Source organism: Rhinolophus hipposideros, assembly GCF_964194185.1.
Source record: "Rhinolophus hipposideros genome assembly, chromosome: 19".
NCBI lineage: Eukaryota > Metazoa > Chordata > Mammalia > Chiroptera > Rhinolophidae > Rhinolophus > Rhinolophus hipposideros.
The window spans coordinates 10,299,200-10,443,378 of NC_138065.1; the positions used below are offsets into that span (position 1 = coordinate 10,299,200).

General features: G+C 39.0%; 1 protein-coding gene across 2 annotated transcripts; it reads left to right on the forward strand.

The window, feature by feature from the left end:
- Positions 1–4,185: 4,185 nt before the first annotated feature.
- Positions 4,186–112,499, forward strand: TRIM33 (tripartite motif containing 33; the record flags this gene model as incomplete). 2 transcript variants are annotated; one of them, XM_081025314.1, is made up of 20 exons in its annotated part: positions 4,186–4,711; positions 53,337–53,455; positions 53,880–54,024; positions 54,187–54,319; positions 80,995–81,111; positions 83,670–83,784; positions 85,852–85,998; positions 86,460–86,577; positions 87,938–88,212; positions 88,822–88,977; positions 92,153–92,353; positions 96,874–97,006; positions 98,464–98,527; positions 100,805–100,964; positions 102,146–102,495; positions 104,606–104,729; positions 105,950–106,024; positions 107,614–107,766; positions 109,228–109,278; positions 109,358–111,243. In XM_081025314.1, 20 exons carry the CDS (start codon positions 4,186–4,188, stop codon positions 109,568–109,570), a joined length of 3,375 nt encoding a protein of 1,124 aa, XP_080881440.1. In that variant the 3' UTR covers positions 109,571–111,243. The 2 variants fall into 2 exon arrangements, with proteins under 2 accessions (XP_080881440.1, XP_080881441.1); XM_081025315.1 differs by lacking the exon at positions 109,228–109,278 and having other exon boundaries at positions 109,358–112,499.
- Positions 112,500–144,179: the final 31,680 nt, after the last annotated feature.

The window sequence follows — 144,179 nt, forward strand, 5'->3', positions numbered from 1 at the left end:
GATAGGAAACATAAAAATGGTGATGATAGAAAAAATGAAAAAGAACCAGTGAGAAATAAAAAATACAGTAACTGAAATAAAGAATATGTTAGAAGGAATCAACAGTAGATTAGATGAAGCAGAAGATCAAATCAGCGATTTAGATCATAAGGTAGCAGAAAACATCCAAACAGAACAGCAAAAAGAAAAAGGAATCCAAAAAAATGAGGAATGCTTAAGGGGCCTCCCGGACAACATCAAGTGTACCAACATTCACATCATAGGGGTACCAGAAGGAGAAGAGAGCAAGGAATTGAAAACCTATTTGAAGAAATAATGATGGAAAACTTCCCTAAACTGGCAAAGGAAATAGACATACAAGCCCAGGAAGCGTAGAGTCCCAAACAAGATGAACCCAAAGAGGCCCGCACCAAGACACATCATAATTAAGATGCCACAGTTTAAAGACAAAGAGAGGTTAAAGACAAAGGTTAAAGCAGCAAGAGAAAAGCAGTTAGTTACCTACAAGGGCATTCACATAAGACTTGATTTCTCAACAGAGTTGATTGTCAGTTGATTTATCAACAGAAACTTTGCAGGCCAGAAGGAATTGGCATGAAACATTCAAAGTGATAAAAAGAAAGTACCTACAACCAAGATTACTCTACACAGCAAAGCTATTATTTAGAATCAGTGGACAGGTAGTTTTCCAGACAAGAAAAAGCTAAAGGAGTTCATCGCCACCAAGCCAGTATTACAAGAAATGCTAAAGGTACTTCTTTAAGAAGAAAAAATAAGACAAAAAAATATGAGTAAAATGGCAGTAATTACCGGGGGTGCCAAAAAATGTATACAAGTGGACACTTTGGTCAACGTTGCTCAAGCAGTCATTTGCCGTAATCAGAAGTGTCTGGATGCTGATGGTAAGCACTTTGAGCACCTCTTGTAATTGCAGAAGTCAAACATGACTTGTATTCATCTTTTGTTATTGGTATATATTGAGTATTACAATTTTAATAGTTTTCCTTTCTTAAAATGTGTATACATTTTTGTGGCACCCTCTGTATATGCCTATCAATAATCACTTTAAATTGATTAAATGATCCAATCAAAATATATAGAGTGGCTAAATGGCTAAGAAAACAAGACCGTTACATACGCTGCCTACAAGAGACTTCAGATTGAAAGACACACAGACTGAAAGTAAAGGGATGAAAAAAGATATTTCGTGAAAGTGGAAATGAAAAAAAAAAAAAAAAAAAAGCTGGGGTAGCAATACTTATACCAGACAAAACTGACTTTAAAATAAAGGCTGTAACAAGAGACCGGAAGGACCCAGTAATTCCACTTCTGGGTATTCGTCCAAAGAAATTCAAAACACTAATTTGAAAAGACATATGCATCCATATGTTCATTGCAGCATTAGCCAAGATTTGGAGGCAACCTAAGTGTCCATCAATAGATGAATGGATAAAGAAGTGACACATATAAAACGGAACATTGCTCAGCCATAAGAATGAAATCTTGCCATCTGCGACAACATGGATGGACCTAGAGGGATTATGCTGAGTGAAATAAATCAGACAGAAAAAGACAAACACCATGTGATTTCACTTATATGTGGAATGTAAAAAGCAAAATAAATGAACAAATAACACAGAAACAAGCTCATAGATACAGAGAACATTTTGATAGTTGCCAGATGAAAGGTCTTGGGGGGATTGGAGAAGAGGGGAAAGGGATTAAGGTACAAATTGGTAGTTACAAAATAGTAATGGGTATGTAAAATATAGCTTAGAGAATATAGTTAATATTGTAATAACTATGTATGATGTCAGATGGGTACTAGATTTGTTATGATCACTTCATAAGTTACATGTCTAATCACTATGCTGTATACTTGAAACTAATATATTGTATGTCAACTGTAATTGAAAAATAAAAATATTTTAAAAATAAAATAAAATGGATGCTGGAGTTTGTTAAACCAGTTTAGTGTTTACTGTCCCGTTGGATAGATTTAAAAGTAATGTAATAATCTAGGAAAAATAGTTGTAAAATATCAGAAATTACACTCTTTGCAACTATTTACACTCATGATGAAAATTTGAGTCAACTTATGTTTGAGGGGAGAAGATAGTTTTTCAAGTTCTTTTCAAGGGCATAACACTTAGAAAATTGAGGACCATTTTTGTGTATGACCGTGTCTCCTCAATTCCCTTATCTCATGTTCTACTATTCTTTCCCTTGTTTAAGTAATTCTAGCCACACTGACTCCTTGATGTTCTTGACAAGCCAAGAATCTCCATCTGTCTCAGGACCTTTGTACTTAATGTTTGCGCCTCTGCCTGAAACACTCTTCTGCAAGAGAGCCACAAGGTTTGTTCACCTATCAAAAGAGGCCTTCCCCAATCCTCTCTAATCTCTTTTACTGTTTTTCTTCATAGCATTTATTATTCCCCAACATATATTTTCAATCTTCCTCCATTAGTGTCAAATGAACTAAAACAGAGTTTGGAGCCTTTGACTAGAAATAAATGATTTATTCAAGGGTCTTCAGGTTTGCAAACTGGAAACACAACTAGGCAAAAACCCAGAAGTGTTCCGAAGAAGAAAGAGTTCTTATAGTAAAAAGTGCATTTTTGAGAATAATCAGTACTGCAGGAATAGTCAGTCCTGCACCTAAGATTGGTCCAGGACGGTTATCAGTCAGATACCAGGTGGTCTTAATTGGTGAGTCCTTTGGGTGTAATTAAGGTTATCTGGAGGCATTGCTGCAGGCCTGTAAATTTCAAAAGTTTAAATTCACAGGCTAGTTAAAACAAGAATAGAATTGTTTCCGCATACCAAAATCTACTTCATTTCAGTGACTTAGCAGTGTGACTATAAGTGATTCCATTTTATTTCTGCACTCTATTTCTCTTTAGATTGCAAACTCTTCCGAAGGTAAGGATCTCCTTTGTCTCCCGCTGTAATCCTAGTCTCTGAAACACACTGCCTGATCCATATAGGGAGAGGGCAGTATTTTTGAACGAATACATGAAACATGTTTCGAGGTGCCTTCTTTTAAGGACTTATACCAACTCAAAGAGTGAGTTTCTTGGGAACACTGTCAGAAGAAAGCACTTCATGACCCTAACGTTAAAACAGCTGTTGCACTAGGTAAAAATCCCAGCGTATGTTTCTCAGATAAAAGACAACCCTTTCTGAAAGCTTCTGTTACCAACATTTTTAGGGCGTCTGTAATCCACCTCGCGCCAGGACCCTAGGTGGGACTCCCAGAACATCATATTGGTTAGATCGGTGACTCCCCAAACTGATCCACATCACAATCAGCCCGAGCGACTCTTCAACATCCATCAGCCATCTCCCCCACTTCTGATGCAGGTCTGGGGTGTGGTCTTGCTATCTTGGCTTGGAAGGAGCTCCCCAGTTGATTGGTTTTCGGATACGAAGCCACGTCTGAGAATCGATCACCTTAAAAAAAGCGAAAAAACAGCTGTCAAGTTTCTTCTTCCCCGGGTTTTTTCAGCCGATTTCTGGCAGGCCCCCCATTAAAAAAAAAAAAAAGAAAAGAAAAAAAAAGGCCTGCTTCCTTTCCACGGAGGGACAATCAACCACAAGAAATGGGCAGGTTAAAAAAACAGAGACCCAGCAGGTCTGTACCTCCGGGCCGGGAAGCCTCGGCGTCCACCGTGCAAGTGAGGTTTCCGCGGCGGCGCGCCCACCCCCGGGGACGGCGTCGCCAGTAGGGAGACGCTCGCTCTGCGGGACCCAGCCCTGGCCTCCCAGCCCCCCCCACTCCTCTCCCCGCACCACCGCTGCATCGGAGCTCACAACCACCTCTAGAAGGAGGAATGCAGCGTCCACGGCCTCTGCCTTAAAAGCCAGCTGAGTCGCGGCGGCGCGGACGCCACGCGCGGGCCCGCAGGCCGGGAGGGGCAGTTAGCGCCGCTCCGCGCCCGCGCCCTGAGTTCCCGCCTCCCTCACGCACGTCCGTGCGTACGTGCGCGCGCACCGCCGGGCCCACTGCAACCGCGCGGCGCGAGGGCGGGGGCACCGCGTGCGCGCGCGCTCTCGTCCGTTCGTTCGCCTGCTCGCGCTCGGCGTCCGCTCTCGCTGCGGCTGCGGCTGGGGCTGGGGGCGGCGGCGGCGGCGCGGGCGGCGGGCGGCGCGGGGCGGTCCGGCGGGTTCAAAGAGGAAAACATGGCGGAAAACAAAGGCGGCGGCGAGGCTGAGAGCGGCGGTGGGGGCAGCGGCAGCGCGCCGGTAACTGCCGGGGCCGCCGGGCCCGCGGCGCAGGAGGCGGAGCCGCCTCTCGCCGCTGTGCTGGTGGAGGAGGAGGAGGAGGAAGGCAGCAGGGCGGGCGCGGAGAGCGGCACGGCCGGGCCCGACGACGGGGGGGTGGCCGCGGCCTCCTCGGGCTCGGCCCCGGCTGCCTCAGCCCCTGCGGCCTCAGGGGGCCCTGCAGTTCCCGGGGGGACGGTGTCGACGCCGGCGCCCGCCGCAGCCTCGGCTCCCGCTCCAGGTCCCTCGGCGGGGCCGCCTCTTGGACCTCCAGCCTCGCTCCTGGACACCTGCGCCGTGTGTCAGCAGAGCTTGCAGAGCCGGCGTGAGGCGGAGCCCAAGCTGCTGCCCTGCCTTCACTCCTTCTGCCTGCGCTGCCTGCCCGAGCCCGAGCGCCAGCTCAGCGTGCCCATCCCCGGGGGCAGCAACGGCGACATCCAGCAAGGTGAGCGGGAGGCCCTGTCCGAGGCGTGCGCTGCAGGGGAGCCGCGGGGCCGAGGAGGAGGTGGGGACGGAGGTGCGGGGGCCCAGGGCTCCTAGGACGGCGCGATCCCGAGCAGTGTAAGAGGTGCAAAGACACGGCCCCTGGGACCGTTTCCAGGGGAGCTGGACCGCCGGAGATAACGCGGAGGGTGGAGGGAGGGGTGCAGGCAGCCGGGGACTGGGGGAGGGGACACCGCTGCCGGGGAGGTTTGTGACGCTCGCCCACGGGCCGGGAAGGCGTGCACTCGGCGCAGGGCAGGTTCGGGAGCGCTCGGACCCGGACTGGGGAGAAAGGGGGTGTGGGAAACGGCTGCAGGGAAGCGTTTGGGGGGAGGCAGGCCCGGAGCCGGGAGAGGTGTGCGGGGGGGGAGGGAGTAGGTAAGAGATGAGGGCTGTGAGTGCGAATGACCTGCCGGGAGAGCACTTGACCTGCCCCAGACCAGGGGAAAGAAGGACTGGGGGTTAAATAGAGGAGGATAAAGGGCGTTGGAGGAGGCACCCGATAGAAAGTAATTTTAAGATGACATTGGAAAAGAGGAACTCTGGCAACGAAAATGACTGCGAGTGAGGGGCCTGCGTGGTTAGGGAAACATCCTAAGGTTTAGGGTTGAAGGAGAAATGAACTTGGAAGGGAATTGGGAATTAGGTGGAGCTGGGCATGGATTTTAATTCATTGTACGTTAACGAGCCCCTAGTGTTCTGGACACTGTAGGATTGACTAAAACACTCAATGAGGAGTTCATTCACAGTCTACCAGGGGAAATAAATGCAAAACCTACAGCACTTGAGGTGGGTACTTGCTGCAGTGGTTGTGGCACAATCAAGAGAAGGTCACGAAAATGGCACTGAAAAGGAAACCCTTGAGCAGGGTTCTTGAAAGGTAAGTAGCTCACTGGATTGGAGAGTATTCAGGGTACAGGGCACCTGCCACATCCCTGAAGCTAAGAGATGTGTAAGGTGATTGGTGGAAATTAGGTTGGATTGATGGGCTGAATAGGTAAGATTGGATTGATGGGCTGAATAGGCAATCCCTTATCTGAAACCCTTGGGACCAGGTGTGTTTTAGACTTCAGAATAGTTTGGAAATTTTTCTTTTTTTGGGGTAAGGTTAATAATCCTCCAGTAGGGTCTGGGTTAACACATTATCAAACACATTACTACTTCTGTAGTGAAACATACAAATATTACACCAGTGGGATAGACAGTAGTCTTCTGCAATTCAGGGTGAGTTTTGCAAATTTATGAAAAGAAATTTCAAAGCTTCAGAGTTATAGAACTGCAGATAAGGATTGTGGACCTGTATTAAGGGTTTTGGATTCATCCTGCAGAGTGTATCCTGTGCAGTGTAGACCTAAGGGAGTCCCTGAAGGACTTTTATATCAAGAGGATAAAAGTATCACATTTGTGATCCACAAAGATCACTTGGGGGCATGTTGAAGGGTAAAGGAAGTCAAGGCTGGAGGCAGGACCAATTAAGAGAATCTTGGCAGTAATCTAGGTAAGAAATTAGCATTTGGAATGGGTAGTAAAGAACTGATATCAGGTGTTAGGGAAGGGAGCATTTTGCTATGGGAGAAAGTAGCCATAGGAATTGTGAGTAGCCGCCGGAATGAGATGGGGGGTGGGGCACATTAAGATTGAGACAACTTGTCTAGGCTGAGTTCCAAGTTTCTTGTTTGATGGGTGTCAGTGCTATTAATGCAAATAAAAGAATTCAGGCATACAGCAGGTGTGTGTGTGTGGTGGAAGAGGGATATAATGATTTCAGTTTTGGGTGTTTTGGATTTGAAGTATTATTGAGACATGCAGGTGAGAATGTTGTATTAAGAATAAGCGTTTGATTGATGGAGAAGATACAAAATGATAATGGGTGTGTAACTAACTGCTCATGGCCTCATGAGTGTAGTAAGACATGTGGGAATCACTGTTCTTACGGGAACTTGGATTAGGTGGGAGATTGGAGGGAACACAAGATGAAAATTGTGTTTGACTTGTGTGGCTGAGGGACTGAGGTAATGAAATTGGCTCTCTGATATTTCTGTGGGAGAGAGAACATTAGTCTCTAAATTCCCTCTTCATTTCTCTGTCCTTTGTTTTTGAACTAGGAAAAATAAGTAGATGGGACTAACTACTGTCAAAGTAATGTAGCTTTCTAACTAGCATCTAAAATAAATTAAGTCTGGAAGTCACAGTGTTTTTAGGCAAGGAGTCTAGAAAATAATTTGTTAGTACCTGTATTAACTTCTGTGTGTTTTGCTTTGCTCTTTAAAAAAGCGAACATGCTGTTCTTGAAGGAACACTGGTTTTAGAGTCAGGGGACATAGTTCTGCCACTTAATTGTTTTCTGGTTCCCTCAGGTTCATAATGTCTCTGTCCTTCCGTTTTTTTATCTCTGAAATGTAGCTAATAGGCCTTCACTTATATCTCACTAAATAAAATTTAATAAATGTGAAAATGCTTCTATAAACTGAAATGCTTTTCAAATGCAAGGTATTATTGACCAACCTGTGATTCTATCTCTTGTCTGGGAGCCATAGATGGCACCTTAATTCACCATCTTAAGTGGTTCTGAAATGATAAGTACATTCCCCTCCCTCCTAACTGGCCTTTTTCTGTTCCTCTAACACACCGGTCACTCACCCCTTTAGTTGTTCTTCAGGTGTGGCGGCTTCTGGACCAGCAGCAGCGGCAGCATCTGCGAGCTTGTCAGGAATGGACATTCTTGTGCCTCACTCCAGACATTCTGACCGGTGGTTTATTGTAACAAGCCTTCCAGATGATTCTGATGCAAACTAAATTTGAGAACCACTGTCCTTGAGCGAAGGACCCCTCACTTCAAATGTTGCCTCCTGAGAAAGGCTTTCACTGACCGCTTTTTAAAAAAGGTTTTATTTTTTAGAGTGGTTTTAGAATTAAGAGGAAGTTATGAAGATTTCTTACATGTCACTGTCGGGACAGAGCCCGAGAGAGCAGTTTCCAGGCTCTCGATCTCATGTGGAAAGGTGCTGGCTCAGGTAGTGGATGGCCGTCAGCTGATCAGATGGCCATCGGCTGTAACTAGTCGGCTGTTAGCCACTAATATTAGCCATGGTGACGCTAGCAAGTGCGAATTGTGGCGGGCAGCTGTGGTTGGCCAGCGGATTGTGGACCGTGTTGATCCTTCTTCCTGTGTCTCGCCCGGCCGCCAGCGAGACTGGGGTGCAGGAAGACCCCTCGTTGGGGTACTGGCGGATGTTTGTTTGTGCCTCGACCAGCTGCCATCGAGAACGTAGTGGCATGACTCCCCTATCTATGGCTCCGTTGTTCCGTTTTGGCCTCACCGTATCCTCTGTTTGGGGAGCGGGAGCTGAGTCCCTGCATGACACATGTGCAGCCGGCCAGAATGAGGGGGGTGGTTAGTGGAGCAGTTGTGCACATGAACACTCAGTCTCGGGAAGCCGGTGAGGAGCTGCGCCGGGAGCAGGAAGCGCGATCTGTCGGGAGAAACGTGACCCCTCGGTGAATTGGTGTCTTCCCGAGCCTCCAGATGGCATGCCGCCCTGTTGCCCATGGCAGGCGTCGCCTGCTTTTTGGTGGTCCGCTGTTGCCGTAGGCTCCTAGAGTTGTGGACATCTTACACCGGGGCCATCCACTGAGATACCTGGCACGGCGAGCAGGATTCCGGCCAGCGAGAAATGATGTCTGCCTCTGGGCAGGAGGACATGTGGCCCCCATACAATGTGTGGTTGCCGCTGGCCACTGTTCTCAGGACTTGGACCCCCATGGAGGGGTGGGAGAACACGGATGGTTCTCTGACCAGCATAAAAAAGCTGTGCAGCTGCCGGAGAGCTGGAGGGTTGGGAAGACGTGGACGGTTCTCCGACCAGCATAGGTTGGACAAAGCGAAGGTTGGTGCGGCTGTGTGGGCCGGGAAGTGCTGGCTGAGGCAGCCCAGGGACGGGACTTGTACCCCCAGGAGGAAACGCTTGCTGAGTCCTCGGTGGACCGTGCGGGTGAGGTCAAGGTCGTCTTTCACCCCTGGGTTGGGCAGGACTTGGAGGGCACCCATTGTGAGGCCAACGCACAGCCCTGGCGAATGACTGGGGACTATGGGGAATGGCCTTCCATCCCAGATTTGATGGACCGCCTGACTGTTTGCTTGGGAACGTGGAACTGGCGGATGTTTGCTTCCTGTGTCTTGCCCGGCCGCCAGCGAGACTGTGGTGCAGGAAGGCCCCTTGTTGGGGTACAGGCGGATAGACTGTGGTGCAGGAAGACCCCTTGTTGGGGTACAGGCGGATGTTTGCTTCCTGTGTCACCACCGGCCGCCATTGAGAATATGTAAGCACCGTGGCTGTGAGCCACTATTGTTCCAGCACGGTACCCTGAGAACCGTAGCTGTGCCCAGGAAGTCGGGCTGTGCCCAGAAAGACTGGTGGGACCCTGAGAACCCTGGCTCTGCCCAGAAAGTAGGTGGACATTCAGGGATACCCCCTGGGACGTTACTTGAACTGGAATGAAACTTTCTTGTGAGCTGGGTTCCTGGCGCGGAGGAGGGGTGGGCTCCTCACGAAAGACGCTGGTTGCGTAGGGTGTGAGGCGAGACCCTGGAGGGGTGGAGTGCAGGGACGGAGAGCAGTTTCTGTCCCAGTTCTGTCCCAGAGAGCAGTTTCCTTTCCGACCTCATGTGGAAAGGTGCTGGCTCAGGTAGTAAATGGCCATCAGCTGTAACTAGTCGGCCATTAGCCACTAATATAACTGCCGTGGCTATGCTAGCAGGTGCGAATTGTGGCCCGCAGGTGCGGTTGGCCAGCGGATTGTGGATTGTGGACTGTGTTGATCCTACTTCCTGTGTCTCGCCCGGCCGCTAGTGAGACGGGGGTGCAGGAAGACTCCTCTTTGGGGTACTGGTGGATGTTTGCTTTTGTTTCTCGAGCAGCCACCATCTAGAATATAGTGGCATGACTCTCCTATTTGTGGCTCTGTTGTTCCTTTTTGGCCTCACTGTATCCTGCGTTCTTATGCGGGGAGAGGGAGCTGAGTCCCTGCGTTACAATCACCTGCCCTCATACATGCATAGCTTCCCCTTTTACCAATATCCCCACCAGAGTGGGACATTTGTTATATTCAACGGACCTATACTGACATCATAATTACCCAAAGTCCACAGTTTACATTAGAGCTCACTCTTAGTGCTGTGCATACTATAGGTTTGTGTAAATGTATAATGACATGTATCCACCATTACAATATCATACAGGGTATTTTCACTGCTCTAAAAATCCTATGACTGACTGCTCCTTTTAAAGTAGCCCTCCAAGTCACTTTATGACATATTACCTTTTTTTTTCTTCATAGCACAGCTAAAATCCAAAATGTTTACTTGTTTTTGTTTATTCATGTTCCTGTTTTCCCACTAGACTGTTGTGGAATGAATGTTCAGTAAATAGCTTTTGGATGAATAAGAATCACCTGGAGAGCTTTTTAAAATGCCATTTTGGGAGTTTCAGAGACACAGTTTCAATTAATTTGGGGATGATGCTAAGAATCTGAATTTTGAACAAGTATCTCATGTGATTCAGATTGTGGAATCTACCACACTAAGAGAAACATGGATTTAAATAGTTTTGAGGAGAAAGGCTGATGTTTACTCTTGGAGAACTTGGAAAATCAAAATAAACTCGTTAATGTTTGTTGAATCTCAGTAGTGAGTTTTTAAAAGTGCTTTTGTAATTTTTTTTCAGTTCTGTTTCAGATTGAGTCAGAGTAGCTGTCAGTAGTGGGTATGTATAAACCTACAATGAGTCAATAAAAATACAAATTTGTATTGATACATCTCGTAACAAGCTCTAAAATGAACCTTGGAAGGAGGGGAGCCTTGCAGCAGGGCGCATCTGAGAGAGCATGATGATGTGGGTGAAGAATTTGATTGGGAGTAACGTGCACTGGGTTCTGCTGTAATCAGCCAGGTAACCTTGGACAAGGTACCTAGACAGCCTCTCCAGGTCTGCCATGTGAAGAGGTTGGGCTCCTGTCCTCTAAAATTTTGTGATTCTGTTCTCTTTTATGCAACTTTTCACATCTACATGAGTTTGATATTGTTTAGTTTGTGAGGAATGATGAAAGAATCGACATGGAAACAAGATTCTTTTTCTGAATCTTCAGCTTATTGTGAAAAGCCTGAGATGGCAACAGTCATGCGATAAGTGGGAGGGAATACCTCTGGGTGTAGTGTGAAGAGCACGGTGGTTCTGTCTCTTTAATCACTGAGCCTGGTGAGCCACTCTTAATCACTCAGCAGGAAATCTTCTGCTTGAGCCCTTGAAGTTTTTTGTCCCAGTAGTACATATACTGCATGGCAGTTTGCTAGTTCTGTGTGGGACTTAACTGTTTGGGGATTCCCCCCTTCCTCCATAGGATTTTGTATTTGTCACCATTGAAAGTCTGAATTTTAAACAGATTCTTGGACTGGGGTTTTATCCATCAGCTCATTCAACTATAGCACCAGTCTCATCCCTGGTATATTTTCCAGAACTGCCACCTTCACCATGAAGCTCCATGCGTTTTCCCAATTCAAACTTGGCCTTCTTCATTCAGCATTTTGGCTTTTCTAACAAAGACTGCATGGAGCTGATAAATAGACTTGCAGGCCTTTTCTGTGTCTTTTCCAGTGCTATCTGGAATCAGTTTATTGACCACTTCTTTCAAGTCATTTGTCTGCACCCCTGAGATTGGGATTTCCACTATCTTCTTCTGGATTTGGCGGATTTGATGCTGAGCATAAGAGGTCTTCCGAATCTGATTGTTATGTTTTTTAGTAAAACCAACACAGACTAAGCAAATAACCACTGGTAGTCTTCACATTAACATGAACTTCAATCATGGTCTGCCATTTTTTGACCATGGAACACATTTTGTCACTGGTAAGATCCATGCCATGGAAATGAGTCAGGCAGTTTTTACCCTGAACATCCTCAGTAATTAGCTTGCATTTTGTAAATGTAGTGTCATCATTCTGCAGATCCCCTATGCTCATTTCAAAAACATGATCCTTGAGACCATCAGATCAGATGCGATTTTTGATTCCTTAAGTTCTCGTGATTAGTGTTTTTCCAACATTTCTTGTATTGAACTAGCTGGTGCTTTCATGTACCAGTCTTTCTTAGAAAATAGATGAACCACATCTTGGCTCCCTTTTTGCTGCCTTTGATAAGGCACTTGCTCTTGCCAACCGCCATGGTACTGCTTAGAGAGTCAAAAGGCTGTTAGGGGATTTTTAAGTTTTTTTTTTCAGGTCCTATTTCTCTAATGCCCTATTCGACATACTTGAGTTTTTGAATGCTAATATAGTCATCAGCAACCAGTCATTAAATATGTGCCAGGAAAACTAAACACTAATGACTTCTACTGAGGGTAATACATTGTAAAGTACTTCATACAGTTCCTGGCACACTGGGAGCCCTTAATAAATTGTACTATTTCTGTTGTCTTCCCATTGTCCCCCATTGGCTTTGTGCCTACCTCTCTGGTAGCACAAAGAAGAGGCAGGAAGGTAAATTGCTCTTGTTTTTCTAGGCTTTTCTGATATCTGATGATGTAAAGCGTGCCTGACAAAGTCATTTGCATTCCAAATTACTCTGCTACCAAAAGTTATATGTAATGTAAAAACTTATAAACTAATATTCTAAATCTTAAGTCTTTATAAGGTCTACTGTCTGCACATCAGAAATTTTATTTATTTATTTATTTATTTATTTATTAGATTTATTGGGGTGACAATTGTTAGTAAATTTACATAGATTTCAGGTGTACAATTCTGTATTATCTCATCTATAAATCCCATTGTGTGTTCACCACCCAGAGTCATTTCTTCTTCCATCACCATATATTTGTGTACATCAGAAATTTTAGGAGACTAATTGCTTTCTATTTCCTCATGTACACTCTTAGCAGACCCTAAATGAGAATACCTTTGAAGTAATGATTCTCAAAGTTGGTCCATGGAACCTTGGGGGAATCGTCCTTGATACCGTTTTAGGCGTTGGCAAAGTTTAAACTGTTCGCATAACACAAATTCATTATTTGCCTTATTCACTGTTCTAACATTTATATTAATAATGCGAAAGCAATGATGGGCAAAAGTGCTGGCACCCTAGCAGGAATTAAGATAGTGCCTCCGAACCATACTAAAAATCACTGCATCTTCACCACCACACTTGGAGTAAAAACAAAAACGACAGAAACCATGCTTGTTTCACTTTCTGTCCTTGAAGAGTAAAAAATTATTTTATTAAATCTTGATCGTTAATAGTCTATGTGATCAAATGAGGAGTGTGTATAAAGTGCTTCTGCTGAAGTACAAGAAAAAGTTGTTTGATTCTAAGCTGAATTAGCTGCTTTTTTTTTTCATGGAAAAAAATTTTTACTTGAAAGAATGAACGAACTGCTTTTTTAGGCATGGGTATTTGGCAGCCATTTTCTTAAAAATGAATGAGTTGGGCTTGTCACTTCAAGGAGAACAACTGACATTACACGTTACCAGTGATACAAATTGAGCTTTTAAATGAAAATTCTGGAAAACTTGTATCTGCCACCATGAGCTTGACAGCTTAATATTTAAAGGCTTTTCTGATGAGATTGGTAGTGATATTAACACTCTTGGGGACAGGGGGATATTGTGTAATGAAATGTCAACATTTGGAAGATCTACGTAATGAATTAATATTTTCCAAATGATCAGTGCATGATGTTTCAAAATCATGCATAGAAAAAAGATTCAAAATGCAAAGTACACCAATAGATTGTGATATAGGGGAGTTAAAAGTTCATCAGTATGGGTTGAAATTCCACATTGCAGCTGACATTTAAGAAATAAATGCACTTTCTATATTTTTGTATTATATTAAAGAATTTTCACACATTTGACTGAAAAGACTATTAACTCTTCCCTTTATGTATGAGGCCAGATTTTCTTCATATTCTTCAAACAAAGCATTACAGCTGATAAAATGCAGAAGTATATATTCGTCATCTTCTATTAAAACAGACATTAAAGAGGTATAAAAAATGTAAAAACAGTGCCAATCTTAACTAAAAACTTTTTGTTTTGGAACATATAGTTATTTCTGATAAAGATGTTATTTAAACATATAATGAGTTTTTTAAAAAATGAGTAAAGTATTTACTCTCAATAAACAAATTACTTGATTTATTAAAGTTATTACTATATTAATACAGTATTTTAAAATGCTGTTTGTATTTCTAATACTGTACATATTGATGGGTAAAAGCTGTTTGAGATTCTTAGTAATTAAGAGTGTAAGAGGGATCCTGAGACTAAAAAGTTTGAGACCCGTTCCCTTGAAGGGAGAGTCAGAAAATGGTGATTGAGAGTCATTGGGAAAAATGTCAGACCGTGGAATAGTAGAAGGTGGCAGATTCATGCATTTTGGGGTACCCATCAACGCAGTTCATGAAGAGCTTGCCCCCAGTAGAATGTAAAGATGAAACAGTATTTAGTAACTGAAGTTGTTGGCTTTTTGTAAATACTTCATATAGGTGTACTTACGTTTTTCTGCATATTTATGACTGGTTGACTGAGTTCTGTCTCCTTACCTTTCCTGAGGCCAGGTTTAGAGGTTGGGCACATTAACCTGTTTCTTCGGTGGGCACAAGCTCTACCTTTATCCCTAGCCAGCTTCTCAAATGGACATTTGTTCCGAGGGGAAATGAAAAAAAAAAAAGATAAATGAATATAAATATATCATTTTTAGAAAAATAAAGTCTGTGCCTTAATGATGGGTAAATAGCATGAATTATGTGGTACTAATGAACAATACATTCTGAATGCTTATTTTGTGCGATACATATTGCTGCCTCTGTGAATTGTCCATATGTCTTCTATTTTTCTTTAGCTTGCTTACATTTTTTGATTTATAAGAATTCTTGTTCAATTCTGTATACTGATCCTCTGTTGGTTAAGTTGAAGATTTATTCTGAGCCTACTGTGGCTTACTGTGGTAGCTAGCCTCCAGGATGGCCCCAGTGTTCCTTTCTCCTGGAATTCACACCCTGTGGTCTCACTCACGGCTGGTCCCAAGGGAATACAGCAGAATTTCCAGAATAGACTTCTGATATGCATAATGTCATTAAAGGCAGACAGCTTTCCCCTTACTCTTGAGATCCCTTGTCCTGGGTGAAAACCACTGCCGTTCTAGCCGCCTTGTGGAAGAGGCCCGTGTAGAGAAGAACCAAGGCTTTCTGTGGACGGACGTCCAGCCATGTGAATGAGCTACTTTGGAAGTAGATGTAGCATGGGCAGGCTTTCCGATGACTGCAGCCCTGGCTGACATCTGACTGCAGCCTCATTCGAGACACAAAGCCAGAACCACTTGCCAAGTCACCCCCAAATTCCTGACTCAAAGAAACTCAGAGATAATGAATTGTTGTTTTAAGCCACTAAATTTTGGGGTAATTTGTTACACAGCAATAGATAACTAATTCACTTGACTTTTAAAAATCTCTTTAGAAAGCTGTCTTTTGCTGTCTGCAAGGTTGTTTTTTTTTTTTTTTTGGTCACTCCCCCCATTTTTCTGCCTTTATTGTTTATTATAAAGCTTTAGTACACGGTTATAGCCATACCTTGGAGATAATGCTTGTGGGTTTGGTTCCAGACCACTATAATAAAGCGAATATCACAGTAAAGTGAGTCACATGAATTTTTTGTTTTCCCAGTGCTTTTAAAAGTTGTATTTATACGGTACTGTAGTCTATGCAATAGCATTATGCAGAAAAAAAAACAATGTACATACTTAATTAAAAAGTTCTTTATTGCTAAAAAATGCTATCATCTGAGTCTTCAGTGAGTTGGAATCTTTTTGCCAGTGGAAAGTCTTACCTTGAATTTGTAACAAAGGCAAGATGTGCAAGGTGTAATAAAATGAAGTCCGCCTGTGTTCACTAAGGTAATCTCATTCCCCTCCACGTACAGCTTGTTCATCTTCAGGTTTATCTGGACTGATCTTGACTTTTTGCTGTTACGTTTTAGAATCATCTTACGAACATTTAAAAAAAAAATTGTCAGCATTTTTGTTGGAATTGCTTTAAAATATAGATTTATATGGGAGAAAGTGCCATCTTTATAATAGGATATCTGCCTGTTCATAAGCATTGTATGCCTTTCTATTTACTTAAGTCTGTTTTTTAATCTTATGTAGGTTTCTTTTTTTCCTAGAAAGGTCTTTCACATCTTTTATGAGTTATTCCTATATACAGAAGGTCCTCAACTTGAATGATTTTTCAACTTTATGATGGTGTGAAAGTGATATGCATTCAGTAGAAACTGGCCAGGTTAAACTATGATGTATGGTGGGCTAAATGAGTTTTCGACTTAATATTTTAAACTTACAATGGGTTTATTGGGACATAACCCCACCAAAAATTGAAGAGCATCTATATATTTTTGCTTTTATTATAAGTTTCCTTTAAATTACACTTAGCTGTGTTTGCTTTGTTTTCTTATTTTTAATTTTGCCTTTTATATTTTAAATACCTAAAGTATACTGATTTCATATTTATATTTGATAATTCCATTATCTGAAGTTCTCAAGAACTACTTGCTTCTACTACTACTTGCTTCTGCCTACTCTTGATCATAGTAGATGGTGTCTTCCAATGTCTTATAGTTTTGGATTGTGAGGGATTTATGACTTGTCAGAACTGGTTTGCAGGAACAAGCCTCCAAAGAGTATATTTTGCCTTTGCTTCTTTCAGGTGCCACCAACACAAAATCACTGAAGTTAAGTTTGTTTGGGGTTTCTTACCGTGTTTCCCCAAAAATGAGACCTAGCCGGACCATCAACTTTAATGCGTCTTTTGGAGCAAAAATTAATATAAGACCTGATCTTATGTTATATAAGACCTGGTATTATGTTATATATATTATATTATAGTATACCTGGTCTTATATTAAAATAAGACCGTGTCTTATATTAATTTTTTGCTTCAAAAGATGCATTAGAGCTAATGGTCCAGCTAGGTCTTACTTTCAGGGAAACATGGTAGAACTGGCAGATACTGATTTAGGGTTTACTTTATAGCTTGACCTGTATTTGGAAATTCTCAGGAGAAAATTTCTTTACTCACTCTGAACTCAGGCAGTGGCAGACAATTCTGTTTCTATACTATTGGTCAGATTTATTTTTAAAAATTTTCTATCATCATTGTTATTTGCTCATGCCCCCTTCTAACTGAGAGTGTAATCCTTCAAGCCTGTTTTATGAAGAGAGTCTTGGTTCTAATTACTTTGCACAGGCCCTGGGCTCCCAGGTCTCCTCCATTCTTTGTTCACACCTTTCTTTGTATACCCTAAGAGTCAATGAGAGTAAAATTTGAGCCTTTGCATTTTTGAATTCTCTTTATTTTACTCTTCTACCTAAATGGTAGCTTGACTGGATATGAAATTGTAGGTTAAAAAGTCATTTTTCCTCATAACTTTGAAGGTGTCTCTTGCAGTGTTTTGAAGAATTGTGTTACTGCTCATGCTAGTCTGATTTTGCTCCTTTGTATGCCCCCCGTTGAGTTTTGTTTGATTTACTTCTTCCTGGAACCTTTCATATCTCTTCATCCATGTTCTGACAAATAGTGATGTGCCTTTATTGATTTTTTTTCATTTAAAAAAAAGTTCACTGTGCTTTTTTAAATTAGTCTTGTGATCTTTATTTATAGTAATAAAACTTTAAACTTTAAAATGTTTTCAGTAGGGGCCCACCCGGTGGCTCAGACGGTTGGTTGGAGCTCCGTGCTCCTGACTCCGAAGGCTGCCGGTTCGATTCCCACATGGGCCAGTGGGCTCTCAACCACGAGGTTACGGGTTCAACTCCTCGAGTCCCTCAAGGGATGGTGGGCAGCGCCCCCTGCAGCTAAGATTGAACTCGGCACCTTGAGCTGAACTGCTGAGCTCCCGGATGGCTCAGTTGGTTGGAGCACATCTGTGGCCATGCAGCAGCCTACCTATCTGTCTCCTCGTACTGCCCCCCAAAAAAGGAGAGTCTGTAAGACGGATTCTTTCAGGGACTTTGCTTCACCTTTGTGTTTGCACCTTATGTCTCCCTGTTTGGCCCCAAAAAGATGGCTGGTCAGCCAATGACGAGTAAGATTCCCTGGGGGGTGGGGGGCCAACTCAAGCCAGGCGCAGTCTAGTAGGGACCAACAAGAGAACCCACGGGGTTCATAGAGGTGGGCACAGCCCCCTACTGTTCCCCAGCTAAGGGGAGCCTCTGCCTCTGCAGCTGCATTCCTTCCCACAACCTGCAGAGGAAGAGGTTCAATGATGTGCTCTCCATCTGTTCGTATGTATATAGGTTTTGTCCCTTGGGGAAGTACAAACATCCTGAGACTTAAGGTTCTGCTGCCTAGGCAAGGGTGATTCTGATGAGAGGTTCTGTGCTTGTTAATTGTTGGACTTCATTTAAGATCAGGTGTTGGCAAACTGGTCTATAGGCCAATTCTAGCCTGATGCCTGGTTTTATATGAGTCATGAGCTAAGAATGATTTTTACATTTTAAAATGGTTGGAAAAATCCAAAGAATATTCTGTGACATGTGAAAATTATATGAAATTCAAATTTGTATTCATAAATAAAAGTTTTGGAACAAAGCTATACCTATTTGTTTAGGTATTATCTATGACTACTTTTATGCTACAATGGCAAAATGAGTAGTTGTGATAAAGACTGGTACTCATTGCTTTGTACTACTTTTTGGGGCACAACAAATTGAAGTGGTGCAGTAATAACTTAATAGACACGTATGCTGTAGTACAATAGTTAAAAAAATTTTTTAATGACCAGTGCATACCTATCATTTCAAATAAGAAAAAAGTGGATTTCAAGGCACAGTGGAGTGTGTGTGTTACTTCATTTTTGAATTAGATGACAGTGTGACAAATGGTTTATTATGCACTTTTACTATAGCTCTACTAAAACAGTACAACATGTGGATACTGCCAGACTAAGTTCTGGTCATGATAGTCCAAACTCATAGGAAAGCAATGGACAGAGAAATTAGAAAATTGAAAATGTAGTATCTCATCACAGCAGAATTTCTTAAAGAAATGAAATCAAAGTAAATTTCTTGAGTGAATTATTTGTTAGGAAAGGAAAGCTCTTAGGATGGCAAGTTAATTAAAGCCTCCTTAATAAGCAAAATGTTATTTCCCAAAAAGAATTCCTTAATTTTTGTTAGATTTGCTTTACAGAAATATTTACTAGATTATTATCATATTTGGAATTTTGTGAAGAATTATGTGTTTATTTTCTTATGTTAAGTATCTACATAATATGCTTGATACTGTGTCTGTACCTGCAAAGCTGAAAATATTTACTGTGCCTTCTGATGCCATGTACCACATTTGGATTTGGTAGGAAGTATTAGGCAATGGTTATGAATCCGGTTTCAAGAAGTATGGTATGTACAGTCTGACCTGTTGTCCGCAGTGGATTTGGATGAGAACTTCCAGACATCACAAGTGACTCCCCAAATAAGAATTTTAGACCCCTCTGGCCTGTCATCCCACTTGTGGTTTATTAATAGAATGCTAATTTTCAAGTTAAACAGCAGATTTCTTTTCCAATTACTAAGGAATGGCTTAAAAACTAATCCTTACATAATAACTTACGCCCCAAAATTAATTTCACTCAAAAGAGCTCCATTTTTCATTGGGAATAGAGCAGATATGAAGGTAGGGTATTTAGAATCATTTAACTGTATTACTTTGTGAGTCTGAAGAATTGAAAACCATTAAGAGAGAACATTGCATTTCAGCTGTCGTTCAAATTTGAAATTTGCTTTTTGTTGAGCATCACACTTTATGTGTTGTGAGATACGCATAGTATATAAAGTGAAATGAACCTCGAAGCCATTGAATTTTACTGAAGAGATAAGACAGTATTAGAAAATAATGTAAGACTTTATAATTAATTATCAAATATTCGTTGGAATATCATTCAGAAGTAGAGATTAGTCATGGCTGAAATTTACTGCTTTTGCTCAATGTTGGTTTGGAGATGATAATCCCTTTCTCATATGCATATTGTATGATTGATTTAGACTCTTATGCCTTTGGCTGTAATCCAGGCTGTTTTAACATTGATCACTTTTCTCTGTTTTCCATTCCCAGTTTATGTTTATGATTTCAAGTTCGGTTGTTATCTGAGTTAGTAACAGCCGGAGAGAATTAAATGTGGACAAATTTATTTGACTCTGACTGGACTTCATTTCCAGACTTTATTTCCTTATCTGTAAAAATGAACATCAGCTCTAAGTTAAAACCTTTTCATTTTATCTTACTTATAAAAAATCTCTCAGGTAAAATTATCCTCAGTTGTTTTTTTTTTGTTTTTTTTTTTGTTGTTGTTGTTGCTGTTGTGTTTTTTTTTTTTAAACAAGGCTACTGAGGCAGAGAGGTAAAATTTTATCTTAATGTGGCTTTCCCATGTGGAGATAATAGCACAACCTCGGTGGATACCGTCCAGGGCCAGGCAGGTAACTTGTTTAAGAAGTATCAGAGCTTGCCCAATCTAAAAAACAGTAAACTGTGAACTTAAAATATACTTTATCCTGGCCACATAGGTAATACCAGATAGGTTGCCAGTTTTAGTTTGATTTCATAAAGCTTAAATTTATTTAAGTACTTATGTAAGCTTTTCCCTTTAGAGTGTTTCTTCAGTAGGCTATATTGCAACGTTTTAATAAGAATTAAACACCATTAGAATGAGCAGTATTATTTTTACTATCTAGTTAGATGGGCAAGAAACAAATGCAAGAGAATTTTCAAATTACAAATTTTGACGTCAAATTTGGTAAATTGGAATGTTGAATAAATGGTGGTAAGTTTACAAAAACTTGTATAACCTATGACATAGGTGCCATCAGAAATTTACTAAGTCTGTGCCAAACCAGATTATAATATACTTCTGAACTTTGTCTGTTTTTCCCATCTCTTGAAACACTCAAGTGTTTTACATGTTCAGAATGGGCTTAGATGCGTGGTCTCAACTGATGTCATAGTAGCGTGTTATACCGGAGCTCTGCACAGGTTTATTGCCAAATTGTGAAGAGTGTGTGAAATTCGTTTATTTTTTACAATTGCACGTATTTTTTACTTTTAAAAACATGTTTATTCTGTTTTAAAAGGTTTTTATTAAAATACAGCTAACATACAATATTGTATTAGTTTCAGGTGTACACCACAGGTATTCAACGTTTATATACCTGAGGAAGTGATCACCGTAAGTCCAGCAACCATCTGATAACCGTCCCACACTATCTCAATATTACTGACGATATTCCCTGTGCTGTACATTACATCCCCGTGACTTATTTTATACCTGGAAATTTGGACCTCTTAGTCCCCTTCACCTTTTTCTCCCCCTTTAAACATTTTCGATTATAGTTGAAAATTATACATTCAGTATTATTTTATATTAGTTTCAGGTGTGCAGCATAGTGGTTAGATTTATACACTTTAGGACCTGATCTCCTGACTAGTCTAGTACCCACCTGGCACTATACATAGTTATTACCATATTATTGACTATATTCCCTATGCTTTACTTTACATCCCATGACTGGTTCATAACTACCAATTTGTACTTCTTAGTCCCTTTACCTTCTTCACCCCACCTCCCAACCCTCCTCCCATCTGGCAACCATCAGCTTGTTCCCTGCATCTGTGAGTCTGCTTCTGTTGTGTTTATTTTGTTCTTTAGATTCTACATAGAAGTGAGATCGTATGGTATTTGCCTTTCTCTGACTTATTTCACCCAGCATAATACCTTCCAGGTCCATCCATGTTGTTGCAGGAATTGCACATTTGATGCCTATTAGATCTATTGAATCCAGTGGGTCATTTAATGTGGCATAAAACATGATGCAACTTGCTTATCCTTGCATAAGCATGGCAGCAAAGTCAACCTGATGCCAAAGAAAGGTGTCTGAAGACTTTGCCTTTTCAGTAGAGTGCATGGTCAAGGTAGAGAACATATTTACTCATACAGAGTAGTTTTGTGATGGGAGACTAAAATATTGGTATATTTTAAGTGACGTGTAATTTTTAGTGTAAATGTTCTATTGAAATATGCATAAACAAAAGTGTAAAAATCTAAAGTGTATATAGTTCAGTGAATATGCATAAACACATTTGTAAATCCGACAACCAGAATGAGAAACAGTAATTACTAGGTAGCACCTTATAAAACTTCTTTGTGGTTCCCTTCCAGTGATCCTAACTTCTAACACCGTAGGTTAATTTTGCCCGTTTTTAAACTTTATTTAAATAGAACTAAATAGTGTGCACTAGTTTATGACTGAATGCTTTTCTCAGCATTGTGAGATTATTCATGTGCTTATGATTGTAGTTTGTTCATTGTCTTCACAACATTTGTTGTATGAATATACTGAAATTTCTTTATCCATTCAAGTGTTGATGGACATTTGTTATTGTCGTTTTTGTACTATTACGGATGTGTTCTTGGAAGATCTACTTTACCATGTGTCTTGATGAACATACACATTTCTGTCGGTTGTGTGGATTTGCTGAGTCATAGATTGCACATAAGTTCAGCTTTACTATTAATAGATACTGCTAAACAGTTTTCTGAAGTGGTTGTATCAGTTTACACTTCTGCTAGTTGTGTTTCAGATTTTTAATTTTTTCGTGTCCTTACTAATCCTTGATATTATCTGTCTTTGACATTTTAGCCATTGCAATGCGTCTGTAGTTGTCTAGAATTTAGTTTAATTGTGCTGATAACCTGTAAAATTGAGTATCTTTTTGTATGTTTATTGGCCTTTAGATATCTTTTATTGTGATGTGCCAGTTGTACCTGTATGTTTTTCCTATGGGCTGTCTGCATTTTCCCCAGTGCTGTTGTAGAATTCTTTGTATGTTCCCAGCATGAGTCCTTTGTCAGATAGACACCCTGTTCTGTGGCTTGCTTAGTAATTATATTTTAAAAACTTGAATTTATTTTAGCTTTTAATTAAGTGGTAGCTTTACATTGCTCAAAAGTTAAAAATGTATGCAAAGCTAAATAGTGAAGAGTCTCCCTCATACTTCCTCAATCAGTTTCTCTCTCTCCCCTGGAATATCACATTTTAATGTATTAATTGTTATGTATATTAATTGATATGTATTAATTGTTTCATCTGTCCTCCCAGTACAAATGATTTTTGATAAGGGCGCCAAACCCATTCAGTGGGGGGAAAGAATATTTTCTTCAACAAATGATGTTGGGACAACTAGATTTCCACATGCAAAAGAGTGAAGTTGGACCCCTACCTCACACCATATAAAATATTAACTCATCACCCCTGAAAGAAATCGGGTACTCATTAGTGGTCACTGGCCATTTATCCTCTATACCCTCTCCCAGACCTAGGAAACCACTGATCTACTTTTTGTCTGTGTAGATTTGCCTGTTCTGGACGTTTTATATAAATGGGATCATGGAATATGTGGTCTTCAGTCACTGGCTTCTCTTGTTTAGCACAGAGCTTTCAGGGTTCATATGTGCTGTCGCATGTGTCAGTACATCATTCTTTTTGGCCTTAAATAATATTCTATTATATGGCTCTACCACATTTTGTTTATTCCATTCATCAGTTGATGGACTTTTGAGTTGTTACTCCCTTTTGACTATTATGAAGAATGCTGCTATGAACTTTTTTTACAAATTTTTGTGTGAACATGTTTTTACTTTTCATACACACACACACACACACACACACACGTTTAGGAATGGCCTTTCTGGGTTGTACAGTAACTATATTTAATCTTTTGAGGAAGTGCCAAACTGTTATCCAGAATGGCTGTATCATTTTACATTCCTATCAGCAGTATGTGTGAGAGCCCCAGTTTTTCCGTAACCTTGCTAACAGTTATTCTCTCTTTTATGAGAACAATACTAGTGGGTGTGAAGTAGTGTCTTACTGTGTTTTTTTTCTTTCTTATTGTGGTTTTGGTTTGTATTTTCCTGATGGCTAATGATGTTGAGCACCTTCTCGTGTGCTATTGTATTTGTATTTCTTCTTGGAAGAAATGAGATCTGACCCTATATAAGACTTGCCCATTATTTAATTGGATAACTTGACATTAAGTTGTCAGAGTTTGTGTATTCTGGATAGTAGATCCTTATATCTGATTTGCATGTATCTTGTATTTGTGGTTGTCTGTAACTTTTTTGGTGGTATCATTTGTTGCACAAAATGTTTTTTTTTAACACCTTGCTATTTTTTAAAAACTTTTTAAATTCAAATTTAGTGGGGTGACAATGGCTAGTAAAATTACATCGGTTTCAAGTATACAGTTCTGTAATATGTCATCTGTACTCGTCTATATCCCATTGTGTGCTCACCACCCAGTCAGTTCTCCTTCCATGACCATATATTAATATTTGAACCTGTTTACCCACTTTTACCCTCCCTCTTAAAAAACCTTTTTTATTGTGGGAAAAATACATAACTTGTCATTTTACTCATTATTAATTGTACAACTCATTGGCATTAATTATATTCACAGAGTTGGCAGCACAAAAGGTTTTGTGAAGTACAATTTTGATGAAGTCCAGTTTACTTTTTTATGTGCACTCTTGTGTTTGATGCCATATCTTAAAAACTGTTTTCTAACCCAAGGTCATGAAGATATATACTCTTTATGTTTCCTTTTAAGGGCTTTACAGTCTTAGCTCTTAAATTTGGATCCATGATGCAGTTCATTTACTACATACAAATAAAATTGAGTTTTGTACATTGATCTTTCATTCTTCAATGTATTCTGAGCATTAGGAGGTAGATGTCTATGGAGGACCATTATTCTGTGTACTGTCATTAAGTACAGCCACTCCAGCTTTCTCATGGTTGCTGTTTGCATAACACATCTTTTCCCGTCCTTTTTGTATATTTGAATCTAAATTGTGTCTTTTGGAGACAGTATATAGTTGGGTCTTGTTTTTGTTTGTTTTTTTTAAATCCAGTCTGAAAATGTCTTTTGGTTGGTTGTTTAATCCAGTCACATTTAATGTTACTATTTAGTTGGAGTTATGCCTGCCATTTTGCTTTTTCCCTCCTATAATATATCTCATATCCTTTGTTCTTTTTCCATTTCTACCTTCTTTTGTGACAGTGATCTCTGCCACCCCCAGGGTTGCCAGTCATTGCTTGATTATTTGTTTAGAGACTTCACTGGATCATTTTAGTGAAGTCAAGTTTATTTTCCACTGCAGTGTGAAGCCCCGTTGTCTCTTGTTAGAGGGCATAATCTTGGCCACGTGTAGTCGCTGTGGAATACCATGGTTTTAGGGGGGCTCTTTTTGATGATTTCCTTGATCTCTGTTAAGCTTTCTGCCTCTGTAGGTATCACACCAAATTGTTAAGCTCTGCCAATTGTGGTCTGGTTACTCTATTGTTTGTGCCAGTGTCCTGGGACAGAACTTTTTCCGCATTCTGTTGTAATTAAATTCAGACCTCTTTCCAAGGTAGTTTTTAAAGTTAGTCTTTGAGGTTTGTTATGACTGTAGGAGGACTTCTTTTTAAGATTCTTTCGGTCTCGCAGAAACTATCTGGCCTGTGGTTTAGCTTGTTCTCATGGCAGCACTAGCTTCCTTTTACGTGTTTACCACCAAAATTTACTGTTTTTAAGAATGCCCTTAGGGTTGAACTTTTGCACACTGTTGGTAAATAAAGTCATTTTTCTTGGGAAGAGCTTCAGAGCTCTCTGTTCCTATAGCCTGCCTCTCCCCTTGGGCAAATTCTCTGAGCCGTGGCTTTGTTGCTGTAGGTAGGCAGTGGCTCACTTCTCGGCGGTGATGTTGTTCGTGCTGGGTGGGTGAGGAGCTGCTGGTCTTACTGGCTTTACCTCTCCTTCGGCCTGAAACCTTGGCCTTATGAGCAAGGGAACCAGTTGCCCAAGTATTTTGTTCTGTTGTGTCAGGGATAGAGCTGTACCCTATGTGTTGGGGCTACGTGGAGGAGGGGAGTTTCTGATTTCTTGGTCACACTGCCCTGAATTTATTAGCATTTGCAATCAAGAGCTGTGTGGGTTGAGAAATGCTGGTGGTCTGCCCCTTTTGGGAAGGATATTGTAGCCCCTGACTTGGAGCTGATGGGAGAGGTCTTTTTGGCCATATCTCCCTGGAGTGTTACTTTCATCATGATGAGTTGGTGGAAGAGGGAGTAGATTGTGGCTTAAGTGCCACAGTCTTTTTTTAAACCAAGATTTGGTAGATTTTCTTGAATGAATGTTTTTTTTTTTTATTGTATGCTCTTAAGACAATTCCCAGAGACTTTAAATTTTTTTAAATTAAATAATTTTCACCACTTATGGTTGTTTCCCTGGGGAAGAAACTACAGAACTCCTCCCATTACCTTTTCAAAACTTGTCCCTGTCCTGCTTTTTAAAAAAATTAATATTTTCATGGTATGTCTTTTTTTCATTCTTTAGCTTTCAATGTACTTATGTCTTTGTGTTTGAAGTGAGTTTCTTTTAGACTTTTTTTTTTTTTAGTATATTTTAGTATATGCTGCCGAAGGAAGCACAAGACTTTTTTTTTTCAGGGTTTTTTTTTTTTTTTTTAAGATTTTATTGGGGAAGGGGAACAGGACTTTATTAGGGAACAGTGTGTACGTCCAGGACTTTTTCCAAGTCAAGTTGTTGTCCTTTCAGTCTTAGTTGTGGAGGGCGCAGCTCAGCTCCAGGTCCAGTTGCCATTGCTAGTTGCAGGGGGCACAGCCCACCATCCCTTGTGGGAGTTGAACTGGCAACTTTGTGGTTGAGATAACTCGCTCCAACCAACTGAGCCACCCGGGAGCTCAGCGGCAGCTCAGCTCAAGGTGCGGTGTTCAATCTTAGTTGCACGGGGCCGAGCCCACCATCCCTTCCGGGACTTGAGGAGTTGAACTGGCAACCTTGTGGTTGAGAGCCCACTGGCCCATGTGGGAATCGAACCGGCAGCCTTCAGAGTTAGGAGCACGGAGCTCTAACCGCCTGAGCCATCGGGCCAGCTCCTCTTTTAGAATGTTTATTGTTGGATCATGGTTTTATTTTATCCATTCTGCCAGTCTTTGTCTTTTAATTTGTGTATTTATACCACTTAAATTTAAGGTAATTATTGATATGTTTGTTAGGACTTAAATCTCTTATTTTCTGTTTGATTCCACTGTTTTTCATTTTTTGCCTTCATGTGAGTTACCTGGACATTATTTTTTAAGATTCAGTAATTTATTTATGATGTTTTTGTATAGTTTTGTGTAGTTTGTATAGTGCTTAAAGTTCTAGATATTGTAATATTTGTAATTTATAGTCTATATTGACAATTTACTATTTAGAGTGAGGTATAAAAACTTCTATTTAGATTTTTTTCCCTCCCTAGTGTTAAAATATGATTATCTTTGAGTATTTCCTGCACCTAGTATTATATAAAGTTGTTACAAATTTTACATCAGACATCACATAAGACTGAAGGTACCCATGAGAAGTATTATGTTTACCCTCATTCTTATCCATGTCAATGTGTTTCTTTTCTGAAGATTCAAGTTCCTTCTGTTAATATTTCTTTTCTGTTTAGCAAACTTCCTTTAGCCATGCACATTAAATGTAGGTTTGCTACTGACAAATTTTTGTAGTTTTCCTTCATTGAGAATGTCTTCTTTATTCCTGAAGGATATTTTTTGTTGCATATAGAATTTGTGACTAAGGGTTCTTTTCTTTCAGCCTTTGAACAGTGTACCGCTTCCTTCTGGCCTCTGTGATTTTCCTTGAGAAATTCACCGTCTTTTGAATTGACGTTCCCCTGTCATGAAGTCATTGACTGCTTTCAAGATTTTTTTGTCTTTAGCTTTCAGAACTTAATGATTGATGTGTTTGCGTTTATCTTGTTTTGGATTTTTAATTTTTTGAATCTATAGGTCTATGTCTTGGCAAATTTGGGACATTTTCAGCCATTATTTGTTGAAATACTTTTAAAGTTTCACTCACTCCTCTACAAGGATTGCTGATGATATGAATGTTAGTTGTTTTCTTATTGTCCTGCAAGTCATTGAAACTTAAATTTTTGTTCATCTATTTTGGGTAAAGTCTATTGATTTGGTCTGAAGTTCATTGATTTTATTCTGTCATTTTCACTTTACTATTGAGGCCATACATCAAGTTTTTAATTTGGGTTATTGTTTTTTAGTTCTATAATGTCCATTTGGGTTTTTAAAAATAACTTCTGTTTCTTTGATCTATGTATTTTTTTGTTTCTGGAGAACTTGTAATTGTTTTTCAAAGCTCTTTTAAGCTGATTCCTTTAATTCTTTGCTAGGTAGTTCTAATAGCATATATCAGTTATCTTTTTTCGTTTAATTATTTTTCTAGTTTTGGTTTGACAGTGAGTTTTGAGTGTGTTGTGAATATTTGGCTGTTATATTCTGATGCTCAAGGTCCTACTTAATCTTTTTTTTCTTTAGCAGTCTTTCTGTTGAAGACACATTGGCCAGGTGCGTCTGTATGTTCAGCTTCTCATGGACCCTGCTGACACCATTTCAGCAAAAGTCGAGTGCTGACTCTTACTGCCTATTGCAAATGTTTGAGATGGAATTTCAGGTCCCCATCAGTTTTTCCCAACAAAAGTGTGATAACAACTCATGCAACTTTGTTTCCATGTAAACTCAATTCTCGTGAGCCCCTCTGATACCAGGGATGGAGGAAGCTGATGGGTGACCGACATCACCTTTTGCTGCAGGGACGGGGTGGAGTCTCAGCTCCCCTCCCCACCTTAGCACATCAGAGAAGGGGATATGAAGTGGAGTGAAGACTTGTCCTAACCCCTACCACCTTTTTCTTTTTGTTATTGCCACATGGGGATAGAAGTTCAGCTCCCTGTCACTACCCACTGACATAGAGTGTTTTAGTTGTTTAGGTAAGGAATAATGTTGGCTTACTTAAAGTCTCCTTTATTTAAGATCACAGCAGTGATACCAGCAGAGATATTGAGATTTTTTTTCTTTGTTTCCAGCTTTCTTGAGGTATAATTGACAAAATTTTAAGATCGTTAAAGTTTATATCATGATGATTTGATATATATCCGTTGTGAAAGAATTCCTTCCATCTATTCAATTACACATCCATCACCTCACATATTTATATATACGAGATGTGATCAAACAATACTGTGAATGTTTAAATTAAAAACAATTATTATAGTAAAAGACATTACCATTAATACCCCTCACAATACTCCCCCTCCCTTCAAACACACTTATTGTATCATACTTGCCACTTTCTAAAGAGCATTTTTTTCTAACTTTTATTTAAGTGTTGTTTTCTAGGACCCATTAGTTCCAAGTCAAGTAGTTATTTCAATCTAGTTGTGGAGGGCGCAGCTCACAGTGGCCCATGTGGGGATAGAACCGGCAACCTTGTTGTTAAGAGCACCACACTCTAACCAACTGAGCTAACCAGCCACCCCCAGATACTTGCCACTTTCTGAAGTAGTTTTAGAATTCCTCTTTCATGAGTGTCTTTAGTTGCACTGTTGTGGCTGCCTCAATGTCCTGAATCGTTTCAACTTGGGAAGAGGCAGAAGTCGCAGGGTGCCAGATCCAGGGAAAAGGGTAGATGAGGACACACTGTAATGTTTTTATTCTACAGAAATTGCCATATATCAGAAGCGATGTGTGATATGGAGCATTGTCATGATGGAGGATGAATTATTACACTTTAAAACACACCTTCTCTCAACTGTAGCTCATACTCAACTGACTGCATCGAACAAGTTGAAACTTGCCACACAGTTAGGAAGGTTCGATGCGCTGCTTCCCGTATTGAAGATCCCTGCCTTTCCATTGGATGGCACATGGTAGCAGCATTCACCATATTTTGTGATCACAACAGAAATGCTCCGTGGCACACATTGCTTCTGATATGGCAATTTCTGTCAAAACATTACAGTGTGTCCTCATTGACCTTATTCACTGGATCTGGCACCGTGCGACTTCTGGCTCTTCCCCAAAGTCAAAATGACCATAAAAGGTAAACATTTTGAATCAATTCAGGACATCAAGCCAGCTACGACAGCGCAACTAAAGATACTTATGAAAGAGGACTTCCAGAACTGCTTCAGAAAGTGGCAAGATGATGGGATAAGTGTGTTCGAAGCGAGGGTGAGCATTTTGAGGGGGATTAATGGCAATGTGTCTTTTAGTGTAATAATTTTATTTTTTTTAATTTAAATATTCACCATATTTTGTGATTGTACTTTGCATGTGGGCACTTTTAAGTTCTCCTCTCTTAGCAGATTTCAAATATACAATACAGTGCTATCAATGGTAGTCACCATGTTATACATTAGATCTTCAGACCTTATTCATCTTATGGCAGAAAGTTTGTACTCTTTTAGCAACTTCTCCATATTCCCCCATCCACCAGTCCCTGACAACCACTTTTCTACTTTGTTTTTGTGAGTTTGACTTTTTTCTTCAGCTTCCACATATAAGTGATACCATGCAGTATTTGTCTTTGTGTGGCTTATTTCACTTAGCATATAATGTTACAAAGATCCATCCGTGTGCAAATGGTGTGTGTGTGTGTGTGTGTGTGTGTGTCACTTTATCCATTTATCTGTTGGACACTTTGATTGTTTCCATATCTTGGCTATTGTGAATAATGCTGCCATGAATATGGAAGTACAGGTATCTCTTTGATATTCTGTTTTCATTTCCTTTGGATAAATACCCAGAAGTGGAATTGCTGGGTCATATGGTAGTTCTATTTTTAATGTTTTGAGTAACCTGCATACTGTTTTCCACAGTGGCTGCACCAATTTACATTCCTACCAACCGTGCACAAGGGGTCCCTTTTCACCACATCCTCACCAACACTTACCTCTTTTGGCTGATAGCCATTCTGACAGGTCTGAGGTAATAGCTCATTGTGGTTTTGATTTGCATTTTCCTGATGATCAGTGATGTTGAACACCTTTTCATGTAGCTGTTGGCCGTTTGTATGTATTTGGAAAAATGTTCGGTTCCTTTGCCTATGTTTAAAATTTGACTGTTTGTATATTTGCTATTGAGTTATGTGTTTTCTTTATATTTTAGATAGTAACCTCTTACCTGATACATGATTTGCAAATCATGTATCTGTTATTTGGTAGGTCGCCTTTTCATTTTGTTGATTGTTTCCTTTTCCTTTGCAGAAGCTTCTTAGTTTGGTATTGTCCCACTTATTTATTTTTGCCTTTGGTGTCAAATTAAAAAAAACAAAACAAAAAAACCCCATCAAGACTGCTGTCAGGGAGCTTACTCCCTATGTTTTCTTTTAGGAGTTTTATGGCTTCAGGTCTTAAATTTGAGTCTTGAATCCATTTTGAGTTGATTTTTATGTATGAGATCGGACAAGTAAGCTCACAAACTTATCCTAGAAAAAGTGCTACATACTCAGTGCTGAATATCACTATGGTCACCTTCGAAGTACTCCCCTTAGGAAGCTATGCACCGACGCCAACGCCTAGTCCACCCTTCAAAGCAGTTTTGGAACTCTTTTTCTGGAATGACCATCAGAGCTATCGTATTACCCTTGATGTCCTGAATGTCATCAAAACGTCTTCCTTTTAATATTCCCTTTATTTTCAGGTAAAGAAAGAAGTTACTGGGGGCCAGATCAGGTGACTAGGGAGGGTGTTCCAATGCACTTATTTGTTTACTGGCTAAAACCTCCCTCACAGACAGTGCCATGTGAGCTGGTGCATTGTCGTGATGCAAGAGCCATGAATTGTTGGCGAAAAGTTCAGGTGGTCTAACTTTTTCATGCAGCCTTTTCAGCACTTCCAAATAGTAAACTCAGTTAACTGTTTGTCCAGTTGGTACAAATTCATAATGAATAATCCCTGATATCAAAAAAGGTTAGCAACAGTGTTGAAACAAGTTCACGAACTTAATTGTCAGACCTCGTATAATGTAAGATAGGGGTCCAGTTTCATTCTTTTGCATGTGACTGTCCAATTTTCCTAACACCATTTATCGAAGTGGCAATATTGAGGATTTCTTAGTTCTAACATTTTGCAGTTTATACATATGAAATTACAGAATCAGGCTAATTGAATTCATGCTTCAGTTTCTTTTCTGAGCGAGATATTATATTTCTGTTCTTAGTAATATCATGTTGGAGTTTGGGAGATTTAAACAATTTCAAAGATCAAAGGGATCAATATATTTTATTTTTGCAAATGAAAAATACAAAGGTCAGAGTGTCTTGGTCAAGGTTGTTTAGCTAAAGGTTTTTTTTTTTTCCAGTTCAACTTTCACGATTATTTGGAAAAAATGAAACATGGACATGGTTAGAATTTCAAAAATATAAATGAGTATATAGCGACAACTCATTTAAAATCACAAATCCTAAAAATACGAAATACTAGCTACATCATTTTTATCAGAGAATTTAAAACAATATATTAGCTAGGAAGCTAAGAGTACATACCATCTTGTCAGGCCATTACTTCATGAAACATTCGATTTTAGTTAAGTACAGTTTTGCACAGTTTTAGTTAAGTACAGTTTTAACACAACTGCCTCTTTAACATCTCCTCTTGAATGACCCATACATCTCAAATTCACGATGTCTAAAATCAAACTCATCTCAACAGTTTCTAAACCTCCTCCTTGTAAGCTGTGTCATATTCCTAAGCCAGAAACTTGGGAATGACCCTTGTTGCTTCTTCTCATACATTTCTACTCCCCAGCCTGTAATTTTCTGATGATATTTTGTCTGTGATGTCTTTGTCTTCTTACGTCTTTGATAACAGGTTAATGTTGGCCTCTTAAAATGAATTGTGAATTGTTCCCTCTTTTATTTTCTGAAAAGTTTATAAAAGGTTTGTATTATTTTTTCCTTGAGAGAATTCAGCATTGAAATCAGATGGGCCTAGCCTTTGTTTTGTAGAAGTTTTAAAGTTACTAATCCTATTTATTTGACATGCGTATATTCAGTTTCTGTTTCTTACTAAGTTTCTGTTTCTGTAACTTACTAAGTTTTGGTAATTAGTATTTGTCTAAGAATTTGACTTATTTCAGTTATCTAACTCGTTGGCATGAGTACATTCATAATATTCCCGTAAAGCTTTTGATTTCTGTAATGTCCGTTATGTCCTCTGTTTCACTCTTGCGCTGTTGATTTTGGTAATTTTTGTTCTCTTTTTCTCGCTAAATCAATCAATCTCAATGTTTCCCACTTCCTCCCCTGTTATCTTCTCCCGCATCTAAGCTAATTGTGTATCAGTTTTTTTGGTCTTTTTCAAGAACCATATTTGGGTTTCATCGCCCCTCCCTCCATTGATATCTACTTTGATCTTTATTGCATTCTGCTTAATATGGGTTTGTTTTGCTCTTATTGAGGGGCACGTTCAGATTATTAGTTTTAGATCTTTTTTTCCTTTCCAGCTTCATTCTTTAAAGCTATAAATTTTCCTGTAAGCCTGTGCTGTTAAATGGTTAGCTAATACTCATATGTGGCTATCGATACAAGATTTAAAGTTAAATAAAATTGAAGATTGAGTTGCTTAGTCGCTGTAGTCGCGTTTTAAGTGTTCAGTAATATGTGTCTAGTGGCTACACATTGGACAGTACACAATATAATAGGTTGGTGCAAAAGTAATTGCAGTTTTGCAATTATTTTATCCTGTTAAACCGCAATTACTTTTGCACCAACCTAATAGAACATTTTATCATGGCAGAAAGCTCTTTTGGACTCTTAAGCACTGCTTTAGTTGCATCCTATTATTTATATGTATTAGTTTTAATTTTTATTCAGTTGAAGATATTTTGTAATGTCTTTGTGATTTCTCCTTTTACCCATTGGTTATTTAGAAGTTTGTTTTTAAATTTCTAAATATTTGGAGCTTTCCAGATTTCTTTCTGTTGTTACTTTCTAATTAAATTCAGTTGTGGTAGGAAAACATGCTATGTATGATTTAACTATTGAGATTTGTCTTATTACTTAGCATAGGGGTTGGCAAATTATTACCGTAAAGGACCAGCTAATATATATTTTAGGCTTTTCAGGGCACATAAGATCTCTGTTACGGCCCCCTCCCCCTATATAATTTGAAATATGTATTTGGTCTTTGTTTCTGGTTCCTGACACAGCTTGTCAGGTTGAGTGATAGTGGTGGAAGGAGCATCTTTTGTCATTCATAACAAACTTCTTTCAGCTGTACCTGAGTTATGCTAAGAACATGGTTCTAAGTGGGCCTCTGGATAGCTTCAGGATGGGCTCTGAGAGGAGAAACCAGCTACATGATTAGAGGGTGGACCTCTGGGGAGGGGAAAGGGGCTGCTGATTGAGTTCAGTCACCAATGGCCAGTGTTTTACTCAGTCATGCCTATGTAATGGAACCTCCATAAAAATCCCTAAAAGGTGGGGTTTGGAGAGGTTTGGATTGGTGAAAACGTCCAGGTGTTGGGAAAGTGCGGTGTGCATGGAAGCTCTGTGCTCACCACGCCTCCCTACCATACCTTGCCCTATGGATCTCTTCTACTTTACTGTTCCTCAATTGTATCTTTTTTTTTACAATTGGGGAATATTGGGGAACAGTGTGTTTTACCAGGATGTCAAGTCGTCGTTTTTCAGTCTCATTGTGGGGAGCGCAGCTCAGCTCCATGTCAAGTTGTTTTCAATCTTGCTGTGGAGGGCACAGCTCACTGGCTCATGTGGGACTCGAACTGGCGACCTTGGTGTTATGAGCACCTCACTAACCACTGAGCAAACCGGCCACCTATTGGTGGCTCTGCTCCAACTTCAAGCCATTGTTTCTCACTGATCCATATGGAAATTGAATCGGCAACCTTCGTGTTACGAGTACTGCGCTCCAACCACGGAGCCAACTGGCTGCCCTATTGTATCCTTTATAATAAATCAGCAATAGTGAGTACTTTTCCCGAGTTCTGTGAGTCGTTCTCACGCATAATTGAACCTGAAGAGGGCATGTGGAAACCCTCTGAATTTATCACTGGTCAGTCAGGAGTACCCGTGACAATCTGGGACTTACGATTGCCATCTTAAGTGGGGATGACTTGTGAGACTGAGACCTTAACTTGTGGAGTCAACTGCTAACTCCAGGTAGTTAGGATCAGAATTGAATTATAAGACAGCCAGTTGATGTCAGAGTTGGAGAAGTGGTGTTAGAAAAGATACTACGTATTTGGTGTCAGGAGGGAAAAAAACACCTCTCACAACTCTTTAAAAATGCAAACGAATTCTTAGCTTGTGGGTCATACAGGAACAGGTGGTCTGATTTGGCCCATGGGCCTTCGTGTGCCCGCTTCTGGACTAACAAGTGGTCTGTCGTTGAGAATGTTCCCTTTGTGCTTGACTGGAATGTGTATTGCCCTATCTTTGTATGGAATGTTCTGTATGTCAGTTATTATCAAGTTGGTTAGTATGTTGCTCAAAGCTTTATATCCTTACTTAGATATTTAATAAAAAATCAATTCCTGAGAGATGAGTGTTGAAATCTCCAACTGAATTTGTTGAATTTTTCCATTTTTCCTTTCCTTTCAGTCTGTTAGTTTATTTGTTAGGGGAATACCCTGTTTTCCCGAAAATAAGACCTCGCCGGACAATCAGCTCTAATGCGTCTTTTGGAGCAAAAATTAATATAAGACCGGGTCTTATATAATATAAAACCGGCTCTTACCTAACAATATAAGAACGGGTCTTATATTAATTTTTGCTCCGAAAGACGCATTAGAGCTGATTGTCTGGCTAGGTCTTATTTTCAGGGAAACAAGGTAGACATTTATAATTGTTACATATTCCTGACATATTGACCTATTAGCATATAAAATGTTTGTCTTTTGGCTACTAATATTCCTCATGAAGAGCTTTCCCTCCTCCATTTTAACATAGCCACCCCTCCTCTCTTATGGTTACTGTTTTCTTTTTTTTTTTTTACATGTAAAAATCATTTTATTTTTATTTATTTTTCTTTTTTGCATATTATTTTTTTTTATTTATTTATTAGTTTCAGGTGTACAAGACAAGGTAATACTTAGACGTTCATCATTTATATCCCTCACACTGTGAACCCCCCTCCCCCCATCCACTATCCCTCCGAACTCACACTGTGGTTACTGTTTTCATGGTATGAGGTGTGATCAAACAATGGTGAATGTTTAAATAAAAAAAAAATTATTATAGGCCGGCCTGGTGGCTCAGGCAGTTGGAGCTCCGTGCTCCTAACTCCAAAGGCTGCCAGTTCGATTCCCACATGGGCCAGTGGGCTCTCAACCACAAGGTTGCTGGTTCCAGTCCTCGAGTCTCGCAAGGGATGGTGGGCTGCACCCCCTGCAACTAAGATTGAACACGGCACCTTGAGCTGAGCTGCCGCTGAACTCCCGAATGGCTCAGTTGGTTGGAGCGCATCCTCTCAACCACAAGATTGCCGGTTTGACTCCCGCAAGGGATGGTGGGCAGCGCCCCCTGCAACAGGCAACTGTACCTGGAGCTGAGCTGCGCCCTCCACAACTAAGACTGAAAGGACAACAACTTGAAGCTGAACGGCACCCTCCACAACTAAGATTGAAGGGTCAGCAACTTGACTTGGAAAAAAAATCCTGGAAGTACACACTGTTCCCCAATAAAGTCCTGTTTAAAAATTGTATTACAGTAAAAGATGCTTACATTAACATCCCTCAAAATATTCCCCCTTGCCTCGAACACACTTATCCCATTGTTCATGCCACTTTCTGAAGCAGTTCTGGAAGTCCTCTTTTATGAGTATCTTTAGTTGTGCTGTCGTGGCTGCCTCGATGTCCTGAATCACTTCGACTTTGGGGAAGAGTCGGAAGCTGCAAAGTGCCAGATCCAGGGAATAAGATGGATGAGGACACACCATAATGTTTTTATTTGACAGAAATTGCTGTACACCAGAAGCGATGTGTGACACGAACTGTTGTCCTGATGGAGGGTGATTTACCGCACACTTTAAAACACACCTTCTCTTAACCGTAGCTCACACCCGACTGACTGCACTGAACACATTGAAACTTGTCACACTTTAAGCTTCGATGCGCCACTTACCATGTTGAAGATCCCTGGCTTTCTGTTGGATGGCACTTGGCAGCAGCATTCACCGTAATTTGTGATCACAACGGAAAGGCTCTGTGTCACATACCGATTCTAGTACGGCAGTTTCTGCCAAATAAAAACTTCATTCACCGGATCTGGCATCGTGCGACTTACAACTCTTCCTTAAATTCAGAATGACCATGAAAGGTAAGTGTTTTGAATTGATTCAGGACATCAAGGCAGCCACAACAGTGCAACTAAAGACACGAAAGAGAACTTCCAGAACTGCTTCAGAAAGTGGCAAGAACTACGGGATAAGTGTGTTCAAAATTAGGGGGATTAATGGCAATGTGTCTTTTGCTGTAATGTTGTTTTTTAATTTAAATATTCACTGTATTTTTTAAATCACACCTCATATGTCTTTTTCCCTTCTTTTACTTTCAACCTGTTGTGTCTTTGAATCTTAAAATGTTTGTTTTAGACAGCATAATTTTGGATTTTGGATTTTATCCATTCTGACCATATCTGCCCTTTTTTGGAGTGCTTCATCCATTCGTATTTAATGTAAGAAATAGCATGGTTGAATATAGGTTGGCCATTTTGCTGTTTTCTATCTATGTCATGTCATTTATTTTTCTTTTTTTGGTTTCTTTACTAAACCTTTTGTTAACTAATATTTCTAATGTACTTGAAAAAAATTCTCCTGTTTGTTTTTTAGTTGTTGCTCTACTCGTTATAATATATGCCTTTATCACAAGCCACTTCTGGTAAGTCTGTATTAATTTTCTTAAAAATAGCAACTTGACTCCATTGTTGATTCGTTCCCTACTTTGTACGGTTGTCATATTATTCTATTTATGTTTAAAAAGTTATCAGTAGTACATTGTTATGATTATTGCTTTAAACAATCTTACGTTTCTTTTAAAGAAATTAAGAGGAAAAAATAAGTCTTTTACGTCTTCCCCTTGTTTACCATTTCTTCTCATTTCCTTCCGGTGGATCTGAGTTAATCTGGTTTCAATTCTTTGCAGCCCAATGGACTTCATTTTTTTGCAGTACAAATGTGCTGGTGACATTCTCTTAATTTTTGTTTATCTGGGGATGTCTTTATTTTGCCTTCATTTTGAAGAATGTTTTTGCTTGATACAGTATTCCTGGTTTACAGTATTCTTTCAGTACTTTACTTATGTCATTTAATTGCTTTCTAGCCTCCTGTTTCTGATGAAAAGTCAGACGTTAATGGTACTGCTGTTGTACTATATGTGATGAACTATTTTTTCTCCTGCTTTCAAGATTTTCTTTGAAAATCTTTGTTGTTTGGCTGTTTGCTGTGATATCTTTAGATTTGATTTACTTTGTGTTCATCCTATTTGAAGTTCTTCTAACTTTTGGAATCTTCAGATGAATGTATTTCATCAAGTTTGGGGCATTGTTGGCCATTGTTTATTTTTTTTCTTACTCCTTACTCTCATCTCCTGGGACTCCCATCACATTTATGTTGGGATACTTGACGCTTGTCCCACTGGACGCTGAGGATCTGTTCCTTTTTTTGATCTGTTTTCCTCTGTTGGATTGGATACTTTTAATTTATCTATTCACAAGTTCACTCTGAGTCTGTTATTGACCCCAGATAGGTATAATGTCATTTTTATTACAGATATTCTACTTTTCATTTTTATGGTTGTTACTGTTTCTAGTTCTCTCTTGAGACTTCCTATATTTGAGGCACTGCCATTGTATTTTAGTTTATCCTTTGAAAGTTTCCTTTTATTCTTGGAAATATTTATAATAGTTGCTTTGAAATCTTTGCTAACTCCAATGTCTGGGGTTAGTTGAGTATTGACTGATTCCCCCCCAACCCCCCGAGGTTAAGTCACACTTTCTGTCTATGAATGTTTCCACAATTTGACATTTTAGATAATATATTGTAGGAATTCTGAATTCTGCCTTATTTTTCTATGGGTTGGTAGTATTTTTTTAGTAACTTGTTTAGACTTAAAGTATGGAATCTATATTCTGTACAGGGTATAGCCAATGATGCCTCTTTTCAGTTTTTGTTTTTATAATTGTTTAGCCGGGTTTCCTAGGTGTTGCTCTTGTTTCTGCATAGAGTGGTGGTTAGCCAGTGCTTTGAGCAGAATCTGTGATCAAATACCGTGAACCTATGTGTTTACACCCATTAATGATCTGTCTCTGTGGTTTGGGAGTCACGTTCAAAGCTGGCAGCCAGTTTGTAGTCTCACTTGGCCTTACGTTCTTGCACAGCTTTTTGGGGCCTCCCTTTTCGTTGGCCTGGTCTGTGTGGAGAGTTTATCTTAGTCCTGTGACTCTCTCATTTTAAGTATGTTATATTAATTTTCTGTTTGGGCTACTTCTTGCTCTAACTGTGACCCTAACCTCAGGATAGCAAAGCTGTTTTTTGCTGATGTGGTGGAAGTTGGCTAGCTGTTAATTCTTTTCTTTTGTACAGTCATTTTGTTGTCAAATTATCTTTTCAATTTTAGTATTTGTTTTTTAAATAAATAACATCTCAAATATTTTACATTTTCTAGATTGCATTGTTGTGTACCATTGCCACTAGTCACTTGTTGCTATTTAAATTTTAGTTAACTACAATTAAATTTAAAAATTCATTTTATTATTTGCGCTAAGCCCCTTTCCAAGTGCTCAGTGACCACCTGTCGTATTGGCTACTGCATTGGACACTGTACATATAGCATATTTTCATTACTATGGAAAGTTCCATTACACAGTGATGCTCTAAAATCTTTGATACAAATAGTAACTCATAATCATAGCTAACATTTTCTGAGTACTCATTGTGTGTCCGATTTTACAGTTATTAACGTATGCAGTCTTTCAGCACCCCTTGAGATAAGTATTATTATTATCCCCATTTTACAAATGGGAAACTAAGACTCTGAGGTTAAGGAACCCAAAGCCACACAACTCGGAAGGGGATGGGCTTGGAATTTAAACCTAGTTAGCCTGGTTCTAGAGTCTGTGTCATTACTTATTTTCTTATATTGCCTCTTTGATAAATGATGCATGGTTTCTGACTTGAAAAGTTTTTAATGTTTCGACTGTTTTTGAAGGCTGTTTGATTTTTTTTGGTAAATGATTCTTTTCATCTTTTAGTTGTTTATTTCTATTTCTTAGAGTCTTTATTAATAGCTGAAATTTATCGTATGCCACTCTAGCATCTATTTATATAACCATATGATTTTCTCCTTTAGTTGTTTTGATATGATGATTTTGTTAATACACTTGCTGTTGAATAATCCTTGAATTCCTGATGTAAACCTTGGTTGATCATAATGTTCTTTTGACAGATTGCTAGATTGATTACTAGTATTTCATTTAGAAATATAGAATCAATATGTTAGAATGGTCTGCAGTTTTCTTTTGTATTGTTTCTGTCAACTTAGAGCATTGAAATAATGATGGACTTTATAAAATGAATTGAGGTTTTCTTTTCACACTCTTGGTTTAGATGAACTTAAATAATGATGAAATGCTAGTCTGTTATTTAAACATTATTCTTCCATAAAAGCATCTTCATTTAGAATTTTAAGAAATAGCTGCTCTTTCCAATCCACATGCTAATGCATCTATTTAAGTTTACTTCTTGGTTTGCTTTTGATAAATCACATTTTACTAGGAAATTGTTCATTTACTCTAGGTTTTAAAATAACTTACTTTAGAGTTACATGTAGTATTTGCTAACATAGACTTAGTATTCTTTTATAATTATTTTAAAAAATCTTTTGTATTTGTTGCTTTCTCCTTTTTCTTCTATGTATATCTTTTTTATTACGTTTATGAAAGCTTATATTTTTCCCTCAAAGAAAAATTGTTTAAATTTAATTTTTCAATTTTGTTTTCAGTAATTTATTTCATCTTATATAGTTAATTTTTGTCACTTATTTTGGTGTGTTTTATATTTTTAATTTCTTAGAGAAGGAATTAAGTTCTATTATGTCTGATCTTTAATAAAGACTACTACTAGCTTTAATATCTTTGTGTATGAGCTGTTTCTGCTTCACTGGTTTCTAGAGAGCTTGTAATTTTAGTTTGAATTAACAACTGGAATCCATTATTCTTTATTACTGGTTTTCAGCAACTTGTTTTTATGATGTGCTTTGTCATGATATTATTTAGAGGTATTATCTTGAGGGGTTATTGAGATTCCTACATCTGTGGATTGTTTGTTGTTTTTTTTGTTAATGTTGGAAAAAATCTGGCCATTATTTCTTAAAATATTTTTCTGATTCTTTTTTGTCTCCTTCCCTTTGGGACTCCAGGTACACATACAGTTGACCCTTGACCAACACGGTTTTGAACTGCACAAATCCATTTATACATGGATTTTTAAACATTTTTTACAGTCACCGCTTCATTTCTTCCTATCTGTGGTTTTAAACCTGCTGATTCAACCAGCCATGGAGGGAAAACAGTATTTTTGCATTCCCAATTGTGAATTCCCCACTGCAGATTGAAAATACCACTTGAATCTGTGGTTGATTGAATCTGTGTATGCTAAGGTCTTAACTGTAGAATCAGAAGTTGTACGTGGATTTTCAGTGGTGCAGGAGTTGGTGCTCCTAACCCTATGTTGTTTAAGAGTCAATTGTGTATTAAACCACTTACTGTTGTCTCACAGGTAGGGCCCCTACCCCACACACTCTTTTGTTCCTATTCATGCTTTGTTTTGTCTCTCTTAATTTTACCAGGTTTTTCTTCATGTATTTTGAAGCTGCTGTGTTAGGTGTACATATGGTTATAATTATATCTTCCTGAGAATTGGCATTTTTATCATTATAAAATGTTCACTTTTGTCTTTAGTTACTTTTTTGGGGTGTAAAACTCAATCTGATATTAGTATAGCTAGTCCAGCTCTTTTATAGTTAGTTTCCATGGCATTTTTTTTCTTTCATCCTGTGTCTTTGATCTAAAGTGTATCTCTTGTACACACCATATATTTAATCTTGTGTTTTTTTCTATATCTGGTCTGGCAAACTACCTTTTGATCATAGTGTTTAATTCATCCTAATTTACTATCATTATTGATATAATCAGATGTGTGTTGTTTTGCTACATATTTTCTACTCATATATTTTTGTTATTTTTCCTTATTTGCCTTTTGTGTTAAATACATATTTTCTAGGATTCTATTTTAATTTTCTTTTTTTCACTCTGAGTTTTGAGTTACTTCGTTAGTGATTGCTCTAGGGTTTTCAATGTGTATCTTAGTTTATCACAGTTCTACTTCAGGTTACTACTCATTTGATTTCAGTAAAATACAGAAACTTCAGTATGGCTCCTTTTCTCCTCCCTCCTTTGTGCTGTTTATATGTGTTTAATTTATATGTTATAAACCCAGCAGTACTGTTATTGTTAAGATACTTTTATGGAAGTTAAAAGAAGAAAGCAAAAAGGAACTGTTTTATATTAACCTGCATATATTTACCATTTTTGGTACTCGTTAATTACTGTGGATTTGGGTTATGGTTAGGTATTATGTCCTCCCTCCAGTATAACTCCATTTCTTCTCTCCACCTTTGTATTAGGTTGGTGCAAAAGTAATTGCCGTTCTTGCAGTTATTTTTAACTTTTTAAACCACAATTATGTTTGCACCAACCTAATACTATCACTGCTTTATGCAGTTTTATTTTGAATCAATTAAAGAGAAAAAAAATAGGTTTATACTGCGTTGTACATTTACTTACGAAATTAACCTTACCTGAGTATTTCTTTATGTGCATTTGAGCTACTGTGTGTTGTCACTTCCTTTCAGCCTGAGATACTTTTTAGTATTTCTTATGAGGCAGGTAGACTTCGAATACATTCTCTCAATCCATGTTTATACTGGGATATCTTTATTTTGTTTTCAGTTTTCCAGGTTAGTTTTGATGAATATAGAACTCTTGATGGCTAAGTTTTTTCTTTCCCTATTTTGCTTTATGTCAGTCCACAGCTTTCTGGCCTCTGTTGCTTCTGCTAAGTCTGTTAGTCTTATCCGGGTTCCCTTGTACATCATGAGTCACCTTTTCTTACTCCTTTTAAAATTATCTAGTCCTTGACTTTCAATAGTTTAACTGTAACTGTGTATCTTTAAAAGATAAGTTCACGTTCATTTTTATAAAATCCATGAAGGCCAAATTTTTCCCTCTGTATTTTGCTTTGTAATTACTTTGTTATGAAATAAAATGTTATAAAATGTTGTTCATTTTTGTAATTTTGAAAAAAGTCACTTAAAAATTTCATCTTTGAAGTAGAATATTGTTTCTTACTAGCAATTATTTCACTTTTTTGTGGGGTGGAGAGGTCATCTTTTTATTTATTTCTTAAGGTTATTTGATTATGGCCATACATAAAGTCAATAAAAATTAAAAATTATTTTCTGTCAAGCTACATGATTAAAGTTTTATGGATTTCGGGAAACAAAATATTTTATTATTTTTCAGTTTAAAAATCCCATTTATGGTTCACCTTGGGATCAGAAGCATTTTTGAGTGCATAAATGTTCACATTTTAGAAAGGCAAGATGATACTTAACCTTTCAGTAGGGTATGTGGCAGTACCCTTGGAATCAAACACTTGTTTCTGCAGCAGTATTTATACTAAGTAGGGTAACTAAAGATACAAATAGTTTCATGCCATTTCAGGTCAGGTTTTTTCACTAAATATGTTTTGAAGCCAAACTTTTATCAAAATTTTCTGGATTTCGAATTTAGATAAGGAAATGTGAGTTTGACAGCCACTAAATGTTTTGTTTCAGCTTCATGTTTGTTCATTTTCATATATTTTCTTTTTGTTTGCAGCTGCCATCGTGTTTCTTGCATAAAAGTTTATGATAGTTTGTGGATTATATCCTTCATTGTTAAATAAAATACCTCATTCTATTTAATGCTTTATGAGTTGAATCTAAATTTATCTAATGCTAATGTCATTCTTCCTGGGTTTTTTTTTTGTTTATCTTCTTCCCTCCCCCCATTTATTGGTATATATTCGTTTGTCCTTTTCTTTTTCAGCCTTTTGTTTTGTCTTAGGTATGTTTCTTAGTTTGATCTTCCAAACTATCAATTTGCTTCTTAGGGGTTGCTGTTTCTTATTTTCAGGTCTTCTGTTTTTTAAAATGTGGAGATCATGTTTATTCTAGCAGAGCCCTTTTCCTTATATTTGTGATGTGTATTCTAATTGCATTTTCCTGCGAGTTCTTGGTCCTTTTATTGTCAGGTTCTCTTTTGTTTCCTCCATTAGTTCAGCCTCAGTAGGAGCCAGCCAGCTGGTTCTGATTGTTCACCTCGGTCTCCCTCAAGTTACTGAACCACCTCAAATGGGATACATTTGTTCTTTGTTCATGAGTATGGCTCTCTTTACAGGGTCAAGTTTGGGGGTAGTTGTGTGGTTATTGTCAGTGGTGGAGCAGTAGACCATGGAAGACAAGATAAACTTTGTTTCAGCTCCCCTGTACTGAATACATTTTCAAATTAAATACCTTCTGCCAAAATAGCAGAGCCTCCCTCTTTTCCCTGCTCAGCTGGTACAGCTGGGGTTGGAGCAGTTCTCATGAGCCAGGGACTTACTGATTGAGCTTATCAGTGCAGAATTCCGATGGCCTCCTAAATGAGGCAGTGAGTAAGCAGATGCAGTGGACCCACGCAGCCGTGGAATCCTGGGTCACCATATTCACAGTTCCAGGCTCCCCTGGGCCTGTTCAGGTCCATACCTTCTTCCCTCATAAAAAGATTGAAAAGAAAGCCTTGTTGCAGGTAGGTTTTCTCACAAGCACACGTGTGCATGTGCAGACTGAAGCCCTGTGAACTATCCCCAGTAAGAAGACTCAGACTTCCTGTAATTTTGAATTTGAGTACTTGAATTCAAGAAGTACTTGAATTGTTGAGGTTTCTGGTTATATGGCATTGTTTCTACTTGGGTTAGTGAAAAGTCATTCATTTAAGCTGGATGTTCAGTCCTTTTTCTGTAAAGGACCAGCTAGTAAACACGTTAGGCCTTTGTGGTCCAAATACTAGCTCTATAGCCTTTTCCTTCTTTTCTTTTAAAAATATAAAAATTATTCTTAATAAATTGATGGCTGAACTGTTTTATTGTTTAAAATTGAATTATTTTACTCACTAGCAGGCTATAATTTGCCCATATCACCAATGAAAGAATGTATTATTTTTATACAAGCTTCTGTTAATGAAAAAACTCAGGTACCTTATTTCAGATAATGCTGCGTGTTTTGGCATTAGATGAATATGTTTGGTAATGAACTTACTCCTAATTTTTTTGATTATGCAAGGGTTTTGAATTTTAATTTAAAGGCCGATGTATCTTTAAGAACTAAGAAGCCTAAATATATTGGCTTGATAATCAGTGTCAGATGTTAAATGTTCCTATGTACACGTAAGTGACCATATATAACTATGACTTTAAGCAAGTTTTATATTTAGTGGTAAAAATTCACTCGTGGAAATTTGCTAGATACTTAAACCAGCATAATTTAAATACATGTTGCTATATGGTATTTTGTAGGAATGAAGCCAATTTGCTTATAAATTATTTCAGTTATAATAACTCCAGTTTTTCCCGGCATAAAGCAGTATTCTTTTTTCTGCCTGTCTTAGCAAGTCATTGTCTCTTTTCTTCTCTTCATTGTCAACGTTTTTGTAAGAATGGGCAACATATTCAGCATACCACATCTTCACCTCTCCCATACTCATGCTAACTTCTTTCTGCTACCACTTCCATTGCTATAAAATTTCTGTAGAAAAGATCAGTGACCTGTTGCTTCAGAATCTAGTTATTTTGCCTTCCTCCCTCTTAGTAAAGGTACTGCTTCCTAGGTGCTTATTTTTGTGTGCACACCTGAAGGAATAGAGATGATCAGGAGATAGGTGCAAGGTAGAGGGAAGAATTTGCCTTCGGAATGGTTATACCTATCAAACTCGGGGCTCTTGGTACTACCTGATAATGTTCTTATTCTTTCCAGTCTCTTTCCCATTCCCTGAATTAGTCAGTTCAGACTTTCAACACTCAGCTCACAAGACTCGCTCTCATCACTTGATCTGGCCTCTTAAGTAATCAGAGGCCATAGTGTCAACTCCCCTTCTCTCCCCTTTTCATCTGAAAATGTATCTGTATTTTTTCATTCATAATTATTTTCTAAGTGAAACGAGAGAGGAATTGATGATTTAAAGTTTGGACTAATTGCTCTAGGGTATGAGAAAGAGAAGCTAGAGCTGAATAAAAAGACTGCTAGGTCATGCCAGCAGTCAGCTGACATTTAAGGATAGTATGTAGTTCTAAAAGTAAGTTGGCATAGTGATGACAAGTCATTCATCAGTGGTTAATGGAAAAAGTAGTTGACCCCTGTTTGATTCTCATTTATTTCAGTTATACATCTGTGTTTGTGCACTGGCTTTTGATGTAAAATGTACTTGTGATTTGCAGTTGAAAACTGTTTGAAATCTGTTTCCTGAATCTTAGAACTCCTCCTCTTCCTGTTGACCCATTAATATTGATGTACGGAGGATACTGCCCTTCATCCTGTTCTCCCTCACTAGTTGCAACTGCGCTTCATATTTGAACTAATACGCTGGTGGTTTTTCCCATACTGGTCAGCTCCAGAACTATGCTAATTAAACATAAGCTATACAAAACTTACTGTGTTCTGGCTAAAATTACTTTTCTCTCATTTTGAATCATTATGTAATTATCCATGAATTATTCGCACCAGAAACTTGCGAATCATTTAGAATCTAAAATTTTTTCCTTTGCTGTAACTGCTGCCTCTCCATCAAAATACAGTTGTCATTAAGTCATTGGGCTTTGCCTCTAATTTATCCTCTACATTTCTATCACGACTGCCTTCAGTCTCTTAATTTTGTTACTATTGGACCAGCCTTATAATTAGAGACCTGGTTTAGCATAGGTTTGTAGAGCATGGGCTGTATATTCAGACATACTGGTTTCAGATCTTGGCCCTTCCTCCTACCATGTACATTGTCACATGACCTTGAGACTGTTACCTGAACTCTCTGAATCTCAATTTCCTCACCTTTGAAGGGGGGACAGTAATTGAACCTACTTTACCGTGCTGTTATGAGGACTAATGCATATACATTTCAGTGAATTAATACACGTAAATTTCCTCAATAAATACTAACTGATCTTACAGTAAAACCTTGTATTAATGCAAATTTAGATATAATTTGATCATCATTGTCTCATTCTCAAACAAGCAGGTTAAAATTCTTGCTGGGGTAAGGGCAGAACTGCAGGGTAAAGCAAGGTTGGGCTAGGAAACATCAGGCAAGGGACATGAGTGACAGAGTCCCTGTGTCCCAGTGGTCTTCTGAGCCAGTTTCTGTGAGTCATGGATAAAATGGCTCCAAGCAATATAGAGTCCTGGAATCACTGCCAGTATGTTAGAACAGTTTTCAAAGTGTGATGCTTAGAACAAAACAGCTTCAACCTGCATTCTTAGTTTGCCTTAGTCTTAGTTTGGCTGGCCAAGAAAGCTTGCGTGGTTATTTCACCTTCTAGCAACTTGACTGTCTATTTTATGAGATTGAATTTTGTGGTCCTCACTTAATTTGTTAAGGCAAGGTTTTACCTTGTTTTTAATTGATATTTTACCTCAATTTTCCATTTATATTGTAATTAGAATGATGTTTTTAAAACTGATGTTTAATTATAGTACAACAGATTATGGTAGTTTGATATTTTAATTTCATGGTTTTTAACCTCCCAAATTAATATTTATATCTCTATATATTTATTTTTAGCCCATACCTATTTAGACACCAACATGTTTTATTGATGTCTTTGCTAATTATTTTTCATTTCGCTTCTAAATATTTTCCTGTGTTCTTCAAGTAAATATTAAGTCGAACCATATAAAATTGCCATACTTACAAGTCAAAAGTGGTCAAATATTGGCAGTTTTATATGGTTCAACATAATGCTTTATGAATTCTTGATAAACAGTACTGTTATATGTCTGAAATTTTAATTTGTTCTTTTGAATAGTAGTTTTATCAGGGTATAGATTGCTAGATTAACTTTTTTCTTTAAAAGCTTTGAAGATGCGTCTTTGGCACGTGGGCGGTGGTCGGAGTGACTTTTCCTGCATGTGGTGATTTTGTTTTCTTCTCCCCTGCCCCCCCCCCCGCCCCAAATAAACCCTTCGTTTGGCAAAAAAAAAAAATAAAAAAAAAAATAAAATAAAAGCTTTGAAGATGCTTGTTATTTATTGGCCTTTTGATTTTTCTCATGAGGTCTGCTGTTAGTCTTGATTGTCTTCTATAACTGGTAGTTACTAAGTTTTTTACTTCGTCTTTGTTATATTTAGGTGTTGATTTATTTGTGAATATCCTGCTCAGGACAGGGATTGCAATTCGAGGGCTTATTTCTTCAGTTCTGAAATTCTAATCCATTATCTCCTTAAATCACATGTCTACCTCATTTCCTTCATGAACTTTGAGAACTTCTATTTGATGCATGCTGGAGTTTCTCAGTTCTTTAGCTTTGTTAACTTCTTGTTTGTAGTTTCCATCTCTCCTTATCTCTGTGCTAAATTCTTGGTGGTTTCTTCATATCCACCTTCTACCTTGATAATTTTCTTTTCAGTTATATGAGTATATTTTATTTCTCTTTGATTCTTTGGGAAAGATGATCAGTATGATGGACTGGTTTCCTTGGGTTCCTTCTGGTTCATAATAGATTTACTTCCAGTTTTCCATTCAATGTTTCTGAAATGTCAGGAAAACTGGTGCCAAGACATGACGGTGCAGGGCTGGAGGTAGCATTACTGTATGAACTTTGCGTAGGTCATCAAGCACGGGGTAAATTACCTGTTCATGTCAAAAGGCTATACCGCGGGAACAACCAGATGGCAGAGAAGCATAGGGCAGAGTATGTGGGAAGGGGTGTGCAGCTTGCATTCCATGCTCTCTGTGTGTGCTTTGCCGCTCTGTGAGTCTCCACACATTGACCAACTGGGAAGCTCCCCAGCAAGCTTCTTACTAGTTTCTGGGCTTGGCCTTTCTATGGACTGAGCAGATGGTACAAACTTTGGCTCCAGTACCTATGGATGCAGCTTATTTGGTACTCTGCCTTCTTGTGGGTGATTCCAGGCATTGCAAGAATTTTAGGGGGTAGGGCACCTAAAGCCTGCCCTTGGCTCTATTGAGGAAGTTTAGTCTCACCTTTTAACCTTTGTCTTCCTTTCTGTCCCCGAGAGTCGAGAGTCGTACTGTTAACTCCCGTGGCCACTTAACTTAAGCACCTCACCATTTGGACTTTGACTTCCCTCTTTGTTTCTGGCACTTCAAAATTTTGCTGCCTTGGATGCAGACTCACATATGTTTTTCGAATTACACTTTAATTTGTTACGTTTTAGCCATTTCTGTGTTTGAGTTGGGGGTTAGGTGCTTTCCACATCTGCTTAGTTGTCCGTCTTGAAGGGAAGTCCACCATTCAATTTACTGAAATTAAATTCCACTTAGCACTGCGGAGATACGAGTAAATTAGTTTGTAGACTTGTGTATTTTGGCCTTTTAAAAAGAGTTCCCCTCAACCCCTGCCCTTGCCCATAATAACACCTTTTAGTAAATTGGCGTTTACAATATCTAATAGGCATGAATGGGTCTCTCAGAACTTGAGCTTTGAAGTAATGAAATCAGTTCTAGGGACATCATGAATAAAACTGGTGAGTAGCTTTGGCTTTGGAGTTTGGGTTTCAGTTTTGTATAAAGATCAAAACTCACCATGACGACTAGCACTGAGAGATCCCACTCACCTGATCTGCACTCATCGCAAGGGCACATGCTTACTCAAACTTCAGTGGGAAATGGCGCTCATTCTCAAAGCACACATTTGTGTAATTTTTAAATCTATTGAGAATTCAAAAATAAATAGCAAAAAGATCCCTAAAGAAGCTTCAACTCTTTTTGTCACAGTGGTAAGACAGCTTGGCTGCTGGGTCATCGTCTGATATAAGTCGTCAGCATTGGTGTGGGATTTGCTGCTGTCTACAGATTTGACTATTCCTTTGTGTCTCAGGTTTCTGAATTCCAAGCTTCTGTGAAAATCTTTATGGCAAGTAAAGAGTCTTTCTCAAATGTATCCCCCACTTGTACTCTGGGTTGGGTTTCTTCTGCAATGTTCAGACATCCTTTTGCATCTACATTTCTGGATATTGCTTGAATACTGATTTGTGTGCCATACCTCTTCCTCCACCTTCACTTTTTTGGGTATTGTGTTTATCTTCTAAATTCCTTAATGTTATTTTAATGGGGGTTTGGAATGAGAAAAAGGTGAAATTTGTGTTGTCATAAACTGTGATGTTGGCTTGCCAGATTGAAGGAGAAATTTTTTTTTTTAAAGATTTTATTGGGGAAGGGGAACAGGACTTTATTGGGGAACAGTGTGTACTTCCAGGCCTTTTTTCCAAGTCAAGTTGTCCTTTCAATCTTAGTTGTGGAGGGTGCCGTTCAGCTTCAAGCTGTTGTCCTTTCAGTCTTATTTGTGGAGGGCGCAGCTCAGCTCCAGGTCCAGTTGCCATTGCTAGTTGCAGGGGACCGAGCCCACCATCCCTTGCGGGACTCGAGGAGTTGAACCGGCAGCCTTGTGGGTGAGAGCCCACTGGCCCATGTGGGAATGGAACTGGCAGCCTTCGGAGTTAGGAGCACGGAGCTCTAACCGCCTGAGCCACCGGGCTGGCCCCAAGGAGAAATTTTAAGAATCTGAGAATCAGCTTATTGAGTTCAAAAAAATCCAAAACACCTGGTGTGACTTGCATCAAATCTCTTACTTATATAGGAATAATGGATACTTTTATAATATTGAGTATTTTTTCTTGCTCAGAACAGAATGCCTCCATTTTTTGCTCCTTCAACAAAAATATTCCTTAATTTGTGTTGGACTTTTCTTATTAACTTCAATTTATATATGTGTGTGTGTAATTATATTTTTATCTTTTTATAGCCTCTTATTCTTTCCATTTGTGAGCTTGGCACAGGCTGTTCTTGGTTTGCATACTATTTTTTTCCTTTCGTAGTTTAGTTGGGGGTCCCCAAGACCACCCTTAGGCTTAATGATTGGCTGGAAGGGCTCACAGAATTCAGAAAAACAATTATACCCATGGTTGTGTTTTATTACAGTGAAAGGATACAGATTAAAATTAACAAAGAGAAAAGGTGCGTGGTGTGAAGTTCAGGAGGAAGCAGGTACAAGCTTCCAGGTGTCTCCTTTCAGCGGACTTGCACAGCAACTGCATGGCAGTATTACCAAGCAGGGAAGTTCCCCTGAGCCTCTGTGTCGAGGGTTTTTATTGAGGGTGATCAGTCACGTAGGGCTGCAGCTTCCACAGAACCGACACCACCTACTTGGATTCCAGACACCTCCCAGAGGTTAAACTGAATACAGACAGCGGGGCCCAAGGCCTCAGGCATAAAAAACACTCATCAGGCATAATATTCTAGGAGGTCAGAGGTCATCTCCCAGGAGCCAAATACCAGTATTGAAGACAGCTTTCATTAGAACTGTGCAGGGTTTGAGGAACTTAGGCCAGCCAAGTAAACCCTTTTTTGCATACTAGTAAATGGATGTTAATTCTTCAAGACTGTATTTAAGTGTCACCACTTCAGTGAAAACTTACCTGATTCACTGTAACAAGTTAGTTGCTCACATTTTTTTTTTTAAAGATTTTATTGGGGAAGGGGAACAGGATCTTATTGGGGAACAGTGTGTACTTCCAGGACGTGTTGTTGTTGTTTTTTCCAAGTCAAGTTGTTGTCCCTTCAGTCTTAGTTGTGGAGGGCGCAGCTCAACTCCAGGTCCAGTCGCCGTTTTCTAGTTGCAGGGGGTGCAGCCCACCATCCCTTGAGGGAGTCGAACCCGCAACCTTGTGGTTGAGAGGACGCGCCCCAACCAACTGAGCCATCCAGGAGCTCAGGGGCAGCTCAGCTCAAGGTGCTGTGTTCAATCTTAGAGCCCACTGGCCCATGTGGGAATCGAACCGGCAGCCCTTGGAGTTAGGAACATAGAGCTCTAACCGCCTGAGCCACCAGTCCGGCCCCTGCTCACATATTTTTATATCATACAATTATTTACACTTATCTCCTTTGTAGTTGTATGTTTCTGAAAGGTTTTTAACTTATGCCATCTCAAATGTACAAATGTTTATATTCTTCTTCCCCATTCTCCTCACCATACTGTTTGTTCCTTTGATTTGAAAACTTTTTCTTACGTATTTCCTTTGAGCAAGATCTTTGTATGCATTTTTATTATAAAAATAGTATTTTGTTTTTAAATATGTAATTATAAATTTGAATTTGAATGTATCTGTGTCTACTGGGAGACTGATATTCACCTTTTAGAATGACATTTAAGTTCATTTTCCATTGGAATTACTATATAAGGTTCTGTCGTTTGTGTCCTCACAACTTTTGGGAACTTGTTAACATGTTAGTCTATGTGTGGTCCTTCCTGTAGTTGTGCATGGTATAAAAGGTAAAAATTATGTACTAGTCTTGAACCCTTTCTTCAAAACAAGGATTGTGTTATTTTTGCAATAGCCTCAATTTTTTGGCTGACACATAGTAATCAGTTTGTTGTGTTGACTGGTGCTGTTTTTTCGTTCTTAACTTGCATATGTTACCTCAGCAAGTTTATTTATTTTTATAGATGCCAGAACACTAGCAGGTTAAGGCACAGATGATCTTCCTTCCCACACTAGCAAAAATTCAAGTAGTTCTGAACCAAGTCAGAATTGATAAGATGAGAGATTGTGTATTTCTACTGCTACTGCAACAAAATTGCCATAAACTCCATGCCTTGACACAACACATTTTACTCTCCTACTGTTCTGGAGGCTAAAGTTTTACTGGGTTCGAGTAAAAGTGTCAACGTGTCTGGCTCTTTGGTGGCTCTGAGGAGAGAATCTTTTTCCTTGTCTTTTTCAGCTAATGTGGCCACCTGTATTTCTTGTCTTGTGACGCTATCTCCAAAGCTTTCATTATTAGTTGCTTTTTCCTCTTTTGTAATCTAATCTTCCTCGGCCTCCCTCTTATAAGATCACTTGTGATAACATTTAGGGCCCATCAAATAATCTCAGACAGCACTCCCATCGTGAGCCTTAAGCTGATCACATTGGCAAAGTCCCCTTTGCTGTATAAAGCGACACTGACAGGTTTTCTAAGGAGTAGGACCTGGATACCTTTTGGGGCCATTATTCAGCAAACCACATATTGTAATAACGAAGCACTAATTTTTTTTCCTCACATTAATGTTTGTTTTCTCTTCGTAAATAGAGTATCCTTTTCCCCCAATGCAATAAACTCAGTGGATTATTTTACTCAGCTCTTAATGCTTATTTCTTTGATCTTGTCTGTGCCATATTGAATGAATGAGTAGTTTCCATTTGGGCATCATGCACAATTTCCTTAACTTTTTCCTGAAGACTATTTCTTAATGTTGTCATTTTATGTTGTAGTTGGTGTAATACGGTGTCCAGTATGCCGCCAAGAATGCAGACAGATAGACCTTGTGGATAATTATTTTGTGAAAGATACATCTGAAGCTCCTAGCAGTTCTGATGAGAAATCAGAACAGGTATGCTTCTCGATTTTTCTTTATATTCCTACCTTGATATCAAAATGTCACTTAATGAGAAAGATATGTTTGGATTGTTACATAAATTAGGGTAGTTCTGCTATAGTTCCATCTTTCAACTTGAAATTAAAGGATATCTTTATTCTACACCCTCAGACCTGGCTAACTGAGACAAAAAGTCATTACTTAAAAATGCAAGTTTTGTATAGATTTTGTGTTTCGAGACTTACCTTTTTACCCACATGAATGCTTGATCTGGAACGAAAAAGGATTTCGCTGAAGATAAATGGACAACAAAATAATTTTATCCTAGGTAACAATGTATTAGTATGTTTGAGAGCAAATTAGAACGTTTTCACCTTTTTATTTTGTGGCTCTCCGTTTTGTGAATTTAATGTAGATTAGTATTTATTTCCTCCTTTAGGTATGTACTAGTTGTGAAGACAATGCAAGTGCAGTTGGCTTTTGTGTAGAGTGTGGAGAGTGGCTGTGTAAGACATGTATTGAAGCACATCAAAGAGTAAAATTCACTAAAGATCACTTGATCAGGAAGAAAGAAGATGTCTCAGGTAAGATAGAAGCAGCTTTAATGATTACTATTAATCTCCCTCTTTGCCCCTATAGCATTTCTGCATATTCTTTATAAGCTTTGGATACCAATATCAATAAGATTTAGAAAGTTAGACAAAAATTTTGTTTAGTTTAAAAATATATGTTTTATTTTACTACAGAGTCTGTTGGAGCGTCTGGTCAGCGCCCTGTTTTCTGCCCTGTACACAAACAAGAACAGTTGAAACTTTTCTGTGAAACATGTGATAGACTGACATGTAGAGACTGTCAGCTATTGGAACACAAAGAACATAGGTACAGAAGTCATAATTGCTTATCGAGAAATATTATAAGAAGTTCTTATAAAATTATTCTTCCTAAAGCAAATATTTATTCCATAATTTTGTTTGTTAGCATTTTAATTCTCAGTTTTGTATATTTTATTTCTTAAAGCAAGATATGTTTTTGATGAATTATTTAATAGTTTCCACATCATATATAATAGTCATGAATATTTGTTAAAAATGTATCATTACATGGGTTTGGGTTTGGAAGAATGGAGATGTGTTATTTCTTTGTTTGCTCTGCCTTTGGTTGAAATACACTTTTTTTCAAGTGTACTATGGTATTTAGTGTATGGGCTGTCATCTAAATAGGTAATATTTGTATGGGAATGGCTGATACCCATTTAAATATTAAAGCATAAATATACTAATTTCATGTTAAATGATTTGCAAAAAAACTAGGGATTTATAAGCATCTGAGTAAGCATAGTTATTAATTCTCTAATACATAGCTCAGTTTTTCAACCCCATTTTACCCTCAGAATTCAATAGTATCCTCTATTAGTACTCACCCGTCTGTTACGTCTGAACTGTTCTGGAAATGTACTGGAATTTCTAGTCATTTGTATAACAGAATCCTTTAGTAAATCTCCCAGTTTCTATGGCATCAATTTATTGCAATTAAAAAGATGGTCTTGCCTACCCATACAATATTTTCTAAAGTGTTTTTCTTACAACGGTTCTGCTGAATTGAATGGAAATAGGTTTCATGACTCTCCTGCCAAAAAAGGATAGGTTAAGTTGGATTAACCACACTTAACTGTAAGATGTCTTAGAGCTTTTAATTTGTTATTCATTGGCATTTATTTAGAATTCTCTTAAAGAGGGAATACATTAAGTCTAATTTCTAACAATTATTTCATTCATAGTTAATGCCAGGCACTTTTCTGAATGCTGCCATGTTTGTTTGATTCATACCAACTACCCATGAATTGTTGTTACTGGCATCATGACTCTTTTAAAGGAGAGGGAGTCTACTCACAGAAAGCTTTAGTAATCTGTACCAGGTCTCGCTGTAAGTGGCAATGTCAGGATTTGAACATAGGCGGTCAGACTCCAGATCTATTTTAGCTCATATACTCATTTTGTCCCACGTGGGACAAAATATAAAATACAGTATATGGAATCTCTCAAATTTGACCACATAAAGGTAATGCTCTTTGTTCTTTTTTGAGGCAGTTCTCACTGTTCTAGAGAACATTTGTTTTGGAATGCTACCTTAAATTTATGTAGCCTTATAATTTGTTCTAGAATGTTTCATCTTACCTGAGAGTTGGTTAATGTTTTATTTGAGGTCACGAATCTCATGGATGCCTTCATGTCCGGGCCAGATCTTACCATTGATTGTCTTGTAATAATCTCAGTAAGACATTAGATTACCTTTCTCAAAGCTGCAGTCAGATCTTTGAGAAATCCTAGCTTTCTTAGGGCTTTTTAAATTGATGGTGAGAAACAAAATGAAAGATGGCATCTTTTTCTCATGAAAGAATATCTTCAATCGCCCCTCCCTTAAACTTTAGCCATGATCTTTCCCCTTCTTGCACCATTTTTTTTTTTTACCACTTATATCCAAGTCCTAATTATTTCTTGAATGTTTTCTCCCTTTTCTTTAGTTCACACTTTGTTTTTCCTGAATAGGCTGTTGCAGAACCCATGTCACTGGACGTAAAAGTCTAGGTATATATTACTGTAACACATTTATAACTGGTTACCCTGCTTTGAGGTTTCCTTCTTAAATTCATTTTGTCCACATTGCTGCTAAAGTCTTTTTTATTTTGCTAAAGTCTAGTTGCCCCTCTCCCTCCCCCCACTTTAAACCCCTTCAGTGGTCCTCCACAGTCAGAGTTTCGAGTATTCAATATAGTGTATAGTCTTTCTCTTCATCATCTGAAGTTAGCAAACAGTCCACAAGACCACCGTCACTTCTGACACCAACTGCAGAGTTCAGTAAAAACCAACATCAGAGGACAACAGCATGCAGTTCAGCTCATTGATATGATTTGCTTTCACCTTGTTCAATTAGGGTGGTAACCTTCCGAACAGACTGCTGTCCCTTCACTCATAGCTCTTAACCGTGCAGCTCTTTGTTGGTTCACAGAGACCTGTTCATCGGGCACCACATGTGCCATCATCGGGTTCAGCAGCTCCGTGGGTGGTTCCAAAGACATACTTAGGGGAAAGGAGGCTAGCCACCTGCCCGTAAGTACCTCTCTGCATCCTCCTGGTTGCATGTCTTGCACCAACCATTTTTATTTCATATTGCACTCTTCTGGGCACTGCCTTCCTTAGCAGAATGCCCCTCCATCACCCCAGACGTTGTGCGTATTTTAGATATCAGGGTTATTTTATGTTCTTCAGTCATAGAGTCGGTCTCAGTACATAACGGTAAGCCAGTAACTTTCTCTTAAATGGCATACATTTTACCACAGCATCCAGAAATTTTCTGGTCCAAATCCCAGTGGTCGCTGCTGAGTGGCACTCACAGGCTTTTGCCGTAAACTTCAGTCTGCATAATCCATGTTGCTGATACTTCCAAAATAATATCTGAGTGTAGCTCATGGGGCCCAAAAGCATTGAGAGACAGATTACAATTCAGACGTGGCCTGCCTTCCTGTTCAGACCTCCATTCAAATACGGCCTTTTGGGAGGTTGTATTGATTGATACTAATAATATCAGATGTAAAGTACGTGTTTTTCATAATTCAAATATACCAACCAAATATTGGGCTTCTTGTTTAGTTCTAGTGGTAGGTGGCAAAAGCAGCTTATTTTTTTCCACCTTGGAATGTCAAGGGTGGCTCCTGCCTAGGTTACTCCTAAGAGTTTCACCAGTTTGGGGTTCTCTTGGGCCTTTGCTGGATTTATCAATAGCCTATGATGGTCATGTGGTCACCATTGCATTTAAGTCAGTCTTATCTTCGTCTTTAGTTTCTGATATTATCACGATATCATCAGTATAGTGTATTACTATACTCAGGACCTGCATCAAGTGTCAGTCCCTTCTAACCAAATCATACCAGTCAGCTGAATTGAAATACACCTGTGGCAATACAGGGAACGTAACTTGGGATCCTTCCATGTGAAGGAAAATTGCTGTTGGCTCTTTTGTGAGACTGAGACAGAGAGAAAAAACGTTAGGATCCATCACTGAGCACCACTCTCCTGTAGCTTGCTGTGCATTTTTTTGTACTGTTGAAGCCATATCAGGCACTGCGGATGCTCTGGTGGCACTGCTTTCCTCAAGCATTACTAGTCTGTTAGTCTTGATGAGCCGTCTGCTTTCTTCACAGGCTACACAGGGTTCTTATACAGAGAATTTATTGGTACCGGCACTCCAGCTTCTAATCTGTTACTAACGTGGTAGTCTTTTTTTGTCCACCAGATACCCTATACTGTCTCAAATTAACAACTTCTGTGGGTTCTGACAGTTCTAGTAGTTCCCATTAGCCTGTCTGATCAAGATTGGCCTTAGGTGAACTTATATGCATTCTGTTTTACAATACCAGTCAGACATAATATCCATCCCATTAATATATTCATGTCAAGGGGATGTAAACATTTCACATAAGGTCGGTTCAGATATTCCAGTTTTCTCCCAAACTTTCAGCTTACTCCTGTCAACCATTGCCTCTCCTCCCAATTTGACCTTAGCACCCATTGGGACTTCATCATGTATTAGAATCATAGTTCATTGGGCTCCCCTGTCAAGGAGTCCCAGAAGTGTTTCTTATCCACCCCTTGACTCTTTGACCCACACAAGGGCATATTGCCTTGTTTCTCCAGCTGGGGGTAGAGCTGGAAGACCCTGCCTCTCTCCACTCTTCAATTTGATTAACCCATAGGATAATCACTTCAGGCATTTCAAGGTCAGGTTTCAAATGGTCATTTTTGCCTTCGGCTTTTTAAATTTCCAGTATAGTAGCACTGTTTAGGGCCCTTTAATACTGGGGAGCAGCAGTGACTCCCATTGGTCCACCCAGCCTTCAGCAGTGCTGCATTAAGACCTGTGTCAACCCTGTCAACATCTGCTTTATTCATCCCATTTTTTAGTAGCCATCTTAAGATTTCCATCCTGCCTGGATAAATCCATGACTTTCCCCTTTATCTTTTCCTGTTTTCTCATGAACCACTCTAATTTTCTTAGTGTTTGGAAAGCCCATAAAGGGAAGCTGAGATAATAAATCTGACAAAGCTTCTTAGACTGTTGCTAGACTTTGCAGCCATAGGTTTACATGGGAGGGCCCATCTGGAAGGGTCCCCCTTAATCACAGTATTTACTATGACCTAAGTAAGAAGCATAGTCAGTAGATGAATATCATGATCTTCATAATGCCGATTCAGCATTGCTTGCGTAAGAAGCATACTAGCTACTTTTTCTGGGGAGTTCTACTTGGCATTTTTCAGAGAAGGCCAATCACCTGTCGCAGGGTAAACAGACTTTCCAGGGGCTTTTATCCAGTCCACTAGGATAGCTGTGCTCTCGGGAATGACCTGCCAGGGGTCTGGATTTTGTTTGGCTGTCTGCGGTTGTGCGATAGTGAGCTGTGGGTCCTGCATCAGCTCAAACATCGCTCTTCTGTTCCCTAGCATCCCAAACCAATGACACTGCCCTTAAGTAGTCACCCTCACAATGTTTTAGTGAACGTTGTTCTTCAGGAAGCAGACAGTGTCAATCCACAAAATGAGACACACCCTTCACACTGTACTTTCTGGTTTCAGTAGTTTAGTTGTTCCTCAGCCTGGACTACCTGCCTTCTTGTAACCACAGGTTGTAGAGGTGCTGTCTGTTTTCTCACCATCATTTTTCCCTTTGGAGTGGCCCTGAGGCTGCTGGCTCTGTCAGACGGCTGAAATCTGAGCTTTGCCAAGTGTTAGGATCTGTCCCCACACACTCTTCTTTTAGCTGCTATGGATAACAGTAACCAAGGGATTGTATAATTAGCTCAGTTCTTATTCGTTTGCATTTCCTTATTTATCCCAGGGAGTTGGGTCTGCCATTTCTAAATTCCATGGACTGTAGTAACTGCAGGTACAGTTATATGCCATGAGTGACTAGGTAGTCAGGAATCAAAGGTTCAGAAACGCCCATCCCTGCCTTCTTCCTCTTCCCAAAACATGTGTTTCAGTGAACCGTAGTCATTCTAGTGAACAACACTTCTGACACCACCTATGAAGTTAGGGAGCAATCCGCAAGTCCCCCCTCACTTCTGACACCAAGTGCAGAATTTGGGGGTCCCAAAACCACCCTCACTTGTGACGTCACTTGCAAGTTCAGGATTTCCCAAGACTACCCTCAGGTTTGATAATTTGCTAGAACTCATTGAAAGCTGTTAACGACTGATGGTTATGTTTATTACGGTGAAAGGATACAGATCATAATCATCCAAGGGAAAGACGCATGGGGCAGAGCCTAGGAGAGTCCCAGATGTGGAGCTTCCAGTAGTCTTTTCTCAATGGAATTCTGGATGTAGTTAACTTCTCCCAGCAAATGATCTGGGACAGTATGCATGGACTATTGTCCGCCTGGGAGGCGCACGTGATCTTTGATGTTCCGAGTATTTATTGGGACTTTGTCATGTAGATATGGTTCACTGTCCATGTGACTGGCCTGTCTCCAGCTCCTGAGGTTGAGCTGATACCCTGTGACCCAAAGCCCCTACTATAAATCATCTCATTAGCATGTGGCCCAAGGCCCCAGATAAACAAAGATCATTTTCTCAGGCTTAGAAATGCCCTCCTAATAACTGCGGGCAAAGGCCAGACATTAAACTCTTTATTACATGATCTCCTACTTGCACTTTTATAGTAGGAAACCCTGTGTTTTAAATTACTCTATCTTTACAAGTGTTATTTGTTTACTTAACAGAACACTTTCCTTATCTGTCAGGAGAACAATTGAACCTTAAAACCTGTTCACTTCTGTGTGTTATCTTCACTGACACTTTCTGTTCCATCTTTCCCATCCCTTTTCCCTGTATGGACTTAAGGCTGTTTTTTTTTTTTTTAGAAGTAATATTTTATTAGAAGTGCAGTTCTTCTTCTTCTTCTTTTAATGGGAAAGGATAACAGGACTTTATTGGGGAACAGTGTGTACTTCCAGGAGTTTTTTTTCCAAGTCAAGTTGTTGTCCTTTCAATCTTAGTTGTGGAGGGCGAAGCTCAGCTCCAGGTCCAGTTGCCGTTGCTAGTTGCAGGGGGTGCAGCCCACCATCCCTTGCGGGAGTCGAGGAATTGAACTGGCAACTTTGCACTCCAACCAACTGAGCCATCCAGGAGGCAGCTCAGCTCAAGGTGCTGTGTTCAATCTTAGTTGCAGGGGGCGCAGCCCACCATCCCTTGCGGGACTCGAGTAGTTGAGCTGACAGCCTTGTGGCTGAGAGCCCACTGGCCCATGTGGGAATCGAACCGGCAGCCTTTGGAGTTAGGAGCATGGAGCTCTAACTGCCTGAGCCACCGAGCTGGCCCAACTTAAGGCTGTTTTTAGGGTTAGTTCTTCAAGGGGCTTAATTTCTGCCATGCTTATTGATTGGGTTGGACTTCTTACCTCTTCTTGAGTCAATTGTGATATTTTCTTAGAAACTTGTCTTTTTAGTTGAAATTTTAAAAACATACTTGACTAGAATTAAATAGGATTAAGATTTTGCAAAAATCTATGGTTGTCTCTTTTTCTAGTTTGTAATGTAGTACAGCTGAGTTTTTTTCTTTATTCTTAATTGGCATGACCATAGATTTTAATCTTTTATTGGTCATTTTTGATCCAGTTCTTGAAGTCATTTATTCTGTTAAGTGTTCTAATTCTTACACTTCTCTTTTATTTTTATTTTTTCTTTAGTTCAATTTTGTTGTACTTTTCTCTGATTCTTATATTGACCCTTTAGTTTATCAAAAGTACGTGCATTTTCCTCTGATTAAAATTTAGCCTGATTCTGTAATCATTTTTTCTTAATAGAGGTCTACAATTGTATTTTTGCGTTCTCCCCTTAAGAGATCATTGCTATATAGTATAACAGTAAAGATGAACTCTGTATATATGTATCTTTTAAATGAAGAAAATGTACCAACTTTTCAAAGTTGTATCAACTTGATGAGGATTTAATGAGAATTGTATCTATAAAGTGCTTAACACAGTAAATGCTCAAAAGCAGTTTATTATTACTAAAATTGTGACCTGCACATTTTTTCCCCTCTTTTTAAGCACTTACTGAAGTCTTTGGTTTTCTTTATGGTTTTGTGAGTTCTCAAAAAGGAAAGCAGCTATAGAAGTGAAATTTTGTGCATTACATGGTTTCTAGTTAAACCATGGGGTTTTCCCTCCTCCCTCTAATAATTCTATTCACAGTAAATGAATTAAAAAAAAGTATACACTTACAAAGACCAAGAATGAGAGAAAAGACACCAATGGAGATTTCAGTTAATTTTTCAAAAGCAGCGGAATAGATTGAATATTTAGTGGATCTGACAATTGACCTAGTTGAGTTGAATGAACCACAACTCATGTGCATACAAATGAGATATAAAGGAAGCCACTTGATTTATTTCCTAGAAACGTATTATGGCTCAGGACCTGGAGGTAATAGGTATCACAAAAGATGGGCTTATTCTTTGAATAAATAAAATCAGAGGCTCTGGACTTGGGGATATTAGGTCTAGATGGAGGGTGGGGATGAGGGACTTGGTTGAAATCGGGGAAATTAAGTATAAATCTGCACACTAAATTTGGGATCTTTACTTCCCGACTTGCTTCCGTTTTGCCAGTAGTGACACTTTTCGATTTCACTATTTCTCTCTATCGCCTTTTCTGGAATTAGAGGCCTTTCACTCTCTGGAAAAAGGGAATGATCATAAAAGGCCTCTAAATTTGGGGTTCATTTCTAATTTAAAAGATTGCCTTATAGGGAAGCCCACCAGTTTATAAATTCTGTTCTCTTTCGCATGATTCTAAGCAGTTTTTAAATATATTTAAATATGAATGGATAGAGGGATCATCTGACATTTGTGAAGAACCACTGTCATATACCATACATTGTGAGATATGTTGAGAATTCTCGACTCCCATCTTTCTTGTCTGGTGTCAAATATAGAGACTGGAAAAGCTAAGTATTTCCTTTCTCATTATTTCTGGCTTAGGGTAGCTCTGATACACAGTTTGTGCCCATAAAATGTAAGCGGAATTCTGCTTTGTGGGTAGCTTTCAGAAAGCTTTTGCCTTCCTGATAAAATGGACAAGTGTTACGGTGTCGGCCTTTTTCTGGCTTTTTCCTTCCTTGAATTTGGATATGACATCTGGAACTGGTGTTAGTATACGCTCATGAGGTAAAGCCAGGATCATCTCAGAGATCCTAGCTCTGATGTTGGTGAACTGTTGAACTAAGACCATCAGCTGTGTTTGGTCTTGTTCTATGAGTCACGTTACTTAGTGCAGCCATACACATTTCTAATTGACATGGTCACCCACACCAAAGAGACCAAGGTACACTGAGGCAAAGGTGATAGAGGAACAAAAAGAATGTAAAGTCAAACGAAATTGTGACATCCTGAAAGATATGACAAACTATTACTGGTTACAAAAGAATGACAGAATCTCTGAAAAAGAAGGAATTAAAATAAGAAAACACTCTTGGAAGTATGATAGCTGAAATAAGAAAATAGGTTTGGTAGGTAAATTCCAGTAAGTCTCCTAGAAAATAGAGCAAAAAGAGAAAATTAAAAGATAAAATAACGAGATCCAGCAGCCAACAAGTATGAATTACAGAAAAAGAAAAGAAATTATCAAATAAATAATATAAGAAATTCACCTAAGAACCTAGAGTCGCCAGTCTGAAATGACCCATTTAGTGCTCAGTACACTAATTGTAAAAAAGACCCATATGAAGGTGTATATTATCATAAAATGACAGTACATTATGGGTGAAAATGCAGGATCAACAGTTTCCAAAGAACAGAAATGGGTGGCCTGCAGTAAAATGGGAGTTTAGATAGGATCTTTAAAAATAGTTATACCAGGATATAGAAGATGCTGGAACAGTGACTTCAAATTTGGTGGGTGAGAGGGAAAGATTTCATCTTAGAATTCTATAGCTGCACTATTAATCAGTGTGAGAGTAAGATGTAGAAATTTTTCAGCATGCAAGGATGCAGAAACAGCCTCTCAATGCACCTCTTTCTGGAGAGTTAGAGAATGTGATCCACAGAAATGTTAGTGAACCGAGAAGGGGATGGAAATGCCCAGAATGACAGCTGTGCAGTAGCTAGTTCAGACTGAAGCATGAGGACTGAGGACCCTATGAAGGGTGTCTCCAGGGGAAAAAAATGAAACCACTTCTGTTAAATTGGTTACATTAGATGATTTGAAAAATAATATTGACAGGCTTTTTACATATCTGATGGAACATGAGAAATATTAGGGATCGGTACATTGAAAATGAAGTAAATGAGAACAAAGGGCATTTATTAATTCCAAAAAACAATGGTGCTATAAGAAATTATTGTATTCCTTGGCTTATCATTGGACGGTATTTCCATGGTCGTTTATTCAACAGGTAGTTGCATGCTTACTGAGCCCAGGTGTGGTATATTTCAGTGATCAGAGCAAAGTCATTGTCCCCAAGGACATGTATATTTACAAAGAGTAAATATGTCAGATGATAATTGTCATAGAGGAAAAGCAAGCTGGGAAATTGGGACAGGGCATGTGAGCATGTGGGGGTGTAGTTTTTTATTTCAAAAGGCTTCAGTGATAAGATGGGATTTGAATAGAGACTGATGAAAGAATGGGAGCAAGCCCTGCTTAAATTTGGCAAGGGGGAGCATGTTTTAGGTAGAGATTAAACCAAGTGCAGAGGGCCAGCAATAATAGCATACTTGACATCTTCGAAGAACTGTATGGTCTAAGTGGAAGGAACAATAGGAAATTTGGTGTCAGATGAGGTCGGATGGGCAGAAAGGGCCAAATTATTTAGTGCTTTGTAGGCCATTGTAAGAATGTTGGCTTTTACTCTAAATAAGACACTCAAGAGTTTGAGCCAGTGGAATGATTTGACTGATAATTGTTTGAAAGGGATCATACTAGCTGTGGTGAGAGATTAAAGGGAGGCAAGGACAGACTCGGGAGATTAATTAGGCTGTTTTCAATAATTTAAGCAAGAAGTAATAGTGACTTAGACTAGAATGCTAATATTGGAGATAGTAAGATGTGATCAAATTCTCTCTATATTTTTAATTTGGATTTATTACTTGAAGTTGTAATATATGGATGTGCTGATTTATGGATTGTATGACATAGGTATCAATAATACCAACATTTCTGGTTTTCACATTACTAAGAGTAACTGGAAGGATAGAATTGAATTTAGTTGGAAGACCGTGGAAGACGTGGTTTGTTAGGGAATTGGTAGTTGAGTTTTGGCCATATTAAATTTGAGATCTTACAGTAATGTAAACTGACTATTTTACGATAGAATTAGATTGGGTGTGATAGGAGGAGTAGGGAAGGTGGTAGTGTAAGTGTTGGATTTGGGACTGTCTAAAACTGATGAAGCTCTTCAGAACTATCATTGTAGATGCCATCCCATAGAACTGTCCCCGTCATGACAGGTGGAGAGGGTCCTCACACTCAGGGCACCTTCTCAGAACATCTCAACTCCATTGTCAGCATGGGGCAAGAGAGAACCTACATATTTGGGGTGAGTTTGCTTCTGAAATGAAGGTCACAAGTAAATCTGCACGTACTAAAACCACACATTCTGTCTCTTCTTATCTGGGGGGAGGATGTGGTTGACTTGCTGGAACTAGCATTTCTTCTCTATTAACACATTAAAAGAGGATGCCACAGGCCCCACCCCGCTTTACCACCAACATCTGCACCCTCTCCATCATTATCTGCTTTAAATCTACTAGGGCTAATATCATAATGCTTTTTATCTCTATTTGTCACCCAAGAAAAGCCCCACACTCCCAGGTCTCCCCTTCATCTGCCATACTTTTAATTCCCATAAGGCTCTGTATGTGACAGTTCTGTCTCTCTCTGCCACTTTGTTCTCTGGGATTTGTGGTTTGTCATCAGCAGGATTGCTGTATCCTCAGCCTCTTCTTGGATCCTTTTCTGTACAGTCTTTGCTGTAACGGAAACAGAACTCTAGGACACTGCTTCCCCTGCACCTCTCTTACCTGGTGGCTGGTATTTCTTTGATAGCCTATGTAGCTTGGACGTGTGAGGCAGATTTTCTATTTGTTATTTTTCAGACTATTCTTCCTCTTTCTAAAAATCTCCAAATTTTAATCTCTTGTCATTACTCATATCCTTCATTGTTGTTGTCATGCAAAAACCCTTGGGGCATTCCATTCCATTTCATTTCTTAAAGAGTTTAGTTAGTAACTCAGTGGTAATCTGTGGTATACGACTATTGTCTTAATTCCTGGCAATTTTAATATACACAGATTTGACCCTTCAGGCACCCTGGTCTTTGTGTTCTTTGAACTTCTTCCTATGGTTTGTATCCTTTACATTGCCACTCACGCCCATGATCATACACTAGACTTTGCCATTTCAAATAATTAAGTTTCAAGCATTCCTCTCTGTGACCACATCTGTCATTCCAGCTCATTCTGCTTAGTACCAGAGTTCCACAATTATTCACCACACAGTGACATTAATTTTAATCCATTGATCGTACTTGTACAACCTTTCTCTTTACCTCATTCCTCGGTTCTCACTTAACCCTTTTCCAGTTTAATTTCATGGCTAATCGATTTCACTCTCTCGCATTTAGCCTGGACTTCCATATCCCACTTGGTTGAACTCCCTTGGCAAAACCACAGTCCGGATTAAACCCAACTTCCTTTTTATTAATGCGTATGCACCTGAATATCACAGGAGTAAAATTACATAATGTTACCTGCTGGTAACATTAGGCCATTCCCAGTTCATGACCACTTACCTCAAGTAGACCGTACTGATGCCTGCCAGCATACTATGTATTCACACCATTTCCTGTCTTAAATACCAACAATTTCATCCTCCATCCTCACTCCCAGATATTGACATTACGTTCTACCTCACTGAGAACTTTTGAAGCAATCAGAGAACTTCTACAGACTCTCCCTACCACATCTATTCAACCTCCCAGGCACCTGCATCCACATTTCTACCTTTCTGTCTGGTACCGTAGTTGAACTGTCTTTCTCTATAAAAGCCAATTTCTCCACATAGATACTTAGATGCCATCATTGCTTCAGCAGTTTGGCCCTCTCTGCCAATATAATTCTTTCAGTCTACAGCAGTTATTCAATATTCTTTCATTTTTTTCTTCCATCTTTAAAAACAAGAAAACACAAAACATTCTATTTAACCCATTTTCCCTGCCAACAGCTGTCTCTATTTCTTCTTGCAGCAAAACCTTTTTTTTTCCAGTTTTTTTTTTTATTAGTTTCAGGTGTACAAGACAAGGTAATACTTAGACGTTTATCATTTATATCCCTCACACTGTGAACCCCCCTCCCCCCATCCATTATCCCTCCGACCTCACACCGAGCCAGCACATTATATATATAAAATTATAGTGGGCATTCATTAATGTTTAGCTTCTGGTGTACAATGCCATGGTCAGGCATCCACATTATCTCTGAGGTGGTCTCCCAAATAGGACGCATGTCCATCGGATACCCAACAAAATCTTTACAACATTATTGAATAAGTTCCCCAAATTAATTTTCAGAAAACCCTGAGGCCATCTTGTGGTTACCAGCTGCTTCCTAATCCCTTCACCTTTCCCCTTATCCCCAACCCCGCCCATCTTACAACTCTCGGTTTTTTCTTTGTGTCCTCAAAACTGTCTCTGATCAGTTAATTCACATGTTCTTTAGATTCCGCATATAAGTGAGATCATACGGTACTTGTCTTTCTCTTTCTGACTTATTTCACTTAACATAATGTTCTCTAGATCCATCCATGTTGTTGCAAATGATAAGATTTCTTTCTTCATTATGGCTGCGTAATACTCCATTGTATAAATGTACCACAGCTTCTTAATCCAGTTATCTACCGATGGGCATTTTGGTTGTTTCCATATCTTGGCTATTGTGTAAAGTGCTGCAATAAACATAGGAGTGCATACTGATTTTTGAATTGGAGTTTTGGATTTCTCCGGGGAGATGCCTAGGAGTGGAATTACTGGATCATAGGGTAGTTCCATTTTCAGATTCCTGAGATACCTCCATACTGTTTTCCATAGTGGCTGCACTAATCTGCAATCCCACCAACAGTGCACTAGCGTTCCCTTTTCTCCACATCCGAGCCAGCATTTGTTGTTTGTTGATTTATTGATGATAGCCATTTGACTGGAGTGAGGTGGTATCTCATTGTGGTTTTTATTTGCATTTCTCTGATGGTTAGTGAGGTTGAGCATTTCTTCATATGTCTTCTTGCCTTCTGTATGTCCTTTTTAGAAAAATGTCTCCTCAAGTCCTCTGCCCATTTTTTAATTGGGTTGTTTGTTTTTTTGGAGTTGAGTTGAGTAAGTTTTTTATAGATTTGTGATATTAATTCCTTATCAGATATATCATTGGCAAATATCCTTTCCCATTCAGTAGGATCCCTTTTTGTTTTATTGATGGTTTCCTTTGCTGTGAAAAAACTTTTTAGTTTGATGTAATCCCACATGTTTATTTTTTCTCTTACTTCCCATGCGCGAGGGGATAGATCAGTGAAAATCTTACTCCGGGTAATGTCCATGAAGTTTCTTCCTATATTTTCTTCTAGATATTTTATGGTTTCAGATCTTACATTTAAGTCTTTAAGCCATTTTGAATTTATTTTTGTATATGGTGTAAGGAGGTGGTCCAGCTTCATTTTCTTGCATGTGTCTGTCCAGGTTTCCCGACAGCACTTATTTTTATTTTATTTTTATTTTATTTTTTTAAAGATTTTATTGGGGAAGGAGAAACAGGACTTTATGAGAAACAGGACTTTATTGGGGAACAGTGTGTACTTCCAGGCCTTTTTTCCAAATCAAGTTGTTGTCCTTTCAATATTAGTTGTGGAGGGTGCTGTTCAGCTTCAAGTTGCTGTCCTTTCAGTCTTAGTTGCGGAGGGCACAGCTCAGCTCCAGGTCCAGTTGCCGTTTTCTAGTTGCAGGGGGCGCAGCCCACCATGCCTCGCGGGAGTTGAACGGGCAACCTTGTGGTTGAGAGGACGCGCTCCAACCAACTGAGCCTTCTGGGAGCTCAGCGGCAGCTCAGCTCAAGGTGCCGTGTTCGAGGAATTGAACCGGCAGCCTTGTGGTTGAGAGCCCACTGGCCCATGTGGGAATCGAACCGGCAGCCTTCGGAGTTAGGAGCATGAAGCTCTAACCGCCTGAGCCACCGGGCCGGCCCCCGACAGCACTTATTGAACCCCATCTTTACCCCATCGTACATTCTTGCTTCCATTGTCGTAGATTAGATGGGCATATAGGCATGGATTTACTTCTGGACTCTCTATTCTGTTCCATTGATCTATGTGTCTATTTTTATGCCAGTACCAGCAGCAAAACCTTTTAAAAGGATTGCTTATAATTATGGTCTCGAATTTCTCCTGTCCCATTTGCTCTTAAGTATGTACACACTTGACTGTCAGCAGTCTACCAGCATTGTTCTTTTCAAGGTCACCAATAACCATAGCATTACTAAATCTAAAGGTCATTTCTCGGGCATCATCTTCATACCATATATATCAGCAACATTTGACATGGTTGATCATTCCCTTAATACATTTTATTTACTTGGCTCAGGAGACCACATTCTTTGAGTTTTCCTCCTACTACACTGATGACTTCTTCTCAGTTTCGTTTGTTCATTTTCCCAGATCTCCTAATGTTGGATGTGCCAGGCCTTTCTCCATTATCTACAGCTACAGTCTTAGGGCTTTTAAATACCATCTATATGCTGATGATGTCCAAATTTGTATTTCTCAGTATTCCGTACTTTCAGATTTGTCTATTCTACAAAATGTAACATCTCTGATTGAATGTCTGCTTTCTCAAATATATTTAAAATGGAACTGATCACCTTCTCCAAACCTTTTTCACTAGCAGCCTTGCTCCATCTCAGTTTCTGGCCATTGCATGTTTTTCTCTTGCATAGGCCAGACATCTTGGCACCATCCTTGACTCCATTGTTTTTTCCTACCCAAAGTTATCAGAACACTTGTTTTGGTTCTACCTTCAAAATGAGTCCCCCAATCCCACAACTTCTTACTGTCTCTTTGCTGTAAGCTCCATTGCTTCTGGCCTGGTCTCAGCCACCATTGCTTCTTGCTGGGTTACTACAGTAGTCTCTTAAATCACCTCCATGCTTCAAATATTGCCCTCCTTCAGTTTACTCTTAATGCAACTACTAGAGTGAATTTCAAGTCAGACTGTGTCACTTCCCTGCTTAAAACCTGCAGTGGCTCTCCAGATCCATCAGAGTAAAAGTCAGATACCTTATCTGGGCTTACACATGTGCATTTCATCTACTACTACTCTCCCCCTCACTTTGCTACAACTATACTGGCTTTCTTGCTGTGTCTAAAACATTCCAGGGATGCTGTTGCCTGCATCCCCGTTTTTTCTACCTGGAATTTTCTTGCTCCACTTGTTTGCATTGCTAACTTCCATATATCCATCAAATCTCTGTTTAAATGTAACTGTCAATGAGACCTCTGATCACTGTAGTAAAGTTGAAATATGCCTCTTTGCTCCCAGTCCTCCTTTTCCTCCTGTTTTTCTTTTTTATATAGCACTTATCACTTTCTAAACAGTCTACAATTTACAGTTTATTTTACAGTTCTTCCCATTAGAATGTAAGCTTCATGAGGGCAAGCGTCTCTGCTTTATTCACTGAGTTCCAAGAGCCTAGCACAGTACAGATGGTTTCTGATTAATGATGGTTCAGCTTAACAATTCTTGACTTTTTGATGGTGCGACAGCAATACTTACTCAGTAGAAACTGTACATTCAGTTTTGAATTTTGATCTTTTCCCAGGCTGGTGATATGTAGTACAGTATTCTCTCATGATGCAGAGCAGAGGCAATGAGGTGATTTTGCCCAACTATAGGCCATTGTAAGTGTTCTGAACACATTTAAGGTAGGCTAGGCAAAGCTATGATGTTCAGTAAGTTAGGCGTGTTAAATGCATTTTTGACTTAAGATATTTTCAACTTACAGGTTTATTGGGACGTAACCCTATCATAAGTCAAGGAACATCTATATTTGACATAGATTAATACATTTCATCCACTCAACAAATATTTAATTTAGATATAGGGGGAAAAGAAGTAATAGAGCTGTCTAAATATAGAAATTATCAATTATATGTGTATATTTTCATAGAAACAGTTTTAAGTTGCATAAATAATGAAGGGCCCCTTGCTCTGTCTTTTCATTGGAGGCCCTTGCTCTTTTAATCGGAATGTTTAGTCCTGTTACATTTAATGTAATTATTGATATGGTTAAGTTTAAGTGTCATTTACTTTTTGTTGCTTATTTTTCTCTTGTGCTTTGTTCTGTTTCTTTCCTGCCATCTTTTAAGTTAAAACTTTTTTTGGTATTTTATTTTACATCCACTTTTGGCATTTTAAGCTATCCCTCTTTATTAGTGTTAGTGATTGTGTTAAGGCTAATGATACGCAGCTTTAACTTAAAGTCTACTTAAAGTGTTGTACTATTTCTCACTTCACAAATACAGTAACCTTACAAAAAATAATTCAATTTATCAACTCATTCTTTGTACTAATTCCATATCATTTATTCTTACAGACATTATGAAATTTGCCTTATAATGTTTTTTAAAGGAAATTATGAGAAGGGAAAACAAAAGCCCAGTATTTCATATTTACCCATTTATTATCTTTGTTTCTCTTTATTTCTTCTGGTATGTGAGTTGCCATCTTTTATCATGTTCCTTTGTCCTGAAGAATATCCTTCAGCATTTCTTGTTAAGTAGGTCTGCTGGCAATGAATACTCTCAGCTCCTGTTTATTGGAAAATCCTCAGTTTAGAAGGACGTTTGCACTGGCTATAAAATTCTGGATTGATGTTTTTTTCTTTCAACATGTAAAAGCTGTCATTAACTTTGAATTCTGGACTTTTTTTGTTTTTAATGACATCATTTATATTGTTCTTCCCCGAATGTTGTTTGGTGGTTCTCTGGCTACATTCAAGATTTTCTCTTTTCTTTGGATTTACCATGTGAGCATGACTTTTCAGGTATATATTTTATTCTATTTATTGTGTGTGTGGTTCACTGAGCCTCTTGTATATGTAAGTTTATGGTTTTTATCTGCTGAGATTTCCTATCAGTTCACTCATAAGAACCTGTTTTCATTTAAATTTTGAATAAATATATAACACCCCACTTAAAGTCTTTGCTAAATAGAACATCTGGACCATCTTAGTGTCAGTTTCTGTTGAGTGTGTTTTTACTTTGAATCATACTTTCCTGTTTCTTGAATGCCTATTGAGTTTTTATTGAGATTTGGACATTATGGATGATACACTATAGAAACTGTATTCTTTTATCTGCCTTTGCTGACTGTTGATTGTTCTAGCAGGCAGTTAAATTACTTACTGGTTACCTTGATATTGTGTAAGCTTAGTTTTACATTTTTGTCAGGGATGATCTGTGGAAAGCCCAAGATATTTCCCAAGCCTATAACATAGTTGGGCTCAACTTCTAAACTCCGTTTCTTGAAAGATCTTATGAAGGTTTGATTTTAGGCTTTGTTAGGGCAGGATAGGCCTAGGTTATAATTCCAAGTATAGTTCTTTCCTTTAAGGTAAGGCTTTTCTAGTTTCTCAGCTAAGGGTCTGGAGAGGTGAACAAAGTATCTTCTACCACTGGCTCAGCTGGAATTCTGTCTCCCAGAACTGCTTGACCTCTGGTTTTTCTCTTCCAGTGTCGCCTTCCTAGCAGCTGCTCTTTGTTAAGTCTTACCGATCTCATCCTGTGCAGGTACAGCCCAGACATTGGCCGCAGACTTGTGAGAATTTCACTTATTCTGTATCTTCCCTTCCTCTTTTACCCCCACTGCCCAACCTCACCCTACACAGCTCCCTCCATTGCACTGCCCTGCTTCATGGAATCTAGCCACTCAGTAGTCCCCAAACCCTGATTTCTGCCTCCTCAGCTCAAAGAGACTGTGCTCTGCTTAGCTGCCCGCTCTCTCTGCCAGTTATCACGGCATTGTCTACAGGCAGAGAAGCAGGGTGACTGTGGTACTCTCCAAAGGACTGCAGAATTTCTCTGCCTGTAGTCCAATGACTGAATACGGTTGTCTCATGTGTTTCTGTCTTCTTCTATAGGTTTTGGTGGCAGGGCTAGTCTGGTACCCAATACTCTGTCATGGCTACGAGTGAAAGTCACCTTTCACTCTTAACATTTTTCATCCCCGATTGCAGTTTTCTGTGTCTAGTTAGAGAACGGTATTTATAGGTTGTTTCTGAGCATCAGTATGGTTTAAGAGAGAGTGGTTGCTTAAAACCTAATATCTGACAATTTTACTAAAGAGTAAGATAGTTTGTAATGGTGGTCACTTGAATGGAACTATGTAAGTAAAATTTCTCTAAGATATTTTCCTAAAGAAATAGCTTTCTTTGGAATTAGGCCTTTAAGTTAAAAAAATAGATGGATAGATGAATATCCAGATAGATAAGCTTTAAAGCAGATGTTTTCAGTCCTAGATACATATTAGAACTACCCAGAGAGCTTTTAAAAAAAAAAATACTGAGTCCTGCTCCAGACTGGTTAATAAGAATCTTTCATTGCATCCTGGGTATCAACATTCTTTATAGTATTTTAAGAACTGGTAAATCATCCCAGGTGGTTTCTGTTACTCAGTGAAGGCTGAGAACCACTACTTTAGAACTTTGCCAAACTCATTTTTTAGTGTTTTCTGTAAATTCTGAAGTTCAAAAAGCCCTTCAAATGAGATCCAAATAACTGGTAGAAATGACATATAAATTCATATCTACCATCAGTTCCTCTCAGGTAGCTAGATTTAGACCTGTGGCGACAAATCAAGATTTCCTATCCAAGCATGTTGTTTTCATGAGGTACATTTATCATCAGAGATAAAGCAGCTTGTTTGTTGAACTTCATTCAGTATTCATTCAGCTCATTTGTTCAGTAGATAATTTGAGTGCTCACCATGTACCAGGTACCATGCTAAGGTAATGACCATACAATAATAGTAAAAAAACAGACTGTCCCTGCTATCTTGGAGTCTTATAGTCTATATGAGACTTGAAATTGAGTATATGGTTTGATAATATTTCACTTCAGCTATTATCTCCAAAACAGAGTTAATTCATTTTGGTTTTACTGGGGGGAAAAAGTCTTTTTAGTTTAGTATCATAGTTTGTGAGCCTATCAAACTATTTGAGGATCTCATAGGCTCAATGAGTCAAGTCCCTCAGCAGAAATATAGCTTATGGCAGAAGAGAGAAGGATTGGGTATTGGCTAAGAGTTAGCTTCAAAGAGAGGAGTATCAGGAGAGAAGAGTTAAGAAAGAAACATACTACTGAGTTATGCCTTTGGCAAATGGACATATAGGTTGAGACATATGTTAGTAAAAATGTTGTTAATTGATCAAATTATTACAAAAGTAAAACCCTGTCAGTTGGTTATTTTCTTTGGAGCAATGGAAACCTGCTTCAGATCATCTGTGGTTCATCTCTGATCTCTGCATGGCTGGTTCCTATCTTTGAGATCTTAGGATAAATGTCATCACTCTTCAAGAACTCTTTTCTCTGTACCATGTCCTGAATTTTTAGCTTCTCTTCTCTATCACATCTCTATTTAAATTTTTGCCTTCTCATTAATTAGAATGTAAGGAAAGGAAAACGAGGATCCTATTTTGTCTTGTTTACTGTGGTATCCATACCCTGTAAATAGAAGAATTCAGCATATAGCAATAATGACTATATATTTTTAAAAAGTTTTAAATTACAAGATATATAGAGAAGTACCTAAAAATACAGTGTAAAGAATAACTAAAATAGCTTTTAAAAGCTGGATTTTTCGTGAGTTTTGTTTTGTTTTGTTTTTTTTTGATCTAACTACTTGATAAATGGATCTGTTAGGTGTTTCTTTTAGTTTCGTGAAAAAACATTGCTGGAACACTAAAGACAGTTTGGGGACCTTTTGGCTATAGTTTATCCATTCTATTGATAGTAATTTGGGTTGTTTCTAGTTTGGGCTGTTATACAAAATAAGAATATTTGTTCAGGTGTCCTGGAATACGTGTGCATGTGTTTCTCTAGGATATGTATTTTGGATAGGAATTTCTTGCTTATATTTATTTTTTAACTATAGATTCAGATACTTTGTGTTACAGGTTTTCTATTGTATGAGTTTTACAAAGTTACATTTTTCTATATATTTGTGCGTTTTACCTGAAACTTGAAATTTCTTGATACCAGGTTTCGTTAAGATCTTTTTAATGTCTTCTGAACTGGAGTGATGGTGACCTCTTTTTAATTCTTGATATGAGTTATTTGTGCCTTCTCTATTTTTCTTGATCAGCCTTTTCACAGATTTGTCAGTATTAGTCTTTTCAAAGAACCAAGTTTTGGCTTGTTGATGCCCACTAAGTTGTATGTTTATTTTTTCCACATTATTTTCTGTATTCATCTTAATTCCTTCCTTTTAGTGTCTTTGGGTTTATTTTACTTTTTTCTGCCTTCTTGAGATGAATGCTTGGCTTACTAAATTTCATCCTTTCTTTCTAATGGTAATTTCCTATTAAGTATTGTCTTAGCCCTATGTCAAATTTTGATAATAAGGTGTTTTAATAGTTCAGTTCAAACTGTTTTTTGGTTTCCATTATAATTTCTTTTTTGAACAGTAGATAAGTTAAAGAGTGCAGTTGGCCCTTGAACAACAAGGAGATTAGGTATGCCAGACCCCACACAGTTGAAAATCTGTGTGTAAGTTTTGACTCCCCCAAAACTTAACAGTAGTTGTCCCTAGGTATCCACTGGCGATTGTTTCCAGGATATTCCACGGATACCAAAACCCGCAGATGCTCAACTGCCTTACAGCAAATGGCGTAGAACAATGCATTACAGTCAGCACTTTGCGTCTATGGAGCCCCAGCTGAGTCTCAAAAATACGGTTTTCAGGCTGCAGTTGCTTCCTGCAACCACGTGAAGCTTCCATTAAAACCCATCCATTGCATTAAAAATTCTTAAATCTGCCAGCCATCCCCCCCTTTAAAAAACTTTTTATTTTGAGATAGGAAATCACAAGCTCATAGGGAGTTGCCAAAAAAAGTTGGCGACCCTTTGTATCCTTTACTTATCTTTTGCCTGAATATTTGCTAGGTTTCATCCTTTAAATATAGTAAGCATAGCTGTTTTGCTTCTGTTAATGGGTCTTTTCTTCCTTTTCTGTTTTTCTGTTATTTTTGCTTAAGATGCCATGTTTCCTTATATTTAGTTATTTTAAACTCGGAACTTCTCATTTTCCTTGAAAAATTATTTATGCAAATTTTTGGTTTAGAATTGATGCTTTCCAGTAAAGGATTAAACTTCCTTTTGCCAGTGCACAGAAGCACTACCGCGTTGGGACCGTTAAATTTCCAGAGTGGAGTTGATTTGGACCACCAGATGGTGTGCATTTTGTCTAAAAATCCACATGTGGGGTTCTCCACATGTGGCTGCTACTTCTAAGGGTTCTTTCCGCCTCTCTTCCACAGCATTATTTTGCTTTAGTCCCTCAGAGGTGATGGAGGAGGAGCAGGTTACGCTCACTACCTCCTCACATTGAAATCACAGGTCTTTTAGATCTCTGCCTTATGGTAGCATATATATATATATATATATATAAATAAAATATAAGACCGGATATAATATGTAACATAATACCAGGTCTTACATTAATTTTTGCTCCAAAAAGACACATTAAAACTGATTGTCCGGCTAGGTCTTATTTTCAGGGAAACACAGTATATATGTCTATAAATATGTAAGTGTACACACACACACACACACTGGGGGTGCCAAAAAATGTATACATGTGACTTGTATTCATCTTTTGTTACCGGTATATATTATTATGATTTTAATACAGTTCTTTTCCTTTCTTAAAATGTGTATGCATTTTTTTGGCACCCTCTGTATATCTAGATCTTGTTTGATTTTAGATCTAGTTCAGCGGTGTCCAAACTTTTTTCAACGTTTTTCACCAAGGGCCATATGCGGTAAAATACGCAAACAGCCGGGCCACTCACTCGAGGTGAAGTACGTATTGCCTCACCTGGTTTATTTAAGTAAACTAAATCTATTTTTGGAATTTGCTGCGGGCCAATTAACAATGGATGGCAGGCCGCAGCTGGCCCGCGGGCCGCAGTTTGGACACCCCTGATCTAGATAGATCTCGAACTAGATATATCTGTGAAACCTTTATCACAATGGAAAATAGTGAACATATTTACCCCCCCAAAATTTCACCATCATAGTTTAATTAAAAGACATTTTGCTAGATAACTAATTCTAGGCTGACAGTTTTCTTTCAGTACTTTAAAGATGTTGCTCCACTCTCTATCTTTATCCCTCGGTACATAATGTATTTTTTCCCCTCTAGCTACTTTTAAGACTTTTTTATTACTGGCCTTAAGCAGGTTGGATATAACAGATTTGAATGTAATTTTGTTAACCTTTCTTGTGCTTGGAGGATGTTGAGCTTAGATCTGCAGGTTCATTGTTTTTATTAAATTTGTAAAATTTTACTTCATTATTATAATTTCTTCCAATATTTTTTTTCTCTTCTATCTTCCTTCCTATTTGGGGATGCCAGTTAGACAAATATTAGTGTTATTATAGTTGTCTCAAAACTTACTGTTCCATTATTCCCTCTCCCCCCTCCTTTTTTTCTGTTTGATTTTAGGTGGGATTAGCAGCAGATTATAGCTACAGAAGAAAAGTAATTTGAAGACAGCAATAGAAAGTAACATCCTGTTCTGTTGTAACTAATATCAGCTGATATCACCATGTGCCCTTTGAGATTTGATTAAAGATAGCTTTTGTTCTGTATTCCATTTATGTGAGAATCCTAATGTCTTCCCCAAGCTTTCTTGAAATTTCCACCCTTTTAGGTTTTCATCATGTTTGCTCAGAATTCATACTCTTCACCTCTTCCTGAACTCTTAGAGCTATTATCATCTTGCCTTCATACAGAGCCTCAAAGAAGGAACAACGCCTCATTTTAAAATATTTTCAGAAACACTCTTACGAAGTCTTTATGTGCATAGTAGGCTTTTTGTTGTTGTTGAAAGATTGAGGTTTTATATTGTAACAATCCAAATCATTTAAAATTATCGCTAAAAATAACAGTCATCACTAGCATTAAGCCCATTACTGTGCTTTAGTAAGCAAAGTACTATCCTTATTAAGTAATTTGTGTGTTTTGACCCATTTAATTCTTGGAACAGTTCTATAAGATGAATATTATTTAAAGAAGAACAGAGGGTTGTTCAAATCAGCCAACTATTACTGTGAAAGTAATAATACCTCCGTCATTAAGTTTTTCTAAATATTAAATAAGAGAGTGCATGTAAGATACTTAGCTTGGTGAAATGTATCTGTTCTAAACCAGATAACCAGTGGTATATTTATTACACTGAGTTTCTATAATTCTAGCTAAAAGCACAGAAAGTCTTACTTAGCCTGTCCTAACTAAATCATAGGACTTTATCTGGACATTTTGAAATACTGAGAATAGCTCATTGTGACTAAATAACCGACATTAAGAATCCCTGCTTCATATGCAAGATTAAAATTTTAGAAATTGCTTTCATGTATTTACATATTAACAAAATTATGCTTAATCCATTTATTGGTTATTCTTCTTTCTCCCATTTTTGAAGTATTTCAACTATAATTTTGATTAGTTAAAAAAATAGAACGCAGTGTTAAGTTTATTCTGTTAGCAAGAAAATCAGTAGTTTGTAGCCAAAATTCCTTGCATATTGCTCTTTTACTTTTCAAGCTCCAGTTAGTATTTTTTTCTAATAATGCAATTGAAATGTATTTAAGTGAACAGAGACATATCTGATTATCATTTTAAGTCAGTCCTTTGAATGTGTCACTTATTTATTATTTGAGTCCAACTTCAGCAAAATGTACAGGGCTCTTAAGCATCTGTTACCTCCCTATTGTCTTAGCTTTGCCCCTTTTTCCTAAGCCCTGAAAATGACTGATGGCTTCAGAATTATGTACTTTTGTGTACTCATCTTTTTTTTCCCCTCAGTGGAAGTTCTTACCTTTCTCCCATGTTTGTTTACCTAGAAAGCTCTTATTCACCCTTCATATCCAGCTCAGATGTTAACTCCCACATAAGGGGGGGAAAGGACACATACTCTCCCCCAGGTATATCATAGGTGTTTGCTTGCTACTTGTTCACATGAATGCAACAGATATTTCTAGAAAGAGGATTCTAAAGCATTCATTTTGAGGTGAAAAGAGAAATATGCACAAGATTAAATTTTACAAATTACATTTTTGTGAATTATGATACTAGTTGACCTTTCTACCTTTTCTACCTTCCTTTTTGTTGACGTAAACAAACTCTGCATTAAAAGACCTTTCTTCCTCATAGTGTAAAGCTGAAGTCTAAAGAGTTAGCATTGACAATCTCATATCCCTAATTTATTTGTTCAGATTTAACAAAGTAAAGTTTTATTTTGGTAAAATTATGGTAAATGGAATAAATCAAATGATATTTAATGAAGGAACAGTCTTTGGGTCATCTAGCTAACAGTAGAATCTCTTTTAAAAGCCTTTTAAGTTAAAATACCATATGCTTTGTGCTGTTTAATAACTGATATAAGTTGTATAATATGTTAGACTTTATGTTATAGACAGGGTTTTTTTTTTTGCTTTGAAAACATTCTGCTTAAAAATCATAACTTTTTAATGTTTATTTTACTGTAATAATCTTTATTGCACAAAATAAAAACCTTACTTGCCAGATGTTCTCTATAACACTGATTCCCGTGTTGCTCTACGTTTGGCCTGCTTTCCATCTTTCCCTCATGAACCCCACCAACAAGCAAACTTCCCTTTTTGTTAACAACTACATCGCCTTGCCTCCTGTGTTTACCGGAGCCCAGGCCTTCACTGAAGACCCACAACTAGATGCCCAGTCTTCTCCTCTCAGTTCCCGCCTTCAGTGATTTCAGTATACACACGGGCAGTTACAGCTTGGTCAGTACCTTGAACTCCTCAGTTCCAGTGACCCTTTATTGACTGCCTTAGCTAGGCATTTGATTTTTAGGTCATACCACGGTCCTTACTTTTAACTGGAGCCAAGTAACCAAAGGTGCTGATCTCCCTAGCAAAATCCATTGTTCAAACTTGTTTGTTTAGCTATAGTAACTAGTATCTCATCTCAGCTACTGTCTTAAGGTTCTAGCTGGTCTTCCCCTTCTCTCTTCTGCAGGTATTTTTGTCTGATGATTGTCCTAGAATGTATATGTAATTATTACATTTTGATTAGAATTCTTCAAGGGTTTCCCATTACTGAGAAAATATAATCCAAAAATTAGCTTTTTACACTCTGGTTCTGGATTTTACTAGTTATTCGTATTCTGATCTTCTTGCATGGCTTTCTTTGGCTAAACTGAAGTATTTGTAGTTCCCCGATTATACCTTTGCATTTAGCACAGGATACTACTGTTACGACTTCTCTGTGACGCTCTTCTTGATATTGGAACAGACTTAGGCACTGTGTGTTTGATACACACCATATAGGTCTCCATCATAGCTCTTAATCACGGTGTGGTATCTGTTCACATTTATGCTTATTTATTGTGAGAATGGGAATGGGAATGGATTTTTTTACCCATGTATCCCTAGCATCTAGAAGAAGCCCCCAAACATTTGTTGATCTAATGAACAGTTTATACAAAGGAAATAAAACTAGTAAGAAAATTGTTTTACCTTCCTAGTAACCAAAGAAGAGTAGTCTTTACTATCAACTCTTTTCACTATTATAATATTAGAAAATCTTAACACATACCACTCATGTTGATAGAGTTATAATAAAACTGCTGTTGGTGATATTTTTAATTGATCTAGTCATTTTGGAAAAATTGGACAGCATATAGTATCTAGAACTAAAAATTTATTTCAAGTGATTATAAAGACAAGGTAAAGAATGAAAATTACACGTACATGATTGCACCTTGCATCTAAAATGCATAATAAGACTAAGGAACTACATATTATAGTGGTAGCAGTGATTTTATGATGTTGGAAATACGGGCAGTTTTCTCATCTTTGAAAATATTTTCTATAATGTGGTTGTATTTTATGATTTAAGATGTATACAACTTATGCCAGTATTTGGATTTTTAGAAAATGTAATCCTGAATCGAAACTCTAATGTAAGAGAACACTTGAACAATTTTTGAGTAATTTTTTTTTTTGTCTTACAAAAGACAAAAAGCGAGCGATTGATGGGGAGGGATTGGTAGTTAAAAGTTACTGTTGACATAGGTGTGTGTGGCCAGCACAGACTGTTGATCGTTTAAGTATGGTTTCAAGATTTACCCATGCAGCAGTTCTTCATTTCCAAAATCTTAATCATAAATTTCCTGTTTTAAATGTAGTTTTTGTTTTGGTTTTAAGGTATCAGTTTTTGGAAGAAGCTTTTCAAAACCAGAAAGGTGCAATTGAGAATCTACTGGCTAAGCTTCTTGAGAAGAAGAATTATGTTCATTTTGCGGCTACTCAGGTGCAGAATAGGTAAGTGTGTTGCCTTAAAACCATAATTTCACTTTAAGGGTTTAAACGCATTGGGTCCAGTTGAAATTGGTTTTTCTTTTATATTAATATTAAGCATAGATAGAAAACATTATTTTTTTGGAGGGGTAAATGGCATAAATTTGAGTTTGGATTATATTTGTTAATTAAGTAAAATTTAGCTGAGCAAAATTTTGAATAGTCTTTTAGGATACATCTTTGACTGTTATAATTAATAAGACTCTAGTCTTTGTAAGCATTAGTGAAACATGGAAAAAGCAATTACTATATAGAGAGCTGAATTATAAAATTTTAACTGGCGACTGTGTGGAAGACACAGTATAAAAGAGAGCATGAAGAGTAGTGGACAAATTTCTTTTCCCGTCTGCAAAACAAGCATTAAAAACAGTACTTAGGAGCATTATTATAAGATGAATATATAGCCCAGTTTCTGGCACATTTTAGCTTTTGCTATTATTTTTATCAATAACACCGTCAGAATTTAAGAATTCTATTTTGGTTCATTTCTAAATAAACTAAATTTATTGGTAAGGCAGGTGGGAGTAAGTTCCATAAGTGAGAAGATTAACAAGATTAGGACCCTTAATGTAGGAAGACAGACACTTGGAACTGGCATAATTAAAACCTATGTATTCCTGCAGGAATGAATAGGATTGATACGTGGTTATTCTTCAGATTCACAAATATTGAAACCTTTAGGTACTTTTATAATATTAAAATTAGTTAATTTATGAATATTTACCATGGCACATAGTAGATACTCAAAATATTAAATAGAATGAATAAATGGTACATTATACATTAGAAAATAGTACACGATAAATAGTAAGGTGGTAGAACTTTCATCTTAAGAGGTTGTAGATAATATGTAAATACGTGTAAATACGCGTAAATTGTGGCTGGTTCTTATGGATATGTCGGTATGTGTTTTAGATCATACTTCTGATATGTTTGTTGTGGGTGATATTGCAGAGGGTAACTGTCGTCTCATATCCCTTTCACAAAGAGGATAGTGAGTTGATTCGTATGGCAGCCTCATATTTTTGTATAAGTTTTGTACGTATTTTTGTATATTTTATATGTATATTCCTGAATCTGTAGAGAAGTAGAACCAGGCGGTTTATGTTTTTATAAGATTGCGAAGGGTTGGGGAGGTTGATGTTACAGAAAGCTTTAAAAAAAGGTATTAAAATCTCTAATTATTCTTCCCCTTTTATACACATTCTTTGATGACCTATCTCCATCTTTTAATTACATTGATTATTTTCTTCCTTCACATTTGAACATACAGTAGACACGCTTAAATCCAGTGAGTGTCTGACTATTTTCTGCTTTCAGCAAACTTAATGATTTTAGTATTTCAAAATCATTTTAAGTTTGAGTCCCATATTTCTTATCAGTAGTAATCAGCACTCTCATTTTCTTAAACTGTCTTCCTAGAGTGAGTGGAATCACTCTAAGAAGATAAGGACAGAACTGAATTAAATTTTCAAATCAGTGCCCAAACAAGGACTGATCTACAAAGAAGGGAAAACGATATTATTACAACTGAGTGTATTAAAGTTTCTCAAATTTGAATTTGGCAAGTGAAAGTCAATTTAGGGGTTGACAGTGTGGGTCATAGTTTGTACAGGAGTAAAGTGTATAAAAATTGAACGGTTTCTTCTTATGGTTGTTTAACACTTTATTTATATATATTGGTGGGGTTTACCACTTTCAGTTTTGTAAATAGCAAGATATCAGCTGTTTTATATTTGCAGCCAAAACTTTCATAACTACAATGGGAGCTTACTCCTATTTCTGAAACATCTAACAACTATTTTAAACAATAGATTAAAATGTTTTATGCCCTCAACTGTATATAGCAGGAAACCATTTTGAGAAAAACTTATGAAAGGGGTATAACAACCCACATTTGAAGTGGTTAAGTTATAAGTGAAAATAAATGCTTCTGAGCTTAATTCCTCGTATTTCAAAAGATAATTATTTTTTTTTATTTTTTTATTTTTTAAATTAATTATTTATTAGTTTCAGGTGTACAAAACAAGGTAATACTTAGACGTTCATCATTTATATCCCTCATACTGTGAACCCCCCTCCCCCCATCCCTCCGACCTCACACTGAACCATCACATTCAAAAGATAATTATTGATTATAGCAATTTTTTTGCACATTGTTCTTACATTAAGATTAAATAGAACCAATGTGCCAGATTTGATACTAACCAGCAATCATTGATGTCAGATGTTTGTATATCACATGTCATAGGAACTAAAGGAGATTGCCATCTAGATTAATAAGCTGGCCTTTATTAACTTAATTCAAAATTACTAAATATTTAATCCATTCTTTGTTTATATACATAACTTGTTTGGACCAAACTGAGTGGTCAGGTCTGCTGAAACATAAATTACATGTTTTGACAAAAGTTTAATTTTAATTACTTGGTAAGTACGCAGTTAGATGAATTTCTGTAACAGTTGATGATTCAGGGATGTAGGATAAGTTGATAACCTAATGATGCATTTCTCTTATTCAGGATAAAAGAAGTAAATGAGACTAACAAACGAGTAGAACAGGAAATTAAAGTGGCCATTTTCACCCTTATCAATGAGATTAATAAGAAAGGAAAATCTCTCTTACAGCAGCTAGAGGTACGGTGCAAAGCCAAAATCAAACAAAAACTGCTTCTCTTGCTCTTTAGCTGTTTTTCATGTTTATTGAAAGCTCTTTTAAATTGGTTGGGTGTGGGAGGTATATGGAAGTAAATTTTTTAAAACTTTTCACGTTCTGTTGGAAAATACTTTTTTTTAGTTACTTTGCACTACAATTTAATACTACTGATTTTAGCTGTATAAATGAGGAGATAGTGTGTCTTCTTATAAATGAAATAATTGCCACTAAAATGTGATGTAAATGGAGACAAAGCCAACCCACTACAATGTCCCTCATGGGACCTCAATTTAACTTTTACGTACAAATGTACATTGGGAGTCTGCTTGAGTCATTTGTGTTTTACTTTATTTTTAAAACATTCCATACTTTTGCTAAAAATGATGCTCATTTTTTATAATTTATAGAATTTATAAATTTTAAACTTACTGATAGTTTTGTTGTACTGTCTTTGTTTTGCATATTTTGAGATTGATAAGTAGATATAAATGTCTAGCTGAGAATCCAGTCAGTTTGTAAAATTCAAATTAAGTTTCGATTAAAGACTCATTTCTACTCATCCCAAATTTTGATTGGTTCTCAAAATTTTGAACTCTTAAGTATGCTCTTAAGTATGTTATGGGATTCTATTTTTTGCACCATTGAATAGTAACAATTTAAATTATGTTTGTATTTGATTATTTAACTTCATTACTATTAACATCAAATTTTCCACGGTAGATTTTTTTGGTTTCATTTCTTTGTAGGACACTGTAGAAATAATAGACACAGTACATACAAATGAAAAAAATATGTCAGAGGAGTGTTATTTGTGAATTTCATCTTTCCATTGAGACACAGTTGTGAGATTAAAAGTACTCTAACATACACTGTTAAAGTTGGAGGTCTCTTTGCTGTTGTACATCCAGCCAGTTGTATTTAAACCTCATAGATTCAAAAGGACCCTGTGAAGAGGGACAGCACTGAGCAAGCAACGATTTTTGATACCTTTTAACTTATGTAAATATATTTATGTAAGTCTAAAGTAATATTCTTAGTAATAGTCATTTCAAGAACTTTTGAATAAAAGTTGCCTCTTAATGCTGAAATATACATAAATACCTAATGGTAAATCTGCCATATACTCTTAACATGCTGATAATTTAAACAATAGGTGTTTTCTCATGTAGTATGTTCCTAAACTTTGTAAAACGGAGTTTTTCCTAAGCTTTAGAAGAAGGATAGTTTCCAGGGAAGTTATCAGACTTCTGTCGGTTGGATATTGTTATCCGTTCATTTACATTGTAAAATGAGCAACTTGTTTCCTTAGGAAAAACTTGTCCAATAAACCAAATTGAGTCATTTTTATGAAACAGTGGTTAAGAACGAAGTAGATAGGTTGTTTGTCGTGCTGAATGCCAAAGTACATAGGATATCAGCTACCTTTCTGAGAGTTTTAGTTCTCAGAAAGCAGTTATTTTTTCCTTTGTAGCATTTCCCCCAAATTAGCCTTTCTTTCAGTCCTCGCTTGTTTGTTTTTTATGAACTTTTGTCATATCAAAAGGTTTCCTAACCTCTACTTGGAGAGTTCTGGAATTCATCTTCTCATTTTGTCTTAAATATTTAAAAGAAGAAATTTCAACGTCAGTCTCTTGCCATACCAGTAGGTGGCATTGGTAACAGAAAGTTTTCTTTGGCCTGAAACGTGTATGGAGTTGAGAAATAAAATTATTTCTAAAGGTCAGCTCACTTTGCCATAGACTCTGTAGATAATTCAATTAGACTCACAGAAAAACACTATCTTTAACAAAAACATTTTGTCTTTTGAAGGAAGAGACAAGACTTAATTTCTCTATGTGGAATGTCCTTTTTAGCCTGGAAAACTAAGTTTTACTTCCACTTTTGTTAGTGACTTTTCCTGTGATCATAGGCTCATTGAATAATGAGGAGTTTGTTAACTTACCCCCTTTTTAAAAAGAAGTCTAGGTATTGTGTTCGTTTGCAATAGAAATTATGAGTTGATTTTTTTAAATCTAGAATTCTTCAGTGAACCTCTTGTTCTGTTTCAGAATGTCACAAAAGAAAGACAGATGAAGTTACTACAACAGCAGAATGACATCACAGGCCTTTCTAGGCAGGTGAAGCATGTTATGAACTTTACAAACTGGGCAATTGCCAGTGGCAGCAGCACAGCACTCCTGTACAGCAAGCGACTGGTGAGACATCGTATCTGTATTTTTCCTTAAATGGACTTTATTATCTACATTCAGTGAGCTGCACCTCTTTAAAGTGTAGAATTTGAATTTTGGCAAATGTGATCACCACCACACCAAGTTACAGAAATTTCCATCACCCATAAAAGTTTCCTTGTCCCCCTCTCCCCTGGCTCTAGGCGACCATTAATCTGATTTAGGTGTTTTGTAGAACTTCACGTAAATGAAATCATACAGAATTTACTGTTTTGAAGATACCTAGTATTATAATGCAGTGTATCGTCAGAAAGGACAGAAATTCAACCATATGCCTTTGATTGCTGTTATAAATAGTCTTTTAAGCACTGCTGTTGTCTCATTTGAGACTGACACTGTGGGGCTACATGAGCGGTTATGTCTTTATCGTGTATGTTTTCTCAAGTGATATTTAATTTGAAGACTAATGTGAATTTTTTCCCTTTAAGATTACTTTTCAATTGCGCCATATTTTGAAAGCACGGTGTGATCCTGTCCCTGCTGCTAATGGAGCAATACGTTTCCATTGTGATCCCACCTTCTGGGCAAAGAATGTAGTCAATTTAGGTGAGAAATAATTAGTTTTATGAATATAACTTGGAACATGGAAGGAGGAGAAGGCATCTAAAGCAAATTTTAGATACTTAAAGTTTTTTAACTTCACTCTAAAATGTAAACTTCGTAGAAAATATGTTCGTCACCAGAAACTCAGTTGAACTGTGTTCATCACGTCTTTCAGAGTGTTGCGAGTCTCCTGTGTAGTTTCCAAAAATGTGTATCATTTTTAACATTTTCCCCACATCTTTAAAATTGACATTGACAGTTTCATATTGAAAACTTAACCAACGGGTCTTCATTCTCTGGAAGAAGAATTTCTTAGGTACTTAGTAGTTTGTATATTAATTGTACCAAGTTGTCCTCTAGAGGAGGATCTCATGTCCTGAGCAATGTTTGAAAGAGTAGCTCTTTTCACGTGAAAAATGAACTTTGCTTTTGTTACTCCACAGTGTGGAACTGCGGACCATAGGTGAAAGTTACAGAGAGACAGATGACTCCCTTTGAAACAAAACAAAACTCAAAAAGCTTTCCCAACAATTAGAACTGTGTACAGATTGAGTAAACTTACTTTTAAAATAGTCAAGTCCTCCCCATTGGAAGCTTTAAAAGCAGAGGTGGATGGCTCTTCTGTAAAAATGTAGTCTTGGGATATATCCACGTGTGGCTATAGCCTTACGTCAGGCGTCAGCATACTTTTTGTGTGGCATGGTAACTAAGTTTGGGTTTTACATTTTAAAGGCTTATAAAAACAAATAAAAAAACAGACTATATGACAGATCTTATGTAGCCTGAAAAACCTGAAATATCTGGCCTGTTAGAGGAAAGGTTGGCCAACTCTACCTTAGATCAAACCTTCCTAAAATTTGCCTATTTTTAGAAAGCAGTCAGCTCTGTGAGGAGTAAGGAAAATGTTCATTTCTAAGGACATAAGTGGTTTAAAACATTCAACATTTCCCAGTTTTGCAGCAGTGTACTCTGCCCTGTGCGTTTGGGCGATTCAAAGGCAGGTGGAATCAACAGTAGTGGTTTTGAGCGTCCGTCAGTCTTGTTAGAGGAGGATTGGTTTAGCCTGACTAGATGGGCCTCCTCTAGTAACATCTCTTTCAGCTCTTTATTTTTCTGTACAGCTATGTAAATAAAAAGGTGGCAGATAATATATTCTGAGTAATCAGAAGTCAATTATTTGGCTTCTGATGAGGTTATATTAGGTTTCTAATTTTCAACGTTAAATCTAGCTCCCATCCCTGCTGTACTGTCGAGAGTTTTGAGGGCTGAGAGTTGTCAGAGTAAAGAGGAAAAGATGATTAATCCACAAAGTAGATGATTTAGACAATTTTATGCAAATTATTCTCATTTTTTCACTCTTCAGGTAATCTAGTAATAGAGAGTAAACCAGCGCCTGGGTACACTCCTAATGTTGTAGTTGGGCAAGTTCCTCCAGGGACAAACCACATTAGTAAAACCCCCGGACAGATTAACCTGGCGCAGCTCAGGCTGCAGCACATGCAGCAACAAGTGTACGCGCAGAAGCACCAGCAGTTGCAGCAGATGCGGATGCAGCAACCCCCGGCTCCCGTACCAACAACAACAACCACAACACAGCAGCACCCACGGCCAGCAGCCCCTCAGATGTTACAACAGCAGGTGAGCGTTACCTCACTGCATTATGGGTGCAGACTGTGGAGACCTCAAGGCTACACTGTGTCCTATATGGATGTGTTGCACATTTCGTGGTTACTGGCAGGGACAGAGCTCAAAGGTCAGAGTTAAATGTTTGCTCTGGTTATGGCAGGGATGTTGGGGAAGTGGGAAGAAGGGCAGTAAGTGAATACTTAGCATGGGAAACAAAGCTCACTCACTAGTACTATGGAGGCACACAAGTTTATATCCCTCTACACCAGAGCTTTTTTGTTTTCCACATGTGGTTTGACTAGAGAGCCAGATTATTTTTGCCTAATGCCTGACATGTTCTTCAGGCATTTTGTTCAGTTCATTCCCATTCTGTATCTCTTCTGCTCTCCCCTCCCCCATCCGAATCAGGACTGGTAATCCAGGGTTGGATAAGTTAATGCTATAAACATACACATATACTCAGAGAAGGGGATGGGGGCTACAGCTGAAGAAAATGACTTACACTGTTTACTTTATGCCCTTCCCTATCCTGACTGAGGCGTTTTTACCATAACATTTTATAATTGAAAGATAAACTTATAAAAGATATGATTATATAAATTCAATTTCTACCTTTTGTAGCCTCCAAGATTGATCAGTGTGCAAAGAAGCACCATGAACTGTGGAGCTTTCCAAGCCCATCAGATGAGATTGGCCCAGAACGCTGCCCGCATACCAGGGATACCCAGGCACAGCGGCCCTCAATATTCCATGATGCAGCCACACCTCCAAAGACAAGTATGCCTAGAGTTAAACGTTTGTAAGAATCACACAATTTTAAAACTAAAAGACACCATTTTTTTAATCTGTTGTGTGTGTGGGGGTGGTCATTGATACTTTGAGAATTTGATTAATGCTGTGTATCTTCTTGTCCCAGAAAAATACACATATACCCAAATTTTTGTATTTAATTTTAAGAACTTTTCAATGCCATTAAACCTAAACTCGTTATCTACTATGAGTGGAGAACCCCTGATATAGTCCAACCAACTCATTTTACAAAGGAGATAATGCTAAAATCAAAATTAGAACCTTAGTTTCCTGAAATTGTTCTTTAGCTCTTTTAATATCATCTTTTAAAAAAAATTTTTTTATTGGGGAACAGCGTGTTTCTCCAGGGCCCATCAGCTCCAAGTCGTTGTCCTTCAATCTAGTTGTGGAGGGCACAGCTCAGCTCCAAGTCCAATTGCTGCTTTGAATCGTTAGTTGCAGGGGCCTCAACGTACCGTCCAGTATGGGAATTAAACCAGCAATCTTCTTGTTGAGAGCTCACTCTCTAACTAACTGAGCCATCTGGCCGCCCCTCATGAAGCTCAGCAGCAGCTCGTTGTCTTCAATCTAGTTGTGGAGGGTGCAGCTCGCTGGCCCATGTGGGAATCGAACTGGCAGCCCTGTTGTCCAGAGCTCATGCTCTAACCAACTGAGCCATCCGGCCGCCCCTTAATGACATTTCGAACCTAATACATATAAAGGACTTTGAAGACAATAAAACTCTGGGGTTTTTGTTTGTTTTTAGACTTCTTTCTACTCATTATTGTTCTTTTTATGATACAGATATGCCTACTCTTAAAAATGAGTGTATTTAGAGACGTGTTTTCTAATCTTTATCTGAATAGTAGATTATCTTGAAGATATGACTTTAAAATGAGGGTCTTTTACACAGGATTTCAACTTATACAATAATACAGTTCATTTTATAACAGAGTAGTATTTCTCAAAGTATGTTTTAAAGACCATCAGAATGACTGGAGGGCCTTGTCAAAACCAGATTCCGAGCCCGTGCCCACTGAGTCAGAATTTCCAGGAGGAGAGTACTCAGATGTCTGAACTTGTACTGACTCTCTCAGACCATTCTGCATAGTAACAGTGACAAACGGTGTCCTGGAGCAGTAGTCCTTCAACTTGATGGCCCAAGTACCTCTGGACAGACTTCTGAAAAATAGGCCGGCTTTCACATTTGAAGATGGACATTTAAAAATCCCATTATAAGTTTAAATAGTTGCAAAGGGACATACTTTCTGGCATATTGTAAATATTGACATAAAGTAAAACCCTTACATTTTATTCTAGTAAATATATCCACTGGAGTCCCAAATACCATAGCAAGCTGTTTTTTGAAAGTCAAAATTTATACTGCCTCTTCTCCTGGGACTTGAATTTCTCTTCTCCCTCCTCTGTAGAATTTTATCATAGTACATGTATTTGTGTTTGATGGAGTTGTATGTCAGTCTATTGCAATTTTTCTGCAGGAAAAATGTCTATTTTAATTTAAAAATTCTTTGGTTTCCAGTGATAATAAGGCTATTATTAAACTTTACAACTTTTCCTTTGGATCACATTTTTATTACAGTTATTCCTATACAATTGTTTAAACAACATATATATTTACAGGGTTTAAGAATATTAGGAAACAAAAGAGTAAAATTCTTTTAGATCTACTTTTCTTTATGAGATAAATGGAACCTTCCCCTCCTCCTATTCAGTAATGTATGTTTGTCTCTTACTTATTGTTAGAGTAAGTTAGAATTCAACATCAGTTTTTATTACTAACTTATTTTTTTAGTTTGTGTTGTCGTGATACTCAGGAAACTTGTTCACAGACGTATGTATCTTGGAATTAAAAGAATTTCCCTGAGTTCTTTGAACTTTTTCTAGATTATCAAAACTGAATTTCACAATGAGCTATAAAAACTTTAAAATTTTTTCTTATCAGATGAGAGCTTCTTCAGATCTTACTTATTTTCTGTTGATCATCCAGTATCAGTACCCAGTCAAAGATTTGTTACCTAGGTTTTGGAGCCATGCACCTTCTCAACAACTTGACAGCTTTATTTCTAATTTGCACCTTTGCTTGTCTCTCTTGGAGGTTTGGTTTTTTGATTTTTGTTTTTTTTACCCTGAGGCAATGTGCTAGATAAGATTAGGAATGGATCAGAGGTTTGCTGTTTTTTGGGGGAGAAGGGCAATTGCGAAAGAAGTAGTACAAAAAGAATCTGCGGACCACAACACGTTCTTAGGTAATTAGGAAAAAGTACATATGAGGGTTAAGGATCTGGGCATTAATTTCCTTAGGAGTGTTCATATACTCCTGCACCCTTAGTACATGGTAAGCCTTCAAGTATTACTAGGGGGCCAGGTACATCTTTTGGAAGAGTACAGAAGCTACAGAATCAGACTAAGCAGCCATCTAAGAACATTGCCCTTATACCTTAGGACCCCCAAAGCAATCCTTGAATGTCTGAATTTTAAATTTTTAAACATTTCAAATGATGTGTGTGTCTGAGAGTAATAATTTATTTCCCAAAGATTTTCATTTATATTATCTTAAATGACCCTTATAACATCTCTCACAGTGTGACAGGTATCCATTTTTATCCAACATTATCCACATTTCTACATTATTGAAATCACACAATTTGCCCAATGGCACACCAAATTAGTCAGTCATATTTTTGTTTGTAGATTCGTTGTTCTTTCTACCATATCAATTACACAGTATGCAATTACACAATTGATTACTTTTATTTTTTAAAAGGTAGAAGAGTCAAAGAGGAATATAGACAGAACAGTGACCTTCCTGGTATGATGTTTGAAAACTTGGGCACTTCCAGATCATCTGTTTACATACATCTTTGTTCTGAAATAAGATCATATTATAACCAGGCTGACAGGTTGAAAATTATTGGCAAGTCAGTTTTTTCTTAAATACTACACAAAAATGAATTGAAAAATGAAAAGGCTAATTTGAATTATTCTTTTCATGCATAAGTTTGTGAGGGCTTATTTCTTTGTTTCTCAGTCCTAGGTATCAGACACTTGTGTAACTTCCCTAAATTTAACATTGTTATCAAGGTATATTCATGTTAGGATATCTTGGCAAATTAAGTAATGATAACATCTTCTTCCCTAACAGCACTCAAACCCAGGGCATGCTGGACCCTTTCCTGTTGTGTCTGCACATAACAACACAATCAACCCAACCAGCCCTACTACAGCTACTATGGCCAGTGCAAATCGAGGTCCCACCAGCCCATCTGTTACAGCAATAGAGCTAATCCCCTCAGTTACCAATCCAGAAAACCTTCCGTCACTGCCAGATATTCCACCCATACAGGTTTGTATTTAGGTTGAATGAGAGATTTAAAACCTCTTGTTGATTAGGGAATTAGAGTATGTCTTTCTGGTTGTAGTTTTTAAATTTAGATGAAACGTTTTTTGAAATTTCCAAAGAGTAGAATATTATTTGAAATTTTAAAAGTTACATGTACTAAAATTAGCACTCGTTAAATTGATAAGATGTCAGCTTTGCCTATCTTTCTACCACCTGCCAATAGGCAAACCTTGTGTTAGGTGAAGTGCTCCTGGTATGAGTGTGAATCCAGAGAGGAGACTCAGCACCAAAATGTGGTCATATCTTTGTCAATTTCTGTTAGGTCCAAAGGAATAGTCTTGTGCAAACAGGTCAGACTGAGGAAGGAAGAGGTTGGAAAGTCTAGGTATCAGGCATGTTGGGTATACTGAGAGAGGAAGTAATGGTGAGGAGTCGAAGATAGAATGTGAAGGGCCTCTGAGGCATCCTGTGCCTTTCACCTGGAACTTCTTACTGAAGAAAACTATCTTTTGGTGCCTTCTGAAATTTCATTCATTCATTTGAATCAAATGCATTTTGTTTATGCATGTAAATGTAACCTTTGAAAGTGACACTGAGTCATACAGCCTCATGAGCTCCCATGAGAGCAAGGAGCAGTGGAACTACTAAGATGCTAGGACCCTTGACAGTCTCAGTGACCACGGCTTTATATTTTATTGTATTTAGTGGATTTCTAAGAGTTAGTCTTAACGGATATTTCTACAACTCCAAAATTGTTTCACAATCACCAACTCATTGTGAATCCTCTTAATCTGATTGCCTCCCTGGTATTAGGAGAGATCGTTTTTGGCTAAGCAAATGGTAGTTGTATTGGTGCTGCGAGTACTGGACTATATAGAATGGAAATTTTGGGAATATATCTATAAAAACTAAAATTTCTAAGTTGCAAGCTTATCATTTACAAAGAACTTTCACAGGCACTGTATCAGTTTAATGCTTGAATTGTCTCCTATGATGTATGATATCCCTATTTTATGAATGAGAGTAAGAGGTTAGTGACTTTCTCAGTTACCCAGTAAATGGAAAAGTTGGAATTCAAAGCCCAGACTTCAGATTTTAAGTCAAGTTCTCTCCCCACTATTGTAGATACAGCAGGGAAATAGTTTGTAGACCTAGAAAGGTATGGTGTTGAGGATCTTTGGGCAACCGGAGAGGTATGTATTGTGTAAAATGAGTCATTCAAGTTGTATTAAGTAATTACTGTATGCTAACCTGCTTGGGCGTTAAGGATAAAAAGATAAACAAGACTTGGTTCCAATTCTTCAGAAACTTTCAAAGGGAGAAGGAAGGCTACTAATGTCAAACTTCACATAATTTGCTAGGGTCACTCTGACCTTGGTTCAGTTCTTTCTCGCACAGACCAGATGGTGGAAATGTAGGTTCTTCACATCTTTGAAAAGGTGGGCATCATAAGGAAGTGGGCGCGTATTAGACTTTCCTTGTCATCTTGCCCTGAAGAGCTTTGAGATTAAGACAAGAATCCCTGGAATGTGTCCCCTTAGAGTTTAATTTTTTTAAGTGGAGTAGGAAGAATATAATCCATGCTTTCTCCTATGAACCTTCTCTTCCTTGCAGAAATTCTAACCTTATTTTTATTTATTGATTTATTAAAGTATCACCTACTTTTAAAAATTGAGATACAATTCACATACCATAAAATCCAACTTTTAAAAATGTGCAATCCCATAGTTTTTAGTATATTTGCAAGGTTGTGCAACCAGCACCACTGTCGAATTTCAGAACATTTTCATCACCCCAAAAGAAACTCTGGGCCCATTAGCAGTCACTCCATTTCCCTCTCTCTCAACCCCTGGAAAGGCCTAGTTCACTTTCTGTTTCTGTGAATTTGCAGATACTTGTGTGACTGACATTATACAATATGTGCTTTCTGTGCCTGGCTTCCTTCATTTAGCATAATGTTTTCCAGATCCATGCATGTTGTAGCATAAATCAGTACTTAATTCCTTTTTATGGCTGAATATTCCATTGTATGGATGTACAACATTTGTTTGTCCATTCATCGGTTGATGGACATTTGGGATTGAACTTTTTGGCTGTTAGGAATAATGCTGTTACGTGTGTGAAAGTTTTTACATGAACATAGGTTATCAGTTCTCTATGGTGAATTTCAGGGTCATGTTGTGAGTGTGTTTACGTTTTTGAGGAACCACCAAACTGTTTTCCACGGTGGCTGCACCATTTCACGTTCCCACCAGCAGTGTATGGGGATTTTAGTTTCTCTACATTCTCGCCAATACTTGTTATTGTCACTTTAAAAGGAATTAGAGAGGTGGTTACCACAAAAGCACAACCACAATAAGTAGTAGTTAATCATATAAACCAAAAATAGAAAGGGAAGCAAACCTGTTTCTTGAAAAATCACTTTTTCTCCTATCCTGTATTTGCCATGGAATAGTAAAAGGAAATCTGGGGGAGGCTACACAGGGAGCAGACAAGGTAGTATTGACTATGTAATGCAAACAGGACATGAATGCAGAGGCCATTTTGGATATTTGTTGATCTATCTTAATACTGATAATTAACAACCATTCAGTATAAAGTAGGATTTGATTTCAATAGAATTCTCTCAACCTGAATTATTTTTTTATTTCGCTCTGTTGTCCATCTCCAGCATAGTGATAACGCATGTTTGTAATTTTGACTTTGAGGGGATATATAATGAACCTGAATACTTTTTGGAAGAGATAAATGCACATTAGATTCTGTTCGGATTAGATTATGATTAATAGATGTAGTATTCTTATGATTTATTTTATTAAAGTTTTATAAATAGTTTTTTTTGTATTTGGCATATTAGTAACTTAATTTGGATATCAGTTTTTATACCAGTACCATACTGTTTTGATTACTGTAGCTTTGTAGTATAGTTTGGTATTGGGGATCATGATACCTCCCACTTTGTTCTTTCTCAAAAGAATTTCTTTGGCTATTCAGGGTCTTTTGTGGTTGCATATAAATTTTAGTTCTAATCCCAGTTGATTTTGTATCCTGCAACTTTACTGATTTCACTTACTAGTTTTAAGAGTTTTTTTTGGTGGAGTCTTTAGGATCTTCTCTATGTGATATCATGTCATCTGCTAATAGTGACAATTTTACTTTTTCCTTTCCAAGTTGGATGCTTTTTATTTCTTTTTCTTGCTTAATTTCTCTGGCTAGGTATTCCAATACTATGTTGAATAAAAGTGGCAAGAGTGCGTATCCTTGTCTTTTTCCTGATATTAGAGGAAAAGTTTTCAGCTTTTCACTGTTAAGTATGATGTTAGCTGTCGGCTTGTAATATATGGCCTTCATTATGCTGAGGTACGTTGCCTCTATACCCACTTTGTTGTTAGTTTTCATTATAAATGAATGTTGAACCTGTTTACTTTTTAGGAGAGTCCTCCCTTGCTTGTGATATGTTGTGGGCTGCTTCATTCTGATCAATTGTCTATCAGTCTAGTTCTACCTTGGTTTATACCTGTATAGTTTCTTCCAAAGGTTTAGTTTGGATGCCATCTTTTCCTGTTTTATAGTCATGAAAATCTGTGATTTTTGAGAGGAAAGGAGGACAAGCAGTAAATGTGTGTGTTCAGTTTTCTGTTGAATGAGAAGTAGATTTGCATAAAAAGTAAAATTTGCATAAAAAGAAAATTAAAAGGCACAAGTGAGGGTACAAACAGACCAGTAAGCAAAAAGATTAGCAGTTATTTCAGTAAGAATAACTTGACCATCTCTTTCTTATATAGAATAGTGTAAACTGTTACTTAAGGTAATTTTCATAATTAAATGGTGTCTGTTTACTATTTCTTACATAAATGTTTTCTCATTCCATCATCACAGTTCTCAGTGTAGTCAGATGTTTTAAAGGTAGGAAACTGAAGTTCAATTGGGAACCAGCCCTGAGTCACAGGGCCAGGTCCTCTGGCTTTAACCTACTGCCTATAAATGAGAAAAGGGCTCAGTTCTCCTGGTGACAGCTCCTTTTTTGTGTGTGTGATAAGGGACCTATGCCTTAGGCTAAGGGCTTTCTGCTGAGTGTAAGAACTATTCAAAGCTTTCAAGTTAGGTATTGCCATGATTAACTTTCTGTTTAGGTGAATGATTCTGTCAGGATTATTGAAATAAAGGGAGGAAGACGGGACAAGGATGCTGAACAGTCAGGGTCCTGCATCACCTTTGAGCAAAGGCAAACATGTCAGAGCGTGCCAGAACTATCTTTACAGTAGAACATCAAGGATTGAGTGGATTGTTGGGTTTTGTTTTGATTTGCCAGGTATTCATTGAATAATATTAATTATAGCTTTATTCACATAAGGTTTATACTATGTGGGTCCTCCGGGGAGCATAAGGAAGCAACAGTTAAGCCCAGTTTGATATGGGGCTAATCTGTTTATTAGTAAACTGTGAGCATGAGTGATTATACTCATGAGAATAACTTCTATGTTTTAATCAAAGCAAATTAATCTTTTTTTTTTTCTCTTTAGTTGGAGGATGCTGGTTCAAGTAGTTTAGATAATCTACTAAGTAGATACATCTCAGGCAGTCATCTTCCCCCACAGCCTACGAGTACCATGAATCCCTCTCCAGGACCCTCTGCCCTATCTCCAGGGTCATCAGGTAAAACCACCTGAGGTACTGCCTCATTTCTTTACCACCTTAGAAAAGTATCTCTCAGTGTATGTATTAGTCAGTTCTGCAGAAAAACAGAGCCAGTAGGAGGGGTGAGTGTGTGTAGGGGGTTGTTAAGGAATTAACTCATGTAATCCTTAGGCCTGGCAGGTCCGAAATCTGCTGGGCACATCGCCAGCTGGAGACTGAGGGAAGAGCTGATGTTACAGTGTTCAGTCTGGAGGCAAAATGTCTTCTTCCTCTGGGAACCTCAGTCTTTTCTCTTAAGGTCTTCAACTAACTGGATGAGGCCCATCCACATTATGGAGGTTGATCTCCTTTACTCAAAATCTACTGATTTAAATGTTAATCACATCTAAAAAAAATAACTTCAGAACAACATCTAGACTGGCGTTTGGCCAAACAACTGGGTGCTGTGTTCTAGCCAAGTTGACACATAAAATTAACAATCTCAGTAACATAGCGTATGTTCTTCCTGATTGCTCTTTCCAATTATTTTTCTTTAAATACTATTGGCAGACTTCATGTGAAGAGATATTAATAAATATCCGTAGTGTGCACTGTTCAGCACTCCAGTGTACCCTTCTCCCAACCCCAGCTCTGTTCATGTTCCCTGCTGGATCTGTAGATGCATTTATTTCCTATGTCTTATATTTTATGATATAGATGATCAGTTCTAGAGTTCTTTGGTTTCAACCCAAGCTTACAACACTTAGTAAAATACTGAAAAATGAAGAATTATTTAAAAAAAAAAAAGAATTGAGGAAAGGCACGTGAATTTTCAATATGTCATTTTAAAACAAAAACTTAAATTTATTGGAAACTATTAAAATGTGACTAATCCAGTCCATGAGATGTAGATCTCTTCCAAAATCCTTATTGTTCTGTTGCCCTCTTACCATGAATGAATGATTAAAGCAATTCCCAGTTAATGGTGCAGCAGTGTTTATGGAATACATTTTCTGGTGTAAATTGTTATTTCTTACTGAAACAGACCACCTCATTATTTCTAGAGTAAGACTAGTCCAAATGTAAGTGTGGGTTTTGCATGAGATGCCTCATTAATGCAGTTTTTGAGTCATATAATTTTTGAGGTTTAATTCTAAACCTTTAGAATAATAATTATTCTAAAAGAAAGAAACAATAGGAATGTAGGGTATTTACCAGATGATTTGGGGCAGGACGGCAAATAGCTCTCTCTCGATCTGTTAGTTTTCATTGATCGGATAGTTTTCATTGCGGAGGAATCTGAGAGTGATGCTCAGCAGAGAGGCACCAGTTGATGTGGACCAGTGATCACACGTGCTCCCTGACTTTGAGAAGAAGACTAGATCCGATTTCCAAGGATTGTTAAATTGCATTAGAATCATCTTGAATTCTGTAACTAGTTGGACAATTCCAAATTATTATCTGTGTCAATGTTCATTTTGACTTATTGTTTGCAGGTTTATCCAATTCTCACACACCTGTGAGACCCCCTAGTACCTCTAGCACTGGCAGTCGAGGCAGGTGAGTATTACATTATTAATAGCTATATTTTTCCTTTTTACCAAGAAAAATTTCAAAGATGTATTTAAAAAAGTAGAATATTACAGTGAATTACTTTCTTTTAAATTATTTTTTTCAGTTACAGTTGACATTCAGTATTACTTTATACTGGTTTCAGGTGTACAGCGTAGTGGTTAGACAGTTACATAATTTATGTGGTGATTCCTCCCCACTCCTTCCCCCCATTAGTCTAGTACCCACCTGGCTACAGTGAACTCTTAATATACTTAACCACCCAGCTTCAACAATTTCCAAGCTATGGTCAGTTTTAATTCTTCGATACTTCTACCCATTCCTTCTTGGTCTGTATTGCTTTCAAACAAATCTCAGACATATTATTTCACTTATACTATTTCAGTATATGTAACTTAAAAGATAAGGATTAAAAATTTTATAACCACAGAACCATTATCATACTTAGCAGCTAATTCTTTAACATCAATAGCGATCCAGTTAATGTTCACATTTCCCAATTTTTCCCATAAATGCCTTAAAAAAAATGGTTTCTTTGAATCAGATTCAAAGAAGCTCTCTCCATTGCCATCAGCAGATGTGTTGAGGTCAAAATCAGTGTATTTGTTGACAAAATACATTGTTTCTCCTACAGAGTTTTGTCCATCTTGCTGTTTAAATACATTGCCTGCTGTTTTTTCTCTTACTGGTATTAAAGTCAGATTTAGGTTTGATTTGGAGGAAAGGGTGGGGGAGAGAATACTTCATTGGTGGTGGTGTGCACTTCAGCAGGGGCACACAATATCTGGTTGGTTTTGCGATAGCAAGCTTTAATGATCATTGCCTAATTCTATTAGTTAATTTTTTTACTGGTTAAAAAACGATGCATTTTAATTGATGTATTATTCCTTCTTTGTTTATTATTTTAGAGTACTTCTGTAAAGAGAAACTTTCTGTCATCAACTATTTAGTTATAGGAAAGATAGAATGAATTGATTCTTTATTTGCCTATTTTCATAATAATGAGCTGATTTCCCAGCACCCTCCAACAGTGACCAATGAGCTTTATTATTTTTAACTCTATGAACTCGTATATTTAAATATACTTTATATGATGCTTAAATATATTTTTATTGATGCTTAACGTATTTCATCTTTGGCCTGTCAGAGCTTTTAAAAGTTGGCTCCTTAGTTCTTTTGCTGTAACCCTAGTAGTCTCTGAAAGTTTCCTTGTTTCCCGTTACGAAATGATGTTCCAGGCTAGTCTTGTACACTTCCTGCCTCAGGCCTGGAATCAGCTGTTTCGCTGAGAAATCTGGTCACCCTTAGTGAGGAAATGATGCTTGGATACAATCTTCTGGGTCCGAGGGGCTCATTCCTACTGAATTGTTCATTGTTTCTTATGCCTTTTTGGTGGACAGAGCTAAGGCATGGGTGTGGGAAGAGAATGTGTGTGTTGTGTTAATATAAAATGCAATACGTGTTGACTGGTTTTTACTCTTTAAATAATTTAGTACAATGCAAGAAAGATTTGATTTAAGGTATATGAATGTTTTTTGTTTGTACATATACATGTGCATATGCATTTTGAAGACTGGTCCTTTTAAACACTTGCTTGACTTTTTAATTACACTTTAAGTACATAATCAGTACTTTTTGAAGGAAGGGGTAAATTAAGTGACAAAGGTGATCATTCTTAGTAGTAATACAGTCTTACTAGTTATTCCCTTCTCTTGCCAGTGGGTTTGCTTTGTGGTCTATGTAGAACCGATTAGTCACGTACCTGTCCTTTAGCCTATCCTTGCATTGATTCAAATAAGGACGTTTAGGGTTGTTTGTTATTCAATATCCCCTTCTCCTAATCCCCTGCCCTCAAAAGCTGAAGTAGAAATTCCTTTGAGGAGGTTTCCTGAACCACTAGTGATGTTATTTTCTTCAGATGTTTGGGGATAGAGAAGAATTGAAACTATTTTCATAGAAACAATCAGTGACATTCTATACTACTAGCCTGGTAAAAGGATTGCTTACTAGACTCCTTAAATGATTTAATATAAGTGCCTCAGACTATGAAATGTGTTTTTAAGGTCTTTTGAAAGTTGAATTTACATTTTTAAGAATTTGAAGCTAAGTTTATACTACACTTCTCTTAACATCATTATGAACTATCCTTATCGTCTACAAAGTTAATAAATTGTTCCTTTTCACGTTAATGAACATTACTTTTCATATAATTGTCTATGTACACCACAGAAACATATATGACCTTTATTTGTTGTTGTTTATTAGCTGTGGGTCGTCAGGAAGAACTGCTGAGAAGACAAGTCTTAGTTTCAAGTCTGATCAAGTGAAGGTCAAGCAAGAACCTGGGACGGAGGATGAAATATGTAGCTTTTCAGGAGCCGTGAAACAAGAAAAGACAGAGGATGGCAGGAGGAGTGCCTGCATGGTAAGGTCCCAGGGATCAGGTAGGGATTTAGTTACGAAGGTCACTTCACTGATTCTTCCATCTCTGAGTGTGCTAGACTATGGACACTTATTTATTTATTTTTCAATTTTTATGACTGCTGCAAGCCAAATACCTCTTTTTCTAACCGAACCTTTTCATCTACGTGTCAGCTGAAATTAATCAGAAAAGACTTAATTGTATTAAGGACTCATTTCAAATTATCTTTTAGTTTGTAATTGGTTATTATTTCTGCCATGATTGTAAATTGGGTTCTATCTTGTTCTGAATTTATTAATTATCTCAATAGTTATACTGAGTCTTGGGCCACAAAACGTCCTTGGCTATTTATTTTCCTGGTCCTGTAAGTTCAAGATTAAGATTAAGACATGAAGTAAGTTTATGATCAGAATGTTTTGTGGTGGGAAGATTGCCTTTGGCTTATGAATTATTAACTATTTTAGAGTTCACAAATGGAGCATTTTATAGAATTTGTAATATAGAATGAAAGAGGGCCCAAGTTCCTCTTTGTTTAGAAATTTTGATCTTGGTTTGTTTCTTCATGCCCAGGCTAATGTCTCATTTTCTATATGGCTGGTACATAGAAATTTTAACCTGGGGTATTACATATCACTGCAGCATATGTAGATTTAGAGAGCAGCAGAGTTAGCTTGAGTTTAGAGCAGTATCACCTATTCATTCACAACTTGGTTTTGAAAGTACCCCCCAAAAAACTGGGTAAAAGATCATTTTTACATCGTCACAATCTTCTACATTCATAGAATGACAAGTGGGCAGAAGAATATTTCAGAATGCTTCTCAAAAGCTATATGCAACAGATTCTTGAGTGAAAAATAACATACCATAGTTAGTTCTTTGTAGGAAAAAGCATAGCCCTGTGCTCACTTTCCAATCAGATTTCCAATCAGTTTAATTTATTTACTATCTGAGTGAACCAATATCAGGGAGACTGTTCCCTAATATCATAAGTTACCATGCCTAAATAATTTTGGAGTTAATTTTATTCCTTTATGTCACTGATGTGATTTCCCAAATATTTTTAAGTTAGTTCACTATAACTGTATACATGTTGACTTAAGTTTTAAATAGAATGTACACACACACACACTGCAAACAATAATGATTAGGTGATTTTTCAAGAATGTGACCTTGTTTTGTTTCAGTTGAGCAGCCCTGAGAGTAGCTTGACACCACCGCTCTCAACCAACCTGCATCTAGAGAGTGAGTTGGATGCATTAGCAAGCCTGGAAAACCATGTGAAAACTGAACCTACAGATACAAACGAAAGCTGCAAACAGTCAGGGCTTAGCAGCCTTGTTAATGGGAAGTCCTCAGTTCGAAGCCTCATGCACAGGTCGTCAAGAATTGGAGGGGATGGCAGCAGCAAAGATGACGACCCCAATGAAGACTGGTGTGCTGTCTGCCAAAACGGAGGGGATCTCTTGTGCTGTGAAAAATGTCCAAAGGTCTTTCATCTAACTTGTCATGTTCCAACACTGCTTAGCTTTCCAAGGTACTAGTGAAATAATTGATTTTTTGTTGTTTAATTTTTATAAGCTAAAAATACAAGGTTATTCAGGGCAGATGGCCTTCTCAACCAATGTGTACGTAGTATTTCTATAAAATAGGGAGGCTATCATTCCTTTTGGTATTACCTTCTAGAGACACTAACAGCTGAATGATAAAATATGTAAGATCTAAGGAGTGCGTTAATGTTAAAAAAAAATAGACCATTTCCTCACCATCAGTTTATATTTAATGTGAACAGATTAGATAAAACTAAATTATGGGGGGCAACGTACTGGGATTTTGGAGAAAGTTAGTAGATTTCCTCTTGAGACTGGATTTTGTTAATCTATTGCCATCAATTATAATAGGGTCTGCAATTTTATTTATACTCTTCAGTTTTATGGCAATTTTATTGGATCTTGCCCAAAATTTACTTTTTAATGTTTGAAGGCTCTCAAAAGTCATTTTAAAGAAAAACAAGTACTTTGTGAAATGTTTTCAGTGTCTTGGATTTTTTGAGAAATAGTTTCCTCTTGACCAGTAGAAACAGTTAACTGGGAGGGCCCACCTGAAGCCCTGTTGAAGATTTTTCAGACGTTCCCTTGATCATCTAGTTGGAATGTCTTTCGGTCATTAACTTTGGACAGTTACTGAATTCCTTATTTAAAAGCGAAGAATTTTGGAGATAAAGATAAAGAAAGATTCGGGGGAAAAAAGAGCACTGTCCCCAGGCAGTTTGACCCCATGGCAGCTAAATCTGGTTTCAAGCATTAAAACATTGGTTGGAGAACACCCACGGCAGGCCGATATACCTGCAGCTAATGCAGTGGAGCAAATGTGGGGGGCCGGGTTACAGAGCTTGTAGTCTGGCTGTAACTCTATAGTGCACTAACTTCGCTTGGGCAGTGTGCTGATTTTCAGAGATTAATTAGTGTGTTTTAGAAGAGTTTTTACTTTCTTCCATTTAATATTTTATGTTCACACAATTTCATTGCCAGTTGATTTCAGAGACCATAAAATAGTCATACATCTTCCTTCCTCCTTCCCCAACCCTTACCCCACACTTTTTTTTTAAGTGAAAGTAAGTGTCCTTGGGAAAAACCCAGCTTCTTTTCTGCCTATAGATAAAATTTTTACATTTCCTCTCAGATTTCTGAGAAGCAATGATTATACTTGAATAATGCTACTCTTTTTGAAAAATTCAGCATTTTGGATTTGAAAAATGGTGGATACATAAATGGTGCCAGAATATTTTTCTGAAGAATTGTGATTCTTACCTAAATCTTAGGAAGCAGAGTCATTTGCCAGAGATGCAATAAGGGCCTTGTTTTTCTTTACTCTTTTAGAAAAGAAAAGCATGGACATTGTGGTCTTGAAATTAAAGCTTGTTTTTCTTCTTTTAATAGTAACACATTTGCTGGAACGTTAGAATTTTACCATTGAATACTTTCCCTCAAAGGAAGAGGCTTTGGAAGGAATTGAAACTGTTGACACACATTAGTATAATCCTTAGATTTAGAATTTTATATATGGTGGGGGCTGGAGAATGAATGTGAATGAATCATATTGGAGTTTACAGTTTGATAGAAATCTTGATGTAAACAAACTAGACTGAGCAGATTTAAAGATATGGGGTGCACTTGCATGTGCTTACATGTACAGGTCTGGGTGTGTTCGAGGCTTCCGACTGCCATGAAAATTGTTTTGTTTTTGGCATGTTGAATATATGCCAGAGAACAGTCCATGATACCTGAGAAATCCATGTCCTGTACTCTTGTTCGTGAATATGGGGTTATTGTGATTACTGGGATCTGAGAACTGTTCTGATTCTGCAAGTAGTGATCATTAACTTTGTGCTATGAGGAGACCCCCTTTGAATGCCGAGGTACTGGTTTTATATTGCTTTCCAGATGAAGATGAAGACTAACTGGGAAAAGTTTTGGGAAGTTTTTATCACACAACTTCACTTTATGACATTTTTCAAGAACAAAACCTCCTTTCCCCCCTGAAAAAAAAAAAGGAAAGAAAAGAAAAATTGGAGACTTAACCTCTAGGTGATTAGCTTCCTAGAGCAGGTTTTGTTATAAGGACTAATTGCCTGTTTCCCTTTTTAGTGGGGACTGGATATGCACATTTTGCAGAGATATTGGGAAACCAGAAGTTGAATATGATTGTGATAATTTGCAACATAGTAAGAAGGGGAAAACTGCACAGGGGTTAAGCCCTGTGGACCAAAGGGTAAGTGGCAGATAAGTTGATGTATTATTAAGAATTCTGTAGTTGTCTGGCTACACGGTTTTGTTTTTCAGTGTAATATACACGTAACCTGATAAATTTTTATTTTTAAATTTCACCATCTAGTGGTATATTGATGATTTGTGAAATCTTTATCTCTAGCCCTCTCTGCTTGACTCTTATATTCAGCTTTCTGATACTTAACATGTCCCAACCACAATCTTGATGTCTCATCATCTCCTTCAAAAAGCAAAAGCAATAGACAAGCAAATAATGCATAAAAAACTGCACTCCTCACCCAGTATTTTACATCATGAAATTATAACACTGTTTATTTCTATTGCCGAAGCCAGAAATCAGTTTGAAATAAAAGAATCAGGAATGACTATAAATGCCCTTTTCTTACTTTCCCTCACCACTGCCTTCTGAGACAGCTACAATAGGTTTTCATCTGCACAACTGTGATAATCTCTTTACTGGGCTCCCTGATTCTACTCTTGCCCTCTTACAATCCATTTTCTGTACTTAAAAAAAAAATGTAAACAAACCTGTCACTTCCTTGCTTAAAATCCTCTAATAGCATCTCATCATAAAAATAAACTCCAAAATCCTCTCCTTCACTCAGATGAGTGCACAAATTTAATATTAAAAGAACTTTAAGTAAGTGGAAACTATAAATGTAAAATGCATTTCAATTTATTCTGATTGTGTAAAATGTTTCTAGAATTGGATTGAGAAGACGCAGATAGTTTTTATTTAATTTCGAACCTGAATGGAATCATTTCAAGAAAGGGAATAATGACATGTGTCCTGCCTGCCTCGGAATTACAATGAGCAGCAACAGTAATATTTTATATAGATTACTGGGTAATTTATAAATTGTTGTACAAAATGCTGTTGGTTTCCTGACTCCTTTCCATGTGTATATATAGTTAATAGGGGATAAATTACCCTAGTTATCAGGTAAGAACAAAGGCAGTCTGTTTTTGATAAGTTCATTTAAAGTAGAATGGAAGATAGTCTCAAAACTAAGTGGGAAAGAAGGCTGTCTTCTTTGGGTATATGTTCAGTTAGATAGCTACTATGTTGGAGGAGGCTTTCGCTCAGTTTGTTGTACTAATGCTTTATAGTGATAAAGTTCTCATTCTCAAGAATATTGTATTAAGTGGAAAAACTTATTCGGAAAAACTTATTCCGGGTTTTCCTTTCCTTTCTTGGCCCAGAAATGTGAACGTCTTCTGCTTTACCTCTATTGCCATGAATTAAGTATTGAGTTCCAGGAGCCAGTTCCTGCTTCGGTGAGTTGATTACCTTAGTACCTCCCTGGTGGAGAAGACTGAGGCTCTGGCCTTAGATTGCTGTGTCTGTTAAACCTGAGACTTCTTGCAGAATCTCCTCAGCACCTCCAAGGCTCACGTTTTCTTTCCTAATACTGTTGCTTCCCTCGTTGCATTATTTTGCAAATATATATATTATATATATTCTATCTATGTCATAACCTGTGTAAAATGTTTTAGCATAGTACATGATAACATTGTATGTACTTCTTATTAATCAGAAATTTTATTAGGGAGAATTGGATGTGAGATTCACTTGACAATGGCAGTTTGTTTTTAAAGATTTTCTTGCGGTGATGAAAATGTACTTGCTCTTTTACTTTTAAGATGGACATAAGGGATTCAGGTATAATGGAAACAGTCTTGAACCTAAGAGTCTGATGACAACTTTTTCTTTTACTTCTGCCATTCACCAGCCTTATAACTTCGGGAAAATTACTGTTTTATCTGTACATGAGAGTATTGGACTAAACTGTTTTTAAGATTCTAGTTCTGTGATTCTAGGCTCTGTACCTTGTGGAGGAAACAATTTGTGTAAGTATTAATTTGAATAAAAGGGTAAAATTGAATCTTACACCGGCTCTGCCTTCCTCAGCCCTCTTTTACGAGTAGCCAAGGCTAACGACGGGCCGTGGGGAAACTTTGGAAGTCGGTGCTCTTTGTTTATCTTAAAGGGGACTTCTGTAAGGAGTAAAGTCTCTAAAGTTCCGTAGTAAAAGAAATGCAAGAGGTGCTCAGTGCATCATACATGGGATGAGAATATGCTACACACATTTTATTTGCTAGCCATCAGTTGTTGAATTAAGATCTTACTGAATACCAGGTCTGTTGTGGAATATTAAGTAGTAGAGTTATTTACACAAGAAGCTGTTTTGTGCAAATAGTAGTCATCTGAAATTAGGAAGTCTGTGTTGTCTTTACGTTTAGGGACTTTACAGTAGAAAATGATGTTCATATATTTCCTGAACTATTTAAATAGCTTCTCTATGTGCAGTTATTTCCCAAGGATGCAAATTTTTTGGCCGAGTAGGGACCAGAACTTCCCAGCATGATCACTAAATGGTTAATAAGTTCTCTCTTGTGTTTTTACAGTCTTCCCTTGTTTTTCTGTTCAGAGTACTTTGTGATACCAGGTTATATCCTCCAAAAGACATCATATTCTAATAGTAGTACATTTTGTAATTATTATTTTATTTTTTTTAAAAACTTCATGAATCATAAAATTCTGATGAGCCACATGTGTCCTTAACTCTAGTGGTTGGCTATCCTTGCTCATTGTTTTCTTTCCAACTCTACTCATTAAAGATAGAACTTAGGGGCCTTCACTATCATGGAGACTTCCATATATTCTGAATTTGATTTGATTTTTGTGATATGATTGGGGCAGAAGATTTAAAGTACATTCACTATGCATATATATACTCAGAGTTTGCAAGCAGCTGGCTCAATAATCAACACATTTTTTTTCTAAAATTAATACACATTTTCAAATTAATCAGTTTAGCATTTTTGGAGAATCCTTATCTAGCCTTATGTATTTGTTTCTTTAGATACCAAACTACTATAAAATTATAAAGAAACCAATGGATTTATCCACCGTGAAAAAGAAGCTGCAGAAAAAACATTCCCAACACTACCAAATCCCAGACGACTTTGTGGCTGATGTCCGTTTGATCTTCAAGAACTGTGAAAGGTTTAATGAAGTATGTTAGCTTCCAAACTATAGAATTTTGGATTATTAGTGTTTGTTTGTTTGCTTGCTTGTTTCGTTTTTTGGATTTTGCTTTTCCTGGCAAGACATTTTTCTAATTTGATTTAAAAAGGGTTTTTTTTCTGCTTCAGTTCTGTCAAAGTAAAATTTGCATCTACAGCTCAGAAGAAGGAAGTTTACTGTGTACAATTTGAAGTATATACTTAAATATAATATGTTAAGAACATTATTGAATATCCCTTCCTGAACAAGTTGAGGATGAAGATAAGTATAGAAAGAAGCCTGTACTTAAGTATATTTTGTGAGAAATGATTATAAACAGCCTACATTTAGGTTACATTTAGGAAAGGCATTTGTACCAGTCTTCTTTGATTCTTATTGACCTATAAATATAGACCCTTAAAATCATAAGCTAATCTCTGGTGGCCTACTTTGAATAGTAGCCCAGAGGATAAAATGTTGTTTTCTCACCTCAGCAGTACGATTCTCTTTAACTTTAGTTATGTGGTGTGTTTTTTTTTTGAGGACAAGGATGGGCTATCCATACCTTGAAAAGAAATGTGATATGTACTTCCTTCAGGGAAATAATTACAGTTACCTTTGGGAAAAGTCAAGTCTCAAAGGAAGATTTGTTAAGGAAGATTTTCATTATTGTAGAAAGAAAATGGAATTGGATGAGAATCCATAAAACCTTGAGAAAGATTAATACTAAAATTTCTTCTTTATTGCTGATGAAATTTGGGTGCCATATGAGTATTACTAAAATAAATTCCATTGAATCATTTGAAGTATACTCAGCTGCCTCTGGAAGCATCCAGGTGATTTTTTACATTAAAAAAAAGTTTATATTAGGTGAAAAGTCTAGTCACCTTTATAGCAAGCAGTATGCCACCGAGAACAGAGTAAAACTTCACTCGAAGTTAAATTAATACAGTCCCAAGTATTTTGTCTTATTTTCTAATCCTCTTAGATTATTTTCAAATAAATATGCTTTCATGAGCTATAGATAACATTTTCCAGGAAGAAAATCCATTTTATCTGCTATAGTGATAGTTAAGTGATTTATGATTAACAAATTGCCATACAAATGGAATTCTGATTAAGTGGTTTGTTGAAAGTTTGACAGATTTTTAAAAGCAATATTTCTTATATTATTCGTTTCACAAATATTTTTCTCTTAGATTGATGTGTTCAGACCAATTTCTATTCAGATTGACCTCACTAATTCAGAATTGAGACAATTATTGAGGTTTCACAGTAGCTTTAGTAACAGAACTTTGTAAAGAAAGTGATTCCATGTTCTGTAGAATTTGAGAAAGCATTTATAATCTGGTCATAGCAATTTGTTCTCCCTAGTGTGGCTGACTTTCATTGCCAATCCTATGCAGTCTCATAACTTTAGAAAGGATTATAATTTCCCTTTTTTTTTTTTTGACTCTGGTATCCTTTTTAGATGATGAGAGTTGTTCAAGTTTATGCAGAAACACAAGAGATTAATTTGAAGGTAAGCTTTTCAGACCATGCAAACTTGGTGAAGGAATATGCATTACCAATAGGTGAATATCCCTATCTTTTGCTTGCAGGCTGATTCAGAAGTAGCTCAGGCAGGGAAAGCAGTTGCATTGTACTTTGAAGATAAACTCACAGAGATCTACTCAGACAGGACCTTCGCACCTTTGCCCGAGTTTGAGCAGGAAGAGGATGATGGTGAGGTAACTGAGGACTCTGACGAAGACTTTATACAGCCCCGCAGAAAACGCCTAAAGTCAGACGAGAGACCGTTACATATAAAGTAAAATGACATGGACTTAAAGCAATTGTTTTAAAAGAGAGACAGACAAGAAGTACACTTTAAGTGTTGCTGGAATATCCTGCTTACAGTGGGCACCTTCTTGAAGAAGCTGATAGCTTTTACACAGTATTAGGTTGAAATCATGGACAGAAAACATGCTTGTCAAGAAAAGGGGAGAGAACTCTATTTACAACTTTAAAAGTAAAAATAAAAAGCAAAAATGAAATGATTTGAAGATTTCTGTTACTAATGAGGATAGTTCTGTTAGAATTGGCAGGCATTTGTGACTGTGGTACCGGTGGTGCAGGATGCTGGGTACGGTAATTCCCAAGGGTCATGTCGCTTGATCAATTGTCTTTCTGGATCAGAACGCAGTTATTAAACAACTTTTATGCCGCCCCCTCCGCGCACTTCCATACTGGCTGGTTTTCTAGTGAAAGTTACTGAGATTCCACTTTGGTATCAATGCAGATGTGCATTGAATCATCATCCCCTTATATTTTTTTCTCATTTGGATTCTGTTGGGCCTTAGTTTTTATGTTGGTTTAGAGAACTCAACAGTAGTTTTGTTTTCTATTTATATTTGGAGTCTCAGAAACACGACCCGTGATCCTCATTTAATCAACTTTAATGATGTACTGAAATAAGGTAACTTTCCAGTAGCAGATCACACAGTAGTCATTTCCAGAAAACACGTCCACAGAATTGCACCTCCCCGTCAAATCATCGGATCAGGAAAGGCAGAATGTTTGTTTCAAAATTAACCTAGTTTTCTGTACATTTAAATTTGATTGAGAAGGTAACAACTGGCTCTTATCCAGTCTTCCTTCATAGCAGTTTTCTGATAGACCGCTATTGGCAAACAGTAATCTGTCAACTACCAAATGTGTAAAATTTTCTGTATTTCACTTTGTCTTATTTGTAAATAGTGAACTAAAACTCTTGGCAGATCAGCAACATTTGCTGAGCCTGTTTTTTAAGCTAATGTGTATTCTTACTAATGTTCCTATCAAGAATGGATTTGTAATATATGCTGTCTATTTCTAATGTTCACATTCATATTTTGAGGTTCTATCTTATTTTAATAGAGAACAGACTTCTCAGAAAATCTTCAGAAGCAGCTTATTATTAAAATATCAAAATACTGAAATAAACCCGGTGGGGTTAGATTACTCATCGTCCACCAAGTGGGACATTTGCATGGACTGGGGGCTAAAAGGACTTAGAAGACACCTGTAAGTAAATCCTGAAAATGAGCCAATCCCCACTTGAATGGTTACTAGAGTAAACCCACCTTCATGACCCTGATTTCAGCACCTGACGCAGATCAACCACCCTGGCTCTGTGTCATTTTTCTTCTCTTTCTTTGTGATGCTCATATCCAAGATGTGTGTTCTAGACTGTGTACAGGCTTCCCTTTTGTTGAATTAAAGATTTTAGTCCTACTTTTGTATGGACACACTAGACTATACAGTGACCAAAATAGAAGACTCGCCATTAGGTATTTTTCAGACGTCAGCAGATTTGTGGCAACTCGTTTGCCTTTTCAAAAAATCAGCATAAGCAGTTCAGACGGTAGACTACTCAGAAAAAAATTATTTGATATAATTGTCTAAGAGGTAAATATTTTTTAGTGCATATTAAATCAAATAAAGTGCTCTAAAGAAATGATTATGCAAATTCCTTTGGGTTGTTTTTTTCTTAACGGGTGGTGGGGGTAAACATGAATATGGTTCAGGCCTTCTGGTGGTACGTTTAAACAGCAGTGATTCTGGCATTGCTGTTGCCGTATTTCATCCTGTAGCTGCCTTTTTGCATCTCTTTCAGTTTTGTTGTAAGTTAAACTTAAAAACATACCAGACTGTTTTATCACTCAAATTTCAAGTTATTAAGGAGAGTTTCTTATAAGAGGGAGAAAATTATATAAAAATGCTTTTATGTGTGCTCATTTCCTTTTTTCCTACAACATTCATGATTTCCATTTATTAGGTGACGTCTAAGAGCACATTTTTGGAACATGATGAGTAGCAGGATAGCTTCATTTTGTCAAGTTACTGAGTTCTGATATTTTATACTTACTTGCTCTTCATATGAATTCTTTCATGATTCTTAGACAATAAGTCATATATAAGTTCTACCAACGGGGGGCAAAATTTTAAGTAAATATTTCTCAGTATTGGGGCCTTCTCAGAATTTGGGGGTGGTGGGTGGAGGTTTTTTTGTTTGTTTGTTTCGTTTTTTTCTTTGTTTTAATAAGATTAGTTCTTAAAAAGCCACTTTATTTCAACATTTAATAGGCTCCATTTCTATTAGCAGAAGATAATTCATACTGCTGAGGCATTACCATTAATTAATAGCTATCACGCCATTATTACATGAGTGTGTTCACTTTAGATGTCTTTTAAAGTGTTTTTTTTCCCCTTGCACATTGATCGCTGTTTCTAAGCTGATCTCTTTGGGACTGTCTACTGTGACTGTTAAAAGTATAAAAACTTAAATTGATGTCCAACTACCTTACATGTTTTACTATTTATGTTTTAAAAAGACAAACATTGGATATCAGTTTCTGAAGGCAGTTTGTTTTGATACTCTCGCATTTGTATTCCTGGTTATAAGGCAGTATTTTAGATTTAGAGATGTTAATGTTTCCTTAAAAGCTTGCAAAGTTTTTGCCACATTTCAGTTTGTATCTCCCATCAGAACACAGAGAACAAAGTGTCCTTCAGTCTGTTCCTCTGGCCTAAATTTGTAGTTTTTCCCCCGCTCTTCGCTGAGCTGATTCACTGGGTGAAGGAGTTGCGTTGCAAGGTGAAATGTGTGCGTGTTCCAAAGTGTGATTAGAGTGTAAGGTCGTGCGCTCTATGGAAACATCAAATCTTTACCATGGAGAAATGATAAGGCATTGGATCTACTATTAAAATGATCCTTTTTAGAATCAACAAGGTACTTTCTGACTTCTTTTTCTTATATAAGGGAATTTTAAATAGATTTTAATGTTAATTCTCACTTTTTGTTGTAACAGATTTTAAACTTTTTGGTTAATCCAAAGAAAACATGTTTTTAAATAGAGGGAAAAGGTTTATCAATTACCTCAGCAGGTATCCTGCCATGTAATTATTAGTGATTAGTGTTAATAAGTCAATAGATTTAGGTCTTCTGACTGTGCCCTTGGATTGTGGCCCACCGTACAAGGATGTCATTAAACAGTCTCTCAGTATCCAAAATGGGAGTAGATGCTGTCGCCCCCTCTCCCTTGACCTTTTAAGTCCCTTACCCACTGCCACTCACATAGAACACGTGAAGTACAAAAGTCTCATTTCTTGTTGAAGTTAGCCCTGCTTATTTGCATAATCTGCATTGGATCGGTGAGTAGTTTTTATAAACTCTACTCACTCTAACTCCCCTAATTTTAATTAAAAACAATCAAGTTCTTAATTCATATCATGAATTCTTCATTCATACCTGTTATGTGAATAATCTGCTGGAGGTGACTCAAGGTTTTCAAGGCGTATCACGGTTTGATCATGCTCTGGACCTGGGTGTTTTATTTCTCCCGCAGTTGTCTCCTTGACGAAGCAATAACACTGCTTTAAATCTGTGGCCTGCGCGTGTCATGATCCTCTCCCGGACGGTGATTTTATGGGAAAGTTTGTATGCATATCACCCAGTTTATCTTTTAAAAATTAAGAAAACTAAATGTGTGCTGGAGCTAATGACAATATATTGTGGCATTTTATTTTAAAAATTGGGGAAAGTTGCATATTTTTTTAAAAGTAGGTGTTTGAGTAAAAAAATTGAAGGTACTTTTTTAAGAAAAAAAATTTATATGCCACAGTTTACAAAGACATTTCAAGATTTCAAATGTCTTGAAATCCCATTACTCTGGGATATAATGGTTTCTTTTACTTGCTGAAAATGCATGTGTAGCATTCCTTCCATCTTAGGTCCTTGTGTTTGCCTTCGTGGTCTTTTATATATTTTTTTATTGTATTTGAAAAACAAAATTATCTTCAAAAATCAGTCAGTTTAGATATATTTGTCATTAACTACAAAGTGTACAAAATTAAGTTTAGCCCTTTTCTAGCAAGTGATCTTCAAAATTAAAAATGCTGTTCTTTTAAATGCACCAAATTTATATGTGGGAAGGCACTGAAATAATTTTCTAAGTGCCACTGTAATACTCCCTTTCAAGTGTGGCCTAAATTTTGATCTTGAGAATGAAACGCATGTCTGTTCCTGGTCTGAAAAATATAGGCATTTACTATGTTTTAAGTTCACAGTGAAACATGTATATAAGCCTATAAAACAAGATTTGTGCAATCTGAAAGCCTGTTAATTTTCTATGTAGACGTACTGACACACGAAAGGGTTAAATTCACAGCGTTACTCATTCCTTGCTTACAGTATTTCAACTGGTCTCCCCCATTATTAATTATTATTATTATTATTATTACTACTACTACTACTACAACTACTATTATTTTTGCACATGGTTAACTACCCTTCAATATGATTCTTAAAGAAAAAGTGCTGTTTCTGTGGTATTGTATTCTCTAAATAATCATATTTAATTTTTTAAAACAAGGTTGCAGTTTCTAATTGTTCCGTTCCTGTGTTTTTTGCTGGTGTGTAATAAACGCAAGTTTTTTTTCTCATGGTTATTTAATACATTAGCTGCCTGTAAATATTTCCTGTTATAATGCTCTGGAATGTGTTGTAGAAGTTGTATTAGATTAGTTTAAAGCCTTGTTTGAAAGCCACATTGTTTTGGTTATTTCTATTAAATTAGAAAATTGAAAAAGTTTTCAAATGAATTTCCTTTTTTTTTTCCTCTTTGAGCTGAGACTTAATCATTTCAATTTATTTTTAAAACATTTGCACCACGTACCAGGCACTGGAAATGTAGTAGTGAACCAGCTAAAATACAGTCCCTGCTCTCGCAAGTGTTGAGCCTCTTTATGAAAGTGATGAGTGCTATGACGGGATTAGCTCAGATAGAGTAGGGACCCGATGAAAGGTACCCCTAACTTTGTTGGTCAGGGAAGTGATCTCTTTCACTCATAAAAGATAGGACAGTGGTCCAGGCAAAGAGAGGGAAAAGTGAATAAAATATACAGAAGCCTAAAAATGGAGGAGAACATGTATGCATTTCAGGACCTGACAAGTTCAGTTTGGCTGGCATGGAGTTTAAGCTGGAACACTAAAGTGCTAAGCTGGAGAACTGAGGGGGCTCCGTTTCAAGCATAGTGTCTTGAAAGTCACCTTCAAGTGTTTTGGGCTTACACTGAGGGCACCGAGGAGCTCCGAAAGAATTGGAAGCAGGATGCAGCTTGGAGAGCTAACATAATCAGTTGCCTTTTGGAAAGATCCTTTTCACTGTGAAGAATGGGTTACGGAGAATATTGGAAGTGGAGAGGCAGTGTAGTCTGTGAGTAATCCAGGTGAGCCCTAAATTAGCTGTCCATCAGTATCGATGGAAAATAACAGTCAAATTTTAGAGCGATTTCAAAAGTAAAATAGACCAATAATTGAGCTCAGGGGGTTGCCTGTGGCACATTTTATTTTGTATGACACCTATTAAAATACAGAGGGGAGACGGGAATAGATGTGAGTGGAGGGGAGAGTGCAGTTTGGGGATATGCTAAGTATTAAGGTGCCTATGGCAACTTCTGCAGGTGTCCATGGCTCTGATGCGCATATGGATTCCTGAGCTACAGATGAAGCCTGTAAGACTCATCAGGAATCATGTCTGTGTTATTCATCACTGAATATGCCTAGCACGTGGTTGGCATTCAGTAAAGCACTGTCAGCGGTGAGCCACCAGCATAATGGTTGGTAACTAAAACAATGTAAGAGTATGATGATTGTCTCGGAAATTTATAGAATGAGAAGAATAGAATACTTACTATAGCAGAGGAAACCATATTTAAGGAGTAGGAAAAAGAGATTCCACAGGTGACTGGATTAAGTCATGGAACAAGAGAAAAAGGTCTTAAGAAGGGGTGTGAGGAATCAGTGATACCACGTGTTAGAGCAAGAGATGAAGTAATAGTAAAGGGGGCATTGTAGCATATAGAAGCCATAAATGACCTCGATCAGAGCTCTTCCATTTTGAGCAGCAGCGAGAGTACAGTGAGTTAAGTGAATGATTGAGTGTAGACTGGTTTTTTCAAGAAATTTGACTTTTATTTTTCTCTAGGTTATACAAAACATATGGCCATGAATAACTAAGTAAAATAACCGAATGGTACTTCCAAATTATCTTTCTAGATACATTTTGTGTAGTGGGAAAAGCATGGGTTTTTAGTGGGAAAAGCATGGGTTTTGAACCTTTTGGTTTGAAGTGGTAAACAGGTTTACCAGTTACCTGTATGAACTCTGAGTTTCACTTGGATTGTTTGTGAAAAGAGGGTAGTCATAGCCAGCTCATTGAATTAATATAGACACGCGATCATTTATAGCACAAGGTTGACACACGTAAGCTCTCAACAAGCAGTTTCATTTCTCCTATTTTCTCTTCCTATTTCCATTTAAAAGGGGCAGGTTAGAAATTTAATTTTTCCCTTTTTTATTGAGAAGTAAGAAAAGACTTCAGTCCCCAAGACTTTTCAATCTATCCTTTATTCATATATTTTACGTGTTCTTCACTAATTTAATTGATCCTTAGATTTCTAGACCCCAACAAACACTCATGTTAAGTTCTAGATTTCTAGGGATTAATTTCAAAAATGAATTGATAGGATACAGCACCTGATACAAGGTTTTTGTCTCAAGCTTCCCTTTTTCATATTACCTGGCCTCAGGTAGTGGTAACTATAGCACTATTCTTTCATTTGTAAAGATGTTACTATTGGTGATTTGGAAAGGCAATACATAGGGACATCTGGTTCTGATAACATGGCTGACTGCATGCCTTGAGGAATTCTCCTGATGGCACAAAACATTTGAAATGATGGATAAGATTCATTTAAAAATTTTTTAAAAATATATTGCTGAGCTAGCAAAGAAGAAAAGTACTCAAAGCTTCATGCACCCTATCACCTATAGCATTTTTACCAAAACTATTTGACCTGAATTCAATCATGTGAAATAGACAAAAGTGGAATGTAGGACATTTACAGAGACACCTAATGTGACTTCTTGAAGTAACTTGTGTAAAACAAACATGCAATACATGAACTTAGATTTGATGTTGAATTAAACCCAGCCATTAAGGACATTTTAGGGACATCTGTGGAAATTGGTATATGAACTCTTAAGTGATAATGAAATGTTTAATTTTCTTAGGTGTGATAATGGATTTGTGCTTATATAGGAGAATGACCTTTTTCTTAGGTGTGTGCTGAAATACCTAGAAAGAAAGGGTCATTCTGTTATTTTGAAATGGCTAGGCAAAATGTGTGTTTATGTATGTAGGATATATGTGAGACAGTGCAAATGTGGCAGAATTAACAACTGGTGAATTCTAGTGAAAGGTTTTTGTTGTTTCAAATTTTTGGAGACTTTGACATTTTCAAAATAAGGTTTAGTGGGGGGGGGGACTAAAAGGCATGAATTCGGAGAAGTGTTAAAGAGGATGAGGGCTCTGCCAATCCTTGTGTTCTAAAGGTTTTGGAATGGGCTAAGCTTTGACAGGGAGATAAACCTTAGGGCTAACATCAGTGTGACATCACTGTGAGATACTCTTCCAAAACCCAGGATCCAGTCAGTGAAACAATGAACCAGGATACCCTACCTCAGAAAGAGGAGAGAAAGAAAACTGGGTGGAAGGGAGAAAAAAAATTATTCACAAGCTGACACTTAAAACAATTTTGGAACCAGACTCCTACTTACTACCCATGTGATCAGAAAAAGTAAGAATTTAAAATGGTTTCAGGTTAGAAGTGATTTTCAGGCGTTTAACCGAAATAGGTTAATACTCTCTTAAAAGAAAGGACTTTTTAAATCCAATCTCAAAGAATTTTCATAGGTAGTGTTCCCATGATCTTGGAGTCATATTCAACAGAATCTGACCTACAATGACTGTAGATACTGGAATTATTGGATGAGTATTCAAAAACACATTAAAAAGAAATTTTAACATCTCTAAAATTGGGATAGCATTGTAATATTATATTGGCTATGTTAGTGGTACAAAACATGGTATGTCTTTCAATACTTGATGGTTTAGAGTCAATGAAATATGGATAAGGAATACAAGAGAATATAAAAAAATTAGGAATGAACAAGAGACTATTAAAAATAGTGGAAGTGGGGAAATAATAAGCGCATGCGTGGGAAGACAAATGACCAGTCAGATTTGTTGCTAGCAGACCTGCCTTACAAAAAATACTAAAAGAAGAGTTCAGGTAGAAAGCAAGTGACACCATGTAGTAAATTGAATCCACACCAGTAAAGATAATTATGTAATTATATAAGACAGAATAAATGCATAGTTCCTTCCTCTTAACTGTTTAAGAAAGCAGCTATATAAAATTATTTGATACATTGTTGGGTCCATACAGAAATGCAATATATGCATATTGCATTTACTAACAGCATATGGAGGTAGGTAGGAGCAAAGTTGTATTATCCTAAGGATATTACTATAGTTGGTACAGTAATAACAGTGAATGATTGGTTTGTAACATTAATGGAAGTTTATAACAATATCAGAAAAAGGAGGAAATGGGAATAGAGCTGTATGAGTAATGTTCTATATGGAATTAGCCTAGTATAAATCTGGAGTTGATTCTTACATGATGTACAAGGTCTGACAATTAAGTTCGAGAACTTGTTGGAATGATGTTGCTAACCGTTTTTGATATCAGAGGGATTGTTCATTATGAATTTGTACCAACTGGACAGTTAACTAAGTTTACTATTTGGAAGTGCTGAAAAGGCTGCATGAAAAAGTTAGACGACCTGAACTTTTCGCCAACAATTCATGGCTCTTGCATCACGACAGTGCACCAGCTCACATGGCACTGTCTGTGAGGGAGTTTTTAGCCAGTAAACAAATAACTGTATTGGAACACCCTCCCTACTCACCTGATCTGGCCCCCAATGACTTCTTTCTTTACCCGAAAATAAAGGGAATATTGAAAGGAAGACATTTTGATGACATTCAGGACATCAAGGGTAATACGATGACAGCTGTGATGGTCATTCCAGAAAGAGAGTTCCAAACTTGCTTTGAAGGGTGGACTAGGCGCTAGTGTCAGTGCATAGCTTCCCAAGGGGAGGACTTCGGAGGTGACCGTGGTGATATTCAGCAATGAGGTAGGTAGCATTTTTTCTAGGATGAGTTCGGAAATTTAATTGTCCAAGCTCATATATGGTAAACCCTAAGCAACTTAAAAAGAAACCCTCAAAAATACAGCAAAAATTTATTACAGAAGTTAAATACTACTTTGGAAAATAGTTAAAGCAAAAGCATTAGAGGAAGACTGAAAGAACAAAAAAGACATGAGACAGAGAAAACAAAAACTAAAATCACAGGCATTAACCCCACAAATTAGTAATAATAATAATATTAAATATAAATGGATTAAACAATTCAGTCAAATGGCAGAGAGTGTTAGGATAAAAAGAATTAATATGAGACCCAGTCTTGTTTTACTATAAGACCGGGTGTAATATAATAATATACTGTAGTATACTATACCAAGTCTTATATTAACTTTTGCTCCAAAAGACCATTAGAGCTGATTGTTTGGCTAGGTCTTATTTTCAAAGAAATGGTACTTTTAGACAGAATAGACTTTTCAACAAAATGGTGTGAGGGACATTTTATAATGATAACAGTCAATTGAAATCAGGGAGATTTAACAATTTTAAACATGTACATCTAACAGCACCAAAATACAACACATGAAAGCAAAAACCAACAGACATGAAGGGAGAAGCAGACAATACGACAGTAATGGCTGGAGACTTCAATATTCCACTTTCGGGAATGTAAACAACAACTAGACAGAAGATCAACAATGAGATGAAGATGAGAAGACAAGCTACACTAAATCACTGATCGGACAACTGCAGATAACAGTGCACCTGGAGCGTTCTCTAGGATAGATGTGTGCTGCACTATAAAATAAACCCCCATGAATTGAAGAGGATAGAAAATGCAAAGTGTACAAAGGGTGCCCAAAAAAATGCATACACATTTTAAGAAAGGAAAAAACAACTGAAATTGTAATACTCAATATATACCGGTAACAAAAGATGAATACAAGTCACATTTGACTTATGCAATTACAAGAGGTGCTCAAAGTGGTTACCGTCAGCGCCCAGACACTTCGGAATACAGTGAACTACTGCTTGAGCAACGCTGACCAAAAGTGTCCACTTGTATACATTTTTTGGCACCCCCGTTATTCGTCAACAATGGGATAAAATTTGAAATCAATAGCAGGAAAAAGTTGGTTATAGAAACAGGACATATGGGGGGACTTATGGGTTGGCTACTAGGGTTCTTTTATTCTAATGGGTAGTTACAAAGATACTTATCAGAATTCACTAAACTATACATTTGTGTGGTTATCTATTTTAAAATTGAAAATTAAAAATTTTAAAAATATAGCTGCCAATGAGAAATTTTACATGAAATTTAAAACTTGCTAGAAAAATTAAAGCTGCAAATTCTTAACTTTTAAAGAAATTGGATCTATAATTAAAAATCTTTCATTAAAAAAACTCCAAGGACAGATGGCTTTATAAACTAGTTCTAATCATATGAAGAAGAAATTACTTGTTTTACCCAATTCCTTCTATAGAGGAGTAAAAGAGGGATTATTCACCGACTCATTTCTATTCACTTTTTCTTCCAAGACAAGAAAACCCAACTGAGGATAACACACTTGTTTCAACACATTTTCTTTCTTTGCTGTCTCCGTGTATTCATAGATCCTTCATATATGTTTCCATTTAGCAGATCTCATTGGGCACCATCTCATCACAATTGTCTTTCCACTCCTTCCTCCCATGTGCTCATTCTCCTACGTCAGACCAAATAACGTGAGTCAGTACATGACTATTCGTGTGCTCATTTGCACATGAACCTCATATCCTACGTGATACCCATTTGGGTGGGGATGCGCAGATGAGTTCCAAAGCTACGAGTGGTGACTGAAAGGCATCCCTTGTCATCCCACCCAATGCATTACTACCTGCATTTAAACAAACGGCCGAGTCTGTTCTTTGAAGGTGAATTTCTGCCTCTTGGCACCTTCCCTTTTCCTGGGCATCAGTCTTATGACTGGCTACCCCTGATTTCTTCAGCCTGTCTACTAAACTCTTCAACTGATCCCCCGCCAGGAGGATTTCATGAAGGTCTTAAGCCATACATTTCCTGGAGGAATGTTTCAGATGATCAGGAGGCCAGAACATTTTCAGAGATGGACTTGTGTCTTGAAGAGCAAGGTAAGTGCGAGGGATAGAAGTCAGCCAGGGCCTTGGGCGAGGCAAGTAGGGGGGTGCTCCGGAACCAGGCTGCGATACAGTACACGAGAGAGGCCTCTCTCTAGGAGTTGGGCACGCTTAGGATGCTCCTGAAGTTATAGTAGAATCTGGTTGGAATTACAAGGGAACCTGAGCTGAGTGATTTCAGAGATGAAATATAGGTAATCAGGGTGAATGTTCAGGGTGGGTGGCAGATGTTTTCCTGGGCTAGAGGCTGCAGCACTAAGCAGTCCACACGTATGAGTAGTAGGAGGGGACTCTTTTGAAGGTTTCTGTTCTACTTGAAGAGGCTGCCGAACCTCACAAGCTGTGTCCTCTTCATCCTCTTCCAAATCCGGGAGGTGAAAGCCCCCTCGGGTGATCGGGCAGCCTTTAGTGATAATACTTGGTTGTGGGTCAAGAATGTTCTTCAGGTTGGGTTAGAGAAGCCACTGTCCATGGTGCAGAGTGTGACCCTTGGGGGGCTTGACAATTTGGAATTATTCTGGCATAAAACCTTGCAGGGACGGGTGCTGCTGAGATCTGTGATCCCCACTGGTCAGCACACAGAAAGGCAGGGCTGTGTGGTGGTGCCCACAGCACGAAGCCCTTTGTGGTCGTCCAGAGCCTGTTCCTGCTCCCATTCTGCAGCACGACAGGCACCAGAAGAACTGACTGGACAAGATACACCGTGCTTTAGACCTATTTGGCCACATGAGGAAGAGACAAAGGAGGGAACTGGATGGGGATGGTTTGCTTTTTAATGAGCGGTCCTTGAGCAAGTTCAAAGCTGCTACGAAAGACCCAGCAGAGGAGGAGTTGAAGACAGACGAGAGCTGGGGTTATCACTAGGAGGTGTACCAAGGAGAATCGAGGAGACAGGATCCAGAGAGCATGTGGGATTGGCTTTTGCTAAGAGGAAGGGCACCCCTTCTTGTCACAGTGGATTTAGGAGAAGACGGGCAAAGCGTGGTGTGTGGTTATTTGGTGGGAAGTGGAGGACGTCCATGTTGGCTGGCTTCCTTTCTGTGCATTGTATCGAGGGTCATGGGCTGGGAATGAGGGGTTGTAGAGGAGAGCAAATCAGAGATTTGAGAAGAATGAGTTTGAAATCGCCGTAGGGGAGAGGAGCGAGTGAATTCACCCGAGAAAGGATTATCAGGCATGGATGCATTAGAGTTAGCTGACTATGAATTTATCAGTTGGTAGCAACCTGATTTCCTGTGAGACTTGACGTAAGGGGCAATTTAATGTGACGATCAGAGTTCAGGCCCTGGAACCAGAGAAACCTGGACTAGCTGTGTGACTGTACATGGCACTTAATGCCTCAACCTCTTCTGTACGATGAGAAGAATAGTAATCTTTCTCTTATTTCTGTTGGGAGAAATAATCGTATTTCCCCCATAATAAGAGGGTCTTACATTAATTTTTGCTCCAAAAGATGCCTTAGAGTGTATTTTCAGGGGATGTCTTATTTTTTCATGTACAGCAGTCTACATTTATTCAAATACAGTCATGTCATCTTTTTTTGGAACATCGTCATAATGTACTAAATGCGTCCGTCTGGCTGACGATCTTAACTGGAGCTTAGTTGGGGGGTAGGTCTTATTTTCGGAGAAACACGGTAGAAAAATGATATATAGTACATCATTAAGAGGTGGTAGATTGGCTCTTCCTTTTCTCTAACATTGTTCAACTGCCTGAGGGCGAGCAGAGGGCAGAATCATCCAGGGTTGGGATTTTTCCAGACCGGTGCATAAAAAGACAGATGTTAAAGGTGCTTAAAATGTTGGCTGAAAGTGATGGGATGAACCACAGACCAAGAGGGAGATGATGAGAGGAAGAGGTGATGTGTAAGGAGAATCTTACTCTGATGCACAGGGTATTTCAGTAACATGGGTAACCTGCTGTAGCCTGGGTATTGGGATAGACAAGCTGGGAGGATAGAAAGTTGCCGTCAGGTAATAGGATAACTGGAGTCAGTGATTTTTCAAGGCAAAGAAAATTAGGGAATGGCAATATCCCCACTGTGCACATAGGAGGGGGCAGACAGGGAGAAGAGGTCAAGGTGGCATAAAACCAGTGATTGGACGGCTCATCCACATGGACAGTGAAGCCCCCCAAGACTGTGGTTGCAAGAATCGGAGTGAAGAGGATGAAAGGGCCAAGGTTTGAGTCACCTACTCACTTGTTGTGTGGGAGGCCACCATTAGTGCGTCTTTCCACAGGGTCACATATTGTCATTATCCTTTGTTCAAATCCGAAGTCCTTTAGAAGGGTGACGCTAGCCCACATTTATTGAGTACTTAGTACTAGGCACTGTTTTAAGCACTGTTTAGGTAGCAATTCTTTGCAACTTTGTGAAGACTATGAAGTGGATCAGTATTAGTCCCAGTTTAGAAATGAAGGAGCCGGGGCTCAAGCCCCAGAGCTAGTAAGTGGCAGACCTAAGATTTAAATTCACTGCACTTGGCTTCAGGTCTATGCATTTAACCATCACGCCACCCTGCGTGTCAGCAAGTGAAGTCACTGTCACCGTAGTGTGAATGTGTTTCTCTGGGGCACTCCTCCAGGCCCCCTTCAGAGCGAGTGTTGGGATGGGAGGTATCTGTTCCCAGTGATGGCGTGTGTGTGAGTACGAGTACGCAGCCTGGTACCTCGTGTCCACCAGTCCCCACTTCCTTGGGGCCTGGCATGAGTCAGAACAGTGTCCATCACATCAGGGATGTGGCAGCAGCCTGGGCTTGGGCATGAGGCCTGAGGGCCCGCCAGGGCTGCTGGGCGAGGGTGCTGGCTGTGGGCTGCATCTGAGTCGGGTGTGGGGTGTGTGGGCTTGTGCATGACATGCCCTGCCTTCTGCTGCCCGCTCTGGACACGGAAGCTGCCTCCCAGCGTGGCCAGTCACCGAGCCAAGAGAGCTGTACAGAGGGGTGTGCAGTGAGGAGGCTGGGCCCAAAGGCCTGCCCAGCCTCTGTGCCCTCTGCCCCCACCTGAGCCCACACCTCTAGGCCCTGTGGGAGGGAAAAGAGAACAAGCTGTTTGGAGGAGGCTGGGGAAAGCGCTGGAGGTAGCAAACAGCTTCAGGATGATGCAGGGCTCCCAGGGGCCCCAAGGCAATGCCTCCTTTGCTTACTCAAGCCCGGAGAAGCGGGAGATGGGCAGCCATGTGAAATCAAGTGACACATGACGGGCAGGGTGGGCAAAGGGCTAGGTGGTGAAGGACACTGCAGGTTTCGGATGAGGCACTCATCATCACTGTCAGCAGCGAGACCCCTCCCAGGAGCCACAGCCCCTTCCCCAGGTGTCTGGGTGCAGGGAGGCTCAGGTCTTCAAGCCCCTGGTTCCTTTAGAGGCCACGACGGGACAAAGGAGAAAGGAAGCGACGGGACAAAGGAAAAAGGAAGCGTTTCCTGTGAGTGGGAGAGGCTAGCCTCATAGGGCCGTATCTGCGTGTTGGGGGTCATCCCTCCATGTCTGCTCTCCCTCCCATTGTGAGAGGCTCACCTGGGCACCTGGCTGCTGAGCCAGGACCTTTCCCATCGTCCCGAGCAGGAATCCAAGTGCTGCCAGCGAGAACACACTGAACAGGCCAGTGTGTATGCCCTGCTGCTCCCCTTGGTGTTGGCTGGGTCATTGGCAAGAGCTGCAAGTGGAAACCATTTGCTAAGGATGGCAGGACCACCCACCTGTATCACCTGCCTACCTGTGGACTGTTACCTGAGAGATAAGAAACCCCTATCTTGTTCAAGCCCTCGTGTTTTTAGATCTTTTTGTTACAGTGGTTTATCCTACACCCTAGACACAGCCTTTCACTTGAAGAGGTGGAGTGAAGAGGTGGAGTGAGATAAATGTAGGGGGGTAAAGCAGGAGCAGTCGGTAGAGAGAGTCTGATGTGACAAACCCGAGCCAGGCTGACTGTATTAGGGGCTTTCTTCAGCTCTGGGGTGGAGCCCTCATTTTCACGTGTGGGACTTCATCCTGTGCCAGGCCCACACACACGATGTTTGCCGTGCCCACCCCCTGCGGGAGGCCCTCCCTAAAGAGGGCCATGGCCCCTCCTCCTCGCTTCAACTCAGGGGACCCAGACTGGGCAGACCCACCTCAGTTTCTCCTGCATGTGGTGAGACGCCTCATGGGGTGTGGTGTCCCTCACTGCTGCAGGTCAGTGCACCTGGCTCAGGTCAAGGCCCCAGGTTTGTCTCTGCTGGCCTTAAGCTGGTTGGTCTAAGAAGGCGTTTGAATTTGGGAATATGGAGAAAATGAAGCAGCCCAGGGTCAGCTGCCAAAAGTTCATGTTATGGAGCAAGACCAGGAAGCAGAGTTTGGGCTTTCAGGGGTCTCAGCAGGCTGAACTGGGAGGAAACAGAAAGTATGCAGACAGCGGCAGAGCTACAGGAGAGAGAAAAGATAGAGGGGAGGAAAAGCAGCAGTCGCGAGTCAGTTTGAAGGAGAGCCGAGCAGATATTCAGAGATGAGCCCCGGCCCACGAGCGAGGTGGAGGGCTGGGAGCTCCCACGTGCTGCTCCTTCCGCTCCAGCTCTCCTTGTCCTTACAACCCGAGGCTAATTGAAACCTGCCTCCTCTTCTGTGCTACCAAAATTCTCAGATGTGAGGCAGGCCATACTGTGAACGGGGCAAGGCTGGGCTCACACACAACCTTGCCAAGGCTCTTTCTGGAAGACCTCATTCATTCATTCATTCACTCACTCACTCACTCACTCACTCACTCTGTATTAAACAGTCCCCTTGAAAGAACTATCTCAGCACAGCCCTTTCAAAATACTCGCTTCATGAGACAAATACCCACATTATCAGCTGACACCTTCATTGTCAATTATGGTTGTCCTGAAAACCAGATCCACATATTAAATTAAGGAACTTGAAGGAAAGGGAAAAAAGGGTCTGACAAGGTGAGGTGGCCGGGAAAATATTACCCAATGACAGGAAAGGAGGATTCGCACCCCCCTCCCCACCAAAGACACCCTCAGCATGCTCCACTCAGGAAGGGCACTGATTATCCGACCCAGAACCATCCCGGGTAGCTTGCAGGTGACCAAATTGGTTTTGAAGAAGCACAGTGACTCCTGGGATTCCAGGTGTGGCTCAGGCCTTTACCTCGCCTCCAGGCAGGAGCAGACCGAAAGTAAACAGATGTCATGAGGCCTGTGGCTGCAGAGAGAACCACAGCTTCTAGGAGTGGGGGAGAGACACAGGGACGAGGTGGGGGGGTCCTCAATGTCTGCACATCCCTGGACAGTTCTGGGGAGTGGAGGAGCAGCAAACGGTAGGAGGGCCCATCTCAGAAAGTTGTGGGGGACCTTCCCTGGGCTGCCCTCATGTGGAAACCTGAGGCCACCACTGTGAGGGGACTGCCATGGGCTCCTTATGTGCCTGTTGTCCCCTTTGGCCCCACGCACCCCCTACCCCACCCCGGCCCCTCCACTCTTCCCTGCAGATAGTTCCTATTTAGCACTACACATAATTTCTCTGGGCACTATTTTGTTCATAACTCATATTCTAGCTCTCAGATGTTTTCCTTTTTTGGTGACACACCTCCAGAAGTGTTATGTAGTAGTTAGGAGTGTGGGCTCAGAGCCAGATTGCAGGGGTTGAATCCTAGCTCTGTGGCCTTGGGCAAATTCCTCAGCCTTTCTCTGCCTCAGCCTCCTCATCTGTAAAATAGGAATAATAATACCTGCCTCATAGGGTCTTTATGAGGATTTCATGAGTAAAAACAATGGTGGCACATAGGAATCCCTCAGTAAATGGTTAGTGCCATTCTTAGATAAATTGTACTTATTTTGTACTGTCATTTGTAGGCATGTCCCTAAAAGCTATTTCTTTTCAAATAAAGCACATATTATAATAACTAGGGGTTAAGGGGAAACATGGTCCATGCCCTCCCTGCCCTGGGTCTGTGGCTGCCCTCCAGACTGAACCCAGCTCAGCCAGCCCCACGCAGGTGGTTCGCCCAGACCCTCGAGGGTGGGCCTGAGGCAGGAAGAGACGGGCAGCTTCCATGCGTTTCTGGGACTTGAGTGAGGAAGCCAGTCTGAAGGTTCCTGGCTGTATAACTTGAGACCTGGGTGACATCACGAGTCAGGGAGTCCTATGTGTAAGAAACATAATGGGCGCACAGTCTTACCCAGTTCATAGGAAGGTCCTGAAGACAAAGAAAAAGATACGAAAACTCTTTGAGAATCCAGACATTCAAAGTTTGTCATAATCTCAGCTGTGGCCTTTCAGCCCTGTTGGCTTCCCAGGATGCCTGGGACTCCCAGGAGTGGTCAGGCTGTGAGGTGGGGCTCTGACTACAGAGTCCTGTGGGGGGAAGGGGAGGTTCCTGGCCGAGCAACCCCCAGACTGTTGACTCCTGAGAGCTGGGAGGGTTTTGGCTTTGTTCATGACAAGCTTCCTGGAGGATGTGGAACAAGCCTGGGGGCTAAGTGTCAGCCCCACAGAGGAAGACCCCCCTAGGGAAGGGCAGGGCTGTGAGGCTGGAGGCTTTTGCAGTAAGGTGGCACCTGGTAGCTAGCTTTAGGATCGTTGGGCCCTGGGGTCTGAGAGCAGAGACTGCTCTCTGGTCTGCAGTACCTCAGGGATGGCAGCCACACAAATCCCCATTTGGCCAGGCGCCCTGTCCCTGCTCAGTCTGTCCTGGCTTAGCCTGGCAGGAACACTGGGTGCCTAACCCACGAGACAAGCCACCCCCTCAGAGCGGTCAGCCACAGCCCGGACAGACAACAACTTTCCCCTCAGGAGCCCTGGGCACCAACTTAGGACCCGACAGCCTGAGGACTGGCCCCCTGACGGCCCATCCTCCCACCTGGCAATAGGTCTACCCCTGGCCCAGTCACAGGCCCCTCAGGCTCCAAGCCTTCTCCAAGTCCCCCTTCCCCCTGAGTTTTTAAGAGAGACACATGTCAGGCACACGTAGAGGGGAATGCTCTCCTGAGGACAAAAAACAAACAAAGCAACTTTGACAAAGAGCATTCTAGAAGCTGTGAGGAAAAACATCCGAGGTGGCGCCAGGTAAATACAACGCATTAGAGCGATTATACTTGTCAGAAAAAAAATTAATGAGTAATTTCTTTTCGAAAGCCACCTGGTTTAAGTCTTTTGAATTGCTCTCACATGCACCAACAAAATGCCAACAGCGGTTCTTGGAATATGTGTGCTTTCCTTTACTTGTGTTAGGTAAGGTTTCCCGGAAACTCTACGGTCTTCTCTTCCTTTAGTGAAAGGACAATTTTTGTAATTAATCTGCTCATTATAATGGATTCATTTATTGTATTTCAAAGTCCCCAGGTGTGGCATCTGGGGAGAAACAAAGTAACAGGATTGAGTTTTCCCAACCCTGTCACATGGGAGGTTAATAAAATAAAATGTGAACGGCAGAGATGGCAGTGGCCTCTGGAACGTGGCTCACGCTGCACAGTGATCCTCTAATGTGGGGTCTGATCAGTCAGACATTTAATTCTTGTAAGTTATAGTCACATCAAACCACCCAGCTTTGGGCGAGGAAAAGATGGCTCCTGAGAAGGAGTTTGTTGGCCAGGTTGGCCAGGACAGGGAAGGGGATGCGACAGAGCTCAGAGTAGGTTTGGTGAGAAGTCAGTGCTCAGGGTTCACTAATAAGTGGAAATGCTCACACTCCATCGATCCCAACCCAACAGGAAGCAAGGAGTCTGGGGAGGCAAAGAGAGCCAGGGGATTGACGGGGTTGGCAATGGAAAGCCCAAGTTCAGGTGCTGTTTCCTAGCTGAGCGTCTCCTCCCAACAACAGTCATAACGACCTCTCCAAATGTTTATCTTTAAAGAGGGAAACAAAAGAGTTTTGTGTGGTCTGCCTGAGATGTTTTTTTTTTTTTTTTTTTTGACAAACAAGATAATTTATTTACCAAAATCCTTACATCAAAATAAGTGACTTCCAGCTTGAAAAAGTTAGGCATGAGCAAAAACCAAGGGAAGAAGTTTAGACTTCCAAAGCAATATCAATGAAGTATGTAATCATTGTTCAGTTTGAATTTTTATGTTTTATGAATGACACTGTATTCTTCATTCCTTTAAATGAGGAGGTGCTCTTGGAAAAGCTTAAAGAAGAGTCCATTACCGTTGTTTCTGCCTGAGATGTTTTTGAAGAGCACTTTAAAAGCTTGATGAGTATGTAAATACAAGATATTATTAATTAAACTTTTGCAATTGTGTACTGGTGGGAGGGATAATAGTTTAGTCGACCCCCCAAAGGTAATCCCTTATCAGGAGCGGCCAAGACAAGATTGTTCTGGACCAGATAACCCTCCAACAAGGAGCCATTACACATTTACTATCATCATCATAATTAATTATTATTTCCTGGGAGGAGCTGCCACAGGGGGTGTACAACGGTTTCAGTGTAAAGAAACAAAAACATCCCTGGGCTGCACTCAGGTAAACGGATGATCTTGAAGCAAGGTGGTTGTGGTGAACGTTTGTGGTCGCGGCCTTCTGAACTCGGCGTCAGAAAAGGCGTCGGCGTCCCTTTTCTGAGGAGCACGGGCGCCCTCTGGTGGACACTGTCGTGCGGGACACCGCGGCGCTGCGGAGGTGCGATGTCTGGGTGGCCGCTAGGGGCGCTGCAGCTAGGCAGGCCTGGTGGAGCCAATTGAGGGGCTCCCAGCCATTTGGACAGATAGGTAGATACTTGGAGAGAGGCGGTTAGGTTTCTTTCTGCCTGTTGTGTATTTAGAATCGGGCCCAGGGCCTTTATAAATAGAGAAGAGTCTTACTGGTTCGGTCCTGGTAATTCAAAACATGCAACAGTCTTTAATTATCAAGGCACACGCTTCAGTTTGTTCTAGGAATAGCAAAAGCATTTGCTAAACAATGCTGATCACCAAAAATGCTGATCGTTCCTGTGACACTCAGGTGTCTATCAGGTCTTAAAGTCCCTGAATACCTTGAGAGGGAATTTGGAAGAAGCCGGGGGAGAGGGAAGTCGTGTGCCCCCTCCTGCCCTCCCTTCCCAGCACACTTTCCCCGCCCACCGTTACTCACTGCACGTGCAGGTGGGCTCTGGGCTCTGAGGGGAGGTGGGTGCACGGGAGGCAGAACAGGTGACTTCTGAGAGGCAGGCGGAGTGCGGAGACTTACTGCAGGCCTGACCCACTGGGTCCAGCCAGGGGGAGGGTCAGCTTGTGGGAAGGGCCCTCAGTTGGCAGGCCTGGCCCATCTCTGACCCCACGACGCTGCTGGCACCGACAGCGGTCTTTCTCTCCATCTGCTCACTTGGCTTCCCACCCCCACAAGACGGGGTGATTTTCTTAAACAACGTTCTGGGGGTCAGAATGCAGGAACGCTGTCCTATAGGAGGGCCTCATCCAGGAGCCCACCCTCTGCCTCCAGCCCTTCCTCAGTCCCATCCCCCTCATTCTTTCACGGAAACGCCTACAAATTGCTCAGATCCTCTTTTGCTTGCACAATAGGCCTCCATTTTTTGGCTTGCACAATGGCCCCGAAACCCAGAGCTCAAATCTATGGCATCCAAAATTGGTTCCCTTTTTCTTGGACGAAGGGAGCATTGGGTCACTCCTTCTTGCCGCTAGAGTGGGCTGAATCCTAGGGTATTCAGGGAAAGAAATGAAAACAAGACAACTGGTTTCCAAATTCAACCAGATTGAAATTCATACTAAGCTACACTATTAAAAATAAAAAGCTCTCATTTATTGAGTGTCTGCTATACACCAGGCACTTGAAATTCCATATTTCTAATCCTTACAAAGTTAAGCCCAACAAAGTTAAATTTTACTTTCTCTATTTTCTACATGAGAAAACCGAGAATCGGGAGCGATTAAACAGCTTGCCAAAAGCCACACAGCAATGGCAATAGGCAGGATAAGCTACGGTCATAAGTAACCGCCATATTCTAGCAGCTAATGTTCAGCCAGTACTGGTTTATTTCTTATAAACATTTCCAGTCCATCACTTTCCCCTACATCATCCTTGCTCTGAGACCTAGGCTGATGGAGCTGCCAGCTGATGGACGTTCTTGGGTCAGAGGCCAGGACGTTCTTGGGTCAGAGGCCACAGAGCTCCGGAATGTCCCTGCCAGCAACTGCATGAGTGGTTTAGCCCCACCAACAAGGGAGCTTGGAGGTGCAACTCCACATACTCAGGAGTCAGAGGCCGGAAATGCTGGGGATCACCATTAAAGATGGGGCCCTGGTGTGTCTAGCCTCCTCTCCTTAACAGGTCTCACTCTCTTTCCCCCTTCTCTCTCTTCCCTCCATCCTTCCCACATCTCCCTGCTTCTCTCTGCATCATAAAACAGCTCACAATTTTTCTCATGGATGGGCCAAGAAATAAATACAAGTTCTCAGGATATACCCAATTTATTCTAAATATTACTAAGTGAAACTGACAATGAATGAAACTATACTTGATAAAATTAGTTACCCACTGAAAATTGACAGAAGAATAAGTTTGCTTGACCAAATTTGCAAAATTTGATTAGGAAAAAAAAAATGGTCACAGGAGAAAATACACAATTGCAGAGGTTATAACTAATAGAATAAATGGATCAGAAGCTGATGATGAATCAGTTTTATAATGTACAATTTGAGTGGAAATGAATTGTCAATGAAACTAATTTCAAGAATATAAAAATGAAAAATGGAAAAAATTGGAAACCGTTTAACTGTACAGTAGGGAAATGCATTAAGAAATTAAGTTGGACTGAAGGAGTTTGAAACATACTTACTTGGTGAAAATTCATCAGTGTTTCCATCTTCTGAGACCGCCCGTCCGTGTCAATGACCTTTACTGGCTTACAGCTCTTGGTGGCTTCTGTGACTGTCATAACCCCCTTTGTACCTTATTTACATGTAGAACAACTCCAGTTCCAAATACTGAACTTGGGAATCCATCTATGTGCAGACACTCTTGCTTTTCCTCTTGTTCCATTTTCTATTATGTCCGTTTTAGAGATCATTTTCTTTCCCTCCTGTAAATGTTTCTGTTCACATGGATTTCATCTCCAGCGTATATTTTTTCCTATCTGCTCTCCCTGGGCAGTCTCAAACAACCTCATATATTTTACTATTCCTTCCGTGCAGATGAATACAAAATTGATATCCTTAGCTATAATAGTTATGCTTCTTAGCTTCGAACAACAAAAAAAACTGATTAACTTACGTAGGTAAAGGAATTTATTGGAAAGACATTAAGTTTCTTAAGAATTGACAAGAAGGGAAGAGACTAGGCAGGCGCAGGGGGAAGAAGAAAGACCAGAACCCCTGCCAGGTTCACACCACTCGAGTGATCTGATTAGGACCTACCGTCCCCTCAGGCTACTGGCACCGCTGCCACTGGACTTGCAATGCCACTGAGTTGCCTGAGGGCGTTCTAACTGCCCTGCTTGTTTGTGTCACTTGCCCAAGGGCTGGTCTACCTGGAGGCCACCTGCCCACACTCTGGCCGCCAGGGTGAGGGGAGAGGCCCTTCCTCTCACCAAGATTCACAGAGTGGCAGACTCTTCAAACATAAGAAGTGGGTTCAGGGCCATGGGGCCCCCAAAGCCTAAAACATGTATCAGTTGGCCCTTTACATAAGAGGTGCGTCAACCCTGTTTTAAAGGTTGAATGGTCACAGACTTGAAGGTTGACCGGTCACAGGGTTTTCAAGGCCAGACTTGTGTTATCTTTGGCCATCTGTCTATTTGCTGCTGGTTGGTTCCACGTGTATGTAACCACGGCTGACTAGCTTAGATTTTAAGCCTGAAGGCTCCGGCCGTTTGCTTACTGACTTTTGTGCTCAATTCGCTCCTCGTCCCATGCCCAATTTAATGGCAGTTATCTTGAGGCCATCCTAAACTCCAGGCTTCTGGGGGGAAATCAATGTCCTTAATCCATTCGTGGCCACAGAGTTGTTCTCATTTCTTGGAGCGAGATCTTAAAGGGAGATTCTTGAGAAAGGTTAGGTAGGGCCATGCCACAGATTTATCTCCTGTTCCAGGAGATCTCCTAATTTATAAATACCTCTGTTCAGTGACTAGAATCTGGTACGTTAGTTTTTTGGCCCACAAAAGCCCCACACGTTTGGACTCAGGCACCTTAGATTAAAGGCTGCAGGCAGATGAAGTAACTTCCTCAGCAGAGATGTGTTCCCTTCCACCATCAGAGCCGACGGACTATGTTTCCCCTAGATTATTCTAAAAGGGACAAAGGCTATCCAAAATACGCCAACATTTTGATGATTGTTTTCCTCAACCTTTTCCTCCTGCGCCACAGGCATGGTTTATACCTCCCAATGTATTGTAGGTGACAATCTGACCAAATGTTTTGTCCCCATAACAAGTCTTGCCAGTTTTCCAACATGCAATGATTCTTTCCTGCCACCTGCTAAATCAGTGTCATACTTCTAGGTACCAACTTCTAGATAACATAGGATACAGATTTTTCTGGGTATAGGAGAGACCCCCAATAACAATGAGTTAAACAGAAGTGACCCATCTCTCCTGTCAGTCTGAAGGGAGGCAGTCTGGGGGCTGGCATGGCAGCTCTACTTTAAGAAGTTGTCCAAGGATTCAGACTCTTTCTATCTCATTGCTCTACCATCTCTCAGGTGTTGCTCTCTCTGAAGGTGACTGTCCCCCATGTTTGTATTCCACTCAGCAGGACAGAAGGAGTGAACATGGCAACCTTCTCACCCCCTTTAAAGGCATGCCCTGGAAATGGCCTACTTCCTTTCTTCTCACATCTCATTGGCCAGAAGCTAGTCACATGACCACACGCAGCAGAAAGGAGGCTGGGGATGAAGGCTTTTGAGAGAAAACAGGAGAGTGGATGTTGATGGACAACTTCAATATCTACCCCCCACTGCACGGTCAATTAGCCTCCGCTGCACAAATCAGGTCAGGCCGTTTTGATGACCACTCCAGCGCCTCCTAACTACCATGATTATCTCGCCTTTGGCAGTTAAGTGCCTGAAATCAGCTTCTTCCATTTTGGCATCTTTTCTTCTCCATTAAAAATCAAGAATCCCATTTCAACTGTATCCAGTTGAATCATTGTTTTGTGGGACTCAGTCACGGGTTTGAATTTCAGAGTTGCTGGTGTTCTCCTCACCCATGCATTTCATCTTCTGAGTCCTCTGGAGGATAAGAATTAACAGATATCTGGGCAACTCACACATGATAAATCCTCCACAGCATTTCTATATCCCTACGTTTTGGGATTCTTTCCTCCATGATCCAATGAAATTGCATTTTGCATGAGTCACTGTTCAGTCCAGGTTTCAAACCAACAATTGACGTGACACTGAGACCCGCTCGCAGCACACCACCTCCTGATTTTTGGTGAGCGTACTTCTGATTAAATAATGCTGTAAGATTATGCAATTGCGGTGAGCACTGTGAGTGCCATCCAACCAACCGCCTCTCAGGAATGAAGGACTTGCCGTGTTTTCCCAAAAATAAGACCTACCCCCAAAATAAGCCCCAGTTAAGATCTCAGCCAGATGGACGCATTTAGTACGTTATGACGATGTTCCAGAAGATGACATGACTGTATTTGAATAAATGTAGATTGTTGTACGTGAAATAAATATGACATCCCCTGGAAATAAGCCTTAATGGAGCAAACATTAACATAAGACCCGGTCTTATTTTCGGGGAAACACGGTACTTCCTCAGTTATGAGCGGTGTTGCTGCAGTGGGCCCTCAGCTGGAAGCCCACTCAGGGCTGCCTCAGGTGAAGAAAACTGCATTGCCCAAGGTCACACTCCCTTCTTGGAGCAGCCACATCCAATGACAGGTCAAAGTTGACTTATAAAGGCCTGGCCCCTTGACCCCAACTCAAACAACCCTGAATGGCCATCCCAGCTCCAGGGCTTGCAATGGGGCCAGGGGAAGCCTCTGCTGGCAGTGCACGTGGCTCACCTCCTCCCTCTGCCCAATTCTGCTTTTGTCCCTTCTATTCCACAGGTGTGGTCCCAAAAGCACTTCCTAATACAGGTTCTACATGCTATCTACTTCTCAGAAATTCTTTTGATTGATGAGGATTTAACTTTGTGAGTAGTTATGCTCCATCCGTCTGGCCCTCTTCCGGGTCGTGCTGGGGTCTGACTCTAGTTATAGACTGATAAGCAATGAGTGATGGAGTGGGGGAAGGAGACATGAGCAGAACTGGCTTCCTTCTGCTAGCAAATGTGTGGCGGGAGTTACAGCATCTTCAAACGAGGCATCAGACAAGGGTGGGGAATATGTTTCAGCTGGGTCATGGAAGGTATTTAGTAAATGTTGATCTGAATTGAGCTGCCTGACACCTATTGACTTCTTACCCTCCCCCCTCCAGACTCCCTGTGTTATTTATTTATTTGTTTATTTAGCCCACTAGACCTGGAAAGAAAGGAAGGAAGGGAGCTTTGTGACTTCTTCAATGAGGAAGGAAGAGAAGAGTCCTAGAGTGGCTGGAAATAACTCATTAACTAAATTAGGGCTTGTTGTACGAAAGTGTGATAATGAATTTTGATTTGGAAAGTCGGGTTTCAGTTAATCATGGCCTAGGGGGAATCACCATCTGAAAGCCAGCAGTGGGAAATGTGGCATTCATAAAAATAGGTCAGGGCTGGAGTTTTGGCATCATCTGTTTCAGGGCGATGATGGAAGCTACTAGCTGCTAGCTACTAGAACTAAATAAGCTCTTTAGTTCATGCCTCTTTTCTAATTTGTTTCAGATTAGCACTGAGATTGCAGAATAAGATAGAGATAAAAATAAGAGGAAGAAATGTAAAAAAGTTGGAGTTTAAGTGGTGCTATTTTACTTTAGTTTACTTTAGTTTAAGTACCTGGAGAGAAGAGCAAAGCTCAGAAGAGAGGGCTTCACAGTGTGATCAGGGCTGAAGCCTGGGGAACAACCAACTGATCAGAGGAACAAACACGTTCCAGTGTGTTATTAAATCTTAATTTACCTGTGCAGAGCTGGCAGGTGACCTATAACACGAACCTTCTGAAGAGAATGTCTCACTCAAAGCAGGGACTGATAGGAGCAATCTGCTCCTGTGATGGGTTTTTGTGGCCCTCTCAAATCACATCACTTAGGTAGCTGCCAGCCATCAGTGTTCATGGAAGTTCCTACAATCATAGGGTATGATGTTTAAAGCCCATGCCATGCGGAGATTGGTTTTGGTTTATTTTTAATGATCTTAGCTATCCAGTATGGGCATTGGAGACATCCAAGATTGAAAACAATCTCAGATTAGCAATAGGTTCCTCCAGCAATTGAACCCTAGCAATTTACTGACAAAATAACATCCCAGAGCTTTTTATTAACCTGAATGGTTAGGAGAACCCCTTCGAACCCCCTGTGCTACAATCTAAAGATCTGTATTGCCAGCTATTTCCCATAAGAGCAATAGAGATAGTCTGAAAAGTTCAAACGAAGAAAAATCACAGTTAACCTTGCACTTGACCTCTGCAGAGTACTGTGAAATTCTCCCCTGAATCTATACTAGAAGGAAATGCTTTTTAAAGGTGCAGCCCTTGTGTTCACAGTTACACTAGTCAAAAAAGTTTGTATGCCAATCCTGCTTTATTAGTATGAAGTGTTTTTCTTTTCATACATTATTGAAAGCCCCAAGTTTAATAAAGTCAAAGGCATAAAAATGTTAGAAATGGGTAATGCTGCTTTTCAGGATTCAAGGGAGAAACTTTCAGAGCAAGCGTGGGGAGCAGGGAGAAGCCTCACAGCTCATCTTTTTGGTAAATGATTACTGCATCAGGGATGGAGGTGGGAGGTGGGCCAGCCTCTTGGGTACACCTCTTCTTTCTACATTAGAAGAAATAAGCTCTTTAGTTCATGCCACTTTTCTAATTTGTTTCAGATTAGCACTGAGATTGCAGAATAAGAGAGAGATAAAAATAAGGGAAGAAATGTAAAAAAGTTGGAGTTTAAGTGGTGCTATTTTACTTTAGTTTAAGAAAGAGGAAAATATCAGATAAAACAGCCTTGAAGACAAAAAGTATTACCAGAGATAAAGGAGGGACATTTCATATTGATAACATCAACTCACCAGGAAGACATAACAATTTGTCAGTGTTTATATGTCTAATAACAGAGCTTCAAAATACATGAAGCATAAACCTCGACAATTGATAGAACCACTAGACAAAAAAGAATCAGTAAAAATATAAATAATCTGAACAACACTCAATCACCTTGACCTAACTGGTATAGAATACTACACCTTAAAATTGGAGAATGTACATTCTTTTCAAATGTTCATGGTATGCTCACCAAGATAGACCATATGATAGACCATAAAACAAGTCTCAATAAATGTCAAACTATTGAAATCATATAGAGTATGTTCTCTGACCACCATGTAGTTATATTAGAAATCAACAATAATACAATATCTAGGAAAACTCAAGATATTTGAAATGAAACCACTTACTTCTAAACAAGCTACGTATCACTGAAGAAATCAAGAGAGCAGTTAGAAAAATAAATTGAAATGATAATGAAAACACAACATATCAAAATTTGTGGGATACAGCTAAAGCAGTAATTATAGGCAAATTTATAGTGTTGTGTGATTACACTACAAAAAAAAGGAAAGGTCTGAAGAACAATAGGTATAGTTCTATCTTCATTAACTTATTTAATAAATTAATATTGAGCACTTAATTGGTGGGTGTATCGTACTGAGCAGGACAGACACGTCCCTGCCCTTCTGGCGGTCATGGTCTACTGAAAAAACAAATGATAAATAAACAAACACAGATCAACATACAGTTAAAATTATGAAAAATGCTATGAAGGGAAAAACAGGTTGTTATGTGGGGCATGGACCTAATGTAGACTGGGACATAAAAGAAAGCCTCTTTGAGAACGTGTTAAAGCCTCTGTAAGCTCAGTGGGACTTAAGTTAAAAACAGGAGATAGTCAAGCATTGAGTGAGGGGAATGTTCCAGGTAGAAGGAGCTGTGTGTGGAATAGGCAGCTGGATTATGGGTCAGGGTCTCAGAGGAGAGCCCATTGCAAGTATAGCTAAGAATTATGTAAAATATTAATCCATTATATTTTCTGTGTATTTCCCCACTCCTCTGCTTTGGGTCCTCCAGAGAATGGTGTCTCTTCCTCCAGTCCACCTCAAGTAGAAGCAAAGACTCAAAGATGCGGCAGGGCTAAGGGCCAGACAAAAATGTCTGGTGAGTGCCTGCAGAGTGAGGTTTTCTGCTATCAAAGACTAGTTAAAACTAGCGTTGGAGGAAGAATGAGCAGAAGGTAAAAGTCACCTTGGCTGGGAGAAAAAGGAGTGGAAGGATGAAGGGTCTTTGTCAGAAGGAGAAAGCTCTTGTTTTGGCTTACAAGGACCAGGGAGTGAAAACACAGAGCTGGCTAGAGTGTGGACCCTCCACCGATTCAGCAAACCCCCAATAATCCACAGGAATGGATACTTGTAAACTCCGTGAATAGATGGTAGAGGACTTGGACAGAATGTAAAGCAGCAATCCTCAGACTTTTTGGTCTCTGGACCCCTGTATGTTTTTTAAAGGAATTACGAATCCCAGAGAGCTTTTGTTTGTGCATTATATTTATATTAGGATTGCAAGATAAAATATGACACCTAGTTAAATTTGAATTTCAGGTAAATTTTTAAGTATAAGTATGTCCCATGCAATATTTACATTTTTATTTGCTAAGTCGGGCAACCCTGATCTAGAGATATTTACAAAATCAGAAGTTAAACTAAAATTTTTAAATTATTTATTAATTAAAAGTAACAGTAGAAAATCCATGACATGTTAACATAAATAACATTTCTATTAAGAATCTCATATTTCCTAAACAAAAAGTTAGTGAAAAGGGCAGCCATATTTTACATTTTTGCAAATCTCTTTCATGTCTAGCTTGACAGAAGACTAGTGGATATCTGCTTTTGCATTCAATCTATTGTGAAATGTTGTTTTGGTTGAAGTATGTGAAGAAAATCACCTTTGCTCAGGAAAAAGGAGGAGATAATTATGGATATTCTTTGACACAATACTAAAGTTTGCTAATGGGGTAGTATGTGAAAGATTAGTCAGTGTGGAATCTGAATCTCTATCAATGAACTTTTTGTACATTGTATTACATTAAAATCTATTGATCCATCTTGCACTTTGAATAATGCTTTCACTTATTCATGATTTTATAACATTATATATTGGTCATTTGGAAAATGCTGGTTCACTGAATCATGCAGATGTTTCCAAGTGTTGGCACATTTCATTTTACAAAGTCAAAAAGCATATTCATTAATATCACTACCAATTTCATTAGAAAAGTCTTAAGTAGTGGGAAGCTCTCAAAACTCAAGGTTGAGAACACACTTTTCCCAAAATTCTAATTTTTCTTGACAACTCAGATTTTGTCGTTGGCTACAAATATTGTTTTCATGGAAAGGACAAGCGTACTTGTTCATTTTCAAAAATTTGCCTTCCAAACACCCCATTCTGAATGACTGGGGCTTGTCAATCAGACATTCTTTCAAGTAAAAATGGCATTCCAAGAAAAAAGTGGCCAGTTCAGCTTGCAACTCAAATAACTGCACAAGTGCTTTGCCTAAAGACAATCATCGTACTTCTGCATGCAGCAGCTGTGCTTTTGGGGTACTTCCCATTTTGACACATAGAATTTTTTAAAAAATGTGTATTTAAGGGTCAAGAGTTAATAAAATTAATAATTCTTACTCTTTCATAAAGGATCTTCTTGAGAGAAACTGACTTTGTGTTTCTCTGCAAAGGTGTGATGGTGAAGAACACAATTTTCCTGGTATAGTTTGGTGGCCCTGTCTTCATTTGTCTAGGGCACCAGCCGTTTTACTCATGGTTATTTTTATATCGTCAGTGAAAATGTCAACACTGTGAAAAAAACAAATAATGTCTCAGTAATTTTATAAAAGTAATTCTGACCTTGCAGACCTCCTGAAAGCATCTCGGCAACTTCCAGGTATCTGGGGACCATACCTTGAAACCACTGATTTATGGGAACCGGAAAGCCTTGGCCCTTGACCAAGGCGGAATGGAATAGAGCCAGTCCGAAACTTTCCTTGGAGTAGGGCCAGTGGTAGACACACCACCATCAGAACGGAAACTGATTCTGGCTTCTTTAAGCAGAAAAGAGATTTACGGAATGGATATTGGGGAGCTTACAGAATCACCAGCAGGCCTGCAGAGCCAGGCTTATAAATTGGGCAGAAAGAATGAAAAGGAGGCCATATGTCCAGAACCTGGGCCAGAATCCCCCCAGCAGTCAGGTGAGGGGAAGCTACTGTTGAACACAGGACGTTCCATTTTGCATCACTAATACCCCAGCCCTGGTCCCCAGACGCTGACAGCTGTCATCCTCTTTGTCACCTGGAGAGATTTTGACTGTGTCCCTGAATGAAGCCCGGATTGGCTGAGCCTGGATCACTTGTTTGCACCCTAGCTGCTCAGTGAGCTGAGGAAGTTATCCCACCTCTCCATTTCTATGGCTGATACAGTAGTGTTTCCACTAAGACTTACAAGAAGGGGAATTCTCCATGAGCAGGAAAGAGGATTGGATGCTGAGCAGCCAAAAAAATGACAACTGCTAGAGCCCATTTCAGCTGGAGTCCGACATTTGGTAGTAATCAGTCAAGCACTGGTCACCAGAGGGGCGGCATGGCGGAAGTTTTCAAGGTTGAGATCATTGAGTGAGATGAGAAGGAGGCCCGGGAATGAGCCTGGAGTCCTCCAGTGTCTGAAGGCTGAGTGGGACAAGATACACCCACAGAGAAGACTGAGAAGGAACAGCAAGAGGGGAGCAGCAGAGTTCTGTGTTTCAGAAGCCAAGAGGGAAGAGTGCCTGAAGGACGGAGTGGTTACAGGTCCCAAATCCCGCCCAGGGGCCCAGAAAGCTGAGGCCTGAGAAAGCTCCATCGGTGGATTATAAAATGTCTGCACATCTGCTCATTTCCTGTCCCTCCCTTCTCTAGTGCACTGAAATATAAATTATTGTTACCTCTCAAAAAAGTCAAGGAGATGGGTCATTGCTTTCACCAGATGTAGTTATTCCAGACTAAAAGGGTGTGGGCACCGTTTGGCATCATTCTCTAAGCACTAAGCAGCGCCCAGGCTGAGCCTTTTATGGACGGGAAGCCTGACAGACAGCACGTGGGAGCTACAGCGAGATCTCTCTGCCTTAACACATTTGCAAATAGTTGTAATCTGTTCGACACTTTATGGAGCATTGCAACGCCTGTGCTTACAAAGCTCTGTGTTATAAGAATCAGGTATTTCAGAGGAGAGAACAATGATATACGAGACGGAACACAGGCATGAACTTCAAAGCACGTACAAAGCAAAATCATTAAAAGACCCAAATGATTGAATTAGGTTGGTGCAAAAGTAATAGCGGTTTTTGCAATTATTTTTAATCTTTTAAGCCGCAATTACTTTTGCACTAACCTAATAGTCCCACCTCCTTTGTGATGCTTGTTTCAGTTCTCTAGATCTGGTCTCTGGAACCCCCCAGGCCTCTGTGCGTGGGACACATCCTATTGCACCCACCCTCGCTAGCTACAGGGGCCTGCCTAATGCCTACGCACCTTTCAGGTTTCAGCTTAGACATCAGTTCTTCCGCCGAGACTCTCTGACTCACAAATCTGCTGCGGAATCTTCCTGCGTGCCCCTGTGCCATCGCGACTTCTCTGTCTTACCATTTATGTGCCTGCTCACTGAGCTTCCTAAGTGCAAAGTCTCAGATACAGGACCTTGCTCATCATATTTGCCAATATGGGTCTTTCTCACAGTTGCTTCCCCAGCAACCCGCCTGTAGTAGATGCTCTATAAATATTTATGAAATGAAAAAGCAAATCCATGATTGGGTGAATAGATCAAGAGCCTGGCAGTATTGACAAGGCACAGCATGGAGGAATAGCCTGAGGTGTGGAGGGGCTAGAAAGGCTTGTTGGAAGGTGAGAGTCTGTGCAGGCTCACAGAAGCAGATGGACCCAGCTTAGCAGGGGCCAGAGATGCCAAAGTAGACATTCAATACCTTTTGAGTGGGATGGGGGAGGTTTTGTACTGCTGGAGGGAGGTATCTATTTGGAGTAGTAACTAGAAGTTTCCTAAGTGTTCGAGGTGTTGTTGGGAGAGCATATGCTTCTCAAGTCCATGCTATCGGTGCTGGGGCACATGCAGGGGCAGAACAAGGCCCTGCCCCTCTCTGTAGCGTGCCCATATCAAGGCTACAGCCTTACCTGGCAGTTGTGGTGGCTGGAATGGGGTGCAGGTGCCCTGCAAGAAGGGCCCAGCTCCACTGGCTGAAGGGTGCGGTGACGTGAGGGATGCAGGCAACCCTTGGCCGTGCGACAGCAGCTCCATCTGGACCCCTCAAGCCTCGGTTCTGCAGCTCCCACAGCCAACGCAGGCAGATTTGACACAAGTTTAGCAAATCGCTTTTCCAGAAGGTTCATAAATTTCCAATCTGCAATGCTACGTTTTCCCCTACAACTGGCCACCAACCAAATGTTAATTTGGATTCAAGACCTGATGGGCGATTGGCAAGTGTACGGACTCATCATAGAAATGGAAAGGCGATTGGGGCTCAGGTGGCCCTCGGAACAGACTGTTCCTAGAAATCTATACGTATCCGTATGTGTTATATATATATCATTGTCCAATATTTACTGTTAAGTCTGTCTTTACACACAGATGTATTCCTCAGACATTGCATATAAATTGAATTTTTGTTATTTTCAATTTAATTTTTAGTATAAAATTAATGCAATCTTTAATGTTATTTTAAAGAATTCTGCAGCGAGCGTTCCTTTTGCCAAAGAGGGGAAAAATGACCCTCAATCTTCCTTTTCTATAAATTGTATATAAATGTGCATATATTTATATTTGTGTGTTTGTATCTTCTGTGTGCCGTGTGTAGGTCATATCTCTTTCAGAAAATGCAGAAAACGTTGGCGCCAGACTAGCTTTAAGATTTTCATGCTTAATGTAAAAGACAGGGGAAAAGGTTGAGTTACATATCCAAAGCAGTTGGCATTAAGATTTCATCTTCGTTGTTCTCCATCTGACATCATCCACACGACACAAGGCATAAAGGCAAAATTGTACAGCGCGCTGGGATGAATACATTGCAGCTCAGAGCTGTATTTCCAATACAGCTTTTTCATCTCTTACTATCCATGGAAGTTAAAAGTATTTCCTCATTGAAGAACGAGGGGATTTCATGATTATTCCTGAACAAAATTTTTAATTACAGAAAATGCAAGTTTATAAATATGCAATAGAAATTATTTGGGATGATTGGCGTGTCCCCAATTCTCATTGTGTAATGACTGTTAGTGACCTCCATGACCATTCCTTTCCACCATGTCCACCCTAGGTAACAGGTCATTTTTGCTGTAATTAGTTTTTCAAATGCTATTGAGTTGTACCCTTGGGAACCAGAGTAATAATACTTTGAAATAAGTAACTAAGTATTCAAGTTCACACAACTGTGTGGTGGACAGACCCGTTCATCTGGGCTCCATGGAATCTTGGGGGCACCTCTAAAATTGTGAGCCAAGAGAAAAGTGAGTGGATTTTGAAATTCTTAGAGGAATTTGTACAAGTGAATAGGTTTTCTCTAGGACTCATCTCCACACAGGTGCCCCTGGTGGCCCCATAGAAGTGCCCCGAATGGTAGAAGTTCCTCTAGTTCATCAGCTTCTGTCACGAGTTGTGTCTAATCTTATGTCCCCAGAACCTAGTGCAAGATAGGCACAGCATAGGCTGCTTGTTGAACAACTGAGGAAAGACTATATGAAGACGTATGAAGGCAGTTTAGGTGGTGACAGTGCCGTGTGGCACTGTGTAAGTAGGGAGAGGCATGCAAACTCTATTCATTTAACTTGAAGGAGATTACATTGGTCCTTGGTATTTTTTCATACTCTGGCAGCAGAGAAGTATCAAGGCATTTGACTCAGGCAAGATCAATTGTTAATTTTTCTTGGCCCGGTATGCGAACTTTGGGAAAGGTTCTTGCCTTTCCCCTCTTGAGTTGCTAAATGGAAAGATTTGACTTCTGGGTGGCTTTTCTGCCTGACTGCCTGCAGAAAGCAGTGGGTAGAGGTGAAAATGGAGCTCACCCATAAAATGAAGTATTTAGAGTTGATAGTGGAGAATGATGAAACCTGGACGCATCCTTTA